Source organism: Channa argus, chromosome 23 (assembly GCF_033026475.1).
Source record: "Channa argus isolate prfri chromosome 23, Channa argus male v1.0, whole genome shotgun sequence".
Taxonomy (NCBI): Eukaryota; Metazoa; Chordata; class Actinopteri; order Anabantiformes; family Channidae; genus Channa; species Channa argus.
Window position 1 is genome coordinate 1,404,021 of NC_090219.1, and position 103,179 is coordinate 1,507,199.

General features: G+C 39.1%; 2 protein-coding genes across 2 annotated transcripts; one reads left to right on the forward strand and one right to left on the reverse strand.

The window, feature by feature from the left end:
* The first annotated feature begins 1,422 nt into the window (after positions 1-1,422).
* On the forward strand, positions 1,423-64,522 carry LOC137108696 (muscarinic acetylcholine receptor M4-like). The gene is made up of 7 exons (XM_067493604.1): positions 1,423-1,952; positions 34,940-35,538; positions 39,653-39,807; positions 43,695-43,896; positions 45,039-45,128; positions 47,313-47,585; positions 54,553-64,522. Exons 1-7 carry the CDS (start codon positions 1,898-1,900, stop codon positions 54,796-54,798), a joined length of 1,620 nt encoding a protein of 539 aa, XP_067349705.1. The 5' UTR covers positions 1,423-1,897; the 3' UTR covers positions 54,799-64,522.
* A 19,580-nt stretch (positions 64,523-84,102) lies between these two features.
* On the reverse strand, positions 84,103-98,630 carry LOC137108622 (midkine-A-like). The gene is made up of 5 exons (XM_067493440.1): positions 98,475-98,630; positions 88,890-88,969; positions 88,369-88,536; positions 85,073-85,243; positions 84,103-84,258 (listed from the first exon to the last, which is right to left on the reverse strand). The coding sequence occupies exons 2-5, from the start codon at positions 88,966-88,968 to the stop codon at positions 84,230-84,232; spliced, it is 447 nt and encodes a 148-aa protein (XP_067349541.1). The 5' UTR covers position 88,969; positions 98,475-98,630; the 3' UTR covers positions 84,103-84,229.
* Positions 98,631-103,179: the final 4,549 nt, after the last annotated feature.

Sequence of the window (103,179 nt, forward strand, 5' to 3'; positions counted from 1 at the left end):
TGCAGGAGTTACAGCTGTCCTCCACCAATCCCCTAGTTGTTGGCTCAATCCCTGGCTCCTCTGGGCACATGTCAAAGTGTCCTTGAGCAAATCACTAAACCACAGCTTGGTTGATCCCATTGAGTGTTGGCCAGCTGCAATAGCAGCTTGGGTGAATGAGTAGCAGTGTAAAGCACTTTGAGTACCAATAACTTGAAAAGCGCTATATAAGTATAGACTATTTACCATTTACATCACCCGGAGGAGTTTTTCATAATTAGGAGTTCAGATGATGTTATCTTGAGGAGCTCTGCAAAAGCTGGTTGGCCAAGATTACAACCTAAATAGTATGAGCACCAAGATAACATAGTCAGAACTGAAGGTTCCTCCAAGTCATGTCATCTGGAAGCCTTTTTCAGCTATAAGTATAGAGGTATTTTAATATAGGGAAGTCAGGGGGAAGTATAATGGCATTAATTTACATGTACTACTCAAACTAGATCCAAAAGAAGCAAGTTAAATATCAGTAACGGTGTCATTTAAAGACCTAAAAGACTGGATTACAATTTTGCAATAACTATAGGTTTAAGTACAAAATAAACACAGTTACCTTTAGAAAAAAACTGTCACGCACTATTTTCTTATTGTTACACAACATAACGATCCCCGGCCCTGGCTATATGTCCCTGGGCAAGACACTGAACCCCTAACAGCCCATTCCCCTACCCATCAGTGCAGTGCCGGTCAAAGCACGGTAGTTATTGGGGAGGATTGCGTCAGGAAGGGCATCCGACGTAAAAACTGTGCCAAATGAACATGCCGACAATGACCAGCTGTAGCGACCCTGAACTAACGGGATAAACCGAAAGGACACAACATAACTTAATGTGATGTCAAGTACGTAATGTTCTCATTGTCAGAAAAAACTAACATTCACACTTGACTCGATCTCCAGTCTCTCATCCAGTGCTTTGTAAACCCAACAACCAACCAAAAATGTATTAACACTTTTCTGAAGACAATATAAGGCTTTAAGTTTTTGTTACTTTCCATCCACAACAACCTGACACTGAAGGGCTTTAGGCAAACACCAAGAGGGAATTTTATATTAAAAAGACTTTGCAAGATAACCACATGATTTAACAAACAGTTTAAGATATAAATTTAAACACATTTTTGCACAGTACTTTGAGTTCCGTTGAAAGCATCTAGGAAGAGATCTCTTGATGGCCTGTGTGATCAGCAGGAATTCCAAATTTGTCTGTCCGTGTTCATAGTTGCAGTGTAGTGTGGTTGAAAATTGGTGAACCTGTTCTTTCATTTTATAGTGATGACATTTACAATACTAGCAATGTAAGTAAATGAATACCCAAAATAGAGATAGTCACTAAGGATTAGGAAAATGACATCACAAGTTTCTCTCTCTCTCTCTCTCTCTCTCGCTCGCTCGCTCTCTTGCGCGCTCGGAGCGAAAGACCCGTTTTCTGGTGCGCTGTAGATGCAGAACTGCTACATTTGTATTTTCGGGAGAATCGCTGAATAATTAACAAGTCCATGTGATTAGTCCATGTTAATTTGTTATGTGCTGTTGACCAATCTATAACAGTGATACAAACCTCAACATCCCCCAAGAGTGACAGAATGTAATAGTGCCAATTGGCTGATATACCAGAGGAAAAAAGGAGAGCGTAACAGAAGCAGAAGGAGCATCGAGACAGAGTGAACTGTGATTCTGTGGCACACAGACTAAAAGGGGGGAGAAAGGGATCTAGAAATAAAAAAAGGAGCACGGGAGGAATTTTAGTGCCACCGCCGGAGGAAAACTTGGAGAAAGGAGAGGAAAGTGGTGAGAGAGAACTCGGGAGGAACAGTGGAGAGAGGATTCAGGTTTGCTGCTGTGGGCGCACCGCCATGCAACATGAGTAACGACAGTAACGGAGTTGGGGTTCTTCAGCCCCTTTGGAACTTCAACGGTGAGTAACAGGCGCAACGGTGCTCAATAAACAGACACACGCACAGTTGGTAATTAGGGATTTGTCGGTTTACAGTTAATGTTACAATACAGACGACAGCTTGATAGTGAAAATAGAACAACTCAAACAAACAGAACAAGCATCATTTGACTGCTCTCATTGAACAGTGGCATGTGGGAAGTCGTGTGGGAATGATTTTTGGTCATTTTGCTTCATAAATGTGTGCTAAAGTGCGTTTGATTTGGCATTTACTGTACAAACATGCTGTAATAGTAATATGACTTTCATATCATCCGTTTTAACATTCATTTTTTAAAAAGGTTTAAATAACAAATATATAAATATTCACTAAATAAAAACATGGTTCTGTATATGTGTCAATAAAACAGAGGTGAGATGAGCATACCAGGTTACCACAGGTTAAACATGTGGAGTAAACACAGTGAGGTGATTTTTCGTTTGGATTTAGTAAAAAGAAATATCAAAGAATGGCTATATTTCATGCACAAATATGCTTTGTTGTTAATGGCTTTAGCATTACATCTTATAATTGGCTGAGAAAATGTTCACAGAGGAAGTGATAATTTGACACACACATGATCTCCATTATTATCATGGTGAAAACATTTTTTGAAGATCAGCAGCTTCTACTTAGGACATAAAAGAGAAACAATAAGGAGGTAATGAAGGAGGAGATAACAAAGCAGAGAAAAACAGAATGGGGTTTGTTTTTTCAGAAATTTGGCAAAAAATAACAAACTTCCTCTCCATTATTCCGCTCTTCATCATTTCCTCTTTTTAAAGAAATATAAGTCTAACATAAATGAAACCATAGTGTTAATGCAGGGACTTACAGATTTGCCTCAGAGCAATTGATTGACATCTGTTGTGACCATCAGTTAGTGTGTGTCTCCGTGTGTGTGTGCGTGTTTTTAAAACACAATGTCCTGTAAATCAGTCATATAACACTAAAGCTGAGCTTCTTCTTTGGGGATGGATTCAAGATAACTAAGTATTAACATATGGTTAAAGGTTATATTTTACTGTATGATACTAGAATTTATTTGAACATTTTTTTCCAACTCACTTACTCGCATTGCATTGAGAGGCAAAACATTAGATGCCTCCCTCTAAACCAAAGAAAGCCTCACTGCAAACAGCAATTAAAAGTCAGGGGTGTATTGATTACCTGTTGTATTGATTGTGTCACAGATTATTGATCACTCAATATGTGTGCATCACAGTATTTAAAATAGTATTTAATTAAATGTATTTATTATATTTGCCTCTTGCTTGCCACACAGATGATTTCATAAATTGCATGTACCTAAACTGCATGGTGAGTGTATGAGTTAATGTTCTGTATGATAGAATGACTGACAGCTCTAAGCTCTAGATAAAACATCAGGGGGTAGATGTACTATTCCCCCTCTTCCCTGTTTCCTCTGATTCTTACCATGTCTCCCCCGTGACTCCTTCCTTCCATCAACAGCTTGTCTGTTCTCCTCACCCCTCTCTTTTTATCTCTTACAGCTCTTTTCCTTCTGCACCTCTAATTCTCCCCCATTTGAATCCTTGTTCCTGTAGAGAAGAGATGCCTGTGTGGCATGTTTTTTTATGTGTATATGAGGAATTTTGAATGCTTATTCGTGATTAAATGCTGTTTGTGTATTTCAGCCAACCTACTGTAGTGGGTCTGTGCCTGAGGATGTTTGTTTGAGCTCTCTGTCTGTGTATTAGTTTTTTAGGAAAAAGAGATGCAATGTGAGCAGAGTAATGCTATGATGAGGTTTTCTTTATCTTGTAAAACTGTCTTTTTAGATAAATGTACCCTGATCTATTATCAGCCGTACAGTAGAGATTCAATCCATATCATCATAGGGCTCTGGGTGGACTAGAGATGATCCCAGCTCTCACTGGGCAAGAGGTACACCCTGTACAGGTCAACAGTCTATCGCAGGCCTGGCACATAGAGACAGACAACCACTAACCCTTCAGAGTCAATTTGAACGAGCAGTTTTTCTTTCCATCACTAGATGTTGCTAATTCACACACTCAGCATCCTGCAGGGCTTTGCTAATGAAAGATGAAGTTCTGTATCACACAGTGACTGTGCAAAAAAAAGAATAATCTTTTACACTGGCTTTTACAGATTTAGTCAAAGACAGATTAAACATGTTTAACAAAGCACTGCAAATGACAGAAATAGTAAACATCATCTGCTGTATGCTCCTAGATAGAGATGACGTCTATTAAACAGCTGCTGTCATAACCCTATATTTACGTAAACATTGTCAGCTGATGTCACAGTCATTAAATAGCTTATAGATGTCACCAGCACTCACTTTAGTACTTTTTCCTACTAATAGCATACTCAGATTAAATTTATTTATTTATGTCTCACATCTAAAACATAAACCCATGTACAGTAATTACGTATTGTCAGTATATTCAGTTCGTGAAATGTAGCCAAGCACAAGAACATACACAAAAAGGGGTTTAAATATGCATTGTGTAGAAATTTGGGGGCAGAAATAAGATATTCACTATGTTTTTATGTGTTATGTATTTGAAATCACCTTTTATTCAAAATATCAACAGATTTTGGCTTGTCCCTTTAGAGGTCACCACAGTGGAACATGTTCCGCAAGTTGCTTTGGCATGTGTTTTTACCCTGGATGCCCCATAACTTATCTGGGCTCTGGACCGGCACTAAGGTTGAGCTTGGTGGCTGGATGGGACCACACTTGGTGGGGTGGGATTTGAACCTGCTGCCTTCTGCATCCCAACCCAATGCTCTAGCAGTCATGCTTCCTAGTGAAATCACCTTTTATTAACCGTCTGAGTCAACATAGGGAGCGGCTTCCCCTTTTCACAGCCATGTTGCCCCATGTTTCTACAGTAGCCCAGATTAGACAAACCTAAACCCTACCGCAATACAGGAAAAGCCACAGTATTGTTTACCATCTTACATGGAGGCTATGACCTATAATTTAACATACACAATAGTTTGTTTTAGCTATTTACATAAAGTAACTATTGCCTGTCATTCTGATGTCATAATGACATCACCTAAAAGACCCCGTAGGCTCATTCACACTCGGAAAAGGGAGGAATGGGATTATTTAAATCTTCAATCTTCTTACTGCTAGATGCCAAAAAATTTTACACATTATACCATTGATGATACACATTGGCTTTACACAACAACAATGGAATAATACAGCGATAAAATAAGTAATTCACTCATTAATAGATGTTTTTGTAAAAATATGATTTTGATGAGAGTTGGATCACTTGTAAAGCAGTCTGTACTTTTAGTATCAATTTTACAGTACACAGCTACTTTAAATTACATGAAACACTTATTCATTAAACCCTACAGTTACCTGAAGGCATCAGGACATATTTTGCTAAATCTGCAGCTTTTGACTTGAGAAGTGCTGCACCAGCTCCATTTACACACGGACTTCCTGTGACAAAAGGTTTCTACAAAATAATCCATTACTTTTCCACAGGTATTAGACTGGTCCCTATAATAAAAACCCGGTATTCAGTCCTTATAAATGAATACTGTACATCATGACCTCTTTCTCCCACATCTTTGCATTGTTTTCAGCATTTTATGCTTGATTGAATAATTGTGCAAAACACTATATTAGTATGCTGAAACAATTTTTAACATGAGATAAAGTAGACGTTCAGATAGACTGGAAAATCATTTATGGGCATCATTCAAATGTCTTACTTGTTTTTGTTGACATAAAATATGAAGAGGAGAAATTTCCCAAATAGGAAACTCCCTGATAAATTTATATTTATTGATGTTTGGCAACCATTTATGGACGCTACCTTCATAACAAAGATTTATTTCTGCAAAGGCTATGGAAGTCTCATGAATAAAAATGAATAGACAGTAAGTGTCTATGTTGGTAAAGGATGATACCAGGATGATGACCAGACAGATGTTCATCAGGCAGGTCAGAGGACCATCAGGTCTCACAGTGGGGTGCACACAGAAGCATGTTTGGCATTAAGGAAGGTGATTCTCTGCCAAGTATGGCTGGTGAATGCCACTGTTAATCAGATGGTTGTTTCAGATGGTTGCTGAGGGAAGCCAAGTGTGTCAAGTGGGGCTCACATAGGACAGGAGACAGAAATTTGATTTGGTATTTGATACAAGCTACAGACTCTACGTCAATGTTTTTCTGTGTTCTGTTGATAAAGCACTGTTAGTCAAGAAGTGAACTCAAACAATTAAAGCACTCTGGTCTGACTCCTGTCAATAATATTTTTTTTATGCATCATATGGTTAATCCTTCATGCACAGGTATACTTAGAACCAATAAAGCCAAATATGTTTGAACATCAATCTGTCTCAAAACAGTGTGATGTGACACAAGATAACACATGACATGCTATGGCACAGATGCACTGTGGTTGCAGAATATGTGGCTCATTACTGTGGTAATGTGTAAGACTTTGAATGTCAGCTACTGTAGAGAAAGAATATTTTTGTCGCAGCTCAATAAAACCTGAAAGGTGTGATAGCTGAACCACATGCAAGCCCAGCACAGTTGAGTTTGGGAGGTGCTAGAATGGCTTGTGCATCCATTGTGCTTGACTCAGGAATATTCTGCCCGCCTGCTTGAAGTTTGTATAAATGTGTTTTAAATATTGTTGATAATCATAAAGAGAGACATGCATAAAGCCTGAAATGAGTTCATGAGTATACCATATGCAAATATTGGGCACTGTTTTCTTTAAGCATGGTTTCCTGTAATAGATATGCTCCATGGAAGCCACATTCTGAAGAATGAGAGTTTGGCAAAAGTTAGATGAGAAACAAACTTTTGTGGCCCAGTCAAAGCCCAGATCTCATGAACTTCTGTGTAGAATAATTATGCAACGGGATGCTTGTTTGACGGTTTTGCTGCCTAAGAAGTTTCAACCAGTTATTAAATCCAAATCACTTATTTTTTCCACTCGTACATTTAATGTTTAATTTCTGTGTTCTGTACAGAATCAAAATATATACTTGTTTTTGTTTTCTTAGCTTAAAAATACTGTTTATATGTGTCTTAGATGAAGATTGGGTTCACATACTTTTCCCTATTTCATGTCTTTATATAATTTGCATAAGGACTCCTGACAAGCATTAACAGCATATTGTTTGAGAAGGTTGTGTTAATTTAAATACATTCTTAATGAAACCGGTTCATATTACGAGTCTCTATTTGTCAACTCAGTACAGACATCTCATTTATCTGCCAGACTGACTGGAGCAAATATTCAGGTTGGACCACAAAATGGCACATCATTTCTGCTCTAGAGATTGTAAATTTGTACTCGGGGGGTCGCCCTGTTCTTTGCTTTATTCATGCTGGAACAGGCTCCAATCTCCCATCTCTGTGAAGAGAAAAGAATTGGATTCAGAGAATTAATATACAGAGTCTATGTACTATAAGTTGAACTCTATAGAACATGTTTTTATTAGTTTATTATAAAGGACATTCTATGACACGATTTGGGCACATAGGAATTAAACGTTGCATTAACAGTAGGCGTTTGCTTTGCATTCTTGATATTGAATATGCTGCTGATTTCTGATGTTCTGGTGGTTAACTGGCAGCTCGTGTGCTCTGTCTTGTTCTGTTTATATTGTAATAATGATGTACTGATGATGTACTTTTGAAGTGACACAATCTTTCAATTTATAACAAGTGTTTTTCTGCACTACCTTGCTCATCACCAGCGGCTAATGCCCAAAGGATCATGTAGAAATTATTATGTTTTAAACAATAGCCATCCAAAATTTGAAAGTGCATTTGCACATTCTTTCTTTGTTTGATTCCTATAAAAAGATGTTGCATCCACATTTCTTTTCCTCTGTGTTTGATTAAAATTTTCATTTTGCATTAGAAAACACACTTGCCCTTAATGCCATTACCTACATGTTGTCACAGCAACTAGGACTAAAGTTGTTGTAGAGGTGATCTTACTCGAATCTGACGCTCCTGACACTACAGCACATACTTCAGTCTGGAGATAGTTGTTAGACAAACATTGAACATTTATTGTACTGGCTTCTCAACTGAGCCGATGACAGATCAATTGTACATACAACTTTAAGCCCAGTAATCTCACAAGCTCTCTCACAGTTCCTCTGCTCCAGCTACCTGTCACGTCTGCTCCCTTCAGTAGCTGAGCTGAACTGCGTCTCTCTTTAACAAACCCTTAGCATTGCATTGTTTCCTTAACCACTGGTCAACAAACTTAAAGGTAAACTACAAAGGCAGCCATCAAAGGCAAACTATCGAAGCTATATGGCGTCACTAATGACATCATCAGTACGCAGACACATCACGCAGACACATCACAAATACAAATACACAATCACATACGCTGTATTCTGCCATCGGCTGACTGATGTCACCATCTGGCCACCATAGGAATCTGAGCAGGTCAGCGTCGCTTCCCCAGACTTTTACCTGGTGAAACATAGCCTCCACCTCTGCCACTATTGTCACAGGTTCTTGACGAAACCTGGTCAGAACACCAATTATTGTGTTAGTAGGATTTGGTCCTTGAAGGAGCTGCTCATTCAATGAGGTTCCCTGATAAGATGTGCAACAGTCAAACACCACACGAAGCCTAAGCTTTTTAAGATGGTACACTACATGATGTTGAATATACCAAACGTTTCCATCACTGCGACCAAGGTCCTTATCTGGAACCTTCACTGCATATTTCTTGGTGATTGTAATATAATCCCCCCTGAATGAGGGATTCCTGAGAAACTTCCTCTTCAGAGTTGTAGCACGTTGTTCTGCTACAGCCCGGTTGTTTGGCATTTTAATGTCCAAATCCTTTAATGGGAGATCAAGGCAGTAATGACCGTCTATCATCTTAGCAGATTGTGTCACTCTCTCCATAAACAGACAATTTATGATTTTCGATTTATGATTTATGATTTACGAACATTTAGGATCCGCCTTAGACATACTTCTCCTCTTGTCCATCCTCAGGAAAGTCTTATTAAAACAGTTTTTTCCACAGGTTTTCCAGCTTGGCTACAGATACACGATTTGACATGGCTTGCATTATTTCATTCCTGGTTGTGTTACAACCATCCTCCTTCAGTGGCCCATTGACTGTCCAACCCAGTATGGTTCTGACTGCAAAAGGCCCTTTGTTGACGCTAGGACTAACTCGTTTTCGTTCCATCGTCTTGGCAGCATTAGTTCCAATCAACAGTCCTATGTCTGCGTTGATGAGAGGTATTTGCACTCCTTTAAGATGTGGCCTTTTATCTATATCTTCTTGTCACGGGATGTTATTCTTGCTCATTGGAATATCCTTTAAGCTCTATGAAGTTATTTGAGTCCAGGTGGCCTACCTTCAACTCTCTCACTATAGTACTGGTCACAACTTTGCTTTCTTCCATGTTTGTAAGAAGAAGGCTCACCCTTTTCCCACGTAGACTCAGCTCATCAAGAAGTTTATCTGTACAAAATGTAGCTGTGCTGCCGTTATCCAAGAATGCATACGAAGTGACTACTTTGTTGCCCTTTCTTGCCTTTACTCGGACAGGAATTATGGCAAGGATGCCTTCGGTGTTCTCGGGCTTGTCCTCGAAGTTTTGATTACAACTGCTGTTCATAAATGTGTTGAATACTGCTGGTTCATCACCATCCACAGACTGTCTCTCCTTTGGCTTCCCATGCAGCAACGTATGGTGCATCCCTGAGCAGAACCGACAGTTTACTCCCTCCTGACGGCACCTGCTCATATGTCCTGGTTTCAAGCATCTGAAGCATAAGCCTTGGCTCCTGAGAAACTCTATCTTATCCTTGTAAGAACTGTAATTTTTTACAGTGCTCAAATGTATGCCCCTTGTGGCAAAAAGGACAGGACTCAGGTGAGACTTTGACGGTATCGGAAGGCTTGAGTGTGGCTTTGATGATACTGGAAGGGCTCTTTAAGTGTTCTTTAGGTTTGTCTCCTATGTCCCCATAGTAAGGATGTAGTGAGACCTGGGATTCATAATTGAGAAACTCAACTACATCTGCAAACATAACGCCAGTTTGTGTTTCTCATCTAGATCATAATTGCCAAAATACTTCTTTAAAAGCTCCCTGGCCCTGTGATATCCTTGGCTTGGTTACATATTAAATCAACTTTGCACAATCTCCTTAGGTTGTCCGCTCGTGTGCCGCTCCAACAGGTAGAGTCGATCACCTTCATCCCCCACTCTATTCACCGCTGCACGGTCAAATGCTTCGTTATAAACACCATAGTCTAAAGGATCTCCACTAAACTTAGGAATCATTTGAAGAGAATGAGCCTAAACTCTTTGGCGTTTATCCAGAACTTCAGTTAGGTTGTTTTGACACTGAGCACCCTTAAACAATACGACCCTTTGATTCTGGAAGCTGGCTAACAACCTTTGATTGAAGATCACAGCGGCAAGCCTCAGCCTTTACACTCTTACTGTACTCAGCACGCAAATATCTTACACCCCTATCAACTTTGTCATTTGCCTCTTCACACTATACAGCCGCATCAACGACAACGAGTACTTCCTCACCAGTGTACCTCATCTGTGCCTGACTAAGATTGAATTTATTGCTGACATTCGGACCGCATTACGCAACGAGGCCTGCATGTTTCTTCAAGATCTGGCTTCGTGCATTAGCAGCTGCAAGAGCGGCGTTCATTTCCAATTCTTCTTTCTCTGCTCTAAGCTTAGCTTCTCGCTGCTCTATGGCATGTCTTTGCCTTAATGCTTCTGCCCTCGCCAATAGATTAGCTCTTTCTAGTTCAACCTCAAGGCACGCCTTTAAAGCTGCAGATGTAACGGAACTCGTTCTGGATTTCCTAGATCTCCTTGAAGACGCTACAGACACACTGTCCTCAGGAGCAACACTCTCATCTGCCTTTCGTGCTTCCTCATGACGTTGACGTGTCTTTGTTAACCAGAATGCAACCTCTTCCTTTAGTTGTCCGAGTGTAGTTAACTTCAACTCATACCAGTTTTTCTGATCTGTTTTCATTACTTGTTGGAGCCCAAGCTCATGGAATGTTTCTTTGAGTGAGGTATTTATGCTACAAAACTTACCAAACAAGTTGGTTGAACTCTGGGAACAGCTTGGTTTCCACCACCTTGTAGCAGCCCTCTTCCATGAGACAGCGGAGCTTGCTCTTTTGTCTCAACAGCTGCTTCAACGTGGTCTTTCTTATTTCCATCAGATATTGCAAATCATTCTCCATGGCCTGGCTTGGCTTTGCTTGTAGTTTCTCCATGCTGGCTGAACCAACTTCTCCTTCCATTATTCACTGTGTAGTGCTTAACCCGTGTAGAGAAGGTTTCTTACTAATGTAGAGGTGATCTTACTCGAATCTGACGCTCCTGACACTTCAGCACATCCTTCACTCCAGAGATTGTTGTTAGACAAACATTGATCATTAATTGCTTCTCAACTTAGCCGTTGACAGATCAATTGTACATACAACTTTAAGTACAGTAATCTCACAAGCCTGTTCACTAGCAGTTTCATTAAATAAGTAGCTGAGCTGAACTGCCTCTCTCTTTAAAAAACCCTTGGCATTGCATCGTTTCCTTGACCAATGGTCAACAAACTTAAAGGTAAACTACAAAGGCAACCATCAAAGGCAAACTATAGAAGCTATATGTTGTCACTAATGACATCATCAGTACTCAGACACATCACAAACAGACATTACATAAAACAATTACATTACACACAGAGACACATTACATAAAACAAATCATTAAACTGTGGACCCTTGGCTCATACAGTCGTAAAGGAACAGTTTGAGAGTCTAGGCAACCAGTTGAAGGAAATAATTGTTTTTGTTTAATAAATAGTCAAGCACGTAACCCCCAGTAAATCTGCAAACAGAGCTAAACAAGCTGTTTCCATCTTAATGTTTAACTAGATAAAAAGTGTTTGCTCAGGTTGCTATTGTTATACATTCCATTTAGTTTGAAGATCTGGAACAGTTCTTCTGATAGGTGGGCTGCTGTATGTAAAAATGCTACTCTATCTATCTGACCCTTGTCAAAGTTGTTGGCCACATCTTTCCGTTGTTTCGCCTCTGGAAGTTTGAAACTGGCCGATGCTGCAGACAGCTGTCATATTCCAACGGTCAACACTCAGTTAAACATATCTGTAATCATTCCAGGTAGGTGCATTATTTCTCTATGCGCGTTCCTCACTATGCAGTAGAGTTTTTTTTCTACTGGTCCAGCTTCTTGCTGCAGATTACACATTATCACCTTTGGTCAGCTCGTTGTAAAGAAACATTTAAAACTACAGTATGCTATGCAAATATGATGTAGATCATTGTCATTAGTCTACTGACTTCTGAATGTGAATCGCTGGCACAAGCCACCATATTTAAAGGGCAATTACACACTCACATTCTGCTCAAAGCTCCTTGGTAGGCATAAAAGTAATCAAGAGAGAGTCAGGAAACAATAACTGTAGCAAGTTTGGCTCTGTGTCTACTCTATGTAGTGTGTGAGTGAAAGGTCAAGGAGACACAGGGGAAACTAAGCAATGCTCCGTGTAGCATGGCCCACAGTCAGAGCTAGCTGTGCATGAGAAGCTGTTGTGGGATTTTCCCTTTCCCCAATGGAGAGATAGGGAATCACTAGAAGCATGTTTATGGGCCTTTGTTTTGTTTGTTGGGCGACTGTGGCGCAGGAAGGTAGTACTGACCATAGTATGGCTGTATACGTTAATATTTACACATATATTTATAAGCTCTGACTAAGGCAAAGTTAACACCTAGTGTTGTGTTTATTGACTCTGTTTATGTGGAAACCTCATTTGTAAACAGCTTCAGCTTTTATTCAATTGTTATAGTGGCATTGCAAAAACCATGACACAAATCAATTGTATTTTACAGTGTTAGCCAAAAACAAACACGTGAAAGAGATTCTGGTTTGTGTATCGGTGTGCACCCACAGAAGCATCAAGCTTTCCTGACTTCCAGACATTCATGAAGTGTTTTGGAAAGCATATTGCTTTTCTCTTGACTTGTAAGACATTACTGATGTAAAATAAAAACATTCAACCAGAAAACACGCCTTTCTGCTTAACATACTGTCGTAAAATGAAGTATCAGACCCTGTATTTGCCGATCTGTAATTTATTCTAGGAGTGAGAAAATGTTCTACTCCTGAGTTTGAGACTAATGTTGGATTATCACAGATTCTGCATTTAAATCAACAAGTCCTTGCTCTTCTTCGCATTCCACTCAGTACTAAAACCTGCTGCCATCACTGCTCTACATACATTACATCTGTGGTGCAGTTTGCCATTAGGCAAATATAACCATACATTGGGCTTGTGTGAATTCAGAGGAATTCTAGTTTTCTATCAGTTTTAGGAAACAGAAAGCTGTAAAACAGGTAAAGGTGCACAGTCCCAAGTTCTACGGTAACTCTTGGGTCTATGGTGTATCTATCCTTCCCAATCCACTACTTGTGAGCCAGTTTCTTTGATAAATATAGTACTAGAATCTTCCACTTTAAAAAAATGCATTTGCAGTTCAGTAGTGTACATTTTACATTTTTGTTGTGCACACTACCTAAGCTTCTTCTTCATTTCTGTCTTCCCCCCACTGGAAATTGATTTTGATTGATTTCCAAGTTAACATTCAACCTTTTTACTAATTTTAAGATAAAAATGCAAAGAAATTTCAAATTTGCTGATTTTACATTTCACAAAGATGTCATTGTAAAGTAAAAAGTTTTTATATTTTTAGTAGTAGTCAGGCAAAAGGCATTTGTAGACCTTGATCACCTTTTAGTTGCAGTGTGAATGACCTATGTACTTTCATGAGTAGGAGAGTAAAATGGAGACAAGCTGGTGCCTGTACTGTTCACCAACCAGAATATCATTCATCAACATTTACAACATTTACAATTGCAATGTAATAATACATTGAAAGAAAGTAAAACATTATTACAGTAGGTGTACTATTAGTATTGGTATTGAAGAAACAATAGAAATTCCCAGTGACAGCTTTACACTTGTCACTTGCACCCTTCACATCCTGTAATTTTGCTGTCATCTTCTACTCTGCTTCCTCACTGAAATGGCCTACTTTTTGAGAATATTGCAGTTGCTATGTTGTCTGTGAGCTGGCATCAAAATGGGCACGGGGGGTGTAACATTGGGGAGAGAGAGAAGAATGCAGAGGGGTGATAGAGGAATTAGGGGATGGGGTTTGAGAAGAGGCAGATGAGGACTTACACTAACTGTTCAAAGCTGGAGAGGACAGCTAGTCTGTTAGGATTAGACTGGCTTGTGCTAACATTGCTATTTCTTTTTTTAATTTCCAATTTTTCTGCTTGCTCTTAATTAATTTAGAAATACTGGGCAACAGCATTTGCTGTTAATAAATTATAAATTGGAAGGACCTTTAGAAATGTTAACAAAAATAGTTTTCAGATACAAAAGATTTACGTTGTTTTGTAAGAAAGGTCTGCATGTTCACCTCTGCTTCGTTGTATATCCTATAGAAAATAATCCAATGGTTGGTTCAGTTAAGATCCAAGTCAATCCAGAGGATCAGTATTAGTACCAATCCAGGATTTTGTTCTCTCTGATCTGTTGACTAAAATAAAGCTAATGAAATCTGAACTCTAACATGTTTTGTTTCAACCTACTGATGATGGTGCTGTTTTCCTTCACATCCAGGCTTTCAGTGGTGATCCTAGTAACTAGTAGCTAGAAGGATATGTACATAGTAGCCTTTAACTATGTGTTTATGTATCTGACAAGCCAACTTCACATTGATTTGAGGTGTTGTTGTGCATGTCATCAGATATTACTATATAATCAATGTTTACTATATAAACATGGCTTAGCAACAGCGTTCCAGACGGCGCTATCCAGCTCAATCAGCTGATATGCTATCGAGTGGACAGAGCTCTCGTCGTGGGAGGAAAAACCTGCGGTGGCGATGCTGTTGTGATCTGCAAACACTGCTCACCCCTAGTGGAGTTTATGATTATCAACCACACAGAGAGGAGCTTACAAAGCCCTTCCCCTCCCCCACCTCATTGCCTCGGACCACTGTCATGCTAATGCCTGCATACAGACCGCTCGTCAAAGTCGCCAAACCAGTTCAAAAACGAATACAAGTGTGGCTGGAAGGGTCGTCAGAAGCTCTTCAGGACTGTTTTGACACCACTGACTGGAATATGTTTAAGCAGGATTCTACATACAATAACACCATGTACCTCCAAGAGTACTCCGAGACTGTCAGCGCCTACATCAACAAGTGTATTGATGATGTAACAGTCACAAAGACCATCACTGTCCGGGCCAATCAGAAGCCTTGGATGACGGGGGAGGTCTACAGACTCCTGAAGACGTTGGAGATGAGGTGGGCCTGAGAACAGCCAGGGCCAACCTGTTCCGCGGCATCAGAGAGGCTAAGAGACAGAACTCCAGGAGGATAGCCCATCAATTCAGCGACAGCAGAGACACTTGGAGCCGGGGGCAGGGGATACAGACCATTACGGACTACAGGCCCCTACCACGTACTGTGACAGCAACATCCCTCTGCTGAACGAGGTGAACGACCAGGTGATGACGCTGACCCCAGACAGTGTGAGGAGATCCTTCAGCAGGATCAATGCACGCAAAGCTCCTGGTCCTGACAACATCCTGGGTGTGTACTAAGAGACTTTTTGAGAACTCACTGATGTCTTCACAGACATTTTCAACATCTCATTAAGTCAGGCTATTGTCCCAAAATATCTCAAAGCTACCATCATCATTCCAGTTCCGAAGAAGCCGTCTCCATCCTGCTTCAAAAACTACCGTCCAGTTGCACTTACTCCTATTATCATGAAGTGCTTTGAATGGCTAGTCATGCACCACATCAAGTCTGCCACCCCCCCCCCCCCCCCCCCTCCCTGGACCACTTCTAGTTTGCATATTAGTCCAACCGCTCGACCGGTGATGCCATCACAACTGCTGTCCACTCATCACTCACACATCCAGACAAAAGGACTCATACGTCAGAATGCTGTTCATAGACTTCAGTTCAGCATTCAACACTATCATCCCTCACAGCAGCTCATTCACAAACCGGTCCAGCTGGGGCTCAATACTTCGCTGTGCAACTGGCTGTTGGACTTTCTGACTAGAAGACCTCAGGCAGTTCGGGTCAGCAGCAACACATCATCACACTGAACACTGGGGCCCCCCAATGATGTGTGGTGAGCCCCCTTCTCTTCACTCTGCTGACCCACGACTGCACACCGTCACACAACTCCAACCACTTTATTAAGTTTGCGGATGACACGACTGTGGTGGGTCTCATTAGCAACAAAGATGAGACAAACTACAGGAGCGAGGTGAGCCGCCTGGCCGGGTGGTGCAGTGACAACAATCTCTCTCTGAATCTGGAGAAGACGAAGGAGATTGTTGTTGACTTCATGAGAGCGCACATTCATCATGCTCCTCTAACCATCAACGGTGCGACTGTGGAGAGGGTTAGCAGCACCAAGTTCCTGGGTGTGCACATCACAGAGGACTTCTCCTGGACCAACAACACTGCAGCACTTGGCAAAAGGTCACAGCAGCGTCTCTACTTCCTCCGCAAACTGAGAAGAGGCAGAGCCCCGCCCCCCATCACGTACGCCTTCTACAGAGGCATCATCGAGAGCATTCCGACGAGCTGCATCATGGTGTGGTATGGGGCCTGCACCGCCTCCGGCCGGAAGACTCTACAACGTCGAGTGAGAGCACATCTTCTTCAGTCTGCTGCCATCAGAGAGGAGACTGCGGAATCTACAGGCCAGGACCAGCAGACTGAAGGACAGCTTCATTCATCAGGCTGTCGGGAAGCGGAACTCACTCCCAAACTTGCCCCTTCTTCCCTCTTCTGCCCCAGGCACCACAGAACTATGAACCCCCTCCCCCAGATGCCACATCCCCAGGTCCTTCCACTCACCCTCCCACTGACATACGATGACATGCACCAGTCAATTGAGCAGCATTGGTCTGCTCAATACCTCATTCAGCATATAACTGATATCATTCTACTACCTCTTCAGTCAGTTTAAATAAAAGCACTGCTCTTTGAGCCCTTTGTCACTTTAATCAGATTGTATAAGCTTTTTTGCACTAAATCTTTTTATCTGCAATGTTTGTTCACTTCACTGGTTTGCACTCTATCTGCAATGTGCCTCGTGCTGCTTTACTTTACTTTATTTTACTTTATTTAAATTTTTATTTTTATTACTTTTACATGCCCTTATTGTATAGTTGTATTTATATTTGATCTAGGTTTTTTAGGCTCTACTGTTAGCGTTTATCTGTATGTACCATGGGTCTGAGAGTAACACAATTTCAATTCTCTGTATGTATGTACTGTACATGTGGAAGAACTGACAATAAAGCAGACTTGACTTGACTTGATTTGAAAACTAATTGCAGGGAGCTTCAAAATGCAGCAAGACAATGATTCAAAAATACTGTCGACTTTACTGTGTGCCCCAGTCTGGCCTCCCTGGTAAAAATGTTCCACCATTGTCAAACACAACAAGATTTGGACATTTTCAACTATAGTTTTAAGAACTACAACAAAGTTTGAAAGCGCCTCTTCTTCTTTTCCTTTTGGCTGTTCCCTTTTAGGGGTCGCCACAGCGAATCAGGTGCCTCCATCTAACCCTGTCCTCTGCATCCTCTTCTCTCACACCAACTAACTTCATGTCCTCTCTCACTACATCCATAAATCTCCTCTTTGGTCTTCCTCTAGACCTCCTGCCTGGCAGCTCCAACCTCAGCATCCTTCTACTGATATATTCACAGTTTCTCCTCTGAACATGTCCAAACCACCTCAATTTGGCCTCTCTGACTTTATCTCCGAAACATCTAACATGAGCTGTCCCTCTGATGTCCTCATTCCTGATCCTGTCCATCCTCGTCACTCCCAAAGAGAACCTCATCTTAAGCTCTGCTACCTGCAGCTCTGCCTCCTGTCTTTTCTTCAGTGCCACTGTCTCTAAGCCGAAAAACATCGCTGGTCTCACCACCGTCTTGAACACCTTTTCTTTCATTCTTGCTGATACTCTTTTAGTTTAAAAGTGCCTATAAATGTGAAATAAAAGCACATTAAAAGAATAAACAAACAATTTGGTAATGTCAGTGAGTCACAGCCTAATGCAGTTACTGTAAAGAACTGTAATTCTTTGTGATCACTTAAAAGTGGGTTAATATGAAAGGTCTTCTATGTTTAGCATATCTACATGTTCTAGATATCTAGATCATCTAGATATCTAGATGACCATCATTTTAGATGATGGTATTTACACTACACTTTTTTCAGTCATTGATCTTTTGATCTTAAACCCAGTGTACAAACACTTCTCAGGTAGGATTTGGCCTTGTAGTTGTTGTTCCATTACTTTCGTGGAGACTGTATATTATCTAAATGCAAGGTGGTTTTAAGTAGTTTATTTAGTTTAAGGGTAAGAGATACTTTCAATCCATAATGCGATACTTTCTTAAATCTGAAAACTAATTCTGTAGTTTACCTGGAGATTAGCTGAAATCAAATCAGCAAAATGATAACTTGTAATTGAAAAGTAAGCGGTAATTATAGCTGGCAGGCAAACATACTGGAATGGGGTCAAATATGTCATTTTTGTGCTCATCCTCTACATTCAAGTAGAACATTGAGAATACATGCTAATATTCAAACACAGAAAGCTGAGCTTGAGGGTGGATAAACCCCTAGTGAAACATATATAGACAGTGGTACAGTGGTGTGTGTTGCATAGGAGCACTGATGTCCTGATGAGATTATTTGCAGGAAAACATTTGACATCCAGGGGGCAGGATGACCAAAACAGACTTTTAGGGTCAAAGAGGGATTTGAATAGAAATAGCAATTATCATCCATCAACTGCTAGAGCATTTATGCAGAAACATTTTATTAGACAAGTATAGCAGCAGCTCCTCATGCATTATGCGCCTTGGATGGAGGCTATTCAATGTTACAGTGATATGCTAATTTCAATAATCTGGACTGGGGTTGTTTCTTTTTTTATTCTGGTGCCAGCAGCTGCAGGCACATCCCTCCCATGCCAAAACATCTATCTGAAATTTACCACATAGGAGTTTTCAATCTTTGTGCTACTTGTCTCTGTTTTTACTTGAGTACACACAGCATTTCTCATGAGATGGCGACGCTCATGAGAAATGAGCATTTAGTAGGAAAAATGCTGGTCTTACACTCTTGCATAAAGTTAATGTTACAGTTCCGCATAGAACCCTTGTTCAGTCTTCTCCTGGACTCGGCACTTATTTCACCTACATTTGTTTTAAGATAGCCAAATTCACAACACCTTCTGAGAGCATAAGCATAATTCCAGTTAAATTACAACAGCCATAATTTCACGTTTATTTTGCAAATCATTTGAAACATATTAAGAACTTTTAATAGTATAAAGACAGCATATTAAAAGTTGAAAATGACAAATTTGATTGAATTTCAACAACATTTTGCTTATTTTTAGAGTAACATGGTCCAAAACATATTTACCACTGTATAGCATCAGCGCTTTAAACAACAAAGTGTTTTGAATCTAAGGGCACTAATTTGTTGCATGTTACATTTCATAATGTGCTGATTATTTTCAACAGGTGACAGACCGGTCTGGACTGCAGACAGGCCATCTTAGTACTTTTACTCTTTTACAGCAGAAGCATGGTGTTGTAATACATGCAGGATGTATATGAAGCAATGTTTCACGCACACATTTATATAAATATATATATATATATATAACTTTTTCAGTATTTGTGGATACAGGGACAAAAACATGCTCCCTGGCAATGGTTTTCAGAGGTGTTACTAAGCCCATGCTGTAATACTGACTCCAGGGTTTGCTGGTTTGACAAGAGTCATGACTGCACTGGAGAATCTGGTGACAAGCAACAGGGATCAGCAACAGGAAGCAGACACAAAGATAAAAGTCTAAAATGGATAATGGCATTCAAGGCAGGCAGGTAGGACAGTTCACCACAGCTGGGTTGCTAAGGCTATGATGCATAGATTTTTGTTGTTGTAGAAGGAATTTTTACTTCTAACAAAATCCTCCGTGCATATCTGGAAGAGAATTGTGCTTGTACTTGTATTCATAATTAAAGTTTGTAAAAAAAAAAAAAAGGTTTACACATATACAGTACATTTCAGCACGTGACACTGAACTTTACAATATGAATCTTGAGCAACTATCTTTAATTTTAAGCATAGTATTAAGCCTTGTATCTCAATTTGTTTTTATGATCAGATGAAATCATTTTTACAAAACCACTTCCAGAAACTTGTTTATTACTACTACAAATTGTTTTTTATATATTATCACATAGAGATAGTAGTAATTGTATTTTGCTACCCATGTTTACAGCTGGCATTCTCCCAAGATATGTTGTCTGTCTCCTTATATTTTTATTCAGTCATAGGTTTTCTGCTCCTTACTGACTGTCAAAGACTTAAAGAACTGTGCAAGTTGGTGTAAACACCCATTTTGTGGCTATCAGCTTGATGATGGATTTCAGAAATACTGCACAAATACTTACTAACCAAAAGAACCCGGTGTGTGTGTGCTAATAGTTGCCCTGATTGGGGCACAAAGTTAATGCACCCTTGTAGAATTGGGCCAGAATAATGTGGAGAAAAAACAAAACAAAACAAGATCTATGCAGCTGGAGAAACCATCTGAATGTGTCAAATAGATAAGTTAAAGTTACTACTTTCATGCACAGCCATACTCACACAGAGCCGTGCTGGCTCTGCACTGTGAAGCATGAATTGTCAACGCTATGATGATGCTCTGACTTTCTTTCTCGATCTCTCTTCAAAATGGTATAAGAACCAGTGGCTTGTCCAGAGGAAACCAGAGGGGGCTGGAGATGAAGAGTTGAAGTGAAGGGGAGGAGATGGACGGAAAGAGGAATTGATTGAGGGAGATGGACAGGGACAAAGATAGAGAGCTGATTCTTGATCACAAAATCAGATTTGTCAGGCTTCCTTCAAATGTAATCAGATCAAAATGTTTTATTAGCATTTTCACTGAAAATTATAGAAAGTATCCAGATAAACAGATTTTTAGAACCAGAGGGCTTCCACAAAGCAGCAGTCCCAGTGCATTATTGACATAAACATCCAAAACATTTAAGACACCATCAAAAAAAAAAAGAAGAAAAATAGCACAACCAGGCACAGTTCAGTAACATGAAACATAAGAGTAAACACAGTATCTCCAGAGTACATTTGGGATAGGACCAAGACCACATTGAGTAAAGTGTCTTGGAATGGTTGTTTTGGTCCACATCCAGTTATGATTACTGTATTCAGATGTGCAAGCAACCTGCGCCTTGGGCAAGAAAAACCAGGTCACTGGCCTAAATGAGGCAGGTTGAAAACGTCTTGAAACAAGGGGTCTGGATCGGTTTGAGTAGTGTGAAAAGAGAAAAGAGAATGAGCGGGAGGGCATAAGGAAACAGGAGAGAGCAATGCCAGTTAAAAGTAAATACATTAGGCAGCAGTACGCCACATGCCCTAGAGATAGAATCCATGGAGATGCATTAAGAAAAAGCTTGTATAGGCAATGATTACAGAATGTAGGAGCATTAATTGCAGACGTATACAATTGGGTCCTTGACTCAGTTAGGTTCTAACCTGGTTTACATTTTCTCTCTTAGTTATTTAGTGATGTTAGTTTACTAGGATATTTCAAACAGAGAATCTCTATAATCGTGCATGAAAAGTCTATTGAGATTCCTTCATTACCATGTTAATTTCCTTGCAGTTGGTACATCAGCAATTTCAGGGAATGTGAAGGTTAAGCAATTTTGATACCCATTGGAGTAGATTTGAATAAATCTGAAATATTTCAATTATTATTACTCCTATGGAATTCTACATGAAAAGAGTAAATAAGTAATACACAGTCTGTTTTTAGCATTGTTGCTTCACTACAGTGATCAAGTAAGTTATGACTGAGGTGAGACTGAATCTAACCTGTAAAGCTGTTGTCCAGGTACTGGAGCAAATAGCTGAAAGAGGTTTAAACCTCCGTAGTGCCAAGGAAAACTGCAGAGTCAGGTGATCTTTTTTTGTCACTGTACACCAGACATCTGTTATCTGCTGCTGTTTGGCCCAGTGTTAATATAAAAAAAAAACATTATTGCAGCTTTAAAACAACCTCCTTTGACAGGATTATTGCTGTAAACAGTTTTAAATTCAATAGACCTACTTAATTGACTACTTCAATCATATTGCTCTTGAGTATATTTGCTATGAGCAATGAAAAACTGTAGGAAGCAGGAAAGCAATAAAACCAGTATGAAAAATAAAGTTTAATGTAATTGCATTTCTTCTGCGCTTTTGAGTAATTGAGTTTTGCTGTCAACAAACTAATGAATTAAAGTTATGGTTACATTACAGAGTTCTTCAGTGTAACTTACTGTGTATCCTTATTCTAACATGTTGAATACATTTATTTGGACATAAAACATTTTAAATTCCTCATCAAGAGATACTAGTTTGCAGGAATCTTTATAGTCAAATTCAATGAAACTACTACTACTACAGTTGATCGATGAGTAGATAACAAAATATGCCAAATGAGGACACAAAAACATAAAACAATGGGACTAATGCACACAAACAGAAAAGTTAAAGATAAAAGACTAAATTAAAGCTAAAATACAGTAGCTCGTAAAAATGTCAACCATCCAACAGCAGGAATTGACAAAACAATGGTTCAGTTTGATTTTTTTTTTTCTTTTTGGCTTATCCTGTTAGTTATGGGTCACCACAACAAATCACTGGTGTGCATGTTGATTTGGCACATTTTTTATGTCAGATGCCCCTCCACATACAGCCCTCCCCAATATCTACTAGGGTTGGGACCAGCTGCACAGCTGGGGATGGGCAGTGTCTTGCCCAGGGACACTTCAGCATGTGGTCAGGGAGAGCAGGGCGTGAACCTCTGAGGCTGTGGTCAGTGGGCAGCCACTCTACCAACTGAGCCACTGATGTGCACCTAAAATGCCTCTTCTGATTTGACCAAGTCGTACCTGCTGTTTTTATTTAAACCAAACTGAAAAGTCCAAAGATCCGTGCCACACAAGGTAGATGTAAAACCACTTTAAGTTTGTTATCAAACTAGTAGTTTGCTTAGTTTTCACTTGATTTTGTTTTCTTTCATATCTAAAAAATCCAAGCAAATAAAAATGCAACATGGAAGTCATGTAAGAATCATCTGGTCCACTCATTGGGTAAAGTGATCTGGAGCAGAAACATGAGAGCAAACACAGGAAGTAGATCCTGTTCTGCACTGATAAATGAGTAAGAAAACGTACCTACCTTTAGCTACCTGTTTTGGTCAAGATTCAGATGGGATAATATTCTCAATGCAAAAACATTTTTGGGAGAGTTTATAAGATTTGATTTCGGACCAGACCAGGACCATATCAAGTAAACGGTCTTGGTGAGGTTGTTTTGGTTGGGCGCAATTGTCCAATTGTTCCATTGTCCTGGGCTCAGTGAGGTACATTTAAATTCGTCAAATGCACTGTAATAGTGTCAGACAGAAGAGCTTTGAAAACAAGTAAAAAGAAACATTAAAATCAATAAAGAAACTGACAGACCAGTAAAACATCTTTAAAACATCTGTAAAGTGTTCTCTGGTTCACGCCCTGGTACGGGTCCAGGCAGCAAAGGTCTGAATCAACTGTAACTGGTTTCTAATCTTAACTATTGCAAAATCTTTGATGATGAAAGGGGCTATAGTGTTGTCTTATCTCTCTCACTGACTCTCTGTCTCTCATTCTCTCTGGCTTGTCTCAGTTAGTCTGTCTTGCTGCGTGCAACATAAATTTTACACCCCAACTTCTAATCAGAGCCACAATTCCCTCTGCCACAGTAGCCAGTCAGCATTAATAAATCAGTTTCACCAGTCATTTGATGGAATTTTTATTCTTTTTTCTCCCATATTTCTGCACCCTTTACATAACACTTTAAATGCATATTGCATTTTTGACACCTGACTGCACTGCAAATATTAAATCAGCGCCTTCCTGTGCAAACTCTTTTAAATCCCTGCCTGACAGAATGTAATGGCAAGCTGAATTTTTCTCAAGTGTAGTGTTTTGAATCCTAGCCTTCAAGAACCACACTGTTCTGCAAGATTTGCTTTTCTGCCATTTCTGCCATTTCTGCCTTCTGGCATATCCTTAGCATTCACCTCTGGCAGTACTATGCTCCATGCCATTGGTACATATCAGATCCCTTAAGCACATCTATATTACCCTGACTTGCAACTTTTTTCTTCTTCTTAGTTCCTCCCTCTAAAGAGGAAAGATGTAAAGGTAATCTGGTGATCTCAGCAGTGTTTAGCTCAGCAGCACATTGAGTGTATTGTATCCTAAGTTTGTACTATACTTGCCAAACTAGCTGTTTGCAGTTTTTATGTTTCGGCTCTTTACATTTTAGCTCCTGGGGCCTCATTTTTTTATACATGATCCGGTAAATAAATATTTTGACTTTATTGATATTTGTTCCAGACCTGTTTATATTTTTTTACTCAACAGAGTTTAATTGTTTAATAACATTGCCCTGCTAATGCAGGTTGGTTTAATTTTGGCACCTATTGATTCACGAAACAATGGACACACTGCAGACAAACATTTTGGAGATTAGCAGAGAATGTGTGATGGCTGAACACAGATGCATTTGATCAGTCAGGAGGACCGATTAACTCGCATCTCTTCATTAGTTGTGCAGATAAAAATATATTACAAAAAATACATTGGTTTTATTTAGTTTGGTTTATTGCTTTGTCAATCTACAATATTTTTGTTTTGTTTAGAAAAAGTATTGGAAACAAAATTAGTGATGAAATATGAGGCACATAAGGCTGTCTGGCAAAGTCCAATCTTGGTTGCAAGAGTCAGTCATTGTTTTTTATGGTCTAGCTGTATCTCCTCACAAATATTTTGTCAGTTAAATAGGCCCTGTGTAGATCAACACAATAAAAGACCATTTTTACACAATAATGTGAATAAGCTTTTAGGCTTCATCAAAACAATAAACAAATTGGGCTAATAATTAGGATAATATCTCAGACTGTAATAGGTTTATTGTTGATTTGCTCTAGACTACATTTCCAACAAAAAAAAAAAACATCAGCAGCCCCAAATGTGCGTGTTTGCTAGAAAACTTTTAGACCAGCTTCCTTCCCCAGGGACAACTTATTATTTCCTTCTCCTACGGACGTTTGTTTTCATAATTAAACATGTATATTTTGATTTTAGTACTGAGGTATGTGCTGTTCGATATGATAAATAGCAAGTGATATAAGCAAAAATGTTCACAATACGAATTTAATCTATGTTAAACCAAGCCAGTTAAATAAACCTTGATCTTTCAAGTTAAACATCAAATGTTGCATTTAAAGTTGTAATTAATACAAGATTTTGTTTTTATATTGTACTTTTATTTTCAAACATTTAGTTTGTTAGCAGCTTATGTAATTTGACTTAAAATTAAAAAAAATTCAGATCTAAAGCTGCAGTACGTAAATGATGAATGAAACAGGAGAACTTCTACAGTAGTATAATTTAATATGCTTTCTATTCTTGATGTCTGCTGGCTGTAATGACTGCGTGTGTGCATGTGTGTGTGTGTGTGTGTGTGTCCTTGTTACATATACAGTAAATGTTGCAGCAGTGTGCTGGCTAGATCCTCATTGCTGGAACGCTGTTCAGATGAGTGTTTGAGATGATGGTGATGAAATCAATGGTAATGTGCCTCTCATTTCCTGTGTTGTATATTTCAAAGAAGATCTGAGCCAGTTGTTCTGTGTGCATGGCTGTGTTCATAAGATTAAATTAAAATGTCATGTTTCAATCTTTTTTGAAATTCATTAATTTAACTGCACAGAAAACTACTACAATGCTAAACACAACACACAAACACATAAAAATACCCAGCAACTCTAAATCATATTAGGCATTTTTGACTGAGACATTATGTGACTGAGACAAAAGGCTTGTGAGCAGGATAGAAACATAATCAATCAGGAACAGAAGCATCTCACTGCAAGTTCTTTTTATGGCTGGAGCAAATTGCACCAGTTGGAGACTGGTCGGGTGTGGAAACTAAGATGCATTGAAAGCTCTCAAAAAGCTGGTGTTTGAGTGCTGGAGTTTGATCAAAATTGTTTCGTCAGTGTGTGATAAGGTTTTTTATTGACCTGATGCCCTTGTATAACTCCTTACTCTTAATTGTTTTAGAATTTGTAGTTTGTTAAACTCACTAATAGTGACTCAAATATTACATAAGCAATATATAGTGTATCCAGAATTAGCTCCACTTGGCCCACAGGAATAAAAAATTTAGATAGCTCTGGCTGCCTTTTAGAACAAAATGGACCTTAGGCCATCCCATAATACTCGGACTCTAAAATGAATTTGTTATTTTGGGTCAGACTGTGCTCTCTGATGTAAAAAAAAAAAAAAGGACCACACTTTCCAGGACATCAGCAACGGTAACTTTAGTTGTGAAGAAACAAAACATTCACATGCTTTTTCTTCCATTTTTACAATTTCCAACCTGGCTTGCCAATTCCCACTACTAATGATGGGTTTGGCCCTTGTGGTGGCTTGTCTTCAAATGGTACACTGTGATACCTTTACCCCTTCTCTATGATGTTTGTAGTTGTTGGTGCCATGGCTGGTTGTACTAGTGTAATTGTTGTACACGCTGTGCAATGCCTTTGATTGTTTTCATATTTTCTTTTCATGACACTTTAATTAAATTCAATTCAACTTTATTTATATAGCATCAATTCACAACAAAGTCATCTCAAGGCACTTTACAGAATCAAGTCAAGACTATAAAGATGTATAGAGAGAACCCAACAAGCCCCCCTTGAGCAAGCCCTAGGCAACAGTGGAAAGGAAAAACTCCCTTTAATGGAAGACACCTCCAGCAGAACCAGGCTCAGGGTGGGCGGCCATCTGCCTTGACTTGTTGGGTTTCATGGACAGTGGAGAAAGAAAAGAAAAGAGCAACAAAAGCAACAACAAAACATCGGGCAGTTTGGTAGGACCAGTAGGACCACACTGAAAAACACACAGCTTCAAAGCCCAGGGACACCTGCAGAAAGGAACACACAGAGAGAGACAGAGAAGGAGAAAGACAACTACAGGAGAAAACACACAGAGTTAATGTCATACAGTGGTAATGATTGTGGGATTAGAGGAGAGGAGAGAGGGACAGGAGGAGGAAAGGAGCTCAGTGCAAAGGGGGGGTGGATCCCCCAGCAGTCTAAGCCTATAGCAGCATATCTTTAACTAACTATAAGCTTTATCAAAGAGGAAGGTTTTAAGCCTAGACTTAAAAGTAGAGAGGGTGTCTGCTGAGAGGAGCTTGATAGCTAAAGGCTCTGCCTCCCATTCTACCTTTGAAAATTCTGGGATTTTTTTAAATTCTGAGATCAAAGTGGTCTACTGGAATGATATGGTACTATGAGGTCTTCTATATATGATGGAATCTGACCGTTCAGAGCTTTATATGTAAGAAGCAGGGTTTTATATTCTGTTCTAGCTTTTATGGGAAGCCAATGGAGAAAAACTAGTGAACTGATCTCTCTTGCTAGTGATCTCTCTTGCTAATTCCAGTCAGCACTCTTGCTGCAGCATTTTGGATTAATTGCAGGCTTTATAGGGAGTTACTGGGGCATCCCGAAAGTAGGGAGTTACTGTAGTCCAACCCAGAAGTAACAAATGCATGGACTAGTTTTTCGGCATCAATATCAGACAGGATGCTCCTAATTTTGGCAATAATCTGTAGGTGAAGGAAGGCTGTTCTAGAGATTTGTTTTATGTGAGGTAAAGGACAAATCCTTGTCAAAATAAGTCCAAGGTTCCTTGCAGTAGTACTGGAGGCTAGAGTTATGCAATCTAGAGTAGTACAATATACTTCTGCCTCTTCCACTCACACAACAACAAGTGCAATCAGACGGGTCGTTTCTTAGAATACATTTCCTTTATCTATGAGAATACCAAAGAGAAGTGTACTGTCTAGGAAAAGCAGCAAGGTCAGTGAGGGGATGTGAAGGCAGCACAAATATATTTTTTACCTGCTGGAGTAGTAGGACTTGTGAAAGGATGTGGGGCCTTGAGGAACCTAGCAGAAACCTCTCTACTTGGGCTGTAAGGTCTTAGGGGATAGCACAGCCTTGAGAGGACATCTGCCTTTCCATTAGTAAAGTCAAACACAGTTAGTTGTGAATTGCTGCTCCGGGGAACCAAACTTTGATCTGCACAATGACTCAGATTGACTTCTACAATGAAAGGCAGTGAAAACTTTGTATACATCATAATAGGTACTTCTTCTGATCTGGCTTTTAAGTCCTGGAAGCTTCCCTCACTTCCCTCCCTCACATATCTTGTCTGACTTTAGTAACAGTGTAAGAATATATAAGATTTAAACATTCATGTGTTTCTTTAATGTAAAAAATATGTATGCACTTTATAGTAAAAAGCTGTTGTTTCCACAGCTATTATAGTCATTTTATTTTAGTAAATAGTGGAACAAGCTCAGTTCACACACATAATTTGGGCAATCAGTGTTACTTTTAGTCTGAGATACAACAAAGACAAGTCGAGAGAAAGAAACTCGATAAAGGACTCATTTATGTTAACTGTCCCTGTACACTCTGTTGTTGCAGATCTTAAATTCTGAAACCATTCTGAAAGTGCATTTTCTACTATTTCTATATTATGGTTTGAATTTTTTGTGATTAGATTTTGTCTTAAATATATTGTAGGTCACCAACTTTTAATTTGTACCACTACAGTGGCCTACTTTCCACCTTGGCTCTTATTAACCTTGCCTGTTTTAAATACAGAATTATTTTTAACAGGATTAAGAGAACCTGCTTTTTAATAGGCTCATCTAAAATTTTTAATGTTAGCTTTAGAGAAAATGCCAGTGAAAATGGTTCAAAGCAGGCATGACTCCAGGTGGAAGGATTTGTCTGTGAGACAAATGGATGTTGGTTAGGAGCAAAACCCAGGAGCTACAGGCATTTGATTTTACAGTATTGCAAATGCTGCAGGGTGAAAGTTTGGATGTGTGAAAGCTTGGACCACTGTTGCCATGCTCTCTGCTGGTTTCTTTTAACCATGGCAACGATTATTACATTCTTAAAGCTACAGTGTATAACTTTTTCCAATATTGAATTTGGATGGAGACATATCCAAAACATCTATGTTTATGTGCCGGTAATGCCTCCCATGACACAGACTCACAGAATAGCACTGGCAGCACTGCTGCTATACTGTCTTCTCAAGAAATTTGAATTACGCTTTCTAGCCATCAGAGAAGGTTAAAGCTTGTGTGTCACACACTAGTGTGAAAGGGCTTTAAAGCAGGGTCATTTTCTGGTGCCCTGGGTGGATTAATTTCTGGTCTCATGGTATAGCCAGATTACAGCTTTAAGTAAATAGTTGCCTAGCTTTACTGATATTATAGAAACATTAGAATCAATTAAATAGAAAGATGATGTAGCTAGGAATTTTACCCTTTTAACTTCATGGACAACAACTTAATGCCACAATGCCAAATCAGTCTTAATTTGGACCTTCAGTCATTCTGTATAATCTTGATTGTTGATCTGGTTGTTTTGCTTATTTGGCAAGAAAACAAGGATGTCATCAGATAAAACATAAAGGCCTAAAATGCTGGAATGATGAGATGGAGAAATTTCATTGATTGACTAAGAATGCTGAGGGGAAACTGACCAATTGTTGGTGCAAAGAGGAATATATAGCAATATAGCCAAATGAGTAACTGGCATCACAGTAAAAAGGGTAAAAACAGTGAAGCTGTTAGCAGAGATAGTGTAATATGTGGAGTTCTATATGTGGTGGTTAAATCACTCAACACAAAGAAAAAGCAGATGGAGACGCATAATTTTCTTTCACACTTCACTCTTCTACCTAATTTTTCTCCAACACACACTTTACTTCCCATTACAATCACACCTGACATGCCAAAAACCAGAAAACAAAAACCTAAACTCATGCAAATGCAATTAAGGCACAGAGAAGCAGATTCAGTCCACCAATGCAAACTCGAAAGTGGCAAACCAAATTATAAATTATTATTACTATGATATATACTAACTAAGAATAACATAAAATTAGATCCTGCAATTTAACTCAAATACGCATTACACAACTTCTCAAGGAAACCTTACCATAGCAAGAAGTGAGGTAAGTATACTGCTTAAATGAGACGAATCATTAACAGGGAACCTCCTGATGACAGGCAACCTGCTGATCACCAGGAGGCTACTGAGACGGGGGGATTTTAGCAAAATAGTAACTAAAGAATAGCAAGATACTGGACAGAGGTAAAAATAGCTAAATTAATAACTACAATAACTGCCAACCCAGTGGCAGGGTTAAGGGCCACATTTGTAGAAATGAGAAAATCTGCTGGACGTATAACCTGATGCTGCGAACAGAAACAGCAGGACGTTTTTACATTAAGGGAATAATAGGTGAATCAGTAATTTGACACTCAGGGCTGGCAAGTTAAGTGGATGGGATTGTTTAAATGTGGAGAGATTAAATACAGGTTAACTTGAAACCCATTTCCTAGTACCACAAAATGGAAACAGGCAAAGTTGCACTGCATTAAACAAGTGAAATCTAGCTGAAACCGTAACCACATGGCACCAGATTGGACCTTCGCTGACATTTTTCCTCCTACACACAACTCTCTGCAGGCTTTTTGGTTAGTTTGGACAAAGGCTCTGAATGCAGCATGCAATAGCTGAGCTCTTATCTCTCACAAATTCAGCTGCTCACCTGCTGTGAGACGTAATAGTGTAGCAAGCTGAAGTTCCAGAGGAAACCCCGAGACATTCTCCTTTATGAATACCCACTCTTCTTAATTTGTGTTGCAGTCCATTTATGGCCCCAGTGGCTACTCAGGGCTCTCTGAAGCAGTTCGCATTCTCTTTGGAGCTGCTCAAATTATTTTGGCATCGATTGCAGTTGGAGGCTGAGGATTGAAAAAGTGTGGGATATCAGGTGGAAGATAGGTTATAGTAAATTAGCTGGAAGATTGGCAACTGTTGGATGCGATGTGCCTTAATTTGTTGCTAAAACAAATACATAAACTACAGAAATACAACATTACCACATCTTTAGACACACAATATTATGGCAATGGCTGTCCCTAAGCCTGCCTTTGTATTCTGTCTTTTCTTCTTTAGTCACCAGTTTTTCCTTTCATATCACTCTTTTCTGCCTAATGTCAAGGCTCTTTAAGAAGCATTTATGCAGCTTTTAGTCATCCTCTTTCTTCAATTAGAAATACAGCCTTTGTACACATAATGTCCTCCATCCTTTTAAATCTATGCAAATTAATTTTAAGCATTTGATGCATAAGCTAGGTCAAACCAAAATAATAAAATGGCAGACTATGTTTGATGAAAGATGGTCCTGTCTAATTGATTCAGTGCAATCAAAACAATTCAGTAACAATAACTGTGTCTAAACTAATCCACAGCCTTTTTTACTGCTACTGGAGCTAAAAACCCATTGTTGGAATGTTAGAAGAAGCAGTGATAAATATCTGCATGGATGACGGTTGCTCTGATGCTATATAGTACAGTACGTTTACACATATTTCAGATGTCACTATTCAAAATCAGCTTTTATGTTTATGTTTGGACTTGAAGGTTTGGTTTAGTGGAATCCTCTCACATTTCTCCAACTGTGACAAAATAGACAACACTAAGAAATCTGTTATGTACATGTGTTAATTGTATTTTCAACAATTCCCATACAATGCTGATGGGTTATGTTGACATTATTCAATCTTACAAAAGGGTTAATACGATATTGTTAAATAAATTGAGATGAAAAGAGTGGACTTTTTATAACTTCAGATGCGGTACAATGTTGTTAATTAGAATAAGAGGCACAAAAGCATAATAACACTGTGGTAACCATTCAAGATTTTGTTTACATGCATGTCTGTCTAGATTCATATTCCAATCAGTTTGTCCATGTGTCCAAGTGGATATTTGTGCCAAATGTAATAAAATTCCTACAAGTATTTCTGAGAGTGTTGAAAAGAATAGGAGGGATATTAGTTCACACTGACTTTGATCTTTGACATTTAAACAACAAAATCCAATCAGTTCATCCTTAAATACTGGTGGACGCTTGTGCCACCCAGACACCCAGAATCTAATTAGTTTATCCTTAAGTCTAATTGAAAGTTTGTGCCAAGCTTGAAGAAGTTCCCTCAAGGCATTCTTTTTCTGTCATTGCATTCACAAGAATGAAAACAAACAGATGGAAGGACAACTTGAAAAAATAATGCCAGCATAAAAGAATAAAAATGTCTTGACACAATTTAGAATAAAGGAACTTGTCACCCAGTGTCCCCAGTCATTGTTGGCTTCAGTGTCTGTATGGGGATTGTTGAAAATGTACAAGAATTAAACTAATTATTTAATTTACAAAATAACTGAAGTTACTATTAGTTAACTGCATATGGCTGATTAGATCTCGCAAGATAAACCTACCTTCAGACAAAGATCTCACACTGCTGACACCAACGTGTAGATATGCAGAGAGAGGCTTCTTGCTGAGTTTGGAGGCTATGGTAATTAGTGATAATAATACTGAACTACTTGGTTACAAGGACTTATTGTTGACTTGAGATTTGTTTTCATTGTTTTTGCCATTCCTTCAGTTATAATAACATTGTACTCACTAGAGTAATTGCAGCTGTTCTGATGATAGTTTCTAAATCCCTAGATTTCTAGCTGCACAGTAATAATGTATTATTTTAATCAGGTCCACAAATGAGCCTGATTGTATAACGCTGAAGGTGGGAAGCTGTACAATGTACAATGTAATATATAATTGGTTAAAATGATTCTACAGTCATTAAGGGATTAAATTAAGGATGTAAAACAACTAAGTAAATAAATAGTACTATAACAGTAGAGGTGGATGCATTGTGAAGTTAAGGCCTGGACCAAAGCGGGATAGTTCTTCTGTTACTGTCTCTGCTGGCAGAGCAGATTATGCACTGCAGCCTATGATTGTCCAGTTTGGGTGCTACACTGATTCTGGTAAATGTTGTGACAATAAACCTTGTCAGTTGTGTGCTCCAGTTTTTACGGCCATATGAGTTGTTTTTTCCTACCCTCTCATACAACCCAGAGAACCATTTGTTGAAAGAGCACCACCACATGGTAAGGCAGGCACCCCTTTTGTGGGAGGTAATAAAATGGCATATAACATAACTTACAGTGATGCAAAAATATTGGTTTCATTTTTCATTTCATTTTTTTGCTGTAAACACTCAAGATGTGGGATTAAAACCCTTTTAGACACAGTGTGTCGGTGGAGATTCTCAGTCATCCAAGACTGGTTATCCGACAAGATTATATCGTGTATACTGGACTTCTTTTTTCTTGGTCAGAAATGTTTTGCTCCTCATCCAAGCAGCTTCTTTGGTCTGAGGAAAAGTTGTGGGAAAGTCTTGTGTTTTCCTACCCATCCAACCACCCCAACCTTATTACTCCAGTGATGGAAGTCTCTGCCATCTTGAGGACCTTCATGAAGAAGTGTTATGGAGGTGCAGTTATTTGTATACAGTCAGTAAAGGAGAATGGAGAGCTCACAGACCTGTGGTGCTCTTGTGTTGATAATCAGAGAGGTGTACCTCTCTGGTGTGTAACCTGTATAAGTGTCCTTCTACAGGTTCACATGTTGCTTCTTGTCTGACAAGAAGTTAGTGATCCTCAGATAGAGAGGCTAAGGCACAGACAATACATGCAAAAAAATTAAATAAAATACAAGCAACTTATCAAACAACTGTTAAACAAACAAAACACAAACTTGCAGACATGTGACCATGTGTCTATGACCATGGGTAAAGCCGACTCACTGATGTCACCCTTTTCAACTTTAAAGAAGCATGTGTATGTTTAAATTGTACATTCTTATAATAAGCTGACAGTCTTTTCAAGAATATACAAACATGACAATTAGTTTTAAATTTTGTAACACACTGCTGATCCTTCTACATCTAGTTTTAATTTTGTAGGATAAGCGTTTATCTAGTATTATACACTTAATAATCTAGCTGAAACCCTTAAGACTGTCCCAGAGCACTTATCAGAATGTTAGGGGGGAAAAGTAAAAATTAATGTTGAAAGGTAAAACATTACTGGTTTAATGTTAAAAATATAAAGCTTCCTAAGTCCCTCTGCACTTCATCTCATGGTTTCTTAGTTCTCCAGCATTTTCTTTCCTCCAGCACTTAATACATCCCTGAATGTTATCAGAGCCAGCCAGTCTCTATTAAATTAGTTTGAATACCAACACAATAGTGTTAAATCAGGACTCTTGCTGAAAAGAACAATGCACTGTAATTTTAAATCATGGCTTAAATTAAATTTGCAGCACAGATTTGTTAAAGGGTATGCATTCATTTTCAATATGCATCCTCCTTTGAAGTAGTGCCAGCAATAAATGCACACACAAATATATTTGATTACCATTTTGTATTAATTTACTAGAAAGGTTTGAACATTTAATTTCAGCCACACTGTAGAGTGGTTTGCAATATTCTGTACTCATGCAATAATTATAGAGTTGTCTTCAACTAGTTTTAGTCAAGGTGTAAACAAGTTCCTCATCAGGATGGATTTAAGATTAACAAGAATAGTTTGTTTTGTGTGTTAACCATTTACAACTTGTCTTTCTTCAGTTGTTTTAAAGTTAAATTACATTATTGGACAATAGCAACCATGATGATGATGATGATTACTGCCATTGTCTTTGTATTGTCTTGCTTTCTTCCTTTAGGGTCATCAGTAAACCAATCAGCTGACCTGTTCCCCAACACGACCTGCAATTTTTCCACCAATGACTCAACATCATGCTCTCCTGTGGATAATGGAGTGGGGACTGGAAGTCCATACAAAGCCCTGGAGATGGTGTTCATTGCCTTGGTTACAGGATCTCTAAGCTTTGTGACTGTTACAGGAAACATTTTAGTCATGCTGTCCATTAAAGTGAACCGCCACCTACAAACTGTCAATAACTACTTCTTATTTTCATTAGCATGTGCAGACTTGATCATTGGTGTTTTCAGCATGAATTTGTATACAGTCTACATCATTGTTGGCTACTGGCCACTGGGGCCAGTGGTGTGTGACTTGTGGCTAGCTTTAGATTATGTTGTCTCAAACGCTTCAGTGATGAATTTATTGATCATCAGCTTTGATCGCTATTTCTGTGTGACTAAACCCCTCACATACCCAACAAGAAGGACAACTAAGATGGCAGGGTTAATGATTGCTGCAGCCTGGATCCTATCGTTCATCTTGTGGGCTCCTGCCATCTTGTTCTGGCAGTTCATCGTTGGAGAGCGAACAGTGCCCCCTGGAGAATGTTATATTCAGGTAATGTACATAGAACTGATTGTTACAGATGTCAGGGAAAAATAAATTATTCTATAACACACATGCTGTCTGCCAAAATGAAAAAAGTTCAGTCATTTTCTAAATGGTTTGTATTGTCCACAATTATCATACAGACTCTAAAACCATCAATGAATCCTCACTATTCATGTTGGGTTAGTTGTCAGTCTGCAGCTTGGACTAGCTTTTCCGCCTTTGCTAACAACCAACAGAAATGTTACATCTAGAGTGAACATGACACAGTCACATGTGTATACTGAAATTCTTGTACAGAAAGGCCGGACATAGTGAATGGTAACACAAAGCAGGGGACTTTCCCCCCCTCCTCTTCTCTCACACCAAATAACTTCATGTCCTTCTCACTACATCCATAAACCTCTTCTTTGGTCTTACTCTAGACCTCCTCCCTGGCAGCTCCAACCTCAGCATCCTTCTATCGATATATTCACAGTTTCTCCTCTGAACATGTCCAAACCACCTCAATCTGGCCTCTCTGACTTTATCTCCAAAACATCTAACATGAGCTGTCCCTCTGATGTATTCATTGGTCATCGTGTCTGTTCTCGTCACTCCCAGAAAGAACCTCAACATCTTAAGCTCTGCTACCTCCAGCTCTGCCTCCTGTCTTTTCTTCAGTGCCACTGTCTCTAAGCTGTACAACATCGCTGGTCTCAACACCGTCTTAAACACTTTTCCTTTCATTCTCGCTGAAACTTATCACACAAAATATCTGACACTTTTCTCCACCCGTTCCAACCCACTTGCACACCTCTTCACCTCTTTTCCACACCGTCTGTTGCTCTGAACCGTTGACCGTAAGTACTTAAAGTCATGCACCTTCTTTAGCCCTGCTCACTGTAACCTCACGGTTCCACCTGGGTTCCTCTCATTGATAGACATGTATTCTGTCTTACTACGGCTAAGCTTCGTTCCTCTGTTTTCCAGAACAGACCTCCATCTCTCTAGAATTTCCTCCACCTGCTCCCTGCTCTCACTACAAATCACAATGTCATCTGCAAACATAATAGTCCACGGAGAATCCTGTCTAACATCATCTGTCAGCCTGTCCATCACCAGAGCAAACAAGAAGGGGCTCAGAGCTGATCCTTGATGTAGACCCACCTGCACGTTGAACTCCTCTGTCACACCTGCAGAACACCTCACCACGGTCTTACAGCTCTCATACATGTCCTGCAGCACTCTAACATACTTCTCTGCCACTCCAGACTTCCTCATACAATACCACAGCTCCTCTCTCAGCACCCTGTCATACACTTTCTCTAAATCTACACAAAGACACAATGCAAATCCTTATGACCCTCTCTGTACTTCTCCATCAGCATCCTCAAAGCAAATACTGCATCTGTTGTACTCTTTCTAGGCATGAAACCATATTGCTGTTCACAAATGCTCACCTCTGCCCTTAGCCTAGCTTCCACTACTCTTTCCCACAACTTCATTGTATCATCCTTCCGATCTCTCTTTGTCTCGTTGTCCACTTTCCAGATTACACACCGAGTACCCTCCTACCTGTCTCCCTGATCACATTAGCTGTAGTGATCCAGTCATCTGGAAGCAGAACCTGACCACACAGAGCATGTCTCAGCTCCTGCCTGAACATTCTTGCTTTTTCAACTTCCACCACTTCGTCCTCTGCTCTGCCTTTGTCCTCTTCATCTTCCTCACCACCAGAGGAATTTTACAAACGACCATCCTGTGTTGTCTGGCTACACTCTCCTCTACCAATACTTTACAATCACTGATCTCTTTCAGATTACAATGTCTACACAAAATGTAGTCCACCTGAGTGCTTCTACCACCGCTCTTATACGTCACCCTATGTTCCTGCCTCTTCTGGAAGAAAGTGTTCACTACAGCCATTTCCATCATCTTTGCAAAGTCTACCACCATCTGTCCTTCTGCTTCTTGTCCTGAAGACCAAATCTGCCCATCATATTCTCATCACCTCTGTTCCCTTCACCTACATGCCTATTGAAATCTGCACCAATCACCACTTTCTCACCTCTGGGGATGCTCTGAATCACTTCATCTAACTCACTCCAGAATTTCTTCTTCTCTTCTAACTCACATCCTACCTGTGGGGCATAACCACTAACAACATTGAATATCACGCCTTCAATTTCCAGCTTCAGACTCATCAACCTGTCTGATACTATTTTCATCTCTAGAACATTGCTCACAAACTCTTCTCTCAGGATAACTCCTACATCATTTCTCTTCCTAACTTACCCATGGTAGAACAACTTGAACCCTTGCTCCTAAGCTAAGCCTTGCTACCTTTCCTCCTCATCTCTTGGACACACAGTATATGGTCTGCACTTGGTAAATGGTCTGCATATATAGTGCTTTTCTACCTATTGGCACTCAAAGCGCTTTACACTGCTTCTTATTTACCCATTCACACTAACAATCACACACATTCATACACCGGTGGGGGAGCTGCTATGCAGCTGGCCAACACTCACCGGGAGCAACTAAGTTGGGGTTCAGTGTCAAGGACACTTCGACATGTGATCAGAGGAGCCAGGGATTGAACCAAGAACTGTGAGTTTGGTGGACAACCGCTCTACTTTCCTGCGCCACAGTCCACCTTCTTCACCTTCCTCCTTCTCTGCATCATGTCAATCAACTCTCTAGCCTTTCCCGTTATAGTTCCAACATTCAAAATCCCTACTGTCAGTCCTGCATTCTTAGCTTTCCTCTTCTCTCTCTGCCTATTTCCTAAATTAAATAAATTGTTCTTAAGACAACACTGAATCGCTGCTCATGAATGGTTAGTTGTTAGCCTGCAGCCTGGATTCACTTATTTGATTATGTCATAGACCTCTGCTGTTGTCCAAAAACTAATAAAAGCTTGGAACTTTGTTAATATTATCCACACTCTTCGACTTTCAACAACGCACACACACAGTTCGCTGGCTGCAATAATGGACAAGGAAGTGGGAGCAAATGATATGATGTATCAAAAAACAATAAGGCCACGGGTTATGGAATGAAGGAATATGTCCTCATATGGAGTGGTGTGTCTGGCTCATGTTTTTAATAGTTTTTGGACAACACTGTAGCTCTTTGGCATCAATGGTCCAGTGAATCCAGGCTGCAGACTGCCAACTAAAAGAGGTGAATAGAGAAGATTCAATATTGGCTTTAGTGTCTGTGTAGTAATTGTCGACAATATGATTAACTTAGAAAATGACTATAGTCATGAAGCTGTGAACCTTACCCATGACACCTGCTATGTTTCCACAATTGTAACCCAGTGTTTTTGTCTGCTTGGGTTGAAAAATAATCAACTAGCTGCTATTTCTGTGTAATTGTAACAGAAAAAATATGTCAATTTGGTGCCTGGCAACAAAGTGGTGCAATTTCAAGAGAAAGCTGCTGGCCTGGGTGCATTCTTTTAACAAAAAAAACCTGTTGGTTGTCTGAGAGAGTGGGAGCAAATGATGAAAATGAACATTTAGGTTGAAGAAATTTAAACTGCAATCCTGGGGAGTTTGTACAGTCCGTACATGTTCTGTTTGCACTTTGCATTTACAAAGATACTTTTTAGTATTTTAAAATAACAAATGTGTTGTATTTACCCTGCAACTACATGGAACAAGGAGGTAGGAATTGTAAGGTTATGGCTTAGTTAAGGAAAAAAAATGTAATATTGTAACTTTGTATTTACAAGTATGGATATGTAAACACTGTTCAGGTACATGACTGAATATCTGATATGATTGTGATGGTTAGTAGTGGAAGCTTATTGATTTCCACTTTAGGCAAGTTAGTGCTGAAAAAACATACCATTATAAAGTTTACAGACAAGAACAAACATGATGTGATACGATACAGCTTTATTGTCAGTTCTTACTGAAATTATATTTTTATTACATGGCTGCTCCATCAAAATACAACCAAATACCACAATATGCAACAATAAAAACATTATAAAACCCATTCTGATCAAGCATAGCAGACAAGCATACAGTCTGTCCTAATGTTGATTGAGCAAGAGTAAAGGATCTGTAAACGTTCACTCTAAAGGATAGACTTTCTTTTTTTTCTCTCTCCCTCTTTCTCTCCACAGTTCCTTTCCAACCCTGCAGTAACATTTGGGACGGCTATAGCAGCATTCTATCTTCCTGTAATTATTATGACAGTCCTGTACATCCACATTTCCCTGGCCTCCAGGAGCAGAGTCTCCAAACACAAACCCGAAAAGAAAGAGAAGAAGGGAATAAAGTAAGAGCAACAAAGATATTTTGAAAATTGCATTATATTCATTATAACTAATTATAAAACTGTTACTATGAGATATGTTGCCATGTGTTTGGAGAGTGCACTGTTATCAGTTGCAATCATAACTTTTAATTTGTATTATAACACCATTTCTTCAACCTTATAATTTAAAGGTGCATTGTGTGAGAATGGGCTTGGGTTTATTGCTGAGGTTGTAAATTGCAACCATTTGAATATTTTCCCCACACTTCCCTTTTCAATCATGAGAGCAAACGGTGTCTATTAGGTGCGTTGTTGGCAAGTTAGAAATACATACTTGTGTTTGCAACTATGCCCATGACCATACTCTAGCCAGTGGCAATCTTAGAGTCTGTTGGGGCCCTAGGCAAAAATGTATGTAACATAAAACCGCTATGCTTAACATATGAAAAATACAATAAAATACACACAACACTGCACATAGCACAAGAACTTACAGTAAGTTATCAGTGATTTATAGTACATTTTCCTAATTTCATTCATCCAAATTCAGTAACTTAGTATTCATAGCTTGACACTTAGTTTAGTCGGATACAGCTGTCATCATTCATTTTACTACTACTACCTGTGGATCGTTGTTCTAGGGGTATGGTTCTCGCTTTGGGAGTGAGAGGTCCTGGGTTCAATTTACAGATGAGCCCAGGGCTGTGATGTCTATTCTACTGACACAATTAATTGTCATTTTTTAGGCGTACTGCAACCACATAATGTTGGTTTGGTGAAATACTACAAAGCCAACACAATGGCTTACCTCAACTCCCTCATTCAGGTCTACAGGTACAATCCTGTCTGCTGCGCTCTGCCAGTGAACGATGTATGGTTGTCCCAGCACCACACAGATGACACCAAGAAAAACTCTTAAGCTCAGTGATCCCACAAAATGGAACAAGCTACCAAACTCTGCACGCTCAGCAAACTCACTGCCAATATTCAAAAAAACTGCTGAAAACAGAACTCTTTCACACCTTCCTTTACACTTAAAAAAAATTACTTCCTTTCTGCTCTTTATTGCATTTGCATCTCAAACGTAAACACTTCTTCTGATAGGACTTTGCTTTGATGTTTTCTCCTTGACTTAGATTTTTGTTTGTCTTGTACCTCACTTGTAAGTCGCTTTGAATAAAATCCAATTTTCAATTCAATTCAACTTTATTTATATAGCGCCAATTCACAACAAAGTCATCTCAGGGCACTTTACAGAATAAAGTCCAGATTATAAAGATGTATAGAGAGAACCCAACAATTCCCCCTGGAGCAAGCCATAGGCAACAGTGGAGAGGAAAAACTCCCTTTAACGGAATAAACCTCCAGCAGAACCAGGCTCAGGGTGGACTGCCATCTGCCTTGACAGGTTGGGGTGAATGGAAAGTGAAGAGAGAAAAGAACAGGTAGGACCAGTAGCTGCACGATGGAAGACACACAGCTTCAAAGCCGGGGACACCCTCAGAAAGGGACAGAGAGAGGGGGACAGAGGAGGACAAAGACAACTACCGGAGAAAACACACAGAGTTAATGACGTACATAGGTGACAATTGCGGGGTGAGAGGAGAGGAGAGAGGGTCAAGAGGAGGAAAGGAGCTCAGTGCATTGGGTGGTGGGTCCCCCAGCAGTCTAAGCCTATAGCAGCATAACTATATCTAACTATATGTTTTATTAAAGAGGAAGGTTTTAAGCCTAGACTTAAAAGTAGAGAGGGTGTCTGCTTCCAGAATCTGAACTGGGAGCTGGTTACACAGGAGAGAGGAGCTTGATAGCTAAAGGCTCTACCTCCCATTCTACATTTGGAAATTCTGGGAACCACAAGTAGGCCTGCATTCTGAGATCGAACTGCTCTACTAGGATGATATGGAGCTATGAGGTCTTCTATATATGATGGAGCCTGACCATTCAGAGCTTTATATGCAAGAAGCAGCGTTTTAAATTCTATTCTAGATTTAATGGGAAGCCAATGCAGAGAAGCTAGTGAAGGTGAAATATGATCTCTCTTGCTAGTTCCAGTCCAACCTAGAGGTAACAAATGCATGGACCAGTTTTTCGGCATCACTTTGAGACAGGATGCTCCTAATTTTGGCAATGTTCCGTAAGTGGAAGAAGGCTGTTCTAGAGATTTGTTTTATATGTGAGGTAAAGGACAAATCCTGGTCAAAAATAGCTCCAAGGTTCCTTGCAGTAGTACTGGAGGCCAGACTTATGCCATCTAGAGTAACAGTATGGTTGGACATCATGTCTCTCTCTCTAAAAGCATCTGCTAAATGACTAAATGACTAAAGCATCTGCTAAATGAATAAAAGCATCTGCTAAATGACTAATGTGTCCCACATCAGCCTGCTCTGCTAACTTATTTAGCTAACTCATGTTAGCTCATATTAAATGTCAAAGTAATCAAAAGGAACAATGTGATACCAGTGGAGTTCAACTGTCTCTTCACCACAATTATAGCTACACTAGCAGCATTTAGCGAAAGCTATTTAACTTATTACATTTAATCATTATTGTCTCCACTGCTCCATTTACCAATATCTTGCTTTACTCCTCATCCTCTTTTGTCGCCCAGAAGGATAACTCCTCTTCATTTTCACTAGCTGTTTTTTTTACTTGCTTCATTAGACTTGTTTGTTTAAACTGAATCATGCTACCTACAATGAAGTGAGAATCAGGGGCCTCTCAGGGAGGTCTCTGACTAGTAGTGTCATTGAAAACTTTGCACACAGTCAGTGCTGCACATAGTTTAACTTTTGTCAGCCTTCGAGGACCCCCTAGTGGCCTTGGCCCCCAAGTGGCTGCCTGCCTTGCCTGCTGAAACAGAGCACCTCTGACTGTAGCTAAACCTATGAAACAACAAACGTATGCTGTCAAGCAGAAAACTGGCAACTTTGGAATCACTTGTGTGCTGTTGCCTGTCCCATTCCTTTTCCTTATAGTAAATTAAATTCTTCCATGAGCCTGATTATTTTCCTTTTTTTTCCTTCCCGCTTTTCCAAAAAACGCTAGAGTGTCACAAATTCAAGCTGCTCTTTTAACTTGAAAACATGAAATTCTAGAGCTAGTGTTTGGTTTGATTGTTCTGGGCTACTGTAGAAACGTGGCAGCGCAACATGGCTGCCTCTCAAAAAAGGGAACCCGCCCCCCTTATAGATATAAAGTGCTCATTCTATGCTAAAAAAAAGACAATTACTTATTTTTTGGAAACTACACAATAGTGATAATGACAAGATATCATGAATACTATAATCCATTTCTGCTAACTGATCCCGCTACATCCTACACACTGCGCATTTAAAGACATCTCATTGCTCTTAAGTAGAAGCTTTCAAAATGTTTTCTAACAATACTCTAATATTTTCATAATTCATAAGAACTATATTTGGCACCTAATTATTGTAAAATTGTTTTGTCTTTGCCATATTCAATCTTAACCGTCGCTCCCCTTAGTAAATGGTTCTGATGCGTAAGTGACCTGAATAACCTCCCATACTTTGTAGATCTTTTGCAGTTTGCTGCGTTCATTAGATTTCTTATACCTCCTCTTAGTTAAAACTTTACAACAGAGATGTACGTTTTACTATGTGTATTACAAGGATGAAAAAGTGGGTCAGTAAACACAAACTGGCATCAGGTGCATGTTACTCAGGCTATTAACAATAATTAATCATACACTATTTACTGCACAATAAAGTATTAGGTCATGTCTATTTGTAGATTTTATAAAATGCAAAGTTACATTCACATCTAATCATGAGTGATTACAAAGTCCTTTTTCAGGCTTAGAAATAATATTCCACCGAAGAATGAATCTGTTCTTTGCATAATCAAGTTATTTATTAAAAAGTAATTTCCACTCTTTTTCCCAGAACTCCAAGCTTGATGAAGAGTCACCTTTTAAAGCAGAACAATAACAATGAGGCAAGTCCTCAGGCCAGCCCCCGCTCTACTCCCAAACTCAGTCTGGACTCAACCACCACTGCTCTCGAGGCTGTGAAGAATGGCAAAGTGGAGGAACCAAAACCTGCTCAGCTACAGCCTCCAGCACAGCCCAGTCCGGCACTCACACAGGTACAAACATCATAGCTCAGCTTATTATCACCAAATATTGATGCACATACCCTGGACTAATCAGTGCACTGATATATCACTCAAATTTGACCGAACAGAAATCTATTTTCTACACAATAACTATATTTGCTATTATCAATATAAGCATGAATTTGGCTCAGTTCTAATCATTTTCTCTCACACACTGCTGCTCTGTGTCTGTAGAAACTTTGCAAATGTGCAAATAGAGTTATTGAGCACAGAACATTTTTATTTGCTTAAACTGAGTGAGCTCAAACATCAGTTTCCTGTGCTCAGAATGTCCCATTCTGTGCTCAGGTATAAGGCACAAAAATAACACCATGAGCCAGCTCACCTCCTGACTCCTCTCACATATGATGAATGGGCCAATCACATATTGGTGGGACTTTTAGAGATTTGTTGTTCTAATGGCTCAAACTGTGATAATACAAAGAGCCATGTCAGACCATCAGTAACACACATTCACTCATACACAAACTGTTTCTTTTGCAATGATTGTGTGTGCGGAATACATCTTTTGGGTAGTGCAGCTCATGTGATAAGTAATTTTTAAATGTGGTCACTATGCCAGAGTCACCTTGGTAACTATGGCTGTATGTGATGTCAGTGTCTTTTTAGATCTAAATAGCCATGTGGTATCAGCATCAAGCAGTATGTGGACTTTTACTTTCATTTACCACATACTTTGGATTATTATTTAAACATTTTAATTGAGGAGTCAAATATTACACACAGTATATATATTTTTTGTTATTATATGTATCAATCCTTGTGAGTGTCCCCTAATGGTGGCTGTCGTGGCATTCTTTTTTAAACCTACCTTATACTAGAAGTAATTACTTTTTGAAATGTACAGTTTTTTTTTTTCTTGTAAACTGCCAAAAAAACAAATGATTGTTTTACTGACAAAACAAACATTAAAAAACGTACAATTTTGAGTAAGCCATGGTATTTATTTTGCAGATTATACACTGTTGCCCATAAAGTTGGTATAAAATATTTTTTACCTCTTCTCTTGAAATTATTGTGACAATGTAATTTATTCTTGATAGATGATAGATGATTCTTTGTTATTTTTACCGTGTATTACTGTTCCATAGTGTGGCTCTGACTTTTCATAGGAGGAAAAAGAGAGCTCCAACGATTCGTCCACAGCTTTTATCCCTCCCACAGAACCAAAGGACAATACCAACGATGGGGCCATATCTGAGGTTGGTCTTTTTGAAGTATTTTTTTTGCATTTTGTTCTTGGTGTGTAAACAAGCCATTTATTAGTCTCTGGATTGCAAAGTTGATTCCTTGTGATAGCACATTTAATGTCCTGGCATCAGTGGGCCTGTAAAAAAAAAGGCATTTTGTCAATGTGAGAACTTTCAGGTTGTCTCAAATAAAAAATGTTACTTGCAAGATATTTTTTATGTGTCCACATCCACACTTACTGTGGTTTTGGGCAATGCAGGAGCTTTTGTGTGATGTGACATTTAGTCCATTTCTATGGCACCTGTGGCAAACATGGAAAAGTGATGGTCTTGTGCACTGTGCATCTCCTGGAGTGTTAGTTGGCCAATTTTGTTGAGCTGTTACTGGCAATTAAAGCTTAATTAGGCTGATTCAGCTGTGTTCTGGATTTATGTGCTGTTTGCTAATTGTTCATGTGTAGGTGAAATTAAGAGGAAAAATAGATTGTAATTTTGTGAGATGTGAGAATCAGGGGACACACACAGGGGAGACTGACCACTGCTCAAACACTTATCCCCTGGGTAGACAGGGGGTTTGGCAGTATTTTCACCATAATTACAAGCATGTTCTAACCTTGGATGTGTGGTACCTGTGCTGTTACTGAGCGAGTGTAAACTGTGGCCCTGCTGTTTGTCCAATGCTGTGTTTGTCCTCTTATCTGGCTTACTGAGGCTCACATCACCAGCAGTTTTGTGTAATAGGCATAAACCGATGATAAAGTTAGCTAGTGATTAGCTTCTAGTACTTTACATAGCAGCTGCTATTACTGGCGGAGTGGCGGCCGTGTACAGAAATATTAATCTCATGCAATTACAAGAGATGGATTGTTCCAGATTTAGCTGCAGTCCCAGGCAGTGAAGAGAGCCAATATGACTGACTCACCAACCACATAAACATTTCATGTTATCAGTGAAATACATTTCTGGTACCATGGAAATTAGAGATTGTTGCTGAGGTATATGAACATGCTAAAGCTTTGATCTTTAATTCTTCTGAATTATTATTGAATTGACTTACTTGGTTAAAAAGAAATTTAGAAGTGAGTATTTATTGAATAATTCTATACCAAAAATAGATGTTTGAAAAAATTTGCTTTTTAATGTACACATGTTCATAAATGGAACAATTGGACAGCTGGAGTATTTTCTTAAATGTTTTGACTAACACTACCAAGCACTATCTGCAATGGTATAGTTCATTTTATCACAATAGTTGCTTGAGTGGGTCAAGTATTCAAATATTGTGAAACCATTTAGCTTTCATGATTTTAATTTCTAATGATCTGTATAATTCTGAAATGTCTTCAGGAAAGTGGTCATTGTGTCCTCACATGCAAAATATTTTTATCTACTATTTCTAAACACACATTTCATATTTGTATTATTATTATTATTACTATTATTATTTTAGTACAGTGTTGTCAGGATGAGGCTAAATTATAAAATACAATTACAGTTTTTACTGTTAATTTACTGTATAAACTGGTCAGAGAGTTTTCTTCACTGACACACAACTTAACAGAACATAATGCACAAAATGCACAAGTGGGTCTGAACACTTTATACTCATTACAAAGTCAACTTGGACAAATATTTGTCTCCCAACCATAACAATTTGTTGCAGGTAGCATCGCAATATGTATCACTATTGTTTTTGAAGTACTTTTGAAGCTCTTTGTACCAGAAAAATGGAAAGAGAAAAATTTGGATAGGGGGCAGGAATCACTCGAGATGATATCGCGTGGGCAGGTAAGGTCGAACAAGCAGGTTTTCTTGTATATGAAAATAGCAGGATGAAATCTTAACTGTGTGGTGTTATATTATCGTTCCGTATTGTTCAGATTAAGCCAAATGTTTTGAAATTTTATGCCTCGTAGTGCAGATGAACAATATCCTGAACTATAGTGGAATGAAAGTAAAGTGAAAGAAATTTTTAAGAAAGAAGAAGTTCAACGAATGCAAATGCAGCGCAGTGATGGTGATGGTTCAGTGATGGCAGTGATTATTGATGACAAAAGTCTTTACTTTTTGACAAAAACCTATAATGTACTGTACTACTCTCTCAAGGATTATTACAATATTTGTAGAATTTTAATCTTTGACTTGCCCAACTTGTTTACACTGGCTAAAAAACGTTCTTTTTTGATTTTGTTACAGGTTCAAACAGTTCCCAACCCAGTTGCCACAACAACAACAAGCACTCCTACCACATCCAAGATTAACCACACCTCAAGGTGGTCCAAGATTAAGATTGTAACAAAGCAGACCGGGGATGAATGTATCACAGCTATAGAAATTGTTCCACCTGTAGAGGGAGCCGAGAGGCGTTCAATTCCCATCAGCCGACCCCGGACTGTGGCCAGAAAGTTTGCAAGCATCGCTAGAAGTCAAGTGAAGAGGAAAAGACAGATGGCTGCCAGGGAAAAGAAAGTATGTTCATGTGACACTGCATAGACATGTCTTATATTAATTATTACATTAATTACTTTACCATTTTTGTTATTCAGCTGTTAGTGATTTGCTGACCAGCAGCATAGCTTCAGCACACAGCTCTCCAGAAATCCTCATCTCAGTAGCCTGATTACATATGCCACCAGTCAGGCATGAACACAAAGAACACTTTCAAATGACCTTTGATCACATTTCTGCCAATCACATTTTGGTCTTACCAATCTGCCCATAGAGACCAATGTGATATTAACCATCAATCGCACACTTAGTAAGAACCTGAGCAAGCTGAGCACAACATTACAAATATAAGAAATTCATGTACTAATGAAAAACAACCAACACAGTGCCTATAACTAGATTGTAATAAGATTATTGAGTTACATTAGAGGTTTTGCCCTAAAATGATTCCTATGATTACATGTTTATAGTTTGTGTTGCATAGTGACTAAGAATAATATGATTCGGTTTGCTCAGTAATAATAACGTGGCAATTACAAATCCCTTTGTCACAGCCTGACGGATAAATAAATGATTGTTATGATAGATAATAAGCAGCAAGTACTATGACATAGGTTGCACCTTTACCAAAAAGAGAAATACTACGTCTACATACAACTAAGAAAACTAAAATTATTGTTTCTGCTGGTGTACAGGTGGGAGTGCAGGTCCACTAGTGTGTGACTTGTATGATGAAGTGGTGAAGCTGTTTTCAAAAATGAGTAGGTGATACACTGAAGTCTTTTCACTGAAAAATTGTTCAGAATGACACATGGCATATGGAAATGTGCCTCTGAGCTTTTAAACAACACTTCCTCTAATTTTAGCACATTTCCTCCTGGCTCACTGATGATCTTTACAAAGTCACAAAAGGTTGCACCTGAATTTCAAAACATCGGCAGTGAACGGGGTGTCAGGGTTGTATACCATAGCAAAATATCTTTGAATAAATCCTAGACCAGTCTGATGCTTTAAAAGCGCAACTGCTGTAGGTATGAATTGATTAAGGTTATTATATAAGAATGCAAGCCAGGCCTAGTTTCTTTGAGAATGCAGACAGCTACATATATTAGAAACATTTAGATTTGTGAGCAGAGCCTTGTTTCACATTTGCAAATCATGTGCTTTCACTAAAGCAAAGCATTTAAGATTAAGTGCCAACACACACTGTTAAGAGCTTCTTAATATTGACTCATTGTGTTGCTAAGTAGCTTGGCATGTTTTCATGTCTGTGCATCTTGTTGTTATTAGTTACATGCTCTTTGCTTTATACCTTAAGGATCATTTACAGTAACTGTTCTTACATTGTAGGCAGAGGTCAGGGCTGTGCTACGCAAGTCTGGATCTTAAAACATTTTTAGGTTCTGTAATGTATGTACAGTAATTAGTATTAAAATTAATTTAAGTCATCTGTGGTTAGATGAACTCAGGGCTGTAGCCAGGATTTACTAAGGTCTGAATTCCTTAAAAATATTTTTCTTAAAACACTTATCCATCCATTCACTATCCAAAAACACTTATCTTTATCGGAGTCACAGAGGGTGTTGGAGCCTATTCCAGCATTCATCCAGCTCATTCTTTACTTGACTTTGTCTCGTCAGTAACTTGCTGATGCTTAACGTACCCGTTTGCATCTGTGATTGACACTGTGACCTTTCTATGCAGTACAATGGAAAGCCTGACTTTAATATTTGATGCCTAAAGCAATGACGTACTATATGAAATGAAAAAGTTTTGAAGGGTGGTGAATGGGGCAACAAGACACAGAACTTTACCACAGGAGACCAGGGTTCAACTTTAGTGCGACATGTGCAATTTAATGATGATCATAACACAACATGTCACACGTGGTTACTATAGTTTTTATAGTATAGTATAGTTTTTATATAACCTATCTTGAAATGTAACCTTACCCTGAAGTTGTTTCAACTAACCCTCACACAGATTTTGTGTGTATATAGCGTTGTTCCCATAGTGTCAAAAGGTGGCATCCTATACAGATGCCAAAGTGTTCCCGTAGTGTCAATATAAGATGCTGTTATTCCTGGAGCACCCAATGATAATACCAAATGATACCCCAAAGGACGTAAAAATGTGGTGCAATTCAACACCTTAGAAAGCATCATTATGACTGGTGATATTAGAATGTGCGGGTTTATCGGTTGAAATAAAGCATTATTGACATTTATGCATTTTAGTGCAATAAAAAACTGGAAACACTACCCAACAACAATATACATCTCAAAGAGGTTCTAGCTGGCTAATGCAGCCCCCCTCTCTCATTGACAGTAATATTCTGCAGATCACAGACAGTGAACATTGACAGCAAACTAAAATAAATTAACACAACTCTTTTCAGTTTTGTTTAAAGTGACTGGTGCACACACTTTGGCCACAGGTGCATGTCACTAAGCATGTCATCACTTGAGCCCATTTTCCTGATATATTCATGGATATTTGTTGTTTCATCCTGGATAGTTGTTCCAATTTTTATTTATTTTTTTGTCCTTTTGACTTACACTATGAGTTCAGGTTCTCCACAGCAAATCATTGTCCGCATGTTTATTTGGCACAGTTTTTACGCCAGATGCCCTCCCCAATTTCTACCGGGCTTGGACCGGCACTACACAGCTGGGGATCGGAATGGGCTGTTAAAGGTTCAGTGTCTTGCCCTAAAACACTTTGACATATACCCAGGACCAGGCATCGAACCACTGACACTGTGGTCATTGGATGAGTGCCTTAACAACTGAGCAACAGCCGCCCCCCAATCCTGGATAGTGCTTCTGACGCCCATTAATCCTTGGCCCCCGTCCTTCTGCTAAGTTTGAGGCCAAACTCACTTTCTATTGTAAGGAGCTTCCTTGGCTTCAACACCTTTGGGCTTAATATTCTAGCAGGGTGCCTAATGAGTGGCAGGACATAGGTGGGATTCCATAGTTTCTCTCACTGCACTCTCAGAAGTTAAAGTGAAGGAATGGAGGTGTCTGGACTGGGCTAATCACTTTAATCGTCTTGAACTGCATTGCCTTTTATCAGACTGGCTAATATATGCTAAACAAATTGGACCGTACTTGTGTTAACTGAAACATGGCTACACAACAGTATTCAAGATATCAATTTATATCAACAAAGAATGGAGCACAAATGCAGTTGTATCCAAACACTGCTCTCCCCTGGAGTAAATGACCAGTCATCTGCCAAATTCACAACTGTTGCTATTGAAGGAGTCTTTCTCCTTTTAAAGCGTCAATGCCACAGAGGCAGTGTAAAAGCTGCACAGCAGCATCAGCGATCAACAAACCGCACATCCCATTGGATTTTTCATCATTGTTGATGATGAAAGAAAGGCTTTTAATGAAATCCCAGCCATGTTTACTACAAAATGAGAAAATATACTACTAGTGCAGTTAAAAGTGGTAGTTACTACTGGCACAGTCTCATTTATGATCTGATTGTTTAAATGATTATAAGTAGTCAGTCTTAGAAGTAGGCGTGAGCTGTGTTGACAGCATGAGCCACTGTTAGAAGACTGGGTTCATCACTCTAAGCTCACAGCCTGTGTTTAGTCTAGTACTGTTGTCCTAGACAATCAAACATATTTTCAAGTAAGCCAGCAATCCAGTCTTTGCAGACAGATGAAAGTAAAATATGCCATGGTAGGACTACAATTTCACTTAGGCAATGGTAGACAAAGGGCATTAAGATTGGTTACACCACCAACCAATATTGCAAACCAAGTTGCTAACCACTGAAGGAGTAAAACCAACAACCTCTTCCTAAACACTGGAAAGACGTAGATCACCATCAACTTTAGGAAGTTGCATGTTGATCACACACCCCTACATATTAAGGGTAGTGTTGTGGAAGAAGACCTCCCCAGGACTTCCAAAGAAGCTGAACAATGTCTCCACTTTCTGCTGTCCTCACCATTACATAACTCTCTAATATGAAACTGCAAAGTCTCTGATCACAAGACCCTATGGACATATAGTATAGATTGGGCTACATATTTCTGTCCAAGCTCAACCTGAACCTAAGAGTGTGATGGCCGAATCAGGCCTGAACCCGACAGTTTATTGTATCCCATGTCCGAACCCGACCAGAGTCCAACACAGTTGAGTTGTGTGCTGTTTTCCATATGCAGCTTTAAGGCTAAATGTTCTGTCCTCTTGCTGTAATATTGCAATAGCACCCCATGCCTTAACTTTTCACATAGCCTACTGGTCGGTTATCATCCCCTAACCCTGCCAAACCTGAGCATGAGTTCTATATTTCTGTCCAAATCTGACCTAAACCCTCCATTTGTGTCTCCACCCCCTAATTTGTAGTAAGTTACAACAGTTGGAGCCAACATAAAGATTGTTTATTATATACACTTGTTTTTTCTTTTGTTTTTACAGTAAAGACCGTGAGGCAGTGTGGAATCTGTAGATGGTACAGTTTTTCTCTGTTAAAGATCTATTGACAATACTCGTTTATATTTGCTCAAAGATTGTCGCCCAAATGCTGGAGTCAAATGTTTAAACAACACATATTAAATTAAAAAGATGTTTTCACTTGTTTGTAGCATTGCGTCAGATAATTCTTGCATTTTATTTGAGGAATATTAACTTTTGCTATCAAAGACTGGACAGTGGACATAAACTGGATAGTTTGCAGAGCTATTTATTTCCTCAGTCTGTCAAACTGTTTTGGGGTTTTAAACAGACGTCAGTGTGTCTGTGAAGGTTAAGCAGTAAGGAAGAATGTGAGCAATTAAACTGATTGCACTGCAGCTAATTGTTTGTAATGTCTGATGTAATGTTACATGTTTGTGCTATTTGTCTTGTTGTTTGGTTGCATTTGAAGCTGTGTGTGCCCTGAGAAGCAAGACATCTATCATAAAATATTCTGACAATAAAGTGAAATCAAACCAAATCAAGCAGGTCTTAGATCTTGTGTGTTTCTTCAGCTTTTACTGATCTTCCAGACTTCTAAGTCAGTGTGAGAGTTGTAAAATTAGTATGCCAAATTAAAAATACAGGGTAAGTCAGCACATCCGTAAGAGACTGTCATGGTTCAGGCATACAGTGCCTTGCAAAAGTATTCATACTCATTTTCTACATTTTGTCACATTACAAAGACAAATGTAAATGTATTTTATTGGGATTTTATGTGATAGACCAACACAAAGTGGTACATAATTTTGAAGTGAAAGTAAAATGATAAATGGTTTTCAAAATGTTTTACACATACATACATGAAAGGTGTGGCATGCATTTGTTTTAAGCCCCCTTTACTCTGATAAAAATCAGTGGAACCAATTGCCTACAGAAGTCACCTAATTAGAAAATAGAGTCCACCTCTGTGTAATTTAATCTCACTATAATTACAGCTGTTCTCTAAAGCCTTCAGAGGTTTGTTAGAGAATATTAGTGGAAAAACAGCATCTGGAAAGTCAAAGGAACACACTAGACAGGTCAGGGATAAAGTTGTAGAGGAGTTTAAAGCAGGGTTAGGTTATAAAAAAGAAATATATATAACAAATATCCCGAGCTTTGAACATCTCACGTAGCAATGTACAATCCTCCATCTGAAAATGGAAAAAGTGTGGCACCACTACAAACCTAACAAGACATGACCGTCCACTTAAAATGACAGCATTAATCAGAGAAGCAGCAAAGAGGCCCATGGTAACTCTGGAGGAGCTCAGGTTCACAGCTCAGATGGGAAAATCTGTCCAATACAACTATTAGGCAAATCTGGCCTTTATGGAAGAGGTGCAGGAACAAACTATTGTTGAAAGAAAGCCATAAGAAGTCTCCACAAGCCATGTGAGGAGAAGCATCATGCTGTCGGGATGCTTTGCTTCGGCAGGTACAGGAAAGCTGGTCAGAGTTGAGTAAAAGATGAATGGAGCGAAATACAGGGAAATCTTAAAAAAAAACATTTTATTCTGCAAAAGACTTGAGGCTAGGGAGGAGGTTCAACTTCCATTAGGACAATGACCCTAAACATACAGCCAGAGATACAATAAAATGGATTAGATCAATATATATTAATGTGTTAGATTGACCCAGTCAAAGTCCAGACCTAAACACAATTGAGAATCTGTGGCAACACATGAAAATAGCTGTTCAGATGCTCCCCTTCCAATCTGACTGAGATAGAGCTATTTTGCAAAAAAGAATGGGCAAAAGTTTCACTCTCTAGATGTGCAAAGCTGGTAGAGAATTACCCCAAAAGACTTGCAGCTGTAATTGCAGCAAAAGGTGGTTTTACAAAGTATTGACGTAAGGGGGCTGAATACAAATGACCACCACACTTTTCAGATATTTATTTGCAAAAAAATAAATTGAAAACCATTTATCATTTTCCTTTCACTTTCACAATTCTGTACCACTTTGTGTTGGTCTGTCACATAAAATCCCACTAAAATACATTTGTTTGTGGTTGTAATGTGACAAAATGTGGAAAAGTTCAAGGGGTATTGATACTTTTGCAAAGCACTGTACCTTTTTGTACTTTAAGCCAAAGGGACAGAAAGAATGTTTTGACATGTTTTAGCCCATGTCAAAGTATTGACATGTTTTGTTTCCCATGATTTATATTATTTAAGAACTGTATAATCAAACTGCAGAGGTCTGAAACCTGCTCGTGTACTTCATGATTCATTTTTTGCAGTTAAAAAAATCAGTTTTGCTTTTATTTTTGTAAGTTGTTGGAAGTGCTTGCTTTCCAATCAGTCAGCACTTACTATACAATCCAGCTTCACAATGCAACAAAAACATATTTTTGACTGCAAAACATTAGACCCAATGTTCATTTTTATTGATTACTGTAACTCTCCAAGAAGTTGTAGTTCTCCACATTTTGATTTGTGCACCACAGTAACATGAATAAACAAACTGATTTTTATTTGTTGTGTTCACTCTGAATCTTCATCTCCTTTCCCCATTCTCTGTAGGTGACCAAAACTATCTTTGCCATACTGCTGGCTTTTATCATCACATGGACGCCATATAACGTCATGGTGCTGATCTCAACCTTCTGCCAGTCCTGCGTCCCTGACACTGTGTGGGCGATTGGTTACTGGCTGTGTTATGTCAACTCTACCATCAACCCAGCCTGTTATGCATTGTGCAACGCCACATTCAAAAAGACTTTCAAGAATCTGCTTCTGTGCCAATATAAGAATATAGGCACAAGATGAGATGGAAAGAGAAGACTGAGGGTGGGATGAATGGGGAATGGGCATACCACAGAACGTAAGAATGGAGAGGAAATATTGTTGAAAATGAGTGAAAGAGGGCTGAGAAGTGGATGGCAGAACCGCTCTGCAGGGCATGAGCAAATATGGTGTTTGTTTCTGCAAATGAATGCCATGTCATCCATATTATTATAAATAGACTGAAGAGCTATATAAGTGCAAACCAGGGATTCCTTAACCTGCTCGGCTTCCCCTACAATGGAACAAGTGGTTTTATAGACACAGAGAACATGCAATGTGAGCAGAAATGTCAGTTGTAAATGTAGACAGAGGAAAACCAAGAGATGAGGTGACGTGGATGGATGGAGTGATATGTTTGAATTACAGCACTAGTGACAGTGTATAGCACTGAGAGATGCATGGCTGAAGAGGTGGTCTTGCTGGACCTCTTTGAAGACACATTGGATGGTTGTATTTATTTGTTCTTATATTAGTTATTTTTTATTTATTTTTCCAAAAACATATTTGTTTTTGCTATTGCAATTTAATATCTACAGGTCCCTTTTCCTCCTCTTCATCCCTTGTTATTTTTGTCTAATTTAAACTTTTAAAAAAACTTTTTAGGTAAACAAAAGATATGCCGATGACCTATTCTAACCACTGTAGCACACACAGATAAACAGATAACATAGATCACAAGTTAACACAGTGTTACATAATTTCATATAAAAATAGCCTAAAACCTCTTCCTTACATTCTAAGGTCACAAAATGTATTGTGAACTAATATTAATATTGCATACTATTATATTAACATATAACTGAGGACTACACTGTAGATACATAGAGAAAGGTGAGTTTAAACCAAAGTTTTGTTAAGCTGCACACATTTAACTCAAGATGAGACAAGTTACCAAGCTTCAAAAGCACCCAATGTTACTAATGTGTTCTATTGGCAGTCTAATTATCATAACCAATTCTACAGCCATGACTAAAGCCACAGCTACGTTCTGTCAGACTCACCAATAGAACAAGCAGTCAAACACTGTATAGAGAACTACTGTTTGTTAATAAAGTCTCCACTAGTTCCATTAAAAACAAACGGTCTTAGTCAAAGATGCAGACTGAGCCACAGACGGGAGCCCATAGTGCTGCTGCAGTCAACTAAAACATAGTTACACAATAATAAATCATTTAATCATGTACCAATTATCCAGTTCCGTATGGCATTGAGAGAGCTCAGTCTGTCTCTGTTAATCGAAGGGAATTAAATGTTAAGTATCACAAAATATTGGAAAACTAAAGTTGACGAGTCACTAATGTGTGGGCGACTGTGGCGCAGGAAGGTAGAGCGGTTGTCCACCAATCTCACAGTTGTTGGTTCCATCCCCGGCATGTCACATGTCGAAGTGTTCTTGAGCTAGACACTGAACCCCAACTTAGTTGCTCCCGGTGAGTGTTGGCCAGCTGCATAGCAGCTCCCCCATCGGTGTATGAATGTGTGTGATTGTGAGTGTGAATGGGTAAATAAGAAGCAGTGTAAAGCGCTTTGAGTGCTAATAGGTAGAAAAGCGCTATATAAGTGCAGACCATTTAATGTAGTTCTGAAAAAAAACAGTACAGCTTGGTGATTCTTTTAAATGAACAGCTGTGATCTTGAGCAAGACATCTAAAATCTAAAGATATATAATTTTATTGTTTTTATTCAGTGTGGCAAACCTCTCTGGCAGGTCTACGGAGCCTGGTGGGGTCATGCGAAGGGTGAGGATTCAACCCACCTGGTCTAGTTGTTGTATAAAGAACCAGTCGCTCTCTCCGTCCTGACTTCTACAAGGTTTGGTTCTGCTAGTTCATTTCTCTTTTAGTTTACTTTTTCTATTTTCTTTTAGTAAAATAAACAGATTTTTAGTTCTTTGTTTGTCCAGTCTTGAGCCAGCTTGTGACAAATTGGGGAATCTTGCAGGGTCAAGTAAACCATTTTTGAAGGGTGAGATTAAGTTATTCTAATAATTTTTTATTTGTTATTTTTTGGTATGTAGTGTGTCTACCTCCTTTGCCAGGGTTTTACATATGAGTTTAATGTTTTGTTTTGAGTAAGAGCAATATACATTTTGTCCTTTTGTTTCTATTTGTTTCCATAAGTGTTTATCCACTTTGCCTTTTGGTTTTGTTACTGTAGTTTTCTCGCATCCCAGGTCTTGTTAGCATCTCTAATAGTTTGTGGCATGTTGATCGTTTAAACTGGGTCACATCAATGGGGTTTTTGGTATTAACTGCATAGCTAGGACTTTCTGGTTTTCCACTGGTTTCCAGTAAGTGATTCATCGGCAATCATCGGCAGCTGCCATTTAAAAGTGTGATTCTAAAGTACTCCAACTTCATGTAATTGGTACTGTAGATACTCCGGACACCATGAAAGCAACAATATGCACTATAATTTGGTGGACCATCATAATATATAAAGATTTAAAAACAGAAAATACATGTAGAGGGGAGGATGAGGATGGGAGATTTTGAAGATAAGAAAAAGTTGAGGAGACTGACAAATAGTTAAAATACAAGAAAAGTTAGTGGCAGTCAAATGCAGAAAAATAGAAGGATTGTACAGTAAGTAGCACACACTGTGGCAGCCTTGTTGGAGCTCTAATTCTGCTTCTAAACATGTTACTCCACACAAGTTGACAACCTAAATAAGCAGAATTGGAAATGATTTTCCCTATTAATGCAAGTGGCTAGGTCAGGTGTTTAGGTCATGCAAGTAAATAAGCCAGCAAATTATAATCAGGATGTCATCATAGCAAGTAATCTCTGTATTCAAACAGGGTACTTGACATTAATAACCTACACTGTTTGCTGCCGTTTGTTTAAAGTGTTTAAAGCCCCACTAGCAATCCTTTTAAGTTTTAATGTTCATTACACTGATCAAAATGAACATTTTAAGCTGCAGGAACAACACTTTGATGATTTAACTTTTCAGAAAATCATAGTATCAGTATCATGTCTCTACATTGCTAGGCTGGAGTGAGATAAATCTGCAGTTCACACTGGCAATGAGCCCAAAATATACCGTATACAAATCTATTGCACTCTAACTCATACACTTATTCTGTAGAGTTAATCAGGGTAGCAAACATTTTTATACATTTCTTGTCTACAAATGTAATGTTGCCCTCATAGTGGTATTAAATAAATTTGCAAAATGCCAGCACAATTTGGGATTATTCTCTAAGGACCATGAACATTTTAAATTGAGTAGATGTGATCTAAAGCGCCCAAAATACATTAATTTAAGTTAATTTTATGGCCTTTTAACTTAGATTTTATTTAAATTTTATTTGATACACCAAGTTTCATGGTGGTGGTGGCCAGTAGTTGTAGAATGGGAATATTTCTCCACCAATTAATAAATAGTTTTGACATTTCTTTGTTAAAATGTTTCCACACATTTGAAGTCAAACACAGATTGAAAAGATAAAAAAGAAACAGAGCTGCAGCTTTATTTTCACACTTGACTACACATGCTGGTTTGTAGAGGGGGGGGTGGTGCACATGAGCAGTTTCAAAGCAATACAGTTCTAAATTGTTTTTTTCAGGGGTTTTGTGTCTGTATTTATTTGTTAATCAGGGGATTGGAGCATATCATTACTTAGAAGATGCTCTAGATGTGATATATGCACAGAAATGTGAAAGATAAACTAGGAGAGACCCTGCTGTTTAATAATGATACAGATCTAGAGTAGTGAGAGTTTAAATAGTGTTACAGACTGTGTAGACTGCAAGCTAATCTTTTCACATGATTGAGCTGGTTGGTTTTGCATTGTTAAAGCAACAATGTCCAACTGACTAAACAATGGAATGGTATTAAACCTTCTAGCTTTGATACTATGAATACCAGATTGGTACTTTGAGCCAGCTGTCAACTCAAGTGTCACCAATAATAGGATTAACGGTTCATTCAACTGTACAACAACATACAGTGGTCCTCAAATTACAGAGGATGAGAGGATGGAAGAAAGAAAAGAGATACTGAAGCAAAAACATCTGGATGTGAGCAAATTGCAGAGGGAGATGGTAAAAGCAGTGGGGAAGAGAGAAATGAGGAAGAGGAATAATAAGCTTGTGGAGGAGAAGTAGGACACAGTGGCAGGAGAATAGAGAAAGTACAGGAAATCCTCATTTAGTTCTGGTTTCCCATCTGTAATGCTCACACAGAGTTAAACAGACAAGACTGACAGGCTAGAACACAATAATTAATATAAAATCAGCATATTTGTAATAGCAAATATGCTGATTTAATTTAATATTGGTGCTGTCGTTTAAATATTTCACAATGACCGATCAGCCTGTTGCTTTGTTCCCACATTGCTAAAAGTGTGTGAGGAGTGATGACATATGTTAGTGCTTCAGTTATTCATATAAATGATGAGAAGAAAGTTTAGTCGGAATTTTTATGCAAGGTTGAGTTTTTTTAAGGTTACAGACATTATTCTTTCCCAACAAGTAAATGGGTCTACAGATTTGTATGAGCCCTATTTAAAATGTAGCTGTCCCATCTTAGAAGTGAAACGTCTACAAGTCAGCCAAAGCACTAAAACATCTTTCATGGCTCAGCAGGACTTGGGCCGGGTTTCTGTCTGCTTATAATGTGAATGTGTCAGCTTAGCATGGCTCAGGAGTTTGTCAAGGACCTAGTGAAACACCTATTGCTCTCTCTAAAAACAGAAAAGCATGCAGAAAAATGTCATAACAGAGAAGGGATGACTAACACGGGGATACATCAAACCTCACAAAGTCCTCAGTAATGATACATATGTAAGTAGTTCACTTGTAAGTACAACTTGGCATTGTTTTCACTCACACTGAGTAAGTCTAAACAATGCTTATTCAGTATAAGTGAGTCAAAGATCAAATTCCTGCCAACATGACCAATGATACATTTAGTGTTAGTAATCTATTAAGAATTGTGTGACAAACTGAGTAGACTACTGGCTTGTGTGGACCTTCTTGACTACAGACCTAAATGACTACTTGAGTGTAAATTTTGTGTTTTTCCTTTATTGTACATTTTAGTCTCTTCTTTGAGTGTTTTAAGTTGGACTTAAATAGGTATCAATTTACTGTAAGTCTTATCTGTATTAGGCCTTGACTAGGGCCAGTTGCTGTGTTTTGTTTTTTCGGCCCATTCTGTTGTGTTGTATTATCAATAATCAATTTAATGCTCTTTTCTATAGTAGTCTTTGCTGTGTAACAGCCAAGCATCCTCATTTTAAAAGCTGCAGCACATAATACTCATATATCATCATAATTTGACCTCCTGAGCTTACCAGCATGTGCAGTGAGGAACTATTAGCTCATCTCTAGTGGTATCATATAGTGGTAATAACAGATAAACATCTGTGTGATAACATCTAAAGTGGGCGCTTATAGGGTCATCGTGTTGGTGTTAAAATTAGAAAACAGGATGAAGATTAGTGGATAGGCATGGTTTTGTGTGGATGTCTCCTTTGAGAGCCTCAAACCTGTGTGATCTCAATCTCAGCATTGTCTCAAAATCTCCCAGAGTTTCTAAGACTTGTATTTTCTCATGTGAGGAATATAGCAACGCTAAGTATAGTTACAGAATGTTACTAATCACGTGTCACTTTGAATAAAACTGAAAAATACACAAAGCAGTGAAGAGCTGAGGAGTTGTAGCAGTACCAGCTCTATTCATTGCTGTGTTTGCATGATATAACTAGATTTCAAGCATAATACTAATAAAGAATGGGTAATTCTGAAAAAGGACATTTCTAAGAACGCATATAAATATCAAGCAGGTGTCCAATTAGACATTAAAATATAACCTCTATGTTTTTGTATGTAAATCTGTACCACTCTGGATCACATGTCAAAATTAGCATTTTAAGACATAAAGTGACACGCAACAACAAAGTAGATCCCTCGCATTCCGTACTTCATGTGTTGGTCAATGTCACTGTTAGACATTATTTAGATATTTAACTTCACATTCAACTTGAATTTTAACTTGAAATTTTTTTTTGTTTGTTTGTTTGGTTTTCGTTTTTGCCACTGGCAGAAAAAAGGAGAAGGGGTTTGTAGTGATGTCTTGAATTTTAAATAAGCACACAGATATTGAAGCCAGGTGATTCTTGCATAGCAAGTAAGAGGAGCTATTATAAGCCTGGCATGGATGACATTAGTTGACCCACAGTTGGAGCACATGTTTACCTTGGATAGTGTGTCTTGGTGTTGTTTGTTCGGTTAGCACTAGTAGGAACCCTGTTGGCAGCTTTCCAGCTGATTTAGCATGTTGATTCAGCGTTGCTTCAGTGGCCTTTAGAGACCACTCTGATGGCTGTTCAGCTAAGCAAATCAGTGTGTGAGTATAGAACAAGGACGCCTGTAGTGTCATTTACAATTTTGTATTAGACATATTCTAAATAACAAGTGCTGTGAACTGTGTACTGTATACTTTGTATACATGTATCTGTAGTCCCAGATCATCTGCTTTCCCTTCCTCTCATACAGGCACAAAACATACGTGTTAGTTGACCACTGGCTATATTTATACTTCATAGTGTGTTTAAGTGCCCATTGTTGGCCACCGATCCCAATGCAACCCAAATATTTTGAAACTCTCCAAAATCACATTCTAAAACCTTCAAATAAACCCTAATTCACAATGATTGTTGTTCTTAATATAAGCTTAATAAGGAGCAAACAGAATATGGGGCAGATACCGCAGCCCTGTCTCCAAAAAAATTATTTTCCTATGCAACTAAACTGTGAATGCAATTACATTTTTGGAGAGAATATAGTGCACTGAATGGATTATGTTCCGATACAATCTTTTTTGAATAAATGGAGCGCTGCATTTAATAATGGAAATCCAGCTGCAAGGAGCACTGTTACACCGCACTTTGGTTTACCGAAATAAAGCAACAGACATGGACTAAATTATATGTACCTTTCCACAAAAAAACCTGTTTTCTCTTAAATAAATTGACCAGATTTTTCTTTCAAATTTTGATTTAAGTGTTAAAAAAAAAACATTCTAAATAAATGGATTATGGACATATTCCAAACGGTTTCCTGTGTTAGCATCACAACGGTCTTCATGTTATCACTAAGTCAACCTGTTTAAATGTAGAAATGTTGGTATCACAGTAAACATAAAGAAAGAGAACCAAACGAGAGAGCTGTCTGAGGAGATCAGAGAGAAAACTGTAAGCAAACAAGGCAAATAATGTCAAAGGTAAAAGCTTTAGCACTACCTCCAAGCAGCTTGATGTTCCTGTAAATACAGCTTCAAATAATATTAAGAAAGTTAACATCTATTGGACTGTAGCCAGCCTCTCTCTCAAACTTGACAGCTGGAGCAGTTTGCTCAAGATGAGAGGGCCAAACTACTGTACCTACTAACAGCTGCAGATATCTCACTGAGGTCTACAGAAATCCTGCGCAACAGAATAGTAGGAGGATTAGGAGGAAAATCTTTTTTAGTCCAGGCTATTTTTAATGATTGTGGTGTTTACAATATTATTTTGGATGAAAAACATCTAAAACAAAATCTGATTTTTAATGCTTTTATTTCTTTTTTCTTCTGTTATTACTTTTGTTTGTTTAAATGTCAAGTAATGTTATGTTAATTTGTACAGTAGTTTCTTCCTTTGTGGAACAGTACGTTAGAGAAACAGAGACTAGTATTTTATTCACATCTGTAACAATAAACATGTTAAGTGAATTTAAGTAAAATTTATGGGATTCTCTTTGAATCCAGATCATAATATTTTGCTAAACTGACCTGTGAGTGTCTGAAAATTACTATAAAAATATAACAAAGCTGCAGTCAGAGAAACAAGAAGTTGTACTAAAAAATATTTTGGTGGAAAAGAAATATATTGTCTGTAAACATTTTATTTAAGTCCCACGCCATTTTAAGATGAACATAAAAGGCTGGGGAACTGTATACACTAAGGCATAATATTGCTCTTTGAGAATGTATACAAAGTTTATTTATATCAGGTGAGAATGAAAACACACTGTATGATATCACTCTGCTGTAATAACTTCCACAAAACAACAACTAATATTCATTTACATTTATGCTTACATTTACATTTAGTCATTTACCACACGATTTTATCCAAAGCGACTTACAAGTGAGGTACAAGGCAGCAAAAATCTAAGTCAAGGAGAGAACATCAAAGCAAAGTCCTATCAGAAGTGTTTACATTTCATGAGATGCAAGTGCAAGAAAGAACAAAAAAGAAGGTTTTTCTTTGTTTCAGATTGAATACGAAGATGCGGAAGAGTTTTGTTTTCAGCAGTTTTTTTTTATATTGGGCGTGAGGTTGCTGAGCGTGCAGAGTTTGGTAGCTCGTTCCACCATTGTGGGATCACTGAGTTTAAGAATTTTGCTTGGTCTCTTCTGTGCAGTGCTGGGACCACCGGACGTCGTTCATTGGTAAATGATAAATGGCCTTCACTTATATAGCTCTTTTCTACCTATTGCTTCTCATTCACCCATTCGGACTTACAATCACACAAACACTTAAACACCTAAGGGGGAACTACTATGCAGCTGGCCAACACTCACTGGGAGCAACTAAGTTCAGTGTCTTGCTCAAAGACATTTCAACATGTGACCAGAGGAGCCGGGGATCAGACCAGCAACTAGGGGGATTTGTTGATGATTCCTCTACCTTCCCCTTGGCAGAGCTCAGCAGACAGGAGGGGATTGTAGACCTGAATGACAGAGTTGAGGTGAGAAGGAGCTGTTGAATTGACCATTCTGTAGGCAAGAGACAGAGCTTTGAACCTGCCACAGGAAGCCAGTGTAGAGATCTGAAGAGTGGTGTGACATAAGTCCTTTTTGGCTGATTAAAAATGAGGCATGTTGCCGCAGTTTGAATCATCTGCCAGGGTTTTATTGTGCATATCGGTAAACCCCATTAACAGGGCATTGCAGTATTGCCTATTCAAGTGTGATTAGATCATTAACCCAAATAGCATTTAATTGACCAAAATTATATACAGTATAAGCTCCTGTATTTAACATTAGTCATCACAAGTATTTGAATATTATGCATAAAGGAAGGGGGCGAGAATTGTTTTTGTCATATTTACAACAATTACTCTAAAGTTTTTGCTTTATTTGTTGGACTCTCGAGAAATACATTAGATGACAGAATGTCTTTTTACAGACCACTGATCATTTTGACCCTCATTATAATTTTAAATATCACTATACAGTTTTCACAATATGTAAAAAAAAAGGATAAATTAAGGATAAATAAATTACAAAGGGAGATTCTAAAGTGAAAAGATTTCCGAGACTGTGCAAAATCATTTCCAAAGTTTTTGATAGTTCACTCTTTCTCTCTCTTGCAGTATTTCTTAATTTAGCCATTATTCCTCATGTTGTCTTTCACCTAATCTTCATATTAATTTTATCTTGCAAATGTTTTTGCTTTTCAAAGTATGTGATATTTTTATGAAATTATATTATTTACTTGGCACATTCAAAAGAATAATGCTCAAACATTGTTAAGATAAATAGGAAATTCGCAGATAATATACTGTGAGCCCACTTAACAGAAGGTAGCTCTGAGATTTTACTTCCCCAGCTTCATTTTCCCCAGTCTTAGCTCAGCCTTAGAAATTTATCTTAGTAATATTGTCAATACCCGACCTTTCCCCTTCCATCAATTGGAGACTGCAGAAACTTTTATGCCTGATTTTGCAGTTTTTCATGTACTTGTTATAAGAAATTCAGTGAATCTGGCTGTTCATGTATCACTCAGTTGTTTATTTGTTTGGGTGGTTGGTTGGTTGTTTATTTGGGAATGTTTTCCATAATTTCTTGCTTTTGTTTTACCCTTTTTTATTTTTAACAAACGAAACAACTTTTTCGCCTGCTTTAAGCTTCAGATTTAATCATAAACACAGAGTGTGTGGCAGTATTTAGTTCTTCAAAAACCCACTTTGTTTGTTTTTTCACAATGAGAATAAAGCTTGTAATGAGATTAGAAAAACTAGAGCTTTATAGTGGCTGCCCAGTGTAAGATGAAAACAGAAAAGTGTTGGCAGAGAAAGAATGAGAGAAAAAAGAAAACAGAGAGAAGAGTCAAAGAGATGTGTGATTGAGCTTCTGTATTCAGGAACTGTACAGGAATCTCGCCACCAGACTGTTGGGCATGATTGACAGTAAGGATCACTAGTTGCACATTAGCTGACATGCTTAATTGGCAAGATAGGCTGAATAAATAGATGTCAGTACAGCTGAAAGAAATTGGACTGACTGCCTGACTGCTTTTCTGAATGAAAGTGAGTGAAAGCTTCTCTAGGCACAATCTTTATGAGACAGTCCATGTTATTAACCTAAATATATATAAATATATATATTATTATTATTATTATTATTTTTTTAAATGGGCTGTAACATTGAAAGGTGCCAAACATTTACCATACTTCAGATGCAGCTCATTTCAGCAGTTGTACCTTGTTGAAACTGATGGGAAACCTGGTATGGTTAGAAAGCAAGATTGATTTTTCCTATTGGTCTAAGGGTTTAAGACACAGACCATCTACTTAGGTTTGTTCCCATGTAACATTTTCTCTCTGCACTTATTTCCTGTTGGCTCTGTTTTCAGTGAAGTCGTGCTTTATTCAAGGAATCTTTTCTGACTTGCTTGTGGAACTTAGATTCCCCTCAGTGGAGGTGTCTTCAACTCTGTGACAACCCTCTGAACCCCAAAAGAGAGAGCAGAGGAGTGTAGTGGAGTAGCAAAGACAGATCAAGCCAGATTCTGACCCAAAGGGACCCGCAATACTTAGAGTATGTAGGTATTTAGAGGTAATAAGAAGTAGGATTGGGGTTTCCTCGACTAATATCATGATGAAAACTCTACAAAGAGCACTCTTTAATTGTGCATGGATTGGTTTTCCAATATGCATCACAACCAGGAGTTCCTGCTCATGACTATGCTGGGAATAGACCCTCAATACTTTATGAGGATCCATCAATTATATTAGAAGATATACCTCCACTGGTCAAGATTTTTTAGATTTTCACTCACATTTTTGGGATAAGTCATGATAAGACTTTCAAAATTCAGTCTTAACTTCACTATAAAACAAGGTTGAGTAGTATCTGTATCTGTATCATACATACCCATGGCATGTTGAACTTTACCTCAGTCTCCAAGAATCCATAGCACATCTCTGTTCTCTGCTTTCACTAAAATGGAGGGCAAAGTTACAAAGTATTCAACAATGTGGATCAGCTATGTGGAGACATACATGGATTATAAGATAAGCAAACAATAGAAAACTACATTTAAAAGCAGTGAACCAAAGCAAAGAGTTTGGTTTGGTGTCTATAGTCTTATCATGTCCAATAAAACCAGAAGTTGAACCACCAAAATAAAATCCAGCTTTTAAACAGCATGATTCTCCCGTGTTTACATCATAAAACTCTCTGGAGCCTTGAAACAATGAGTAAAGGGAACCACAGCTTTGTGGGGTGTAACTAAAGGCAGCATGAGTTATAAGTAAGGGTCACCACAGGCGGATAATCAAGCCCCACTGGGAAAGTCATTGTACATGGTTCTGAAGTTGCTTTAACTTTTCATGCCGACCAGTAGCTGTGATCTATTAAAATATCTGTGAAGATTTTCAGTCATTCAGGTCATTGTGATCCTAAAGGATGATTATGTCAAATTATAATGGCCCTTAAAACAAAATGTCACATTTTTTTTCAACAACCAGAACAATAAAGCAACAGTGATTCTACATGCAGTTTCTGTTACCAACATTTTTGTTACCACATCTGTTTTTCAAACAATCTTCAAACTTAGTCAGTCAATGAGGATTCACAAATGATTTAGCCTAAGGTTACTTAATGTACCGAAGTCTTCACACTGTTGTAGGGACCAATAAATAGCCAATGCATTGCTCAGTGTAATACCACTGTATGCATTGTTTCTGTGAATCAGTTGGTGCTGGCGAACCACATATCATCACTTCTGAAATTACAGGTTGACCACAGTCACAGGTGTTATTAAATGAATGCTTATGATTGGTTTTCTCTTAAAATCACAAGGTTTTGTACAGATGTATTTTCCATGATAATACAGAATTTAATGAACAATTGTACCAATGTTGTTTAAACTGACATTTTCTGCCTAAGTTCAATCCTGTACTACTTCCAAATGGCAAAGAAGCAAGACAGAAACCATCACCAGGCTCAGTAACTTACCATTTTTTTATTGGAGGGTTTCATGTAAAACACTGTCTAAACATGCTTTTAGGGTATTTAAGTAAAAGTCAGTATAATACAAAGCTAGTAACTAGTCACTAGTCTTAATACACCACTGTGTTCAAATGTAAGTTGAAATGCACTGCTGTAAATACACAATAATTCTGAATATTTTAGCTTAAAAGATCACATACTGAATCATTCCAAAGAGAGGAGACAATGGTCCTTTTGTTCTTCAAAGTATATGAAATACATGTACCTCCCAATATACAGAGCATGTACTTTATAGTGACCTAAAGACATTGTGAATTGTAGTTGTTTTTTTGGTTTTTTTGTATGTTTTTTTCTTTGTCAGAGTATTACTATTAAATGTTAACTGAGTGGCATCAGTTCAGTGATAACAAAACACTTTCACTATATTGAAAAAATACTGCTGAATTCATTTTTATGTTAAGAATACTTCCCTGCATTAATTTGACATACTGTATGTTTTATATTGGTATCCGGGGATCTGTAATATAAATGCCAAATTAAAGGAAACATCCTGTAATTTTCTAGTAATGTTTCCTTTATTTTAGTTTCCATCTGTATATGTACAGCATATGCTTTAAATTTAGTGTAATCTGCTACCCAAAATCACACAAGATGCTAAGAGAAGGACTCTCTAAAGGGTAAATCAACACTTAATGTAGCAGGTGTTTTGGCTTTGGAACTTGACAATGAAATTTGGGAGCACTCAGAAGTATAAGACAACCTTAAAAGACATGTAAATTAATGGTATTTTCAACAATTTCCATAAAGACACTAAATCCAACAATTAATTGCTTTTGCTCGTCATTAGTGTCAGTCTGCAACCTAAACTAGTTATACCATAGACTCGTCTGTATCATATATCTCCATTGTCATGTAAAAAAAACATTACCTCAGCCAAACACATGCTTTATGGGTTGACATGTTTGTCTTGTTGAAAAGGAGATCTTGCTCATAGACCTGAGGCATGAACAGTTGAATCTTGATTTCCATAGATCTCTGCATAGTGTTGTGGAAGTTCGGGGCATTTGGGGCAAAGTTTCAATTTCTCAATTAAGCAAAAAGGGTTATGTGTTTTTATCCATTTATGGACAAAAAATGAGGTCTCTGGCTCAGACAAATATGTCAACAAAAGCAACTCTGTTGATTTAAGTGTGTTTATGGTTATTGTTGACTTTAGAAAATGACTTTAAGCTCACAAAAATAACTATATGTTACTATATGTACCACAAATTTAAATACAAATACAAATTCTCCACTGGAAGATCAAACAACACGAAAATTGAAGGTGTAGCCATTTTCAAAGGTTCTGCTTCTGTTTCCACTGTACACCCTCCATTTAACTTGTGCACTGCTGTGTACTTTGCAAAACATAGCAGAAAACAAGGCAGAACCTAGAACATAGCCTGTGTGCATGGACAGATTATGACAAAATAGGTACCTGGGCACAGAGAGGTAGAGCCATATATTTTTAAGTTTTTTTTTTGGCAATGTTATAGTCATTTCGCATCATTAAATGGGCTCCGATACTCAAGAGAAACTATTAGCACACACTTCATATAGAACCTCTGGCTGGCGCAAGGCCACCCTGACCTGTAAAGTCCCAAGGTCTCTGCCTGGTTGGCCTGTTTGGTAATCGACCTAGGCCTCTCTCAGAAGTTGACCAGAGGCCCCTTGTTGCCTGCCAGAGCTCCTTTAACTGCTCACAGTTTAGGTTCCACTTACAAATCCACTACTGTGTTAATGTCACTTGATGGTGGTTCAGTGTGGTCATAAGTGTCCAAAGAACATATACAGCTGCTTAAGAAAGTATTTAGATCTGTCAACTTTTGTCGGACTATTTTTTATTTTAAATTGATAAATATGGTATTTTCACTTAGCAGCACAGTGATGGAGTAGTTAGCACTGCCACCTCACAGCTAGAAAGACCCCTGTTCAAATCTACGTACTGACTGCGGCCTTTTTGTGTCTGTATGTTCTCCCCATTCTTGCATGGGTTTCCTTTGGTTACTCCAGTTTCCTCCCACAGACCAAAGACATGCATGTTAAGTTCACTGATGACTCTAAATTGCCTGTAGGTGTGAATGTAAGTGTGAACTGTTGTTTGTCTGTGTATGTCTCCGTGTTGGCCCTGAGATAGACTGTCCAATGACAGTCTTGCCCAATGTCTTGCCCAATGACAGTTAAAATAGGCTCCAGGGTTAGTGGTAAAGATATTGGAGGAATCTTATTTTCATTTAAAGCTCCAACAGCAGCCAGGGGCTTCTACAAAGTACTGAAGAGAGTGTAGGGACGTAGGTCATAAAACCTTTCACTATGTCATTATAGATTAGTGATTGAAGGGAAATAAATACTTTCTTAAGCCCCTGTAGTAGTCAAACATCAGTTATGAATCACAGTTGATTTACCCTTTAAAATACAGATTTATCCTTTATTTAACTTTGGTTTTCTGTGGTGGCTTTGGGAAACAGTGCACTGAAGATTGTTCTGTCTCTATAATGCTTCATGGCTGTTTGTACTTTCTCTTATATTTTTTAATGTAAAACTGTATTTAAATAGAGGCATCATTTTCAAAGTAACATAGGTAGAATTACTTTTTAAAAGAAATATACTGAAAATATATCAGAAGAAACTTGTGTTATTACAAAACTGTAATGCTAATAAACATCTGCCATTGAAATTTTGTATGTGTTTTTTCCCAAACTACATTTAGTGTTACAAGTAAAATATCTCAGCCTACACACTCTTCAGTGCCTTTGAAAGTTTTTCACTCTCCATTTTGATACTGCATTTATTGCATGGGAATTGTGAGTGAACAGCACTTGTGAAGTCCAGCCAAAAGTTGTGGAGGGATCTGAGGTCTTACACTGCTACTAGTGAAAATGAACACTGTTTTTTTTTTAAACTATTGTTGTGAAGATTTAGTTTAACATGTTCTTCAACCTTTTCCAGTTATTGCTAGTTTCTCCCAACACATTTTCATCCCACATTGTCAGACGTTGAGACTTCCTAAGGTGTTAAATCGTGCCACTTTCTACATTCTTTGGCGTATCATATGGACAGCACAGGTACCCTTTGGCATTACTACTGGACGCTCCAGGAAACCCACTATTTGATGCTACAGGAACACAAAAACTGTGTTAGGGTTAGATTAAACAACTTAAGGGTAAGGTTATGTTAAGAACAACAACACTTAGGGTAAGGCACAAAAACGTGTGGGTAAGGTTAAATTGGAAGATAAATGACATGAAAACAAAACCCTACAAACAATGACAATGGCACACACATAACCTCGTGCGCCATGTTGGGTTGCGACTAATATAATTTATGGCTGCAACATCTCACACTAGAGTCGAACCCCAGAACAATGTCCTGTGTCTTGTTGTGTCCACCACCCTATACACCTCTGTATAAGACTTTTTCACTTTATATTCCACAACATTGCTTTATGCGTCAAACATTCAAGTGTCTGGGTTTCCATTGTACTACACTGAATGCTGTGAGCGTCTATCACGGACTGAAATGGGAACCATAAGCGTTACTATGAAACACAGAAGAGACTGGACAAAGCAGCACCTTTTGAGGCCTCAGTAAGAGTGTGACAATAACAGTAAGAGCGAGAATGGTCTGTTTGTTCTCACTCCCATATACATTTCAGAATATTTTTTTTTTTGTCCTGATATTTATTTAGACATAACCTGGGGACCACGTTCGGACACGACGTCACGAGGGAGCCCATGTATTCTGAATATGTGTCTGATGAGGGTTTTGGCGGTTTTCTTGGCTGTAGGTAGAGCAGGTAGGGGAATGAAATGGGCCCTCTTAAAGAACCTGTCCACGACCATGAGGACGATGGAAGACCAGTAACAAAGTCACCAGAGATGTGGGACCAAGGGCGCCTAGGGAGGGGGAGAGGATGCAATAACCCGTACGGGGGGCAGCGGCTGGTTTTGGCCTGAGCACAGTCAGGACAGGCTGAAACAAACTCCCTAACATTTTTGGCCATAGAGGGCCACCAGAACCGATGCCTCACCACGAACAAGGTCAGAGAAACACCGGGGTGGCAGAACAAGCGGGTGGAGTGACACCACTCCAGAACCGCAGAGCGGAGCTGACTGGGGACAAACAAGCACCCATGGGGACAAGCGGAAGGAGCGGGATTATTGGTTTGGGCTTGGGATACTATTTCCCTAATCTCAAGTTGAGTGAGGGCTAGACGGGCGGAGACCGGGAGGATGAATTCTGGTCGCTCGTGAGCAGGGGGCGGGCTTAAAGTGCGGGACAAGGCTTTTGCCTTGATGTTCTTGTGACCGGGGACATAGGCTAAACAGAAATCGGGTAAAAAAAGAGCCCAACGAGCCTAGCAGGGGTTTAATCTTTAGCGGTCTTGAGGTATTCAAGATTTTTATGAACAGTGAGAACCACAAAGGGGTGCTCGGCCCCTTCCAGCCAATGCCTCCCGTGAGAGAAAAACGCAAACGGGTGAACCTTAGAATCTTTGCCAATGCGCTGGGAGAGAACCGCCCCCACTCCTACATTTGAGTAATTGGTCTCCCAGACCATTACTAGGGTCTGGGAGAGAGAATGGGAGCGGAGGACGCAGCTTTGAAATGTGTGAAAGCCTAGTTAGCTGAGGGAGGGAGACCAGGAAAATGCAGTCTTGCACGAGGTAAGTTTATAGAGAGGGGCAGCAATGGAATTATAGTTCTTAATGAAACGTCTATAAAAATTTGCAAAGCCTAAGAAGCATTGCAGTTTCTTGCGCGACTAAGGAATGGGCCAGTCCCTCACTGCACTTACCTTCCCTGGGTCCATCTCCACCCCACCTGGAGAGACAAGGAGACGGAGGACGCTTGGAAAACGCACTTCTCAGCTTTAACAAAGCAGTTGTTTTGGTATAGCCGGGACAGAACCTTTCTGACGTGGGTGACGTGCTCGGTCTCAGAGGTGAAGAAAATGAGGATGTCGTCTAGATAGACGAAAACAAATCGGTTTTACATGTCTCCTAATACATCATTGACCAGGTTCTGGAACACAGCTGGTTATGTCTCCATGGCCTTGCACTCCGGACCCGAGAGGAAATACAATTGGACGCGTGGAGGCATGGTTCCATGGAACAGTCATAGGGAGAATGAGGAGGAAGAGATGTGGCTTTATCCTTACTGAAAACAGACTGGAGGTCATGATAAATCTTGAACATTTATGAGGTCTATGGTAGGGGGAGTGACTACTGGAGAACTGATGGTGGGAACAGCCTGTCTGAGACACAGGCTGGAGCAGGACGGACCCCAACAGATGAACTGCCTCGTCAGCCAGTCTATGTTGGGATTGTGTCGTGCTAACCAAGTGGACCCGAGGATGAGCAGCTGCTGAGGGGAACGGTTAATTTGAAAAGAGATTTTCAATGAATAACTGAAGAGGAGCTGTGTGCAGGAAGATAGAGTTAAGGGGATGGCTGTCTAGAGCTCAGATGGTGATGGTCCTGGTGTGGGGAATAAGGGCCAGACCCAACTGATGAGCCAGGTGTTCATCCATAAACTCCATGTCCGCTCCAGAGTCAGTAAGGGCAGCGAGGGAAACTAAGCAGCCTCCAGACTGCAGTGTAACGGGTAAAGGTGGTCGGGGGACCGAAGGTAAATTTGAATGCGTATGGCTCAGTAGGTGCCCCCCTTTCCCTGCTGAGCCCTTCCTATTACCGGACACGTAGCCACCTTGTGGCCTGAATGCCCGCAATATAGACACAAATTGTTTTGAAAACGCCTCTCTCTCTCCTCAGGAGGAGGACATTCCCTCCTAAACTGGAGGGGTTCAGGGGAACCCATGCCAGGGGGCGGAGGGAAACAGTAGAGAAGACGGGTGATCTAGGGGAGCGCGAGTGGAAGGGGGAATTTCTTGCTTGCGGTATACGTTCAGGAATTCTGTGATCTACACAAGTGCAGACACCTATCAGGTCATTAAGGGTGTCGGGGAGCTCTCGAAAAGATAGCTGGTCTTTTAAGTACTCCGACAACCCTTGATAGAATCTTTCGGCTAGGGCATGCTTATTCCATGAGCATTCCGCTGCAATAGTGCGGAACTCAATGGTGTAGTCTGCTACAGTCCCCTTTCCCTGAGAGAGCTTAGACAATTTACACAAGGTGCCCCCCTCGGATTTTATAGGGCCAAACACTCTGAGTAATTCTTCGGCAAACCGGTCAAACAAAGATGTGGCCCTGGAACCCCTCTCCCAATCGGCCGTACCCCAAATACCCGCCCGGCCTGTAAGCAAGGCAATGGCATAGGCTACGCGGGAGTGGTCGATGGGGTAAAGAGAGAGGTCGCATCTCAAACTGGAGCTTACATTTCACTATAAAAGCCCTGCAGGATCCCCCGAGTAGGGTTCCGGAAGAGCAACCCACGGCTCACGGGGAGGCGGGGCAGGGTCGAATAGAGGAGGAGCGGCAGAGGCTAAAGGGCCTGGGCGTTTCCGCAGGAGCTCACGAACGTTGGTATTTAGGTCAGCAATGCCAACATTATGCCGAGCTAGGGCACCCTCTACCTGACACTTCCCTGCGTCTGCAAATCCCTGTGTCTGCTGGTCCATTTCTGTGGCCAGATTGTATTATCACGTTTTAATGAGTGTTTTGGATTGGACCCCGAACACAGAGGACTTGGAAGGCAAAACAGTTTATTAATGGGGAGTGAAGGTAACCGGGGGAGGAGACTCAGGACCGGAGAGGGAGGCAGAGGTGGCTGGGAAGCGGTAGAAAACTCTGAGGAGAAAGAGACAGAGGTGAGTGACAAATTTATGGCACGGGGAAAAATAGGCAGGGTAAGAGATCTTACTGTGGGCGAAGGTGTGGAGCTGAGGTGTGGAGCTACGGCGGAGATCGGGTAGGGCAGGAGAGGAGCACAGCAGAAGACCAGGAAGGGAGGGAGGACAACTTAAGGCTGCTGGCAAAAACCAGGAGAACTAAAATGGGAAGACCCGAACAAAGTACAACACAAAAGCAAAGTGACAACTAAGGGAAGTAGCAACAGAAAAACGCAGGGGAGCAGACTATAACTCAGACCCTGATTAAAAAGTTAATACAAAAATGCTTCTTCATAAAAACAAATTCAGCAAGTAGGAAAACAGATGTTCAAAAACACTGGTTTAACAAAAATAAAACGAAGGTCCACTGGGATGCTGTCATCAGGCAAGCAGGTAACAAAGTAACAGAACATAGACTCTCAAAAAAGTAACGTAGGAATCTCAGAAGAACAGACATAACTCGAACTAGACCTTTAGCAAGGATTTTCAGGACCAGGGATAGGGTTGTCACCAGGAAGGTAGGAAAGACGATCTGGAAGAAAGGGACAGCTGAACGGACCATGTAAGGGGAAGCAACAGGTGAGCGGAATAAGGCTGATTGGGGATCAAGGGAGAGAGAGAGAGGAGAGAGAGGAAACAGTGGGCTTTAACATTTGACATTCGTCGCATGACATTCAGCGTGTGACTGGTTACAATAAGAAACAAACAGAAAGTAGTTTTCACATTGGACAATTGCCTGGAAAACAAATTTACTATCAAGTTTACCTCCAAGATTTCCCTACATGTTGGTGTTCGCTTTTGTTCATTTCACCCTCTAGCTCCACAAAAAGCTTAATGCTCTTTTTGCATTTTCAGCACAATCAATTAATTGATGCATGCAGTCTCCTGAGTCCTAAATTTGAAAGTGCAGCATTAAATTCTTTACAAGCTTGCATGTCACATACTCTGGTTGACATACAAGTCTCAATAAATTGATTGATGAGTGTGTTTCACCACTTTTTTATTGATTGAAGGTGGTCATCATCTGTAGGTTTTTTTCAGTGAGTCAGAGTCTGCTGCTGGAACTCTTGTTTTCTGTGCTGCTCTTTCTCGCTGCATCGTTTTCCATTATCAATGTGTGCTCCCTTTTGGGTTTTTCTCTTTGATTTCTATACCACAGACGCAGACCTAACCAAAATGACAAAAAAATGATCGACACAAATGTGATCTGACTCATACAGTTTGTCTATTGATTTTGTCATTTAGTTTATTGATTCATCAATAATGAATGAAGTCCCACTCAGGGCTCCCTATATTTTCTCCCTGACAACATGACCTCACATCTTCACTTGATAAGGCTTCATTATACATCCTGGAACTCTGTGTTACCTTTTAATGCTTTATCCCTTTTGTAGATCAGTTGGGTCAGTGGTTTGATTCCTGGTCCCTCCCGGCTACATGTTGAATTGTCCTTGGGCAAGGCACAGAACCCCAAGTTGCTCTAAGGGGGTCAGGTGAACACCTTGCATGGCAGCCAACACCACTGGTGTGTGAATGGGTGAATGAGAAGCAAAATTGTAAAGTGCCATATAAGCGGCCATTTACCAAAAGCTACTTTTCAGTGTCTTAGCCAAAACATTTCAACGTGCAAGTTCTGAACCTGCAGTTTTGCACATCTGCTCTAGAAACTGAGTTACAGCTGGGCCCTTTTTCTTTTGTGTTAGTTTTAGTGTTCATCTGGTAAGGTATCTATTTCACGTTATGAAAATATTTTAGGTGGTAGCTTTTGTTTCATACAGTAATAACAGACTAGTGTCTACTCTGTTGGCTGTAAGCTCAATTTCTTTCTCATTAGTCCAATTAGCTGTCCCACGTACTTTCTTACAGATTCAGACCACCCAGAACTGAATTTAGACCCTGGTTTTTCATGTGGAAACGCTGGTAGAGGCACTAAGTTCTGTAAAATAAATATTCCTGGTCCTCGGGAAAAGTTCCTTTGGCGGAGGTTGGACTATAGGTGTCTCAGCATTAAGTGCCTTGTCTCCTTGTTGTATCGTGAGTCGGTTTTTGAGGATAGCATAGTCAAGATAGGTTTATACCTTTGCCATGTTCCTTAGATTTCTTTATAATAGATTTAACTGTACTGTTAGCGATATTCAGTAACTTGGAAATGCTCGTTACCACCTGTAATTCAATTAGATTTTTAAAAAGCTTATCTGCTCACTTATCTGCTTATCTGCTCATTGCAGATAAAGCGATCTATGTGCCGTTTTTTGTGTTACACTAGTTTTCAGACTGTCTACACTGTCCACAGTGTAAGAGCCCGACTGAGAGAAACCAAACGTAACTGCACAAATGTAATATGGAGCAAGACAGTATAAGTCACTGATATTTAACAGTCACTCACAAAGAGAGAAGTAGAGAGGCTGTGTGTTGCCATGGTGAAGGACAGGGACCAGTCCCCCAGTGGATGCATCCAAATCAGAGGGAGGGGACTTGTGAGATTATTATAATTGTTCTGAATGTACGTTATGTTTTTTTTTTTATATTATTGAACAGCTTGGAAAGTATTGTGTCAGATAAAAGGCATCTATTAATGATTGGGCATATGCCAGAATATGAAAACTTGAATAATTGTAGTAATAATGGTGTCAAGTCTTTGATTGTTCAATTAAATATAAAAGTTGAATCCCCCTGGAAGGAGTTATGGTCTAGCCCAGATAGTGTTTATGGAAGGATGAATTCACCAAATATTGGTGTATATACATACCAAATCCATAGTCCACAGTCCATATGAGCTTTCCATCTCTGCATATTCCATTATTATTTTTTGTGTCTATCTGCCACAGGGGCAGCAGTGGCAGCAGTGGCTCAGTTGATAGAGTGGCCACCTACTGACAATAGGGTCTGATTTTTCTTGCCCCAGTGTGTCACTGAGCAAGACACTGAATCCCCCCACAGTCCATCTCCATACCCAGCCGTGCAGTGCCGGTCCCAAGCCCGGTATAAATTGGGGAGGGTAAAAACTGTGCCAAATCAACATGCTGACAAAACGATCTGCCATGGCAACCCTGAACTCATGGTATAAGCCAAAAAGACAAAAACAAAAAACCAGTCTGTCTGCCACAAAGCTGTTTCCTCTTCTGGTGAATTTGGGATTCTCTTAGAAGTCACTGTTCTGAACTCAGTCACAGAGGCTCAACACATCAATAATAAATATTGACTTTTTGCACCCCGTCTACTTTAGCATTTTTGGTTGTCTTTTAACTTCTCTTAACTTCAGTCACTGTCTATTCTAAACACAAGAGAAAATATATATATCATCAGTACACACAGCATCCTATACATTCAGATTACAAAAAGGAATTTAAAGAAAGTAAAAAACATCCTTACTTCTTTGAAATAAGTCATATTTTTTCTGAAAAGAAAAAATAAATAAATCAAGTCAAGTCAAGTTTTGCCATTGAAAAAAAATAATACAGTTTAAGAATAATTGTCCAAATCAATCAATCAATCTGGATTTAAGCAGTAACAAGTTGATTATAGGACTGAAGCAGTTACACAACTTCTCAATTTAGGTATCATAAAATAATGGCATACTATAAAGTTGTCAGTGAGTGTGAGTATTTTCAGAGTCTGCAATCGATGCAATGGAGAAAAGGACCTTCTGCTTCACATTTTACATTATTACTGTTAAGAGGACTGCAAACTGGACTACACAATGCAAACCCAATAAAAAGTCATGAATGACTGCGTGGAACAAAAGAAAACAGAGATAGAAAGATGCCAGGGAGTGGCAAACACCTGTTTGTCTGCAGATGTACATTGAGTAAGAGATTACAGCAGCTGTACAGGAGTAGTTATGCTAACTCTCTCTGTGACTTGCCAACTAACTTCCCTACTTTATGTAGCTACATTTGATTTAATAGTGCTTTGTATGACAAATTAATTGCATTGACAGTTGCCCCTATATGATTGGTGTGTTAATGCCTATGCATGATTTTGTGAAGGAAGTTTTTTGCTCAATACAAGACATTTTGACATCTGATTTGCTCTTGGCGCCTGGGATTAGAGGTATGGAATCCTGGATTTTCAGGTGTGAAACACAACACCAGCTCATTTAAGAGGAACCACACCTGCACAGCATTGATCATATGCACAATTGTTGAATTGAACTGTGCACAATAATTGTTGCACAATTCAACTTAAATCCAACTGTGGCATCAGACAAACACAGTCAATAATTACCTTGGGAGATTAAATTTTTGGAGTTGCTACAGGAAATGCTGGAAGAAAAAGCTGACTAGCCAAATGTGTTTAAAACATTATATTAATTTTTTTTCCATTTGAATAAAGAGAATGCAACTTTTTGCCTATGTAATTTAGTGTAAACTATTTGAGTGAAATTGAGCAACAACAATAAGAAAGCATTGTTACAGCTTTATTTCAAAATGGATTAAATTCATTACTTTCCTCAAAGTTCTACAAACAATACCCCATAATTGTGACGTGAAAGAAGTTTGTTTGAAATTTTTGCAATTTGTTTAAAAAACAATAAATAAATCACATGTACATAAGTATTCATGACCTTTGCCTTGACATTCAAAATTGAGCTCTGGTCTGCACTTATATAGTGCTTTTTCTATCTTTTGGCACTCATAGCGCTTTACACTGTTTCTTATTCACCCATTCACACTCACAGTCACACATACACTCACACACCGATGGGGAAGCTGCTATGCAGCTCGCCAACACTCCCCGGGATCAACAAAGTTGTTCAGTATCTTGCTCAAGGACACTTCCAAAATGGACCAGAGGAGCTGGGGATTGAACCAACAACTGCGAGATTGGTAGACGACCACTCTACTTTCCTACGCCACAGTCGCCCTTCGCATTGGTGAATCCTGTTTTCACTGATGATCCTTGATTGGACATGATTTGGAAAAGCATACACCTGTCTATATAAGGTCCCACAGTTATAAGTGCATGACAGAGCACAAACCAAGCTGTGAAGTTCAAGGAATTGTCTGTAGACCTCTGAGACAGAATTGTATAAAGACACAGATCTGGGGAAGGGTAAAGAAAAATCTCTGCAGCATTGAAGGTCCCAATGAGCACGGTGTCCTCCATCATCTATAAATGGAAGATGTTTGGAACCACCAGGACTCCTAGAGCGGACCACTCGAAAATGAACGATCGAGAGAGAAGGGCCTTAGTCAGGGAGATGACCAAGAACCTGATGGTCACTCTGAAAGAGATCCAGCATTTCTCTGTGGAGAGAGGAGAACCTTCCAGTAGTACAACCTTCTCTGCAGCACTCCACCAATCAGACCTGTATGGTAGAGTGGCCTGATGGAAACCACTCCTCAGTAAAAGGCACATGACAGCACACCTGAAGGACTCTCAGACCATGAGAAACAAAATTCTTTGGTCTCATAAAACAAAGATGGAAACCAGGCACTACTTACCACCTGGCCAATACCATCCCTACAGTAAAGCATGGTGGTGGAAGCATCATGCTGTGGTGATGTATTTTAGCGGCAGGAACTGGGAGTCAGGATTGAGGGAAAGATGAATGCAGCAATGTACAGAAACGTCTTTGATGAAAACCTGTTCCAGATTGCTCTGGACCTCAGACTGGGGTGACGGTTCATCTTTCAACAGAAAAACAACCCTAAGGACACATCCAAAATAACAAAGAAGTGGCTACAGGACAATTCTTTGAATGGCTCCATAAGCTTGAAGCTTAGAAGCGTAGAATTACACTCAAACAAAGGTGAGGCTGTATTTGGTGCTAAAGGTACTTCAACAAAGTATTAAGCAAAGGCGATGAATACTTGAAAATTCATAAAGATCGCAACTTCTTATTTATTCTATTTATTCTGGGTTTTGTTTGTTGAACTTCGAGAAAAAGAATTAACCTAATCCATTTTGAAATGTAACATGATAAAATTTGAAAACATTTAAGCCCTGGGAATATCTGGATACGCTGTAAATCACCCGTGCAGCATTTTAACAGTTTTGCATCAAAAAAAGAACAATTATTGGAAAGTGAAAGATCATGAAAGCTTGTATCATGAAAGCGTGGTCTGAACATTAAAAGTTCACACTGTAAATTAAATTAACTGGAACAACAGTTAACAACAGTTATGTATTTGAATTAACTGAAATGATAAGTTTACTTTTTTTTTACTGTTTAGATATACTTATATTATATTTTACTTATAGATATAAAGTAAATGCCAGCCATGTGCTGTAACATGTATTTGATTGGTCAACACATCGCAACAGCTGAGGTCACAATAACCCTACATTTTTGTTTTTGCCAGAGCCCTCGATCTCAGCACTGCCACAGTGCCCACACAATGGTCTTGCTGAAATGAATTAGTGGGCTGAAAACTGTCCTTCTGCTGCAGGAGGTGGTTGTTTGGGGGGTTGGTCCATCGGTGGCTCCTGCTGCTGGGGGCACGGCCTGAGAACACATTGTCTTTCAGTGAGCACAAACAATTTTCTTTAGAGAAACAGTGTCAGTGTTTTTAGTTTCATATGCTTTCATCTAAAATCCTTGCTGTTGAATATATAACAAAAGCTTTTAAATAATTGACATGTCCTGCTAATTAGTAAATGACATAAATTGTCCTTTGAATTTCTACCTATAAGTTAAATCTCAGTGTTCTTTAAGATTGGCTCTGTCTCATCCCTGTAGATTTCTTTGAATTCCATTATTTTGGTTTTGATCTTCCTTTATACTGTCCTTATTTCCTCATTACTTTTAATTAAATTCAACCTTATATAGCGCCAATTCACAACAAAGTCATCTCAAGGCACTTTACAGAATAATGTCAAGACTATAAAAATGTATAGAGAGAACCAAACAATTCCCCCCTTGAGCAAGCCCTAGGCAACAGTGGACAGGTAAAACTCCCTTTAATAGAAGAAACCTCCAGCAGAATCAGGCTCAGGATGGGCAGCCATCTGCCTTGACCGGTTGGGGTGAGTGGAAAGTGAAGAGCGAAAAGAAAAAGAGCAACAAAAGCATCAACAAAACGTTGGGCAGGATGGTAGGACCAGTAGCTGCACACTGGAAAACATACAGCTTGAAAGCCCGGGGACACATGCAGAGAGGGACAGACAACTACGGGAGAAAACACACAGAGTTAATGTCAGTGTTAACTGTCAGGAAGTAGGTTTTTCATTCCTTTTTGAATGTGTCCCCACAGTTCTCCTCCCCACCAGCTGAGACTCCCTACCTCACTGTTCCACCTCTGTTTCTGACCTCTCTTGGCTTTCCGCTCCTCAGCTGGCACCAGTCATCACACCTGATCCACATTAATTCATCCATTCATGTTTTTAAGGACTTTGAGCTCTAATGTTTGTTGCTAGTGTGTCTCCCCATGTTTTCTATCCTTGCCTCCTCCTATTCTCGTTCCTTCCCTGACCACCAGCTTTATTTGCCATGGAATACATTTGTGCTGAATTCTCCCAGTACACATTGGCCATTGATGGATTCCGTGGGTGCGGGGGCCAGGAGTCCCAGGAGGCTCAATTGGGGCAAACACAGAAATACGTGGAGGAAAATACACATAGATTAGATTTGTTGGACGGGTGTTTCGAGCAGACGCTTAGTCTGTCTAGTTTTTCTGCCTATCCGGAGCATAACATGGCACCACCAGAACACTTTTCTGGAGATGCCAGCAAGTGACGGCCATTTATTTTGGCAATATTGCTTTTTGTTTTTTAGCTGCAGCCCCTAATGTACCACACGGAGTGCAGCAAAGTGCCTTATGCCATTTCTTTACTCTCAGGAAAAGCACAGGCTTGGGGAGTTGTGCAATGGGAGAGCAGAGCTACCTGTTGTTCAAGGTGTTTGCTGAGGAGACACTCTTAGACAAGTATTACGAAAGATTGCCGCATAAAAGATGAGCTGGCGGCTCGTAATCTTCCCTCCTCCTTGCGCGGTCTGATTGGCGTAGCTATATCGATCGTATCCCTGCAATTCTTCCCCACCACACTGTTCCACCTCCATTTGCCTCCGACCTCTCTTGGCTTTTCGCTCCTCAGCTGGCACTGGTCATCACACCTGATCCACATTAATTCATACATTCATGTTTATGAGGACTTTGAGATGTAGTGTTTGTTGCTTATGTGTCTCCCCATGTTTTTTATCTTTGCCTCCTCCTACTCTCATTCCTTCCCTGACCACCAACTTTGTTTGCCACGGAATATGTTAGTTAATCGTGGTGTTTGTTAGTTGGTACGTTGTTGTGTTAGTGTCTTATTAGTGTGTTTTTGTTAGTATATCTCCTATCTTTTGTACCAAGCGCTTTTGGTTTTCCAATTTGTTTAGAGGTATTTTTTGTGTTGTCATACATGATTTATTGGGCATAGTTATTTGACCATTTTTATGGTTAATCGGCTTGATGTCCAACAATGTGGTTCTCTCTTTTTGTGTTTTCTGAAATTTTGTGGTCCCTAAAACGGTTCCTGAAATGTTGTTTCGTCCTTTGCTTTTTTATATTCTGGAATGTCTTGTTTTGTGAAATGTTGTGTTTTCTCCATAGTTGTGTTGTGTTTTTCTTTTGTTGTTGTATTTTCTTGAATGTTGTACTTTTGTGTTTTCTCTTTTAATATGTTTGCTAAAACATTTTTCTCATTTGATGTTTTGTTTTTGGAAATGTTGTGTTTTGCACCTATGACCCACTGTATATTTTATAGTACTTAGCCAAAAAACATTTTACAAATCATTAACCAATGTCATGCATATTTTCTCAAATGTGAAACTGAAATTGAAAATTAATTTTACGAGAAAACAAAACATGCAAAAAAAGGGGGGCGGAATCAAACAACATAATGTCGAAATACCTTTTGTCATTAAGTTAGCTAGTTCCTCCTCATCAAAAACATTTCTTTGAAGATTACTTCAAATAACAACCCAAAGCTAAGCAGACTTCACTAACATCAGGATATACTACATTTGTGAAACCTGAACCAAATGTAAATCACCAGATAAAATAAGACAGCAGAAATAAGTCATTGCTGCAGGGAGCTGTTTATTTATTGATGAAAGCTTTCTTCTGTAACGCACATCAAAGCCACAGTGGCATTCTAGGTGTGCGTAAGTTTGGTTATGAGAGAGCCTGAGACACAGGGAGATTGACTGAATGTGCATATGATGAATGTGTTTTACAGTGACAGCCAAATCAGGGCATTCACATAAGATCAAAGTGACTTAACACCATATGACTGAGATCACAACCAGCATAACTTTAAATACAGAGCCCTTCAATTTTTTTCCGACAATTCATCATTACTGTCATAACAAAGATTAATATAGCGGTTACATATTGTAAATGCATTAAATAAAACCTATTGGCAAGCCATTTTGAAACCTTACTTTATGACAGGCAGATGTAATGAGCTTCAAGTAGTAGCAAAGTTATTATAGTGTTTATTTGCTTATTGATTTATGTGCTTTCAATACCAACAATGTCATATTAGACGTTTTGTTACTGCATTTTTAAAAAAACATCCCTCACTTTAATAATGCACAATTAAATTAAAATGTCCCTTTATTGTTTCAATTTACATGCCAGAAACAGTGTATTTTGTACATTTGCATTTATTTTTTTAGTATGTAGAGGGTGAAATGTGCATGAGGTTTCTCCAGTGACACATGCCGAGACATGTCATCCTCTCACCGAGTACTGCAAAAAAATACCTCTGTGCTATTCCTTGCAATTTGGAGCTTTATTTCGGTCATGGTCAAGAAGGTCAAGGCACACAGGCACAGTTCAGAATGGGTTTTCATCAAAAACATGAGGACTGTAAACCCTGGGACAGCAGCATGCTGTCAGTGACAACACTAGTGACTCAATGACAAGAAAGACACAATTTTAGGTTTGTGTTTTGGCTATTCAACCTTCTTAAGTTTATCATCCATGATCAGAGAAAGAACAAAGACAGGCTGAAGGTTTTGAATTATTTACTGACTGAAACACAATAAAGACATTTAAAATCTGAAATAATACAAAAAAGACAATGTGAGAGTGCATTCTTAAATTTTAATAAACAAAATAAAATAGAAACAGGATAACAGAATGGCCATTATAAAGCTTGAAAAGCGGTGGGGCAATTGCACAGAAAGTATTCATACAATATTCAAAGAGAAAGAAATGCAATAAAATTATAAAGCTAATATTACACATGCAATTTGATCTACAAGTGTAGACCTGTTTCAAATAAAAGTCATAAATGAGAAAGCGTAGAGAAAATAGGTTGAGGCCAATGTCCAGATATCAGAGGACATATTGCCCAGTTGGCTGATTGAGACAACTCTTGGTGACTCTAGAGACTCTTCTCTATAGCATGTTTCTAGTTGCCTTTGCCTTTTCTTTTCTTTCCTAAAAAAGAGACAGAGATAGGCACTGATATTACTTATACCAATCATGCACAGAAACCAGTCTGTATTTAAACTGGAACGTAACATTCAAATGCGTGTCGATTTTCTTTATATCGATGGGATCATCTTCATGATAGAAAGATGTCTAGCATGAGGTTTATTTATAGACTAGACTATGGATGGTCTACTAACAAACAGGTCTACTTGGCAGAGGCAACATGTCCCCCAACTTTGAGGACTGATTGAGGTCATTATTTCTACTGTTTCATATACAACACACAGAACTGTTTGTTGAAAGAATGCCACAGCATTCTGTCTGTTGACATGGCATCCATTTTGGCACCAAGCACCAACATGGTGTCCAAATGGTAGCCAGTAACACAGTACTTTTCCCATGAATACTCAGCAATGCTGGGTCTTAGCTCTTTGATTGGGGTTTGGCAAACAAACATGAGGGTTAGATGTAGGGACGTAGTGGCATTGGACAGCTTCATCAAAAGCATTAGAGGTCATCTTCTGAGGTCAGTAATATCTGTAAGAAATTTCACATTAGCCAGGGCAGTATCATTGTAATCTTTGGGTCACTTCCCAAACAAAAATGCCTCAGCTGTGCTTTGCCTTTTTGTTACCTGCTAGTAAGACTAGCAGGATGACCTGATAGCTGGTTCTGGGGTGGCTGGCTTGTTCGATATGAAAAGAAACCTAGAGAAACTTGGAGAGCATTCAGTGAATTCAATGATGCCTGTTAAAGAGCAAGATCCATCACAGTCTGTTTTTGATACAAAGAAATGTCCAGCAGTAAAGTTGAGTCTAACCTTTGTTTTTTCTCCTGCTTTTTTTGTCATGGCTTTGAACACACAGTCTGGAGTGAACAACAGTTTGCTCACACCCCGCATTCTTCAAATCCTTCTTCAATGTCCCTGTTTTGGTCTGTATTTGAGAGTTTGGATCACACTCTCCCCATCTACCAAATCGATACTTACAGCCTAAAAGAGACAGAAAGAAAAAGATAAAACTACTCATTGTGTATTTTTAAAAAGTGTGTCTCCGTTTTTAAAATGTTTATGCTTGAAAAACTTTTTTAATGGTAAACACAGAAAATCCAAACATAAACACATGCACTACAATTGCTTCAAAGTAGTAAGAGAGACCACTTGAGTGGCTGTTACGAGAGAAGTTCATGAAAACAAACTACAGTATTAACAATGCCTGTACCATTTGTAACTTCTTTTCAGCCACAACCCTGATTGAGTTTTTATAAACTCTGTGGTAAGCCACAGTAGTGCATAAGCAGTGAGCTAATGCTGCTTTGTTTTGTCTTTTATTTCACATTTTATCACTAAATTGTCATGATTCTGTTCCCTGTGTTCAGTTTGCCCCAGTTTTTCCCAGCTTTAATTCTTGTCTCCAGGTTGTATTTTGTAGCCCCTCAGCCTACTTCCTGTCTTTAGTGTCATCAGCCCCTGATTATTTTCACCTGCTCCCCTGTCCTTTTAAACCCTGCAGTCTGTTCCTTTGTTGTTATGTTGCATGCTCCTGCACAGCAAGCGCCAACGTGGTGTCCATCTTTTCCTTGTTTGGAATACTGTTTGTCTGTTCTGCTTGTTCCCCATATTTGGACTGTGTTTCTGCTGTTTTGAACTGATGTTTGGTTACTTGTTTTCCCCATCTGTCAGTCTGTGTTTTATCCTTAGTTTGCTATTTGTTTTTCCTGTTCGATTACCTTAGTTATAGTTATACTATAGTTATAGTTATATAGCCAGCACTGTTACAATTTAGTTTATCTTCCCTCCTCCGTGTTTAAGTTAATGTTTTACTGTTTATTTAGTCGTTACCTTTACTGCTTGTGTTTTCCTGTCTTCCTTGTAGACGGATTTTCAGTTGTGCTTTCTCCCCCGTTGTCCCTACAAATCCGTGACATTACAAACTGGCCACTGTAGGACCCTGAGACATGCAAGACGTTCCGCCCATGGAGGCCACTGAGGCCTTTAAGCGTTGGCTAAGTTACCAGCCACAGTGTTAGGGAGTGTTAGCTATTTCAGTGTTAGCTATTTCTTCCCATTGTCTGGGTTCCAGACACAAAAATAAGTCTAAGCTTCAGACCAAAACTCAGATCCTGATCGCAGCTCAGGCCCCCACCTCAAGTAATCACCACCACCATGCTGTTCACCAACTAGTCCAGGCCTCCCTTTCTGTTTTGCCTTGTTCCTACACCGGTTCCTGCTCTTCGGCACAAAGCAGATGAGGCTGAAACTGCTGTTCCAGCCCCCGCTCGCTGGCGTGTCACCAGCCCTTGGTTCTCTGTCTACTTCAGAGCCTGAACAGTCTGTTCCTGAACCAGCTGACGTACCAGTTGCACAACCAGGGTCTGCCAAGCATCACACATCTCACCTCACCTGTGAGACCCTTCTAGGTTGAGACCCATTCAAAGGTTGAATGGGAATTCAACCTTTTTCAACCCATAATTGGAGATGCTGTCCAACCTTAGGTGTGAGGCTTAATTGGGTTACCCTTCTCTGGGCTCGACCAACGGCCCACCTGCTTCTGTTCCCAGCACGGCCGCCGCCGCCACCTCTGTTCTGCCTGGGGAATGGCCAGGTCAACGCCCCATCTGTAACTGTCCCCAAGCTGGCCATCGCGGGTCCAGTTCTCCAGTCCTGCAGCCAGCGCCCAGGTCTGTGGATGCTCTGCTTGTTGCAGAAGTGATCTTCATCTCCCCTGCTCCAGCTCCTGTTTCTGTTGGCACTCCTGCTGCTCCTGAACCTGTGTGAGAGTCCGCCTGTCCGCCTTCTTCAACGCCGGCTTCCTGTGCCCCCTGATGGGTTTTCCTCCCGCTGCTGGCCTCCACCCCAGCCTCCTGTCAGGCCCTCGCAGGGGTTCTGCCGTTGTCACCGGCCTCCAGCCCAGCACCCAGAGTGGTTCAGAGTTGAAGGTTGTTTTTTGCTACTCTGGGTCATACACCCAGACTGCCCGCACAAATTAAACCCTAGATCCGCCCATATTGAGACAGTGGGCCCCATAGGCTATAGGAGGGTTGAGGGACTTATATAGCGCTTTTATACCTTTTTGGCACTCAAAGCGCTTTACACTGCTTCTCATTCACCGATCTGTGCAGCTGTCCGGGAGCAACTAAGTTGGGGTTCAGTGTCTTGCTCAAGGACACTTCGACATGTGACCAGACATGCGCCACAGTCACCCCTAAACTGTCTTTGTGCAGGGGCCCATTTGTATGTTTTTTTCACAAAACATCCGCTTGTTTGGAAACTATTAATGTCATCCTCCACATCATAATCTGCTCTCCCTGTCATCTGTAAAGTGTAACAAAACCCCTTTTGTCATGTGACTGACTCATCAGTTTCACTATTTGTAAGCACTTTAATTGTTTTACTGTTTGGGACACCTTGATGTGATAAAGCACATATGATTATGTTTCATATGTATAAACTGTATAAACCGTTTTTATACAACTCCCCATTAACACTACAGATAAATTCAGAATTTCTCAGTTCAGTCAAACTAGTCTGTAAATATACCGTAATGCTTGGATTCAGGATCCAAATGACCTAAAAGCAGCAATGTTTTTGCAATATTTGAGAAATATTGGAATCTGAATTCACTGATATTCTGTTTACAATTTAAGAATTCAGTAATTCATGTAATAATTACAAAATCATATAATGATGCATATATAAAACTTTGCAGATCACTGTGAAATAAAATAACTATATAAAATAAAGTGCACAGTGATAAAATACTTTAATTTAAAACTAAATTAATTAGTTGAATCGTTACTTATAGTGACAACACAAACTGTATTATTGACTTCATGTGCATTTATGCAGCGAGTTGTATCATTTGTTATACTATAGTTGCTTTGGAAGTATCCACGGCATTACACGTTTTCATTCAGCCAGTATCTGAATGCTTTGGTAAATAAAGCAAATCTAATTTCCAATTATCTGACACTGAATACAATTAATTCCATACAGTTTACCTTCCTTTATTTTAACTGCACAGTGTCTAGTCATCAAATCTCAAGTACCAAAGTTGGGTAAAATCAAGTTCTACATTACAAGTATGTGTAAGTGTGTGTGCACATAAACAGACTTACCTCCAGACACTTTTTTCTTGATGCAAGGTACTTTACATTTCATCATCTTGGTCTGCTGGTCACATGACACCTCTCTCAACCCTGGTCCACAGTCTCCGTTGCTAGGGACACAGTTTCCATAGTGCCAGTCAGTGCAATCTGACCCAGACTGGGAGGGTTTGGCTCTCTCTGACAGCAGAATAAAGATTTTTTTTTTAACTACATATTTTATAAATCCACAGTTTCAATATTATTCCAGCATGCAATCCAAACAATGACAAGTGACATTGCCAGTGGTGGCCAGTGTGTGCTGCCCAATTCAGCAGGTCTGCTGGTGGCATGGATCTGAGCAGAATATACACAAGGAAGGTGCAGATGTGATACATAACATACACTTTAGCTCAATTTTCAGCTAAATGAATAAGTAATTTTTAAAAACAGAAAATTTGATATAAAGAAGCTAAATGAGTTTCATTATAAAAAAAAAAACTATAACTTAGAAGGAGAGCAGGTAAGATGGAGACAGAAAAAGAGAATCTCACCTTTCTTATTTTTCCCTCCAGCAACTGTTTTGATGGTGATGAGGGTGACTAACAGCAGCAGCAGCAGGGCAGCCCTCATCCTTTAAAAACACACAGCAGTGGAAACATCAGCATTAAATACGCTCATATATAGGGTGACATAACACTGAAACTATTAACTGATGACGCTTAACCCAAGTTTATTAGACCTAACCCCATATTAGGTCCATTTATCAAAAATATGCCTGATCTACCATCAGTATGCGCTTTATTTATGGAGTATCATTTCTGGTCTACTCTGCTTTTTAAAATTATGAGTAATTGGATCCAGTCTGTGGAAAATACAGTATAATTCCTTTTTTTTTGGCATGGAGATGGTATAAACTGCAATGCACATGCGGCCAGTCTGGCCACATCCTTCCTTTTTTCAGTACAGTAGCTTGACTGGGAAGGCATGCAAACATTTCATCCACCACCAGATACCCTCCCACTCGGCACAGACACGCGTGTACTTTGCTCTTTATAAGAAACAAGATATCAGCCTGAAGCATAAAAAAGGGATCAGAAAAGCACATCAGAGACGTTTTAAAAAATGATGCAACTACAGGCATCGATCAACAGTTTTGAAAAGTCAGAGTCATATACTGCACGTGTAGCCAATAGCAATACGCTCTATATGAAAATGTTTGTAGTTAAATTGAGGCTTTTGGGTTTGTTGCTGGAAAACATTAGGTTTGCTGCAAACCATACTTCAAGAGAGGATCCTATAATCAGATGGGAGAAGACACCACCAGAAGATGAATGTCAAACCCATTTTCCATCCAGAAAACTCTTTTATCTTGAAGACTTTAAGCTTTTCAGATGTTCTAAACTATCATTAATAGCCAGCAGGATCAGACCGACCTTATCATCCCAAAGTTTCACTGATGAGGTTTTCTTGTTATTCTCTACATAAACTATTTTTTTAGACTGACTCAACTAAAAAACTAAAAAAGACAACTGAAAAAGAAAACATGTCAGAGCTCCACATAAAAAAGTTAGTGAATATGATGCCAAATATTTTTTTCCAAGGTCAAGTATGAGCAATAGTTAAATGCTGTAATCTGTTTTCATTATATATATTTGTTTCATCAAAGAATATATTTCTAAACCTCCTATTTACAGTTTTAGTGTGAAAAGCTCAGACAAACCATTTTACTGTATTGTTTCCAGTCTCTTTATACAGTGCAAGCAAAGGTGATGGAGCATGATGAAGTTTCACACATCATCCAGGCTACAATTATACACTGCTGTTCTAAGAGCTTGTCCAGGGACTAGAGTTGAAAAGCCCTACTGTAGCCTCCAATGAGGAAAATCACTCTGAGGTTTTTCCAGGATGAACCAAAGCAGCAGCAAGGGGGAATAAAAACCAATTTATGACAATAGGGTTGAAATCATCGTGAAGATCTCATTCTTATGTGCTGAGGATAAAAATATAATAAATAAAAAAATATAAATATAATCAATAATTATTATTACAAATGCACGACACATGCCAGAGGATAAGTAATGCAATCACTTCATATTTTTCACATGAGCAACAACAACAACAACACTATCATCTGATTTTTCAAACTTTATAGCTGCCCTATGGTCTAAGCAGGCTTTTAAGCCTTCCTAGCGTTCTATTAGGAGAAAAAATTAGCTGATCTGGATTTTTTCAAATCACTTCTCTCCTATGCTTCTTATGTTTTTTAGCTGTCAGTTTGAGTAGGTTTAGTGCAAACCTAGCTGCTACTCAAAACAGAATGGGGAAGAAGAAAAACACATTCCGCTGTGCAATTACCAACTTTTCAAGCCCAAATTCATAACCTGTGCACCACTTTCATTAAATATAAATAAGGATTTTTTTCTTCAAGTGGCATTTATAACAGCATCCTATGTGGGTCATAGTTTGCTTCTTTGCTGCTGCTGCAGCTGATGATGAGGATGAGGATGGTGTTTGCTGGTAAGCCAGGCTACACAATACATACAATATAAATAGTGCCTATAACATGTTCAGTGCATAATGATTAATTCACCCAATTATATTGCATATTGAATTTTTTATGTATACACCTGAGCTGTGCCATGTTGAATGGCTTAACATAAGAATATCACTACTGAGTCAAGAGAATAGAAAAAAAATACAAGCAGGCTTGAGACAAAAAGCAGATTCCCTCTCCCTTGGGCCTTCTGGGTCCTGCTGATAGCAGGCTACTGTATACTGGATCTTTGTGGACATGTATCTTCATTGTGTGGTGCTGCTGCCACTTTTCACTTGGTGTGACATTTGATTGTAGAGTGTGAAGGCTAGAGATAGAGCCTAAGAATGGGTGTCTCACACCAAAAGCTTGGGAGTTGGCAACTGCTGGACCTGAAGCCTTTGCTTTGTGGAACCAAGAAAGAAAGAATTCTGAGAATGCGAAGGCATATAGACTGTAAGGACAAATTATTGGATTATTGTGTACAAAAAGTAGAAAGTGTCAAACTGAACAGACGAAAAGAGAAGTAGAAACAAGCAGAGAGAGAACTGTTACAGGTCCTTTAGCCATAATACACAATCTCAGTCTCAGCAAAGCCAGTGATCGAGAAACACCCTGTGACCACACCACAGGGCTCATGCGTTTATGTCACTGTAAGTGTGTTAAACACCCAAGAGTGTAGTGACCAATTAAAAACTATCACATCAAGGATTTTGTTTGCAGTGTCATCCTGCACATTTCATGTTTCCAGTGTCATCACGTCCATATAATACATACTAGGCTTGTTGTCTAATCATGTATGCTTAACTGTTCTGCCTAATTTACCACATATATCTTCAAACTATGTTAATTTGGGTTATCTCTCAAAATTATCTCTCAAAATTTTGACGGTTCATCCATACTCCTAAAAGCAGCCATATGTCTTTGTCTGGACAGTTTTGTAGTTAGCTCAATATACACAATGTGCAGAGTGGAACAGGAAACACTGTACAGTTTCTTTTTCACTAGTCTTCTGAAGCTGGCTTGGTTGTCAGTCTTCAATGAACACTCAGTAGCTATCAGCATTTAAATGTGGACAAAGGTGAATGTAGAAACAACCTGGTGGGGATGTTTATTGACGTGGTCATTTTAGAATATATGTGGCCTAATGTTGACATGGTCTCAGTTAGTCCAGCAGTTTCCACACAATCAGCCCCCTCCCTTCACCAAAAGGACATGTGTGTTAGCAGAAAATGAACAGTATAACTAACTTCATATTTTTTTTATTTATAGCAAATATTGTCATGAATGTGATAGTGAACAATATTATCGATTTTCCTCATATTGTGCTGTTAGACAGCCCCTACATGAAACTGGAATTCACATAACAGAGGATGTAATCTACAACATCAATTATGACCCACTTACAATGCAATCTTTGCATCCTTCCCTAGGCAGTTTACCAACTGTTCACACCTTTGGGTGAGGACCCAGAGACACCTCTGGGTGGGCCACATCTTTTAAAGGCTGCACTTAAAGGCCTACTGCTTCGCAGCATCAGGAACAGGGCTGTAGCATTTTAGAAGCTCCTTCCAATGCAGCCAACAGATGGTCCAACTTTCCCCTTGTAACCACCTGGCAACGAAGCCTTCCTTTACAGCCCAAGACATTCTTTGATCGCTAAGAGTAGACCTTGTCCTTCAAAATATGCTACCCCTAAATTTAGACAACAGTGTTTGAATCCTGGGATACTGGGATACAATGAACAATGCGTGATTTCAACAAGGACTCCACACTAGTCAATCAGAACTTATGAAGACTTCTGAATGAGCTGCAAAACATCTTAAAGAACTTTAAGCAAGTCTAGGTGCCACTGAGTAAAAACTTGGATTGTGTTGACGATTAACACAGTTTCATTTATTTGTGTCATGTTTCTTTATTGCAAAAGACATGGTCAAGGTATTTTCAACAAATGTTGACCCAAAAGCTCCACTTCTCCAAAACTCAACTACTGCAGATTGATGGACATTACTCATATTTGGAGGTCTTCACTGTTGGTTTTAGTGTCTGTATGGCAACTGTTAAAAATACAATTAATTCAGAAAATGACCGAACTTATTTTATTAAGGCCATGTCAACTTTCTCTGGTTTGATTGTTCGCTTACATTAGCAGCTCTGTCAATCAAAATCACACACAAACAGTCTTCAGTTCTGAACTAAATTAAATAATACCTCAAAGCCTTTTTTCTTACTTAGACTTTGATCATTGATCAAGTAAATCTTAAACACATCAGAATAAATGATAGATCACATAATATACTTTATTATATAAATAATTATGATTTTAAACAGCCTTTTAATTGTATTTGTTGTCAATCATGTTGCCCATAGATTATAAAAATAAGATGAGGGACTCATGTCTGACTGTTTGTTAAGTTATTTTTATCATTTTGGAATATGCAATACTGGAACTATACAATGAACCACCCCAGGCAGCAGAAACACTCTAAAGTCCCTAAGGGGCATTTTACTGTTTCTACTCTAACAATCTCCCTCAGTCCTTCAAGGTCCATCTGGCATATTACACAAAAGGAAATAAATAAATAAAATGAAAATCTAAAATCACATTCTTACTCTCTTATGAACATGGAAATATTTTTATATTTTGGGGTGGTGGTGATAGGACATTATGAAAACTTATTTGTAGTGGAATTAGTGTGTCAGAGAAACAAAGGAACATAGTTACTTTGGAAGCAAAGTAATGGAGAATGTGTTCTCGTGTTTACAACTGCTTTGAGATGAAATAAATAAATATTTAAATAAAGTAATTTTGAATTGGCCAATAGCAAACACATGACAAACAAAGATAGATAAAAGCATCACCACAAATGGATAAGAAATTACCAAAAAGACACACAACACGAATAGGACCTGTCCCAAAGGAGTGAAAAACAACCAAAAAGACACTTTTTTAGTCTGGGGGACCTTGAGGTGGGGGTTTCCTAGGGTTGGTGGAGTTGAGTTTTATCTGTCTGTGCCCAGGGGTCCTTTGTCTCATAACTGGCCGTGATTACAACCTTAACTAGTGTTTATACTTGCACATTTTTTCCTCAGGGCTTAACACAGCAGTGACACAACCCAAATCAGCTGCTCCTGATACAAGTTCTCATACACACACTCAACTTTTCCTGCCCATGGTTAAATGCAGCCTGTATGTCAAAGACCCAAATCACATCTTTCTTGCTAGATTTTTTTCATTTACCAGATGGAAGACAACAGAAGATTCTACAGTCCAGTCTGTGCATGTTTATTGGGGTACATCAAACTATACACTAAGCAATACAACAGCTCTGAAATTATAAAGAAATTGTCTTAATTCAGTGGAGCAGTATATTGTTTTATATTATTCTGCATCAATAAGGTATCAGAATTTAGTGTACCGTTTTTTGTGCAACCTTTACTGCTACCATTACTACTACACACACTTATAACAACTCTAGTGGTCAGATTTGTACAAAAAGGACAAGGTAAAAATTCAAGTTGTGTTCAGTCTGAATGCACCTTTAAAATGTATGCATTGTGCACAATGGTTTTCAAGGATACTGCATGATGGTCTGATCCTGTAGTTTCTCTCCGAAGAGACGTGGGTGATTGCTGGCATCAATTTTTGTCCGTGTCTCCCATTACAGAAGATCCTCCTAAATGTTGCCATAGTTAGGTTAGAAAGGGCTCTGTCTGCAGTGGAGAACTAGGATTAGAACAAATAACCTTACACTGGTAATTCTGTAGAGTTGACGTTCAGTTGGCATGTTCATGTTTCTGGTGTTTTTATTTTTTAATCAGAAATGCCAAGTGTGCTTTGAAAAAGGCCAGTTTTGGATTCTGTCCAAGTTATCAGAAGTTAAGGAGGTTGGGAATGAGGGCTTAGGAGGTGGTGAATGTGTGTTTGTGTGTGCATGTGGGTGTAACGGTGGTGACTCTGTAATTAGGGATTTTGAAAAGCAGCTGAGCAGAAATGACTTTTCATTGGACCCTGTGTGACCTACTAACTATAGCAGAGACGGAGAGCTGGACAGGCTAGAGAGACAGAGGAAGGAGTTGAGACCGATAATTAGGGAGACAGTACATACACACACATCCCAGTGTCATGTGCAAATAACACCCTGTTTACACAGGACATGTCATCCATCTCTCATCCATCTGATGGAACAAATAAGCTTCAGTTTTTTTCAGTTATGCTTTCTTCACTGGCAGCTCCAATTTATTTGTGTAACTGCAACCTAAAGCATTGCCTGAAAAGCACAACTGCAAGTTGTGATAAAAATAATGCAGAACTGCAATATATTTCAACAATTCAACAATTTGCTATTGCAAATTAGCATTCAATATATCAATAGTTTATTGTTAATTGCTAAATGCCTTTGGACACAGCTTGCCAGCCAAATAGAATACAAAGTGTAAAGAAGAGAAAGTACAATGATGATAAACAGTAACACACACACACACACATATATATGTATATATAATCTCCTACAGTAACATCTGTCTGCTGTCAGAGTGGCTTATTCAACTCCCCACAACATTTCATGACTAGCCATTATGAACAGTGACCCCAGAATGTGCAATAAATAAATACATTTAAAATGCTTGTGATGTTGCTCCACAAGAGCTGTGTTGTTATCTTTCAAAAATGCTTCCACCAATTAAGTTCACTAATACAGATGCCATTATATAAAACAGTCTAAACTCTAGAGTTATCCTGAGCCAGTACTGGGGCCATTAGGGGTATTTTATACAGAGGCTACAATTAACTCAATCAAAATATGATTCATTCTGCAGGTGTTACAATGTTGCTCTCCTCCACTGCTGGGCTTAACATTCGGCTTGGTGAAAACTGGAGTGTCTAAACAATTCAGTGACTTTGAATGTAGATGCTCAAATGAATTTGCAAAAAATGTTTAAATGCCTGCATACACACAACATTAAGCTATAGTGGCTTTTCATTTATAACCAGCCTGGTCGCTTCATTCACTGGTTAAAATGACGAAGCTAATGACTATTAATTTAACATGTAAAGTTTTCATTTGGTTAGGGTGTCATTGCTTTCTATTAGCCAAATATTATTTGTGAGGAACAATTACAGTCAGCCACAATATTAATACCGCTTGGTGGTTTTATTATTGAGTTGGACTGGTGACAAATATTGCAACCTAAACAGCCATATTTGTCCCCACACTCTCTTACAACTCACATGCATTTATTAAAATTGCACTCCTTTGGTGACTGGCACCAAAATGGCATGTGATGTCTTTTACAATGGTACCCAAAGGGTGGCCACCATAACACTACTTTTTGTCCTCACTCTGGATTCAAACACTCTGGATAACAACTGTGCAGACATAAGCATTTGGTTGGATTTACGTACAAAGGCAAAAAGTCTTGTTCAGCAGAATTCACTGCCCTTTCCACATTGGTTCCATATAGACCTGATTTCATTTATCTAAAAATGGACAATAGTGACGAATTTTACTAGGTCACCCTGTAAAAGCACAATAGTTTTCTACTCTCTGTGTCTGACTGCCCCATAACCCAAACCTCAGCCTCATACCCCCACTGCCTCTGAGATTGTGACAGCATCTGGAACATGTCTTGTCTTGTTTAAACATACTTGATATGTATAACAACACTGCGATCATGTTGGCCTGGCCACTAACAGGGTAGTTCTGTTCTCTCTCACATCCTGGACTAATGGAGTCACCAGCTGCTCACATTCCATCTATATCCACTCAGATGCCCTGAGCAAGTATGAGTGACCCCTGATTCATTATGCTCTCACCTACTGACATTATACGGGCCTGAGGTCAGTCCGGCTACATTATCAGATCTTGAGTTGAGTCACTGGCTTTTAGGCAAAGTGGTTGATCTGGCCTTGTCAGTAAACTAACATTGATTAAACCAAGACAACATGGACGAAGAGTTCACGTTTTAAACTGTAATTATAAAAACTCCAAAAAACAGACAATACTGGCTACTGTAGATACTTTAAAAACAAATAAAGACCTTGTTTCTCTAAGATGAGGGCACTATCTAGAATAGAATGTAGAGTACATTTTAGTGCACTTTTAAACTAATGCAAAGTTAACTCTCCTACTTTTAATTGCTGCTCATAAGTCCTTTCTGTTGCCCAAACTGTCAGCAGAAAAGTCCAAACTGATAGTATATAATTTTCTAAACCCTGCTCATTTCTGCATGTCTACTCCACCTCTCTTCTCTACTTCTCTTTCTCTCTCTCTCTCACACACACACACACACACACACACACACACACACACACACACACATTGGTATGCACTTACTGACCTAATGCATTCCCTTGTAATATATCTTATCCTTAACTGTCGTAGCTGGGACAAACAGACGGTACAAACAATGCTTCAGATCAGACAGCTTGTTTTAAAGGCAAAGAATCACTGAACAACATCTTTATTAAGCTATTCCTGCCTTTAATATTGATTTTAAAAAAATACAGACAAAAAGCAAGTATGACATTTAGGCCTGTTTCATAATGAATTTGTCACTATGTGGAAAATCGCTTTGGGAGGACTTCATAAGATTAGTGAAAGGCTGTTGCTCTGAGTGCAATCCAGCTGGTTGTGGATGTCAATTATCTGACACTAAATCCAAGCACAATAGATCCGGTAAGGGTTAGAGTGCATGTAAGTTCCCAGAATAATAGAAAATATATAATTTAAGATTCAAAGAACTTCATTAAAAGATAACTTTGTTCATTTTTTTAGTCAGTGACTTGTTTCTACCCATGTTAGTGTCCTTCAAAGGACAACCCAGATTAACTTGTTCATCTCTGTTGTTGTCCAAAAATGATTAAAAACCTGCCAGCCAGACACACCGCTGCACTAGGTTAGATATTTTTTATTCCAAAATGCCTGTTTGGAAATTTTCTAACATATGTATTACTAATATATTAATTGATCTAACTTTGTACAGCAGTCTGAAATAAGCCAGAGTTGCACGATCTCTGATAAAATTATGGTGATTCGGATTATTTAGGCCAATCATTTTTTTAAATGTCCCAACCACACTAGAAATACTGAAAAAACTTACAGCATGACATAACAAAGTTACTTGTGTAAGCAGGAAGCAAAAACATATATTTTTTTATTTGTGGACAAACAATAAAACATACCTGTACATGCACACACACACATATTCTAATACAATGTGAGTGCAACACACACAAAAAAGTCATGCATACGTCACATGCTACAAGTTTTACATAGAGTTTTTGTGGGAGAAGAGCTGGGATTTGGCACAGGAAATGGGATCATTACACAAAGACAATAAAAACAGATAATAACCACTGAACTAAAGGGGTTGGAGAACCAGAAATTGAAGAATGTACAACATAGGAATTTATATAACTGTGAAACAAAAGAAAGACACATAATTTGAATGTATTGAAAACCACATTAAGTTTCATGTAACAACTTCAGAAGTTTTTTTTAACATAATGGTTTTCAGAAAATATCCCACTTGTCATTTCTAATTAAGTACTAGTCAAAAAGTTTAATGCAAAAGAACGAGCTGAAATGAAGAGAGTACTTACTTGTGTACCGGGCAGTCGTAGCAAAGGGAAAAAGTTCTATCTCTCTCTCTCTCCTGTGTCCTGGGTCTCCTGCGTGTTCACCTCCTCTAAGCACTCTGGCCCCTTTGTCTCCCAAACCAGTTCATTCTGGTTGCATTCAACCCATTCACCCCCACACCCTCAAAAACACATCAGCCCACACACACATACCTGTGCACTCTCTCACATATGCGTGCACATACAAACACACACACACACCCACACACACACACACACACACACACACACACACACAAGCTTCATTGAGCTGAGTCATGTAATTACATCTGAATCCCTTTTCAGCTTTTCTTGTTTATTTTGACCTTTATGTATCACCCTCTGTCTCTGCTTTCCTCTTGTTCCTATAATTTAGAGTTTAGTCATAGTGGTAGAGTTTCTGGAACTCAAATAAAGGTACAAATAAAATGCTGCTCTAAAACTGCTGGTTGGTATTTAAATAACAAAAGGCAAATGAAAGGAAAACATTTGCCTATAACCCTCAATTCACAGTGAAAATATGTAGAGCATTAGGTCCACAACAAGTTACTGTAATAAATGTATATGGTAATTGGTCTGCACTGATATAGCGCTTTTCTACCTATTGGCACTGGAAGCGCTTTACGCTGCTTCTTATTTACCCATTTACACTCACAATCACACACACACTCACACACCTATGGGGGAGCTGCTATGCAGCTGACCAACACTCACTGGGAGCAACTAAGTTGGGGTTCAGTGTCTTGCTCAAGGACACTTCGGTGGTGGACGACTGCTCTACCTTCCTGTGCCACAGTCGCCCATGTGGTGTGTCTAGATAATCCATGCTGCACAGGGGATAATAGAGTTTGATTAAGCTTTGTAAATGAGGATAAGAGCAGTTGGCAGCATGTCACAGTCCTGATCAAAGACACCAAAATAACCCCGGAACTAAAGCTTAAATTATTAATAAAAAATTAGATTGCACTTTTCAATGGGTAAATGAATAGAGATTTCACAGGACTGAATTCAGCAGCATGAATTATATTCTTTCATCCTTCACTTCTTTCAGAGAACCAGAATCTAACTTCAACACATTACAAATTTGCACACACTGTTTCAAATATACAATAAAAACTCTGTATCAGTTTGATGTTTGCCTGTCAAACAAACGTTTGACATGTGCAACATGTGGAGCTCAGGTGGAGCATGTACTGTTGGAAAAGTGAAGATTGTCTTGCGGCTCTATATGTATAGAGGAAGAATGTATAGAAAAAAATTTAAGGGCATAAAAAATATTTAACAATGATTAGAGAGACAACGATTCTTATATCATTGTAAATGTTTAAAAACTGATCATAGGGACACACATAGAGTTAACAATTTAGATTCACCAATAAACACGCATGCCTTAGGACAGTGGGACAAAACCTGGTTATCCAGGAGAAACCCAAGCAGGCACAGACAGAGCCCAGTTAGCTGGTTGCTTTACATGAGGGAAGTTCAATCAAAATAAAAAAATATTATCTACTTGACATTGGCACTATTCCTGGCTGTTCTTCATGCCGTGTCTTCTTAGTGTGACCAGGGAGGCTTGGATCTGGTTTACCATAGATCTGCACTTCTCATAATTTTAAATGTTAGTGTCATGAATCATTTTAGATATTTTAGAAATAAAGACAAAGAGTGAACTCCATTGGATCAACATTAAATAGAGCTGGATCCTTAATTTCTTAAGTTCTACTTCTCAGTACAAACTGACAAATTGGCATTCATATGTCTTGTTCAGGGGGATAATTAAGAGAGAGGATATGTCAGAAGTACTTGATCCATTCAAACAGCAATTGATTGTTGTGATGAGTCCTTCTGCGTGTATTTAATTCAGCAGTGTCACTTTTTTAAACCAACACCCTGAATGTTAGGTATTAATTAGTTGAAAGGAAGTGTGTTTAAGATTTGTGCACACCTACTATACAATTAGTGACCAAGTATAGTGTAACACCTCTTCATGATGGCAGTTCTACAGCAATCAATGAAAAAAGAAAATAGTGTAAGAAAGACAGGACACTTCTCCGAAAATACAGCTGCTCATTAAGGATACAAACAACTAGACAAAGTGATCAATATTTTCGATCTGGACAGAGCAATTATATAATTCTGATTGGGTGTGTAGTGTGAAAAATAGAAGGCATCCATGTTGGAATCAATACCTAATCTATTGCTATTCTTGGCAAGTGGTTATTAAGCAAGTTCTTGTCCACAGGGTATCACAGGCAGGGGGAGAAGTCAAAAGTATGGCAGACTATTTCTTGTATCTAAGTTGTTTATGCTTTTGGCCAACAGATAAAATAGAGGAGGTAAGGGGATGCAGGACGGCCAATATCAAAAGATATAGGAAGGACGTTTTATAGGAAAGAACAATAGTTTTTCTACAAACTTAAGTAGGACATAGACACATTAAAGACTGGTTACAGAATTATGTGGAATTTCAAAATTACAAATTGAAGAAGAGAGAACACAAAGTAACAAGAAAAGAACATGTGTGTTTGTGAAAGTATCTGACCAGGGGTTAGTTCGTAGTTTTATGGATGACATTCCCCATAAGTTGAAACGATTATTGGGTTAAATGTCCTTTTATTTACTAATTTAAACCAAAGCAAAACACAATGTGTCTCATTTCTCCGATCTTCATAATCCCTTAGGTCCTTTCCTTTAACACCACTAAAGCCTTACTGCACACTGTGCTGTTGTGGGAATGCATTAGTATGCACAGTGTGGGTAACATGCACATATTTGCATTAATACAAATGATATATACTTGATACCTAGTGCTAAAACACTGTAGACACAGCGCACTTGCAAAACACATGCACAAATGTGAAAAAATAGTATTGGAAATACTTGTCCGATACTGTACGCTACTTTACAGGTGTGCTGTGCCATATAAAAACATGCTTCCAGCCAACTAACCATTGCACTGCCTATAAAATATCTAAAAGACAAATGTGATCTAAGAGTTCCACTAGAGTCACAAGATAGTGGTAAGCCACGACCTTGATCTTTGACCCTGAAAGAACTGAAATCAGTCCTCTTGGAGCTTTAGGCTAAAGAAGTTCCCTTTCACAAGAATTGGACGTGGGTAGGGTATATGGCCATTCCCAGTTTAGAATCAAAGTTAAGATAGTTCTCTGCCTTTGTCCTATGCTCAGGGTAAAATGAAAAATAATCTGAAAAAACAGTTTGGACGTATACCCCACCACCAAAGGATGACCTCAACAGTTTCTGTCATGGCTGAACATCAAAACATGCAGTTCTAAGTGAAGTAATAAAAACTGTAACCTATCTTTATATCTTTGTCATTTATATACAGTGAAGTCTATTTTGTGCACGGCTGTTTTTTTATTTGTATGTATTACTGCTGTCCACAGATTTCCATAATGGCACAGAGAGATAACAAGTTAAAAAAAAGGCACATTTGCTAATTAGACTGTGTCTCTGCAAATCCATAGTAATCAATACCATGACCAATCCATGTCAAGTCTCCAGTGTAACAAAAGAAGTCTGTACAGCCTCTGAGTTTAAAGTATTACACGCAATAAGGCAGGCTCACACATAGCAACTCTATGTAGTCACCCCCAGTTTTCTTCTGCAAACCAACATTAGAGGAGCTCTGCACCTATTTTAGCTTCAAAAGTAGCTTGATCACCTGACTGAACTGCTTTGTGTTTTTCAGCTGATGGTTAGGAGGAAACCTTATATCCTTTTAATAGCAGGTGCAAACCAGTTCCCATGTTAAACTCCTAATGACCTGAAGTGCTCAAGTGCTCTTCATTTAGAGTCTGAGATCTTCTAAAGCACTTTGAAGGAGGCTTTCGGTTGCGTGGGGTTAATGAGGTTCAGTACATACATTAGAGCCATTAAGTGCACATGCAGAGGCAATGTCTCCCAAGTCCCAGAGCACTTCAAAACCCTTGATCACTTGTCCAACAATGGCTGGAGGAGTGCTGTAGATGAGAAGCTTAGTATTATTGGTAGGTAGATCTTCCATCCCTGCTTGTAGAGTGGCCACCGACCAAACGTAGGGTTGGAGGTTCGCACCACGCTCTTCCCGACCTCAACAGTCAATCCCCATCCCCAGCTGTGCAGTGCAAAAGGACAAAAACACACTGTGTGTCATGTGAAATTTTAAATGCCACACACAGACCAGTCAACTTCCTGATGTTTTTGGAAAATAAAGTGACAGAACATACCTGTGCCACTGGGATATGATCCTCTCAACGAGCTGGGCAAGAGATGTGCTAATTCCTTGTCCTGGCCTGCTTGAATTGCTCTGCTTGGGTGAAGTTCAGGTGGATTCGGGCACAGTTAGCATCAGGGTGATAACTCACCTGAGCACTACTATGGCTATGGAAAAGCGATTCTTTTGCCACATGTTGGGGCACGGAGTGTTACCAGTGTAATGTGAGCACAGACCCACACAGGAAGGGGAGGCACTCAAATTGTTGAGTACAGAGCCAAATGTAGAAATAACTGTGCCAGTCATCTGGAACAGACAGTTAAGGATCAAAACAACCGTTCAAGTCCCCAACCGCTAGAACAAATTGTTTCTCTTAGTTAAAAACTCCTGAGACCTCCCCTTCCCTCATCCATAGCTGCAGTCACAAAATGTAAGTTTACTTTCCATAAATTCAAGATTATGATTATTAAGACA

Coding starts and splice junctions, on each gene's coding strand:
- LOC137108696 (XM_067493604.1), top strand. CDS start 1,898: ATGAGTAACGACAGTAACGGAGTTGGGGTTCTTCAGCCCCTTTGGAAC. Junction 39,808..43,694: donor AAAGAGAAGAAGGGAATAAA/GTAAGAGCAACA, acceptor TCTTTTTCCCAG/AACTCCAAGCTTGATGAAGA. Junction 45,129..47,312: donor ACGATGGGGCCATATCTGAG/GTTGGTCTTTTT, acceptor ATTTTGTTACAG/GTTCAAACAGTTCCCAACCC.
- LOC137108622 (XM_067493440.1), bottom strand. CDS start 88,968: ATGAGGGCTGCCCTGCTGCTGCTGCTGTTAGTCACCCTCATCACCATC. Junction 85,244..88,368: donor CAAGAAAAAAGTGTCTGGAG/GTAAGTCTGTTT, acceptor TGTCTCTTTTAG/GCTGTAAGTATCGATTTGGT. Junction 84,259..85,072: donor AAGCAGGAGAAAAAACAAAG/GTTAGACTCAAC, acceptor TCTCTTTTTTAG/GAAAGAAAAGAAAAGGCAAA.